The sequence below is a fragment of the Talpa europaea genome (assembly GCF_964194135.1).
Source record: "Talpa europaea genome assembly, chromosome: 10".
Classification (NCBI taxonomy): domain Eukaryota; kingdom Metazoa; phylum Chordata; class Mammalia; order Eulipotyphla; family Talpidae; genus Talpa; species Talpa europaea.
Window position 1 is genome coordinate 566,287 of NC_140077.1, and position 134,744 is coordinate 701,030.

At 71.2% G+C, this 134,744-nt stretch overlaps 5 protein-coding genes and 1 long non-coding RNA gene across 20 annotated transcripts; 2 read left to right on the forward strand and 4 right to left on the reverse strand.

Annotated features, from left to right (window-relative positions):
* Positions 1 to 19,281: 19,281 nt before the first annotated feature.
* Positions 19,282 to 32,534, reverse strand: LRRC27 (leucine rich repeat containing 27; the record flags this gene model as incomplete). The annotated part of the gene is made up of 12 exons (XM_084244523.1): positions 19,282 to 19,404; positions 21,150 to 21,279; positions 21,546 to 21,661; positions 22,167 to 22,286; positions 22,910 to 23,003; positions 24,470 to 24,616; positions 26,020 to 26,509; positions 27,144 to 27,296; positions 28,402 to 28,460; positions 30,370 to 30,500; positions 30,880 to 31,132; positions 32,476 to 32,534. The coding sequence occupies 12 exons, from the start codon at positions 32,532 to 32,534 to the stop codon at positions 19,282 to 19,284; spliced, it is 1,875 nt and encodes a 624-aa protein (XP_084100649.1).
* Positions 32,535 to 34,482: 1,948 nt separating this feature from the next.
* On the forward strand, positions 34,483 to 58,867 carry STK32C (serine/threonine kinase 32C; the record flags this gene model as incomplete). Its single annotated transcript, XM_084245161.1, has 12 exons — positions 34,483 to 34,750; positions 52,562 to 52,617; positions 53,991 to 54,142; positions 54,706 to 54,879; positions 55,364 to 55,401; positions 55,486 to 55,575; positions 55,733 to 55,836; positions 56,155 to 56,271; positions 56,581 to 56,706; positions 57,173 to 57,304; positions 58,050 to 58,117; positions 58,721 to 58,867. 12 exons carry the CDS (start codon positions 34,483 to 34,485, stop codon positions 58,854 to 58,856), a joined length of 1,461 nt encoding a protein of 486 aa, XP_084101287.1. The 3' UTR covers positions 58,857 to 58,867.
* Positions 58,868 to 59,821: 954 nt separating this feature from the next.
* Positions 59,822 to 67,775, reverse strand: DPYSL4 (dihydropyrimidinase like 4; the record flags this gene model as incomplete). Its single annotated transcript, XM_084245619.1, has 14 exons — positions 59,822 to 60,252; positions 60,928 to 61,093; positions 61,998 to 62,177; positions 62,508 to 62,678; positions 63,105 to 63,246; positions 63,456 to 63,612; positions 63,997 to 64,117; positions 64,334 to 64,402; positions 64,952 to 65,032; positions 65,118 to 65,179; positions 65,455 to 65,619; positions 66,341 to 66,525; positions 66,667 to 66,755; positions 67,737 to 67,775. The coding sequence occupies 14 exons, from the start codon at positions 67,773 to 67,775 to the stop codon at positions 60,161 to 60,163; spliced, it is 1,719 nt and encodes a 572-aa protein (XP_084101745.1). The 3' UTR covers positions 59,822 to 60,160.
* A 4,962-nt stretch (positions 67,776 to 72,737) lies between these two features.
* JAKMIP3 (Janus kinase and microtubule interacting protein 3) lies at positions 72,738 to 90,565 on the reverse strand (the record flags this gene model as incomplete). 15 transcript variants are annotated; one of them, XM_084246239.1, is made up of 21 exons in its annotated part: positions 72,738 to 72,788; positions 74,181 to 74,246; positions 74,554 to 74,757; positions 76,940 to 77,017; positions 77,108 to 77,176; positions 77,725 to 77,790; positions 77,932 to 77,985; positions 78,084 to 78,182; positions 79,233 to 79,331; positions 80,718 to 80,780; positions 81,105 to 81,188; positions 81,842 to 81,970; positions 82,163 to 82,291; positions 82,620 to 82,679; positions 83,184 to 83,219; positions 83,999 to 84,130; positions 84,635 to 84,781; positions 84,972 to 85,082; positions 86,068 to 86,283; positions 88,947 to 89,444; positions 90,431 to 90,565. In XM_084246239.1, the coding sequence occupies 21 exons, from the start codon at positions 90,563 to 90,565 to the stop codon at positions 72,738 to 72,740; spliced, it is 2,526 nt and encodes an 841-aa protein (XP_084102365.1). The 15 variants fall into 15 exon arrangements, with proteins under 15 accessions (XP_084102365.1, XP_084102364.1, XP_084102366.1 ...); XM_084246238.1 differs by having other exon boundaries at positions 77,926 to 77,985; positions 81,848 to 81,970; positions 84,972 to 85,085; XM_084246240.1 differs by having other exon boundaries at positions 74,554 to 74,715; positions 77,926 to 77,985; positions 84,972 to 85,085.
* Positions 90,566 to 103,163: 12,598 nt separating this feature from the next.
* BNIP3 (BCL2 interacting protein 3) lies at positions 103,164 to 107,478 on the forward strand. Its single transcript, XM_084245162.1, has 6 exons — positions 103,164 to 103,247; positions 105,118 to 105,259; positions 105,358 to 105,442; positions 106,518 to 106,624; positions 106,694 to 106,843; positions 107,358 to 107,478. Exons 1-6 carry the CDS (start codon positions 103,202 to 103,204, stop codon positions 107,401 to 107,403), a joined length of 576 nt encoding a protein of 191 aa, XP_084101288.1. The 5' UTR covers positions 103,164 to 103,201; the 3' UTR covers positions 107,404 to 107,478.
* Positions 107,479 to 109,479: 2,001 nt separating this feature from the next.
* Positions 109,480 to 113,066, reverse strand: LOC311178960. Its single transcript, XR_014617084.1, has 3 exons — positions 112,990 to 113,066; positions 112,313 to 112,377; positions 109,480 to 109,582 (listed from the first exon to the last, which is right to left on the reverse strand). It is a non-coding gene; the product is annotated as an uncharacterized lncRNA (long non-coding RNA).
* Between the last annotated feature and the right edge of the window lie 21,678 nt (positions 113,067 to 134,744).

Below are 134,744 nucleotides of genomic sequence, written 5' to 3' on the forward strand. Positions count from 1 at the left end.
TTAAAGGGGCCGCGCGCCGCCCCGCGGCTCCGACGGCCCCGGGCCTGGCACCCCCGGCGGCCCCGCGCGCGGTCGGGGTCCGGGTCCGCGCCCGGCCGTGCTCTTCCCACTCGGGCGGGGGCGAGGGGGCGGCGGGTTGGCAGCGAGCCGGGGCGCGGGGGGCGCGGGCCGGCGCCTGTGGGGGGGCGCGGGCGGGCTTCGTGCCAGCGAGGCAGGAGCCCAAGGGGCGATGCTCGAGACCCCCGAGGTGTGGCCGCGCCTGCCCCGCGGGGTCGGGGCGCCCGGCCGGCCCCGCGGACGGTCCAGCAGCGCGGGAGCCCCGCGAGGAGCCTGGGCTTCCGGGAGACACCGGCAGGCCCCCCTCGAGGGGTGTTTTGTTCGGCCCGGTGGATACAAACGGCCCCCCAACCCCCGCCCGCGGGCTCCGCTGCCGTCCAGGCCCGCGCTGGCCGGAGGTCCTGGAGGAGGCGCGGCCCGCGCGGAGGGGCTGGCTGGCCGCCCGCCCGCAGCCACCCCTGGCCTGACCACTGAAGCCCTTTGCCCTGGGAGCCACTCTGGTTGACTCAGGGGCCCCCACATGCACAGCGGCCGCCCCCCCAGACCCCCGTGTGTGAGTGGGGGGCCCTGGGGGCGACGATGGGGCAGGTGGGGCAGGAGGCTGCCCCCTGGCTCCCCTGTCTTAGCGAGACCCAGCTCCCCACCTTCCCCCCGGGAGAAAACAGAAGAGGCCAGGTGAGCGCTGCAGGCCCCAAGATAGGTCTCCCCGAAACCCAGCTCAGGGCCCCTCAGCCTCAGACCCAAGCAGCACAGCACACACCAGCCCGCAGCAAGCTCACCTGGCCAGACGCCCAGCACAGGGGAAGCCGACAAGGCCGCCCACCTGCTGAGCCGCCCACCATCCTGCTGCCCCTCCTGTGCCCTCCCCTGCACCTGGGCCACACCTAGGACGTGCCTGGGGCCTGTCTCCAGGGGGGGTCTGCCCGCCGCTCGCCCACTCACTGTACAGCACCCCCGCACTCAGCCCTCCTGCCTGGGCCACCCACTGCCCCCAGGTGACCTGCGGGGCAGCCCTCAGGCAGGGCCCTGCTCTCCACCCCCCTGCGGAGGCCGGGCTGGCGTGCCCTGGAGCCCACCCCAAGCCCGTCAGGCGGGTCCTGGAATGGCGCGGTCAGGCCCCCAGCTGCCCCCGATGGAGCGGCTCTGGCCCAGGAATACAAGTTTCCAGTAATAACTAAACCATCACGCCCCCGTCATCAGGTGCCGCAAAGTGTGTGCGCGCACGACGGGCCCCAAGGAGGCGCTGGACGGAAGGTGATACCCTTTCGTGGAAAAAAAAAAAAGCCCCACAAACGAAGAGCAGTCGAGCCAGGTAACACGCACGTGCGGAAGCCAACAGCTCGCACCCTCCGCGCGGCCAGACGCACCCCTGCCCGGAGCCACGGATGCCTGGGATGGAAGGTGGAGCCCTGTGGGTGAAGGCAGCGTCCACTCGGCCAGAGACCCCCCGGGCAGGGCAGGGGAGGGCAGAGTCTCGTGCGGGAGTCTCGCCTCGGCCAGCGGCGCCGAGAGCCGGAGAAGGGAAAGGGGCCCCGACGGAGCATCCACCGTGCCCCCCGGCCGCCCTGGGCTCTCTGGAGGGCGGCACGCGTGGGCTCGGGCGGGCAAGCCTTGGATGGGGCTCCCGGGCTGCTGGAGCCACTGCCCATGGCCGGGCCAGAGCGCTGCCCCTTCCAGGTGCGGGCAGTGGGGACGCGCCGACATGCGGCCTGCGTGCGGTCCAGCGGTTCAGACTGGATGTGGGCGCCTTGGTGGGGGTGCTGGGCACGCTCGGGCCTGCACGTCTGGCGCCCCAGAGGGGCCCTAGTGGCCAGAGCCCGCCGCCCTCCCCGCCGCCGCCCTCCCCACTGGCCCTGCACCAAAGCCCAGACCCTCCCCGCACAGGCACAGGCCGCTGACACCTCGCCCCCCACCCCGGGCACCCAGGGCACCCCGCTGCGAGGCCTGGGCGTGGCGCCCCTCTGTGGGGCACACCCCGGGGACTCCCTGCACGCTGTGCTCGGCCCGGGGCCACCGTGGCAGGACACATTTCCCGTTCTGCCTCATGGGGCCACATTTCCTCTTTTTGGTTGGTTCTTAGTCAAACCCACACCATTCATTGCCCACGATTGCTCCCAGCAGGTTTGCGGCAGAGCCGACCGCTGAGCCGGAGCACAGGCCCTGGCGCCGGGGCCACCTCTGCTGACCGTCCATGGCCCGGCCTGGTCGGCGCTGTTTCATTCTCCTGGACTTCGAAGGAGACTCAGCGTGGCCCCAGGTCTTGTGGCAAAGCTCTGGCTGCCTGTCCAGGGGAGGCCTGGGGACACCCTCATGGCTGCTCCCGGGGTCCCGCAGACCCCCCCCAGACCTGCTGGCCACGTGCAGACCCGCAGCTGTGTAACTCGGGGCTGTGCTCACCACCAGGGCCGCTTCCCGCCAGTCCTTTGTGGCCAAAGGGGCCAGTGGGGTCCAGAGTCACCCAGAGCCCAGGGACAGGCGGGCAGAGCCAGGGCGCCCTGGGGAGCTGCCTCTGTGGGTGGGGCCGGCCCTGTGCCCCGGGGCCCAGCCAGTGCCAGCCGCCCCCTCCTTTTCCAGGGTCCTTGACTCACTTCTCTTGCCACAGCTGGTGACGAGTCACCCCATGTCCCTCGTTCAGAACATCAGGAGACCCGTGGCATCCTGACCTCGTTTCCAAGAGAGGCCGCTCGAGTCGGGGCCTGTGGGCACTGCCCGCATCTCCACGGGGGGCCAGGGCCACCAGAGCTGGCTGCTGGCCGCAGTCGACAGCACCAAGGGCCGTGCCAGGTGACCGCAGGCAACGGAACACCTTTCCATCTGGGGGGCAGTTCCCGCGGGCGCCGTGGGCCCTGGGCCGCCCCTGGCCGAATTTGATTCTGGAAGGCAGGGAAGGGGAGGTGGGGCTGGGGCTGGGGGCCCAACTGGGGGCTGGGGCTGTGCTGGGGCCCGGCTGGGGCTGGGGCTGGGGGCAGCTGAGGGCAGGTAGGGGCTGGGTCGCAGGGGCAGGTCCAGGCAGAGTCTTTTCTGGCCTTGAGAAAACCGGTTCAGCCGGGACGGCAAATTCGTCCGCACACCACACCGGTTGGCCGTTCCCTCCGAGATCCACGCAGGTCCTGCGCTGGCAGCTGGGGGACGCTTGAAGGTGCGTCTGGCTCAAGGGTCCTGGGGTGTGGACGCAGGCGGGTGTCCTGCCCCTGCTCACCCTGCCTCTCAGGACAAGTCATTCTGAGTGGGGGGGTAAGGGGGTGGCCCCTGGACCTCTGGACAGGCCTTCTCACACTGAAGGCCCCTCGGAGGCTCGCGGCAGCCCCGCCCCCACTGGCCCCCGTGCGGGCTGCTGGGGGCCAGACCCGCCACCTCGCACAGACCCGGCCCGCTCAGCCCTCCCCCCAGCGCAAGCACTGGCTCCTTCCCGGCCACCAGGCCTTCCGGGAGCAGGTCCACTCTAAAAATAGGCGCGTCCTGGGTGCAGCCCTAGTTAGCCAGGGCCGCCTGCCCGCACCGGCCGCCCCAGTTCTGGCCGCGTGGGTCTGGGAGGACTCAAGCCTGGTGAGAAAAACCAGCAAAAATCAGAGCTTTCATGTCCTGTTCGCTGCCCTGCCCCGGCGGGAGAGCGCGGAGGGGCGGGTAGCCGCTGGTCTCCCTCCCAGGACGACGAGACTCGAGACTCGCGGCCTCCTCTCCCTGTCTCCCTCCCGCAGGACCCGACTGTCCCGACCCCTTCCCGCCAGCGGCTCCTGGCCCAGCCAGCCGGCCGCAGCCTCTTCTTGGACGGTCTCTTGCACTTTCGGGCCGCAGTCAAGGGGGCGGCTCCAAGTGAGGCTTTAGGGCCGAGTCAGGCTGAGTCCAGGCAGGCCGAGGCGGAGAATACCCGGCGGGCCACAGTAGAGTCCATCAGACCGTGGGCTGTGAGGAAGCAAGTCAAGGCACACGCTGACTCCACAGCACGGCCGTTGCCGCTCAGGACGCTGCCCGCGGGACGAGCCGTCCACCTCCTCGCGCCCCTCCCGGCCCCCGGCCTGGCCCCGCACCCTCGGCTAAACTCCCGGTGGGAGCAAAGCGCCCCCAGTGCCGCTGCGGAGCCGCAGATGGCGCCGGCCCACTCGGCAGCGGCCTCGCCCTCGGCTCGGAGGAGGCTGCCGTCGGCAGGCGAGCAGTCGTGTCAGCGCGGAGGTTTGCTGGGCGCTCAGGCTGCTGACAGGCGACGGCTCTGCCTCCCCCAGCCACAGCCCGGAAAGCCCGGCGGGAGGCCGAGGTTCCGGGGCCACCGTCCCCTGCTGGGGCCAGCGTTGCTCCGCAGCCCCTCGGGGACGGGTGCTGGCCCTGCACGTGGGGGCGAGGCCCGGCACCACCCCCCGGCCCCCGGGCCCGCCTGCGAGGGGGAAGAGGCAGGCTCTGGCTGGGCTGGCCGCTGGGCCCTCCTGGAGCCGGAGACAAGCCCCTGTGGCCTCCAACACACACAGCAAAGGAAGAGGCTCCAGCCTAGGACGGCAGAGCGGCCACTGAGGCCTCCCAGGGCCTAGTTCCTCAGGGAAGCCATGGGAGGGGGGCAACGCCCAGCCCACAGGGAGCGCCAGCCCCAGGGCACACAGCAGCCACCCTGAGAGGGCCGCGCCTCCTCCAGCGGCAGCCCCGGCCCCTCTCAGCGTGGCTGGGCGCCTGCCCAGGGAGGCCCAGGCCATCCGGCCCTGGCTGGGCACTGAGCCCGGGGCCCTGACCAGCCGCTGCCTCCTCCGGGCCGGGGGCCACCGCGGTGATGGCAGCTCCAGCTCCTGTGCAGGGGGAAAGACCCGAGTGTCCCTTGAGTGACACCGTGACCTGCCCAGAGCCGGGGGGGTCGACGCAGCTCTCTCTGGACAGGAGCGGGGGACGGATGCTAAGTGTGGCACGAGACTTTCATAGACCAGAAATAAACCTTCATGCGAGTGACTGTGAGTCGGAGGAGGCCGCTCAGGGGCCACACTGTGCCCACACCCCTGCAGGGGGAGTGCAGGGGTGCAGCCAGCTTGGCTCCTTCCAGGCTGGCCTGGCCCAGGTTGGGGGACTGCACCAGGAGGGCCTGCCCGGCGGGTCAAGAACATGCAGCCCAGAGAGGGCGGAGAGGTCCCTCCCGGGCTGGACCCAAGCAGAGGGCAGGGCTCAGCCTCGGGGCCGGGGAGGAGGACCTCCCACCTGGGGGACCCCCCACCCGACTCCCGGGCACGACCCCCTCACTGGCGCTGGCCGGGCAGGCGACTGGGCCGTGGGCCCCACGGGGTGCCTGTCTCCTGGCCTCCCCGTGCCCAGGCCTCCTCCCCCTGCCCTGGGATGCAGGCGCCCGCCTGAGCAGCGACTGAGCGTGTTTGCCTCCTGCAAGCTCTCGCAGGCGGGCGTGGGGCTGCCTGGCCTGGGCACTCGGCTCCTGTCCAGCGCGGGGGCCTTGCTCACTGCCCCGCAGGGCCAGGTCCACCCAGACAGGGCTCCTCGAGGCACTCGGCAGCCCAGGTGGACACGGCCAGGGGGTCAGGCCGGGTGTCCCGGTGCCGTCCCCGGGAGCAGGCAGGGCGGGAAGGGGACGTGGGGGGCTCCTGGCTCGAGCTGCCTCAGCCGTGGCTCTGGGAAAGCTGGGCCTGTGGCAGGAAGGAGGCCAGGGAGGACGCCAGGTCAGGACCCTGGGCCCTGTGAGCTACTGGTCTGCAGACACTCGGCCGCCTCGGCGAGACCAGCTGACACAACGGTCTGAGGGCAGGACCCTCCCAGCCCCCCCCCCCAAGCTGGCCTGACCCCTCCAGCAGCTTGGCCGGGCCTCAGCCTCACCCGCTTCCCAGGGGCCTGGGAAGGGCCCTTGGCCGGGGCTGCTTGTGCCCAGCCTGGCTAGGGCCTGAGGGGATGCTGCAGGGAGCCCCAGAGGGAGCCAGGCGGGGACCTGCTACCTCCTGAGACACGAGGGCAGGCTGGCCTGGACCCGCCGCAGGAGCAGCTCTGGGCTCGGGGTCATAAGAGCGGGCGCTGCTAGACACCTGCCCAGGCCGCAGGCTGGCCCAGGGGCGCGGGCTTGGGGGCCCCCCCAGGGCGGTAGTGATGGCACCTCCTGCCTCAGTTTCCCCATCTGGGGTGACGGGTGTGGCAGCATCGGCCAGGACGGGGCCACGTGTGGGTCACAGCCCAGCAGGGTCACTCCACGGTACGGCTCCCAGGAGGCCAGCGTTGGCACGTCCCCCATGCCTTCCCTGTCCACATGGGGAGTCCCGAGTCTTGACCCACAAAATGGGGGCGTTGATGCCCAAGTGACGTTGCGAGGAGATGCCCCAGTGCCCCCGCCCATTCGTGGGCTGCCATGGCTCCCCTTCGGCCCCCTGGCCCCGGGGCGAAGCTGTGGGGTTTGGGAGCCCACCCAGCTGAGGCCCAGCCCCGACTGGTAGCCGCGCCCCCAGGCCAAGCGGCCAGATTCCAGGGTTGGTGACCCCTGGGGGTGGGGGGAGGGGCTGGGCTGGCTGCAGGCCTCTCTGGGGGGCCTCTCAGGCCCCGGGGTCCCTGCCACTCCTGTAGCCCGCTGGCCAGGTGTGGCCCCCAGGTGGGAGAGCGGGGGTGACGCCCACGTGGGGGTGCCGTCGCCTCGGCCTGGGGCTCCCCCAGGGACAGGGGCATGGAGGAACTTGGGAGGGACTTGGGTGAGGGCCCTGGGGCGGCGGCGTGGCGGCCGATCCCCTGTCTGTACTTGGACTTCGCGCCTGTTCCCTGGCCCGGCCCCTCCCGTGGGGCTGGGGCCTGCCCTCGGGCCAGCCCCCACTGGGCGGCCTTTGCCAAGGGGACTTGTGGGGGTGTCCTTTAGGAAGGCTAAGGTTTGGGAGGAGGGAGTAGATAAGGGAATTGATAAGGTTGCTATGGGAACCAGCCCATTAAGCTGATCACTTTGACCCTGAACGGGGAGGCAGGGCTGGGACAACTCCTGCCTCAAAGGTCAACGCCCAGGACCAGACACCCCAGATGAACCGGCCCAAACTGCCTCCCCTCCTGACCAGCCCCAAGCACAGGTCCCGGGAGGCCCCAAGTGCCCCACCCCCGGCTCGGGCTCCCCACAGCCTCAGCCCTGCAGCCCCGGCGCCCTGCAGCCCCCACAGCCCCGGCCCCACGAGCGTCTCTGCGCTGCCCAGTTCCCTCCGCCTCTGCGTCTCTGGTGGGCTCTGTCACCCCACGCCTCGGCCTCACCCGGACATTCTCCCCACAGTGGGGTGGGTGACCCTGGGTGTTCTGTTGGAAACGATTCTCCTCCCTCTGTGCCCACTTTCCACTGAAGGTCCTCCACACGGAGAAACCGTTTTGTCCTCAGGAGGCGATGGCGGAACCATCTAGAGGCCGGTGTGGATGTGGGCCGGGCTCCCTCCGCCTGCTGCTGACGGGGAGGGTGGGGCAGCCTACCTGGCCAGGGGCTGGGCTGGGCCTGCGGGGTTGGCCCCTGCCATTTGCGGGCCCCAGGCCGGGACGGCCTCACCTCCTCTGCATGCCCCACCTGCAGGGCCCCGGCCTTGTCCAGCGCTGATGGGTGCCATCCATCGTGTCCCCCACCCAGAGCCTCGTCAGGAGTGTGGGGGTGCACAGGGGCCTTCTGAGGGGGTCCCGGGCCTGGCTGAACCGCCCTCCACCGCACTGCCGGTCCCCGGAGGGGCGTCCAGGGACCTGGGCCTCGTGGGACCATTCTTGCAGGCGGCCTCCGGGTCCATCACCTTGCTGAGGCGGGGACAGCGGCTCCTGCCCTGGCCAGGCGCCCCGGCCTCCAGGCTGGGCCTGCTGCTCTGGGGCAGCGACTCGGAGCCCCGCCCCCGCCGGGTCTTCTGACTCAGCCTCTCTGGCCCACCCAGGCCCTTTGGACTCTGTCTGTGCCCTGGAGGCCTGGGGTGGGAGGGGGGAGGGCGAGGACAGGACTGGAAGGAAGAGGAGGCAGAGAGGGGATTTCAGGAAACCCCAAGCCCCAGCGAGGGCCATCTGTGGGAGCGGGCGGCTGGCTCAGCGGGGAGCAGCGGGGCCTCGGGGGCCGCCTGTCCCGGGGACTCTGGGTAGGCAGGGCCAGCACGAAGACAGCGCGGCAGGTGCTCCCCATGGCCGGTGCTCCCTCCCTGTGCGACTGGGCAGCTCGCTGGCACCCCGCTTCCCGGCTCTCCCTGCCAGTCCTCTGGAAGCCATGGGGTCCCTCCCGCCCCCCCGAGGCAGGGCCCTCCAGCCCGGACTTCCTGCTTCCCTGGGGCTTCCTGAGGAGCGCGGGCGGGCTGGAGCCGGCTGCGGGTGGCGCGGCCTCCTCTGACCTCTTCCTGCCCGGCGCTCTGCCCAGGAGGCCTGCCCACCTGCCCTGGGGTCGGGCACGGCTCCGCCCCGCGGCGCAGGCCTCGTCAGAGGGCCCGAAGGAGCGGTGGCCCATGCAGGTCTGACGTCCGCACCCAGGAGGTGAGCCGCAGCCCAAGTGCCAGTGCCGTCCTACAGGGCCGGAGGGACGCCTGCTGTCCCCGCAGAGCCTACCCTCCACACCAGCACAGGACTGGGCCTCTGGACAGGACAGCCGGGCCACAGCATCCAGCTGGTCCCAGCTCGGAGCCCCACGGGAGCCCATCCCTGCACCCCCGCTGTCACAGACACGTCCAAGGTGCGAGTGTCACAGAGGCCTGGGACAGATGGCTGAGCTGGCCGGGAGGGGCCCTCCTGGCCCAGCAGGCTCCGGGGTGTTGCCTGAAGCTAACGGGGCGCCCCCCAGGGAGGCCGGGACAGACGTGTCCTCAGGGCCCTGCCTACTGGTCAGCGGCAGAAAAGACTCCGAGGTCCCCACCAGCAGGTCCCCACCAGGGACTCGGGCCCTGGCTCCGGTGTTTCGGGGACCCGGCCCCCACGCCTGTGGCTAAGATGTCTCCCTAGGGCTGCCACCCCTCTGGGGACCGGCAGTGCTGTGAAGGGCGGTTCGGCCAGGCCCGGGACCCCCTCAGAAGGCCCCTGTGCACCCCCACACTCCTGACGAGGCTTGGGCCTGGCCTGCAATACTGCCCCAGGGAGCCCCTTCACGTCCAGAGCCGCCCTGCAGAGCTGGGGCCTCCAGGGCGGGCGGGGGAGACACTGTCATGGGGGGCAGACAAAGCAGAACACCCCAGCTCTGGGGCAGGGAGGGCGACCGGCCTGCGTCCAGCCTGCGTCCAGGCCTGGGACTCCTGTGGCTCCGTCTGCTGCTTGTCAGTCCTGGCCATGACCCTGGCTCTGCCTCACGAGCCTGGAGAGGGGCTGGTCTCAGCCTAAGAATAGCCCCCAGCAGCGGCCACAATCGAGCTATTTTTAGTCCCTCGCCCAGCCCGGTGACTCAGCGAGGCCGCTGGGAGGGAGAGCGGGCGGCCGGGACCAGGGCGCTCCAGTAGCTGAGCAGGCAGCCCCGGCCCAGGGGCACGTCGGCCTGGCCTGCAGAGCCTGCCCCAGCTGTCAGCAGTGCCCGGCCTCCCTGCCCGCCCAGCTGCCCCCTCCTGGTGCTGCCCAGCTCCTCCCCCCCAGGCAGAGCATGGAAAATCTGATGTCAGACTCCAATGCCCGACCTTCACCTCCGGGGCACTGCCCGCCTGGGCTGAGGGGCCCCACCCCTCCCCCATGTGCCCCGAGGAGGCCCCCCAGATGCTTTCCAGCTGGCCAGGGTCCTGCCTACCGCCAGAGGCCAGCTACTGGAGGGGCTTACGGAGCAGGCGGTGGGGCTGAGGGGAGGCGCCTCGAGGCAGTGACTGTGTGGACTGGGGTCTCCCCAGGGAGCCGGCAGGGGCCTCCGGAGTATCGAGGTGCTCTGCTGCGGGAGGGGCACGGAGAGCTGCCTGGACAGGGCAGCCCCAGGCCCTCACCTGGCACAGCGGGTGGGCGGGGTGCCAGGCAGGTGGGGGTGCCAGGCTGCTCCAGACCTCGCTGTGTCCCGAGACCCTCCAGCTCCGTCTGTTAACCCCCGGGTGAGGGCAGCAAGAGAACCCCCTTGGCCACGCTGGCCCCGCCACTGTCAGGGGCCCTGGGCCGGGCCAGGCGGGTCACGTGCAGCCAGAACAGAAACATGCCAAGAACTGTGTGAACGGGTGAACGGACAGGATGGCCGCGTGGAGCACGAGGGGCCGGCAGGCTGCCCGCTCAGACGCCTGGAAACAGGTCGCTGCGCCCCCGGGGGCCCTCAGCCGGGAGAACAGGCGGCCCCAGGCTCGTCCACGTCCCCACGAAACCGAGGCTCTCACCAACTTAATGAGGCCAGCGGCCCCACGAGGCCTGAGCCTGACCCAGATGAGAGTGGCCGCCCCGAGTGCGGAGCCGCGCGGAGCAGACACCTGTGAGGCCGCCGGGCGGGGCCTGCTCTTGAGGTGGCTCAGGTGTGAGGCCCAGAGGGGCCCCTCCCTGCGGGAGGAGGGCGCCTCCCTGCCCCCAGACGCCGGGGGAGGGTGCTCTGAGGACCCCGTGCCCCCCACGCGACCTTGGTCAGCCCTTCGCCGGGCCTCACGTCACTCCAACTTCTGCCAGCCGAGCTGACCTCGGCCCCGACGGCTGCCCGCAGCTCCAATCCAAGAGGACGAGGAAGCAGCGACTGTCGGCCCGAGTCGGGTTCATCGCAGGAATGCAAAGGCAGCTTCATTGTGAGCAGCGTCGAAATTCCCCGACAGCCAGAGTCAAAGGAGAACATCTTATCCCTTCGACAGGCAGCGCGAGGTGGGCGGCAGCCGAGCCCTCCCCAGCGTCCTCAGCCCTGGGCACAACAGCGAGGACTGACAGAGGGTGTCTCGTGTGCTCTGGACGCTCAGACTGGTGGTCCCGGCTCACGGTCCAGGCAGCTGAGCCCCGGGCTCCCAAGGGGAAGGGAAGGCCTGGGCCCCTCGGGGTGCAGGGAAGGCCCCGCAGAGCGAGGAAGGGCCACCCCGCGAGCAGGGATGGCTGTGGCCCTGCAGTCGGGCGGGCCGGGGCTGTGGAGCCCGCTGTGACCACTCCGCCAGTGCCCCCTGCACATCCTGGCCTGCGGGGTGACCCTGGGGGGCTCTCAATCTGTCCGTCCTGCTGCCCGCACCGTGGGCACCTTCCTGCTCCAAGCTGCCCACCCAGGGTCTGCTCTGGACTGGTGTGGGGGGGTGCTGGGGTCGCCTCTGCCCCTGCCAGGCGAGCGGGCTCCAGCCGGGGGCGGGCAGGCGCTGCACCCTGTGGCAGGCGTGGCCCTGCAGAGGCTGTGGCTAAATTTAGGCTTCGCAGCGCCTCCCCCTCTTCCCTTCAGTTCAAAGCAGAGGCTGCACTGGGCGGACACGTCAGCAGGGCCACCTGGAGGCGTCTGAAGTGACACAGCCTAGCAACGCCCGATCTCCCGGGGAGGCCGCGCCTGCCTCTGAGCGGGCACTTGGGACGGGCGGGAGGGCCGGTGCTGACCCAACTCTGGCCAGAGGGGCAGCCCCGCCTGGCCCTCGCCCACCTGGCCGCCCCCCGCTGCCCAGCGCTCCCGGCTCTGCCCTGGCCCAGGGCCCGGGCGGCCTCATTTTCCATACTGGGAAGGTGGGGTGCCCCCACCCCCCAAGGCGAGCCAGGCCGAGAGGGGCCCAGCAGGCAGCAAGGGCGCTTCTCAGCAGGGGCCAGAGATCCATGATCGTGACGGAGGCTCGAGCGGAGCCGGGGGCTAAACGGAAAGTGACACATTCTGAGCAATAAAAAAGGCAAAAGGCAACAGGCAGAGTGTAGAGGGGGGACAGCGGCACAGCCCGGGCCAAGGCGCCAGGAGCCAGGACAGCCCGCGGCCGCAGCCAGCTGGGGAGCTGCACCCGGGCACCCCGCAAGGACGGGCGGGCGTGGGGCCACCGATAGGATGCGCCTCCCCACTCCCCGCAGGTGTCACACAGGGGCCGGGCCGGCGGGCGGGGCTCCGTGACTGGGGAGCAGGCGGCCCCGAGGGCGCAGCCATGGCCCCGCTCAGCAGCTCCGTGTGTGCCCGGCCAGGGGGCAGGCTTGACGTGCGCCAGGGGACGGGCGTGACGTGCGCCAGGGGACGGGCTTGCTCCTCCCGGGAGGGCGCGGGAGCCGCCCGCTATCCCAGCAGCCGGGACGACGGGAAGGAGCAGCTCCGGCCTCTCCTCCTGAGTGGCCAGGCCGGCCACGTGGGCGGGAGGGGTGTGTCCCCCCGTCCAGCCGGCGGGCTGGGGCCAGCGCTGGGGCGAGGGCCAGGGCGGGGGCTCGGGGTCCAGCCTGTCCCTCCAGGCCGGGAGCCCCGTCCAGCTCCCTCCACAGCAGGGTGGCGTGGGCAGGGACAGGGGTTGGGGGAGGGTGGCGCCTGCACCCCGGGGTGGTCTGGCTGGGGCTCCACGGGCCACGGTTGTCGAGGGCCCAGTCACGTCAAGAGCATCGAGCCCCGAAGGAAAGAGGCGCCCCTGAATCCCAGGGCCTCGCACAGCGGGTGCTGGAGCAACTGGGGCACCCCAGACCGTGGGGTCCCTGCCCTGGCTGGCGGGGCGGTGCGGCCGCGGGGGATGAGCGAGCAGGACGCTCCTCCGGGAGGGGCGTGGGGCTGGCGCTGCCGCGGCGTGGGAGGTGCCTGTGGGCGGCCTCTGTGGGCGGTGTGGGGGGAGGTGGGCGCGGGGTCACAGCACAGATTTCGTGTGATGGAGGCAGAGCCGCGGGCACGGGTGGGGGAAGGAGCCTGCAGACGGAATCTGGGTGGAGGCCGGGTCAGTGCGGGGGGCAGGGGGGGCAGAGGCTGGGGGCTCAGTGCAGAGGGGCAGAGGCTGGGGGGTCAGTGCGGGGGACAAAGGTTGGGGGTCAGTGCGGGGGGCAGAGGCTGGGGGCTCAGTGCAGAGGGGCAGAGGCTGGGGGGTCAGTGTGGGGGACAGATGGGGATCAGTGCCGGGGACAGAGGGGGTCAGTGGAGGGGGGCAGAGGTAGGGTCAGTGTGGGAGGGGACAGGGGTTCAGGGCAAGGGGTCAGTGGAGGGGAGATGGGGATCAGTGCCAGGGACAGAGGGGGTCAGTGCAGGGGGCAGAGGCAGGGTCAGTGTGGGAGGGGCAGAGAGGGTCAGTGCAGGGGACAGGCGCAGGGTCATTGCAGGGCGGGGGCACAGCTGGAGCCGGGCACCACGGGGCACGAGGCCTGGGTGTGGGGAGTGGGCAGGGGCGGCACTGCTGCTTGGAGGGAGAAGCGGGGGGCCCCAGTCAGTGCTTCTCGGGGCGGCGGCCCCAGACGGGCTGAAACGTCCCTCGAAAGACCGGACAGCAGAGCTGGGCCAGGCTCCCACAGTTCTGCCTCGAAGCCTGTTCCCCTCTGCGCCGCACGCCCGCGGCCCGGCCCGGCCCCGCTCACAGCAGCCGGGGCCGCGGCAACAGGGCCAGCCGCGCGGGGCACCCCCGCCGGGGACCGTGTGAGCTGGGACCACAGCGCTGTCCACGCCGCCTCCCCAGCTGGGGGCAGCAGGAGCCCCCCAGACGACACCCCAGCCGGGATGACTGCGGCTGCGCCCCCTCTGGCCAGCTCTCCAGGAGCCCGGGGTGGCGCCCCCACGCGCCCCCGCCCCGCAGGCCCTGGAGCTGCTCTTCCCGCCACCACTGACCGCAGGGCAGGCCGCAGGGGCCCCGCAGGGCTGGCGGGCTCAGCCTGCTCCCGGGGTGCTGGGCGGCGACATCTGGAGCACCCCTGCCTGGCCTGACCCTGTCTCCCCGAGCCCCCGGGGGCAGCCAGCTCCAGCCTGGGTGCTTGTGCTGCCGGTGCCCTCCAGCACGGGCCTGAGAAGACCCCGGCCCGCAGCCAGCCTGGGCAGACAGAGCTGGGCGGCCCTGCCCCCCGCCGCAGCCGGCACTACGGGGTGGGGGAGCCCCAACGGAGCGGCCCTAGCCCCGGGTCTCGCCCGGGAGCCGGCACGGGAGGTTGTGTAACCGGCCTGAGCTTCGCGACTTAATTGCCAGTGTATTTCCAGAAGCAGAATCTGGGGCGCTGGGGTGGAGCTGGTGTGCGAGGCCGGGGCGCCCACCTCCCCGCCTCCACCAGCCCGCTTTCTGCTCCCGCACCCTGGCGGCCGGGCAGGAGCAGAGCCCTCTGGGGGCGAGCACTGCGCTGGATGGGGCAACCCCCCCCCAAGGGCCTGTGCTCGGCCCGGAGGGCAGGGACAGGACACTGCAGCCCCAGAGGGCCGAGTGCTAGTGAGCCCTGGACGCCAGCTCGGGAGGGACCAACACGGAGGCTCCTTGGGGGCTCACCTGACTGCCCTGTGCCGGCCAGGCCCTCGGAGAGGCCCAGTACATGACCCCGCCTGGGGCGTGGGTGGCGATGCCCGCAGGGGGCTGGGGGACGGGACTTCCTGCCACATGGGGTCTCATGGCCACCCGGGGCCGGCTGGCAGGTGACCCCCCCGACCTCAGTGCCCCCAGGAATCCAGAGAGGGGCTCATTGAGGGGTGAATCCAGAGAGGGGTGAAGCCAGAGCTGCCCAGGGGCCTGCCCCCACCGCGGGCTTGCTGGGGGTCGTTGGCCAGCCACACCGGCACCGGGAGCCGCGTCTGCTTGCTGGGGCTGCGGAGCCAGGCCAGGCCGAGGCTATGACTCTGCAGGTGGGTGGCGGACGGGCAGGAGGGCGTCCTCCTGGGACCCGCGCCAGGTGGGCTCCGTCCAGGGGAGGAGCAGAGCGTCCTGCGGAGGTGAGCCCAGCCGGGGGCCCAGCCGGGGGCACCCAGGCCCCAGCACAGGCTCCTGGCAGATGAGGGGGCAGCTGCCCAAGGCTGGTGAGAGGCAGCCCCAGGGTCAGCAGGCCGGGCCGGTCCTGGCACCTATAGACTCTTCGAGGGAGGACTCTGTGCGATGGCAGAACCGGCCTCTCGCTGTGGCTGTGGGAGAGCGCAGGACGGGGCCGCTGCACATGTTCACACGGCTGGCCCTTCCCCCGGGGCTGCGAGGGGCTGGGCCAGGCCCCTGGGGAGTCCAGGCCTGGCAGGCGTCGAAGGTCCAGAAGGGTGGCTGCCCCTGGGGCAGAGCCAGCCGCCAGGAGCCCTGTCCAGCCGGGCGTGGACACCTGGCCCAGAGATGGCTGCTGTCCCGGGCGGGGCTGGGACAGGACGGGGTGGTCTGCCTGGAGTGTGTCCCCAGGATGGGCCCGCACTGCCCGGGATGGTTGGGTGGACCCAGCTGGCCAGGTGAGGTGCCCGGGCTGGGCGGCCGGTCAGGCTCAGCTCCCTCCCGGGCCTGTGGGTGGGGTCTGGCTTGGCTGCAGGGGAGGAGCCAGAAGGGAACATCCCGCCCAGCAGAGGGCCAGAGGCTCAGGGATGAGGGGGGCCGCTCCCTGCTGCCCTGAGGCACGGGGCCTGGGGCCAGGAGGGCCCAACGCAGCCGCATCCGTCCAGCCCGCTGCTCCCTGGAGGGGGCTCCCCCGCCCTGCTGTGCTGGAGCGGCGGGTCCACAAGGAGACGGGGCCAAGGACCCGGCGGGAGACCCTCCCTAGGGCCTCCCCCACATCCGCCTGGGCCGGCTTCACTAAAACAGCCAAGGGGCCCCTCTGGGCCTGGGGAGCCCCGGGCCTCCTGCCCCCCCCCCCCGTGTCCTCTTCACGGACCCAGCCGCACCGCCCCGCCGGGCAGCCGGCACAGAGTTCTCTGGAATGCTGGCGGGGAAGGGCCCGCTCTGGCCGCCTCTGGAGGCCTGGGCAGCATCCAGGCCTGGAAGGAGCCGCCGGCTTCGCCACAGCCAGAGAACACAAGGGCTGGCCCGGCGGGCAGCCCAGCCGGGGCAGGCGGCACATCCGTGGGGGCCGCTGGCCCCTGCTGAGACGCGTCCTGCCGGCGAGGGCCCACGGCGCCTGGAGCACGGGCCTGCTGGCTTCACGCCTCCGCTCCGCGTGGGTCCTCGGGGGCCAACGCTGTGGCCGGCCACTGGCGAGGCGTGGCGTGGGGGCAGGTCGGAGGGCCAGAGGGCCGGTCCCTCTCCTTGCTCCTCTCCAGGTTGCCGCTCCTCGTCATTCTCCCTAAGGGCCCCCCACAACACGCGCTTCCCAGGCTCGGGCGGCTGGGTGTGGCCCCGGCCCCGGCCCCGGGGCGCTGGCGTCTGTCTAGCTTTCACCGGCTGCTGCCCACCCAGTGGGGAACCGCTGCAGGTGACCCCATTTCGTGGCTGGCCTGGAGGAGGCTCCAGAAAGCCAGCCTGAGCCCAGGGCAGCCCCCGTAGGGTGGGCGCGCTGGCTGCGGGCTTGTCCCGGGGCTGCAGCTCCTGCATACCCCTGCGCCTGGCACTCCTTTCTCTGCCCCTGGACGCACCGGGGAGGCCAGGACACCGCCCTGGAGCCTGCTCTGCCCTCCTTGCCCAGCCCAAGTGCCCAGGCCCGGGCGGCCTGGTGGCCAGGCAGGCCCTGCCCAGGCCTGCCGTGTCCCTCCCTCCTGCTGCCCGCTCAGCCGCCACCCTGCAGGAGCAGCTTGGCATTCACAGCCTGGGGGAGCGGGAGAGGGTGGGAGGGCCGGGGGGGGACAGTAAGAGGGCGGGAAGGGGCAGTAACGCTGCTGCCAGGGCTGCCACTGGGCCAGAGTCCACGGGGGAGCACTGCCCACTTCCCGGGCCCAGGACAGGCCCCGCCTGCCCCTGCCAGGCCAGCCCTCAGGACCCTACCTGGGTCAAGACTCAGGTGGAGCTGGGCACACAGGGTCCTGACCTTGTGGGGCGGGCACCCAGGATCCTCTCGGCCCGGACAGCCAGGCCAGGGGGGCGCCTGGCCCCGCAGGGGGCACTGCATCCCGGCTGAGGCATTGGCCACGTCAGGGTCCGCCCTGCGCTGCCCGCCGCCCACCAAGCCTCCCGTGAGGGCTGGTCCAGCTGCTCCCTGGACAGCTCCGGGCTCTGGCTACCGTGGGGCCCTGGGGGGTGGAGGGAGGGCGCCAGGGCGCCGGCCCAGGGGTCCCTCACGCGGCCCCGGGGGGCCTGGCGTGGCCTGACCACGGCTGGCCCCTGCCCTTTGAGGCGGCGGCCCCGGTTAAGCTCCAGAACCTTCTCGGGCCGGGGCCCCTGACCCCGGGGGGCTCCTGCGGGGACGCCTGGGGAGCCCGGGGCCGCGGCCAGGCCCGGCGGGGCGGGGGTCCGGCGGCGGCGGGGCCTGCGCGCGGGCAGCGCGCCCTCTGCTGGCCGAGCCGGGCGCTGCGGCGGCGCCGGGGCCCCAACCCGTGCAGCCGCGCCCGGCGCCCGCGGGGCTCTGGGGGCGCGGGCGGGGCTCTGGGGGGCGTGGGCGGGGCTCTGGGGGCGCGGGCGGGGCTCTGGGGGCGTGGGCGGGGCTCTGGGGGCGCGGGCGGGGCTCTGGGGGGCGCGGGCGGGGCTCTGGGGGCGCGGGCGGGGCTCTGGGGGGCGCGGGCGGGGCTCTGGGGGCGCGGGCGGGGCTCTGGGGGCGTGGGCGGGGCTCTGGGGGCGCGGGCGGGGCTCTGGGGGCGTGGGCGGGGCTCTGGGGGCGCGGGCGGGGCTCTGGGGGCGCGGGCGGGGCTCTGGGGGCGCGGGCGGGGCTCTGGGGGGCGCGGGCGGGGCTCTGGGGGCGTGGGCGGGGCTCTGGGGGCGCGGGCGGGGCTCTGGGGGCGCGGGCGGGGCTCTGGGGGGCGCGCGGCGGGGCCTTCGGGCTGCGCGGGCCGGCGCCCCGGGGCCACCGGCTCTGGCCCCCGCGAGGCGGAGCCGGGAGCGCGAGCCCGGCCGGAGCTGCCCAAGGCCCAGGCCGCGCCCGCCGTGGGCGTCGCCGCGGCCCTCCCGGCGCCCGCCGGCCCGGGGGCGGGGGGGGGGCTCGGAGGGGGGCTCGGGCGCGCGCTCCCGCCGCCCGCGGGGTCCCCCCTCCCTCCCGGGGCGGGTCAAGTCGGGGCGGAGCCGTGCCGGCCGCGTGTGGAGGGGGTGCGGGCGGGGGGGGGGGGTGATGTGCGGGGGGGGGGGGAGTGGATGGGGAGGGTGCGGGAGGGGTGCGGGGCGGGTGGGGTGCGGGGCGGGGGGTGCGGGAGGGGGTGCGGGGCGGGGGGTGCGGGAGGGGGTGCGGGACAGGTGGAGGGAGCGGGAGGGGGTGCGGGGCGGGGGGTGCGGAGGGGGTGCAGGACGGGTGGGGGGATGCAGGAGGGGGTGCGGGGCGGGTGGGGGGATGCGGGAGGGGGTGATGTGCGGGGGTGATGTGCGGGGGGTGATGTGCGGGGCCGGGGGTGGGGGGGTGGCCCCGGGGTTCCCGCGTCCTCTCCCGAGACCCACGCACATCGGGGAGCCCGCCCGGGCCCTCCGGGACTGCGCGCCCCGCCTGCTCGGGCCGGGGAGCCCCGGGGCGCCAGCCGGGCTCGGCCGGCGCGGGTCTGGCTCCCGCGGGGGCCGCGCACCCCGTGGGGCCGGGCTGGGCCCGACCCGGTTCCGGTTCCGGCGGTGCGGCCCGCGCTGCTCCCCCCCCGCGGCGGGTGTCCGGGCCCCGCCGAGGCCCCGAGAGCGCGAGGGTCGGGCGGGCAGCGCGGCGGGCGCACCCCCAGCCCTGCCCCCCCCCCCGCCCCCACCGCCTGCCCGCGGCGTCCCCGGGCGCCCCCGCAGCGCGGCCAGCGGGCCAGCGGCGCCAGCTCTGCCCCCCGGCGCCAGGCCAAGGGCGGCCCGCGCCGCCTCCCGCGCCCGAGGCCCAGGCTTGACGCCGACGCGCTGCGCTGGCCGCGGACGCGCGTGAGGCGCGGGGGGAGATTCCAGCAGAAAAACGGGAATGGACGCGACCGTGGACACAGCCCGCCGCGCCGCAGGCCCGATTTGAAAACACGTGGAAAATGAAGACTTTACTCGGAAACGCCCGGCTGTGCAGTGACCGGCGGGCGGGAGGCCCGGGCTGAGCAGGGCGGGGGGATTTCCGCGGCCGGGGTGCCACGAGGGTTCAACGGGAGCCCACAAAACCCGCGACCCCATCCAGGAAGGCCCCGCACGCACCGCACGCGCCCAGCCGGGCGGCACGTCCAGGCCAGCGGCGGGCCTAGCTGGGATTCAGGGCCGCAGGACAGCCCCGCGGGGAGGGGACGCCCCCACGGGCGGGAAGGGGGATCGGCCAGCCGCGGGCGGGCGGGCGCTCAGGTGAGGCTCAGGTGAGGCGCAGGCGCCTGGAGAGCGCAAGCGGCGCAGCTCCGTCCCATGCCCACTGCCCTCCTGTGGCGGACCCAGAGACAGCTGGCACGCTCGGGCACTGCCTTTTAATGCAGCTGGACCGGGCAGCCCGGACGCGCCCCACGGCGCTCCCGGCAGGCCCTCGGGCGCCCGGCGGCCCTCGTGGCCGCAGTGGGGTGGCCTTGTCGGGTTCTCAGCGCTTGGTGTTGACGGCCGCGGGCGAGCCGGGGGTGCTGAGCGTGGGGAACTGGTGGCTTCTGTTCAGCGTCGTCGATTCCAACTTCAGTTTCGCGACCTCGTCCTGCAGCGTTCGGGCCTTCGGGGAGAAGAGGCGTGCATCAGCCCCAGCAGGCCGGCCGGGCAGCACCGGGTCTGGCTACGCGCTGGCCCCAGGAGGGCCGAGCTGCGGCTGGGGCAGGCTCTCCGCTGCAGACACCCAGACTCAGGGGGCTCGCCGAACCCCACCCCTACCACTCGCTGGGCCGGGAGAGGCGAGGCCCTGGGCCCAGGGGGACATGGACTCCTCCCTCCTGCCAGCGGCGCCCCCTCGCCCTCCCACCCAGGAGGCCGTCCCCTGAGTTGCCGCCTCCTCGCCCCCTGGGTGCAGCTGGACCCCCACCCCCAGCCCCGGCTGGAGCCCCTCGGGCACAGCCTCCCAGTGGGAGGACGGATGCCCTGGGCCAAGCACCCCTCCGCCCCCCAGTGCCCGCCGGCCGCCTGCTGTCCTGTGGGAACGGAGGAGGTGATGCGCCCCCTGAGGGCACCGCTTTCCTTCCTGCACAGCCTGGGACGGGCGCCCCCAGGGCGGGAGGCAGGCTCAGGGCTCCTGCTGGGGTGCACCAGGCTGGGCCTGCCCCCGCCGCTCCTGGCCCGCGTCCCCATCCTGCCTTTTGTTTGACTTCCTGGGGGATTTTCTCAACCTTGTCTACCGATTGGAAAGTTTTTAATTTTTATTTTCAGGAGAATTTGCGTCACTGCGCGGGGAGCGCTCGTGCTCAGCTGCCCCGGAGGGGGCAGCCCTGCTCTGGTGTCCACGCTGTGGCACCCAGGCCCCCTCACGGCTGCCCAAGGTTGGCTCCTGTGCACCTGGGACTGGTGGGCCGGGCGGGGTCCCCAGGCCATGGCCTGCGCTGGGGCGCCCCTGGCCGGGTGTGAACCTCTTCACCAGCCCTGCTTGACACGCCAAGCCCCACTGGCTGGCCAGCGCTTGGGGCTCCTGCTCCCGCGGAGTTGTCTGCCCACTGGCAGGTTCCTGCAGCGCTGGGACCAGCCCCCTCATGCCCGCTGTGCCCGCTGTGCCCGCCCCGGCCTGGAGACATGTTCCCCGCTCGGAGGGCTGCCCTGGCCCTGGCCGGGCGCTGTCCGGGGCGCTGTGTCTGCAGCGGCACAGCCTGCTCGGGTGGCCATGCGGTGAGCGCCGGGCGGTTCCCGAGAGCACTCGGCTGCTGGCCGGGCCGGGCCCGGGTGGGGGCTGCGGCCTGCGCGTGGACGCCTCGGGAGAGGTTCGGGAGCCAGGAGCGTGGGGCGTCATTTCATGAAGTCGAAACTGGTCTCTGCCTCGAACCCGCAGGAGACCCGCCGTGGGAGAAGGACACGGCCAGCGTCGCTATGGGCCCGGCCAGGCCGCCAAGGGCTCGGGCATCAGGACCCAGCAGGACCCCTCCGTGCAGGACGCCCCAAATCTGATGTCCTGGGGATGGCAACTGGCGGCAGAGTCAGGCGCCCCGGCCGTGAAAAGCCCCAGAAGAGCAGGGCCCCTCCCCACAGCCCCTGCCGCCGGCTCTCGGCTCTTGGCAGCGGGTCTCGGTAATCGGCCTTTCCCGGCCTCCTCTGCCTCGGGGGAGTCTCCACCCCACGCCCCTGGCCTCACCCGGATACTTGCTGACCCCAAGGGGACGGGTGTGTGAACAGCACCGTGGAGGGAAGCGTCACCGGCGGCGGGGAGCCCCAGAGGAGCAGCAGAGCGCCCCGTCCTGACAACACGCGCCGCCCCGACAGTCCCCTCTGGGCCTCCAGCTGCCCCCCCCCACCGGGGCCTGGACGGAGCCGACGGGCACTCACGATCTCCAAGTTCTGGGCGGCCCTCCGCACCCGCGCCAGGGGCTCCGCGCCCCGGAGGCTCCCCCTGCCCTCGTGCGTCCACTGCGGCTGCGGCTTCAGCCTGTGCTCCAGGCTCCGCCCGCGGGGGCCGCTGCCGACAGAGGGGCCAGGGCCAGGGCTCCCTTTCTCCAGGCCCACGCCCAGCCCCGCAGCTCCCCCACCAGCAGGGCCATGCCCCCGCCACCCCACGAGGCCAGCGGGCCTGCAGCATGGCCACAGGACACCGCGCCCCTGGGGTCTGTCCCCGGCAGCACCCTCCACCCTGGGGCTTGCTCTGGCCCGGCCTCCCGGGCCCCCCAGGGCCCCCAGGGGCCCCCGTGCTGTGAACCACATCTGAAGCTCAGTGCTGCCACGGACCTCGCCGCGCCCCTCGTGTGTGAGGGGCCCTCCTTGCTGCGGCCCATCCCCCGGGCAGGGGGCGGGGATGCTGTCTCGCGCTCCAGGTCAGCGGCAAAGAGGTCCCCTGAGGCCACCTGGGGAGGGACAGAGGCTTTCAGCCTGCAGGAGGACGTGTGGGGCGTGAGGTGCCGGGGGGGGGGGGGGGTCCGGCCCCTCCCCTGGTGGGCGCTACCCCACCCCCCGCGTCCCCCCACAGCCTGGGTGCAGAGGGGGCAAGTGCAGGGAGGGTCCCCACCAGGAGCCGCTGCGTGGGCAAGACGCCGTCCAGCCGCTGCCCCGCAGCTAAGCCGCGTGGTGCGCCCGCGTGACGTGTGTCACAGGTGCAGCTGCGGGGGGGACTGGGCGGGGAGGCAGGGGCGTGGGCTGGGGTCGCAGCTGGGCCCCCCCCCCCGGCCGGGGCGGCCCGACTCTGCAAAGGTCTTGGCTTCTCTCCTTGCTTCCTCCTGGGGCCAGGACGCTTGAGTATGAGCGCCCCGGGCTGGCGCCAGCCCCGCCCCGAATCCTTTCCAGGGTCCCCCGCAACTCTAAGTGGACTGGCCTCCACCCGGCGGCTGACTGCACCACGGCTGACCAGCTCACAGCCGCACCCGATGGGCCACGCTTGGCCCAGCCTGCGTCCATGGCCTCGCCACTGCCGGGCGGCGCCTGCCCTGGGGCGCGTCGGGGGACACCGCCCGTCATGGCCGCCTCTGCGGCAGCCTGAGCCCAGCGGGGCCCGGTGGGGGCGGAAGGGGGCCGTCGCCTGCCACCTACCACCGCCTCTGGGGCCGGGCGCCGGCCCCGAGGGGGTCTCGGTCTCCCTGCCGGCCCGTGGTGGGCGCCGGCCCCTCTCCTCGGACCCTGGCTGCGGTTCGGAGGCCGCACAGAAGACTCTGTTTCCGGAAGTCAGGCCTCAGGTTCTGGGCTCAGCGCTTCGCGCTCCCCAGGGCCTCGGGCTCCGCCTGCCAGGACCCCGGAGCGGGCGTGGGCCCCAGGGGAGGCGTCGGGGCGAGACCAAAGAGCCGAGCCAGGCTCAAGGCTGCACCTGACCACTGCGGGGCCCGAGTCCGCGCTGCTGGCGAGGAAGGGAGCCCCCGCCTGGTCCCGGCCAGCCATCTCCAGCAGGCCGGGGCAGGGCGCGGGGCCTGGACCTCAGGATCCCCTCAGCGCCCCGCCTGCCCTCGCCTGCTCCTCGTCATCACAGCTGCCCGGTAGGGCCCTCGCCCATCTCCTCCCAGGCGGGCCTGTCCTGTGCGGGCGACACCCTGCCACCCCCCGCGCCCCCGCGCCCTGCCCCACGCCCTGCCGCTGGACTCCACACCCCCGTCCCCGCCCGCCCGTACCGGGCCCTTGTGTGGCGACTGGACGGTCCACAGCGCCTCCCTCCACCGGGGCCTCCGCGCCTGCTCCCGACACTCCTGCAGCGCCCTCGCGTCCCTGGGAGACGGAGACAGCAAGGTCACCCAGTGGAGCCGCCCCCGCGCCCCTGCAGCCCCGAGCTCTCTGTCCAGGGCAATCCTGGCTGGACACAGCGAGCTGGCCATGGGTCCTCACATCTGTGGCGCTGCCCGCCGGGCCCGCTTCCCCCGGGACTGGGTGACAGGATCCTGCACGCCCCAGACGCCCCGGCCGGCCCCGGCCGCCCCTCAGGGTCAAGCCCCCGTTAGCTCCTGACAGCCCCTGCCGAGGCCACCAAGCCTCTGGGCGCTGTGTGCCCGCAGGTGCCCGCAGAACCAGACTGTCCTTGGGTACCATTTGGGGCTTCAGAGCCTGCTGGGCCGGGCATCCTCACCTGGACAGGCCTGAGCACCCCCTGGCCAGCGCCTCCCGCCCGGGGCCCAGGGCTCGTCCCAGCTGGTCCCATCTGCGGGGTACCCAGGGCTGCCCTCCTTCGGCGCCGGCCAGCAGAGGCGGGGCTGCAGCCTGCGGGGGTGCTGGAGGCCGGGGCCTCCTGGGGGACGTGGCATGTCCGCTGTGCTGGCCCTGTGGCCGTTTCATGCCGACGGAGGGTCAGCGAGGGCCGGGCACGCTGCAGGGGACGGGAACCGCTGCCCAGGGAGCAGGACGCGGCTCTTGGGACCCCTGGGCGTGGAATCCAGAGCCGCAGGACAGGACACCCTGCTGTCCCTGGAGACCCAGGAGAATGAGCGCGTCCGTGCGCGGCTCCCCACCGTGTGCCCCGGGGGCAGCCAGGCCACTGCTGTCCCTCCAGGCGAGGCACCGCCCACCGTGTCAGGACAGGCAGCGCAGGGGCACAGGGAGGGACACCCCAGCAGCTGCCGCAGGGGTCCACCCAGGGAGCACGCCCGCCGGCTGCCCGCGGGGCTGAGGGACACGCTGGGGCTGGCGGGCACCCATGGCTGTGACCAGCATGACCCCAGAGTCTCAGGCAGGCCACCTGTAGGCAGGCCCTGGACAGCCCACTGCCCTGGGGGCGGTGGTGGGCACCCTGGCTGCCCTGTGGGTCTCAGACAGACACTCAGGCTATGACCTCAGGAGGGTTTATTCGGGGTGGGGGGGAACGGCCGGGCGGGCCCAGGGCCCTGGGGAGGGGGGCGGAAACCGGGGCCCGCGGGGCAGGGGTGGGGGCACGCAGACCCCAGCCTCCCGCTCCCCTTCTTTCCCCCACCTGCTGGGGCCCCCCACTGGCCCAACCCCACCAGCAGGGGCAGGCCCCCAGGAGCTCGGGCGCCGTCCACATTGGCCAGCCGCCTGGGGCCCGGGGCTTGGAGGCAGCAGGCCAGCGGTGGGGCTGCAGGACAGAGGAGGTGAGGGCACCCCCGGCGCGGCAGAGAAGCGCCACCTGCACCTCCTTTCCAAGGCCCCTGCCCGGCAGGACCAGGGACGTGCCCTACCCAGGCCCAGGCCAGGGGCAGCTCCAGGCCAGCAGGGCGGCCACTCACCTCTGGTGCGGCCCCAGCAGTGCCCGCTTGTGCCACAGCTCCCCGCAGCCCGAGGCCCGGCCCTGCTGCAGCCGGCGTGCCCGGAGCCCCTCCTGGCTGGACATCTGCAGGTCGGGCAGCGTGTCCCTGAGGCCGCGCCTCCTCCCCCTGCAAGGACAGGCCCTGGTGGCGCCCGCGTCCCTGAGGGCGTCCCCAGTCAGCTGCACGGCCACAAGGTGTCCAACCCGCAGCCGGAGGATGCTTGGACGCTGCCGGGAAGACGGCCAGCCAGGGGGGCCACCAGGACACACCCTGTCCACTGACCACGCTCAGACCTGGACACAGGGGGCTCTGCTCATGCCAGGCCCAGGAGACACACCTGGGCCACACACCACACTCCTCACACCTGCACACACACCACACACCTGCAGCACATACCTCACACACCACATACACACACCCCACACCCCCCCACACACCACACCCCCCCCACACTACATACCACACACCACACGCACACCCCACACCCCCCACACACACCACACCCCCCCACACTACATACCACACACCACACGCACACCCCACACCCCCACACACACACCACACACACCTCACACACACACTACATACCACACACCACACACGCCACACCCCCACACACACTACATACCACACACCACACGCACACCCCACACCCCCACACACACCTCACACACACACTACATACCACACACCACACGCACACCCCACACCCCCACACACACACCACACACACCTCACACGCACACTACATACCACACACGCCACACCCCCACACACACTACATACCACACACCACACGCACACCCCACACCCCCCACACACACCTCACACACACACTACATACCACACACCACACGCACACCACACACACCTCACACACACACTACATACCACACACCACACACGCACACCCCACACCCCCACACACACACCACACACACCTCACACACACACTACATACCACACACCACACACGCCACACCCCCACACACACTACATACCACACACCACACGCACACCCCACACCCCCACACACACCTCACACACACACTACATAGCACACACCACACGCACACCCCACACCCCACACACACACCTCACACACACACTACATACCACACACCACACACGCACACCCCACACCCCCACACACACACCACACACACCTCACACACACACTACATACCACACACCACACACGCCACACCCCCCACACACTACATACCACACACCACATGCACACCCCACATCCCCACACACACACCACACACCTCACACACACACTACATACCACACACCACACACCCCACACCCCCACACACACACCTCACACACACACTACATACCACACACCACACACGCCACACCCCCACACACACTACATACCACACACCACACGCACACCCCACACACACCTCACACACACACACTACATACCACACACCACACACCACACACACCACACACCTCACATGACACCCCCCCACATAGTCCCCCGTGGGCACAACCCCCCCTCACGTGGCCTTTACCTGAGGACGCCCCTGGGGTCTGGGTCCACGCACCCCTTCTCCCTGGAGCTCAGGGCGGCCTTGAGGTTGGGGGGCAGCTCTACGGGCAGCAGCTGGGTGCCCGGTGCCTCCGCCTGCTCCTGCTCCACAATCTCCTGCCTCAGCTTCCAGAAGCGGCGGATCTCCTCCCTGCTAGGCCAGTCGTCCAGGGCCTCGGCCCTCCGGGGCCCCCGCAGGCCTAGCCGGTCCACGGGCGGGAGGAGGTCGCCCCTCTCCTGTGGCATGGCGGGCGCCTGGGGCTCCGGGGACTCCCCGGGCTCTCTGCCGGGCGCCGATTCTGCAGACAGGCCCAGGCGGGGCAGCGGCAGTGGGCCCAGCTCCGTCCCGGCCCCCGGCGTGCTCTCTGTGGGGACACTGCCTTCAGGGCCCCCCCGCACCCCACCCACGCCCCTTGGCCTCAGGGGGCACCCCACGCACCTCCCTGCCTGCAGCGGGCGGCGGGGCGCTGGGCCTGGGCGGCAGAGGCACCGGCCAGCAGTCGCCTGGCTCTGTGAGCCGCGCTGCAGGGGCCTGGGAAGGGCCCCCTGAGGAAGGCGAATGCTCAGGCCTCCCAGGGCGGCCAAGGCCATGTGGCCAGCGCCCACGGGAGCCACCACGCCCACTCCGCCCGCTCCACCCGCCCTGCCCATCAGCCCAGGGGTTCCCCGCTGGAAGCCTCCAGGCTCCCTTGAAGCACCGACCCCCGCCCCTCGGTGAGCTCTCCGGGACGGCGGCCGTCCGTGGCTCCGCGGCAAGGGCAGCGCCCTGAGTTCCCGCCCACAGAGACTCGCCGGGAGGCCCTCCCTATGGGCCCGCGGCCAGTGTCCATCCCCCCCCTCCCGCCATCAGAGCGAAGGCGCCGTTGCTGGGGGTGGCAGCGGACACGGGAGCACAGCCGGGGCTGCCACGCCCAGGGAGCCCTCGGGGCCATCCAGGCAGCAGCCGTGAATGGGCCAGCGGCGCCAAGCACAGCTGCTGTGGTGGCCAGGACGGGCTGGGCCAGGGGCCTGGGCAGCTGAGCCGGAGGACACAGGGGTCCGGACCCGCGGGGAGAGGAGCGGGGCTGGGCTCGGGAGTGGGGGTGGTCACGCGTCCCGGCCACGCACCTGGGGGGGGCAGCTCCCCGGGGGCGGGGCCCTCAGCGGCGCAGATGCGCAGGAAGGTCAGGATGGACACCAGCCCCTTCTGCACGATGAGCTGCGGCGGGAACTCCAGGGGGCACTGCCGCAGGTTCAGGGCCCTCAGCGTGCTCACGTGCCCTGCGGGCGGAGGCGGTCAGGGCCGGGGCGCTGCTGGCCGCCCGCGAGGGGGACCGGGAGCCCTGCTGCGGGAGGCACCTGAGAGCCGCCACACGCGGGCACCGGCTGTGTGGCCACCACGAGGGGCAGCTCGGCCTCGGCCGGCAGAGCTGGATGGAGGAGCCCTCCGGGCGGGCGCGGGGCGGGGGCGCTGGTTTGGGGGCGCCCGGCCGCGGTGGCCGAGGGAAGGGCCGGCACCAGGACTGGCAGGAGCTGCTCCCCCCGAGCCAGGGCCTGAGCAAAAGGACCTCACGGGCCCCAGGGACAGCAAACCCGCAAGGACACGCGGCCGCCCGGTGTGGACTCGACGGGCAGCCGCGCGGGGCAGCGGAGAGAAGGAGGCGCCGACCACAGGCAGGCGGGGGCGCCGACGGACCCGCGGGCACAAGCCCAGGGCGAGGGCTGCCCGGCACCACCCGCGCCCCGGCCACCCACAGGCCCCGGGACCGGCCCTGCGAGGCTCGCTCGGGCAGCCAGCCGGGGACAGCCGCGGGCTCCCGGCAAGGGGGACGCGCACACCGTGCGGCTGCCAAACCGGCACACGTAGGAAGCGGGTCCCCGGGGCCGCGGGGCGGGTCTCAGCCCATCACCGCGGCAGCCTGAGTGTGCCCCGGCCAGGAGCTGACCCACGGGCGCAGCGGACCCCGTCTCCCCGCTGCCCCCTCAGCAGTGGACCCGCCCGCTCTGCTCCCCACTCTGTCTCTGGGGAGTCCACTCACCCCCCCCACCTCTGGCCTGCACCCCGCTCTTGTAGGTTAAAAAAAACCTACAGCCACAGCAGCGAGCGAGGCGCAGGCGGTCGGCCCCGGGAGGCCCCTGGAGGCCTGAAGTCGGGGGCCCAGACTCAGGGCAGGATGCAGCCCAGGCCTGCACGGACGCGGGCGAGGAGGGGGCTCGCCTTCTGCTCGCGCGGGACGTGCGGGGGTGGAGGCGCCACAGGCTCGCACCCCAGAAACACGCGGCTGCGGTCCTGGCCAGGGCACTTCAGGAGGGGAGGCCCCGGCCCTGGACCCCGGGCGGGGGGCGGGGCCCCGCGGCTAGCACCCCGTGTCCCCCCAGCACTCACCCAGCTCCACCGGCAACATCCTGATGGGGTTTTTCTCTAGAAGCAAAGTCCTCAGATGCCTGTGCAGCAAACCAGAAAGACGGTCACTCAGAAGCAGAAAGTCAACCTGACACACCCTCCGCTCCCTTCCGGCTTCCCGAGGGGCGTCCCCGTGGAGAGGCGCCCCCCAGGCCCAGCACCCTCCCGCCTCTCCGACCTCCACCACTCACGCCATCCCGCCAAGCCTCCCTCCCGCGTCCGGGGCCACGGGTGCCCTCGGTGGCGCCAGGCAGGCCTGCCCCTGCCCCTGCCGGCCTCAGACGCCCTCCCAGAGCAGGGACTCTGTGCCGGGTCAACCTCGGCCGCCCCTCGGAGGAGCCCCCGGAGGTCTCCGTCCTCTCCGGGGTTCCGGCCTCCGTCCCTCAAAAGGCCTGTGCAGTGAGCAGCGGACAGACCCCGGGGGAGCCCCGTGGCTTTGGGGGGCCGGTCAACCCATTTGCCAAAGGTGGGACACTCAGACCCAGTGTCGCGGCCTCCCAGGGCCCCACGGTCTGGCGGAGGACGGCTGCCCGGCCTGACGTGGCACGGTGCCGCACCCGAGGGCCGCCTGTCGCCTCAGAGCCTCCTTCTGGCCTGGCCCCTCTGCCGGCCAGCACAGACCACGGGCAGCTGCTGCTGTTTTCTCGGTGTCTTGTTTTTGGGGTGGACGCGAACAGCCCCCAGTCTGAGCACGCGGGGTTCCACCTCACAGAGCTGCAGGCCAGTGGCCCGCACAGCGAGCAGCCCACGGACACCCCAGGGCGGCCCCTCACTGCGCTGATGGGGGCGGCCCCTCCCTCCCCGCGGGGTGCGGCTCTGACGCGTTTCCACCTCTGCTCCCCGCTCGCAGTCGGGCATGGCCGAGGCCGAGGCCCGCGCCTGTTACTTCGGCTTTTTGAAAATTTAAGGCTTTTAATAAGCCCATAATTACTTAAAATTTCTAATTAATGTGTTTCAGCTCTTCAGCCAGCGCGTCTGTTTTAATGCTATAACGGGTTATCAGCCACGTGCAAAATCATATCTTCACAATCAGCAGCTGGTCTGGACTGGCGAACGCAAGGAGGCCCCCGATTCGAGAACTGCGTTTGCGAGCGCCTCTGCCAGCGCCTCTGCCGGCGCCTCTGCTGGCGCCTCTGCCGGCGCCCCCTGCCGACCCCACGGCCGCACACAACCCCGAGTTACTGCAGCAGCGGAGCCCCGCGAGCCCGGGGAGAGGGCAGGCCCAGCTGGCTCGAGGGCTCGGGCCCGCGCTGCAGTGGAGCTCAGGACACCGTCCGGGGTGCAGCCCCGCGTGTCTGCTGCTGGGGCCAGGTCGCCTTTACGAAGTGGCCGCTCTTGGTGGCGCCTGTAGTGATGCCGGGGGACGTCACGCGGTGGCGGGTGACCCTGACGGAGCGGGGCCCCAGAGGAGCCAGCTCCACCAGGCCGGGCAGGCCGCTGAGGCTGCCGGGGTTCTCTGAGCACGGCCACCCGCCAGGCCTGGGCTGCCGGCCAGGGCTCGAGCTCCGCCCTGGCCGGGCTGCTGCCTCCGGACACCGCACTCCCAGGGACGAGGGCCGCCGTCTGGGGCGAGGCCCAGTCCCCATGCAGACGCCCTGGGAGAAGGCACCAGGCAGAGTCGAGCAGGCAGGCGCTCTTCACCCGCTCCCCCTCCCCGAGCATCCGCAGGCGGCTCTCCAGAGGCCATCCCCTCCAGGCAGGGCCCTCCGCCCACAAGGCTGAAAGGCTGACCAAGGACAGGCCCTGGGGGCACAGGGTGAGGAGGGCTGGTGGGGGGCCTCTATGAGGGCAGCGAGGGGGGACTGGGCCTGAGGAGATCAGTGCCCCCCCATAGGCCTCGCCCGTTGCCCAACGGGCTGCCCTGGGGCCTGCCCTCTGCTCTGGTGCTGCACAGCAGCAGCATCCGGATGTCCCTGCCGGCTTCGTCCACGGAAGCCCTGACACACTCACTTGTGAGCCCCGATCCCAGAGGGGAGCACCCGAATCCGGTTGAACCGCAGGTCCAGCCACGTGAGGTTGGGCAGCAACTGGAAGAAGTCCTTGGGGATGGTGCCCAGGGCGTTTCTCTGAAGGTGCAATTGCTTCCAGGGAGACAGGAGTGTCAGCAACGCTGCCTGCCCGCTGCCCACCCGCTGGCCGCAACCCCAGAGCAGTGCAGGGCAGCCCGTGCTGAGGAGCCTGCGCCAGTGGGAGACTCAGAGCGGAGGGGGAGGTGCCGGCCCCCAGGGGTCAGGCCGGCCCTGGCACCCGTTGAGTCCACCAGGGCCAGCCTCGCAGCCAGCGCTCAGCCCTGGAGGGCAGCGGCTGCACGGAAGAGGGCAGGGTCCATGGCTGGCACGGCAGGGGGCCGGCCCCTCGGCTGCTCTGTCCTCTCATTCTAGACAGAACCCCTTCCTCTGGGAGGCTGGGGCAAGCGTCCACTGGCCCCCGTGGGGCAGCAGCCCTGGGACATCCGCCTACCGTGAGGTTGGGGATCTTAAAGATCTCTCCCAAGTGGTGAAGGCCTCGCTGACTCAAGTCGAGGACGGGCGCGGAGAAGAAGACGGCCCCCTTGCAGGGGGAGGCCGCCGGGCTCCCCGCTCGGCCATGGCCCTCGGGGTCAGCAGCCTCGGGGCTCAGGGTGCAGGCGCCGCGCCGCTCCATCCGGGTACACGCGGGAAGCGATCCTCGGTCCTCGGGGGCCACCGCACCATCCTCCGGGGCCTGGAGGCACCTGGAGACAGGGACACGGGCCGCAGGCTGGGCACCGGAGGGCCCGCCTCTGCCCCGCGGCCTCGTAAATTTGACTCTCGGTTTCAAGAAGAAAGTACCGGAAGGCTCAGATTTCAACGCTGTGCACCTAACTGTGGCCACCGAGCCCTGGGGTTTGAGTCTGAACCTGGAAATCCCAAGGGTGCAGAACGGTAGGAAACAGGCTGGGATGTGTGGGCTGTGCCCACGTGTGCCCCGCGTGTGCCCCCGTGTGCGAAGGCCCCCGTGACCTGGCTGGCTGGGGGGCGTCCTGTGGCTCCGTGGGCCGCCCTGGCCCGTGGCCGGCGTGGCTGGTGGGCGCCAAGGCAGGCTCTGGTTTCCATGGCCAGGCTTTAGCTCTGCACGGAGCCCTGGTGCCTCTGTGTGCTCCCAGCCTGGCGCCCGCTGCACCCCTGGTGCCCGCCCCGCCCCCGGCCAGCCGGTGTGATCCGTGGCTTCTTCTGCGTCCGGGGTCAGCATGGAAAGGTGTCGTGGGAATCGACACAGCAGGGGTCTCGGTGTTCTCAGACGCCCCTCTGGGGCGGGCCGCGGGGCTGGGTGCAGGCAGGGGCTCTGGCTGCCGCGGGGGGTCCGGGGAGGCCTGCCCCGGGGAGCAAACTAGCAATGCACCCGCGCCGGCTGCCCGAGCGCACCCCGGCGGGAGCGCCTGGGGCGGGGGGCTTCAACCCTCACCACCCCAAACCTCTGCACCCGAACCGAAAACCCACAGGGCAATAGCAGGGTCTGAAAATGGGGGTGTGTGGGTGCGCGCGGGCAGGCTGACCCAGGGCTTTGCGTCTCAGCTTCCAGGCCCGGGCGGGGCACAACCTCCGCCGGCGGCCCGCGGGCCTGGACGCCGGGACTCCGGGGTGGGCCCCGCAGGGCGGCGGGACGGGCGGGGTGGGGCGGCCCCTTCCTCGCGCCGCGCCCTCGGCGGGCCGGCCCCGCCCCCCTCCCGGCGCCTCACCTGCCAGCCGCGCCCCCGGAGCCGGAGCCGGAGCCGGCCGGGCGCATCCCCGGCGCGAGGCGGCGCTGCTGGACAATGGAGGCCGCCGGCCCCCGCGGTCGCCATGGAGACGCGGCCACGCGGCGGGCGCCCAGCCCCAGCGCGCCTGCGCGGCACCTGCCGCTCCCTCCCCGCGGGCGCGCTCCGGCCCCAGCGCCCCCCGACACGCGGGGCTGTGCGGCTCGGGCTCGGGGCGCCGGGGCGCCGGGGGCGGGGGTCCCCCAGGGCCCCCTATGCCCAGGGCCGCACTCGCGCCGACTCCGGGTCAGTGGCGTCGCCCCGGCCCTCGGCCGCTCCGGTGGCCTCTCGGGGTCCCCCACCTGCCGTCAGGGGCGTCCTCCCGGCCCCACTTGGGGCGGGCCGCACGGAGCCGCGCCATGTCCGCGGAACGGCTGTCCCGGACCTCACGCTGCCCCGAGCCGGCAGGGCTCACTCCGGGGCTGCTGGCCCGCTGGCCCTCTGCCCGGGCCGCGCGTGGACAGGCGCCGGCCGGCCTGGCGGGGTCGGGGCTGGGCGCAGAGGGGACCCGCAGACCCACGCAAACCCCACCCTTGAGCCCAGGCCACCCCCGCTCCGAGGCTGGTGCCCTTCAGCCCAGAGCCACGGGAGGCAGGACCCCAGGGTGGGGAGGGCGCCCCGTGGGGAGGACCACAGGGCCCCACTGCCTCCCCCAGGTCCCTGCCCCTTAGGCCCCTCACCTCCGAGCCCTCGGCCTCCCCAACACTCAGTCACTTTCTGAATCTGTTAACATATTTCCCCCCCAAAGGCCCCTCTCCCCCTCCCTGGGGGGCGCACACTTCTCATCACTCCTCTCCGCTTCCAGGGGTCTCGGGGAGTGGCCATGAAGGAGTCCCAGCAGCCGCCAGCTTCCGAGGGCAGCCTGGGCAGCCTGGCTCTGGGCGGCCTGGCTCTGGGGGGCCTGCCTCAGCGCCCCTTTCCTGCAGGGCTCCCCAGTTCTTTGCATGGAGATCCTCTGTGCAGGGCACCAGGGCCTGCGGCCGCACAGTGCCAGCCACCCCGACCCCAGGGCTGGGCAGTGAGCCGCCCTGTCCGCCGCCTCACCTGTGCTGGGAAGTAGCCTCCCCCAGGTGGGGAGTTTCACTGCTGGGGTGCCCGAAGCCCACCAGGCCGGGAGGCCCACAGCCCATGCACTGCCCACCCAGCCCGGCGGTCTACAGCCTCAGAGCTCTGCGCAGCTCCTTGTCCAGGGGGACAGCAGGTGGCCCCCAAGTGATGGGGTCCCCTTTTAGTCAGGGGGCATGCATGGCAGGTGGGCCCTGGTTTTACAGGAGTGGCACGGAAGCAGCCGGGGGGGGGGCGGGGTGCAGCCCTTGTGGAGACAGAGACCCTCCCTGGGAGGCAGGGACAGTGGCAGGAGGACCTAGAATTTGCCTGCAGGCCTGACCTGCAAGAGGTCAGCTCCTCCCTGGCAGCAGATGGCCTTTCCGGGACTCCCCAGGAGAAGGGTTTGGCTTTGTGGCCTGGCCATTGGGTGAGTGAGGAGGCAAATGCTGCCAAAGGAAATGGCTGAGCATCCCCGGAAAAGGGGGCCCTCGGGGGCCAAGTCTTACCTGGCGCAGAGACCTGGGCCACCCCACCGGCCTCCCCACAGCAGGGATGACCCTCAGGGTCTCACCTGGCTGTGCCCGCAATGTGGAGTGCAGGCCGCGCCCTCAGGCGGTGCCCGGCAGCTCCAGTCGCGCCACCAAGGCTGTGCGGAGCCACCAGGGTTTGGGCAGGACGGGGGCCTGGATAACGCACCGCACAGGGCAAGGCCTGCGCGGAGGAGGCAGCCCTGGGCCCGCACTGGGAGCCGGGGAGGTGGCCGGCCAGGCGGCAGGGGTGCGGCGCGGGTGGCCAGAGCGCCTGTCCAGCCCCCTGCGCGCGGCCCGCTGCGGCGCCCGGCGGGAGGGTCGGGTCCCCCAGGCGGCGGCAGGGCCAGGCCCGGCTCACTAAGCGCTGGGGCGGCCGGGGGACCGCTGTCCCCCGCCTCTGTGCCCGGCGAGGCCCCCTCGCTCTCGGGCCGCCTCCCGGGCGGCGCGGTGGGCGCGATGGCCGCACCGGACCCGCGAAGCGCCCAAGCCTGGCCCCTTGGGGCCCTGCCTGGCGCGCTCCCCCCCGGCCCCCCGCCCGCCCCCGCCCGGCGGCTCCGCCCCGGCCCGCCCCTGCCCGGCGGCTCCGCCCCGGCCCGCCCCGCGCGCGGTCGGCCGCGGTCCCCGGCGCCCGCGAGCCAGGCCGGCGCCCGCGCGCTGCCAGCAGCTCCTGCCGGGCTCGCCGCGGCGGGCCATGCCCCGGGCTCCGGCGGCGGCGCGCACCCCGGCCCGGCCATGAGGAGCGGCGCGGAGCGCAGGGGCAGCAGCGCGGCCGCGCCCCCCGGCTCGCCGCCCCCCGGCCGCGCGCGCCCCGCCGGCCCCGACGCGCCCCCGGCCCCCGCGCCGCCCGCCGCCGGCCTGGCCCGGGCCCGGGACGCCGGCGAGGCCCGCGCGCAGCCGCGCCCCCTGTTCGCCTGGAGCAAGTGGAAGAAGCGCATGAGCTCGGGCATGTCCATGTCGGCGGCCGCGGCCCGCAGGCCGGTGTTTGACGACCGCGAGGACGGTGAGCGGCGCGCGCTGCGGGGGCGCGGCCGGGCGGGGGCTCCCCGCCGTCTCCAAGGAAACCCGGGCGACGCCCGCGGGCCCACGCGCGGGGCGCTGGTCCGCGCGCTCCCTCCGGGGTGCCGCGGGCGGGGCGGGCCGGGCGGGGGTGAGGGCGCGCCCCGCCGGCCTGACCCGACCCCGGCTGGGCGCAGGGCGTGGGGTGCGCCTCCCTCTCGGAGGCCGCGGGCGGGGCTGCTTCGCTCGGTGATGTCCCTCTGGGTTTGGGAAGGGAGGCCCGTGCCCCACAGGTGCCCCACCCTGGCCCCTCGGGGCAGGCCGCTGGCCAGCAGGGCGGAGGGGGGGCCCCACGTGACGGACTTGTGCTCGGGTTCCCGGGGGCGAAGACCTGCCTGGGAGCTGTCCGGGCTCAGCCCTCCTGCAGGTGAGGCTGCGCCCAGGGGACAGGTGTCCCTTGAGTGGCCCAGTCCGGTGGGCGCAGGGGACAGGCCGCGGGTGCAGGGCCTGCTGGCCCCCCTGGCCTTGGACTCCCCCAGGACGGGCCGTGGGGGGCTCTTGGCGCCGGGCCCTGGATCCGGCCACCAGCACACAGCCGCCCACAGATGTCAGGCAGATAATCCAAATGGCACAGCGATGACACATTGGATGTTTTTTGACATTTCTTAAAATAGTTGGTGGAAGATGCAGTTTTCGCTGTCGGCGCCCGCAGAGGCGGGACGGGTCTCCAAAGTCTGGAGCTCACAGCAAAGCCCGAGCTATTTATTTCTGATAAATAATTTAAGCATTATAGGAAATGACACTAGTACGGCCTCGGGCCAGCGTCGGCGCGGCGGCCAAGAGCCAGCCGCCGTCCAGGGCGCTGGGCAGCAGGCGTGGGCAGCAGGCGCTGGCCGCGCGGCCGGACAGGCAGGATGTGTGCAGGCGGCTCGCACTCAGGGGCTGTGGCGGGCACAGACACGTTTTTGTTTTGACATAAGTAACCAAAGGAAAGCAGTGGGGGGCCGGGAAGCCCCTGTGCCCAGCTTTGGCTGCAGACAGAGGACGTGTCTGAGAGAGGCCGTCGTGTCCAGCCCTGGTGGCAGCCAAGCACTGGTTGGGCCTGAGCCTGCTGTCCAGGGCGGGCCGGCAGGACAGGGAGAAGGAGGCGGGTGGTGCCCCTGACGCTGAAGGGACAGCTCTTGGGGTGCCCCTCCGAGCTCAGCGGTGACTCAAAATCTTGAGGCGCACAGGCCGACCCGTCCTGCCCCTGCCCTGTCCTGGCCTGAGGGCCTGCGGGGCAGGGCCTGCTGTTCCGGGGTGACTTGGGCTCTGCAGGACATGTGTGCCCAGCACCCGTATGTCCCCAGCCGCGGAGCCCCGTCCCCTGGTGGAGCCCGTGGCTGGCCGTGGCTGGCCCATCCTCGTGCCCTGCTGTGGGCTGTCTGGGGTCCGCTTCGCCCTCCCCGTCCACATTGCTACCTCGCAGGCTGCGCGTGGCAGGGGGGCTCTCTGGGCCGGGAGCCCACCGCCCACTTAGCAGAGCGGGGCTTGGGGGGTCCCGGCCCCATGCTCCGAGGCGTGGGCCTGAGCCCCTCACCCAGCGGCCTTGGAAGCCCTGACTGTGCTGGGACTGGCGCTGGCTGGGACTGCACTGTTGCTATGGCGATGGGAGACCTTCTGATGAATCTTTTAGCTGAAAACACCCAATTAATGTCTCAGATTTGGTGTGTAGAGGGAAGGAGAAAAGGAGAGAAGAGGCCAATCGGACAGAGTCCCAGGTAAACGGCAGCCGAAGGGCACGGAGTGGTGCCCAGCCCCGGGGTGCCCTCTGCCCATGGTGGAGCCTGGCCGAGCCCACCTGGCCTGTGCTTGCACTGTGCTGCCCGCTCTGTCCTCCCCCAGAAGCCCCGGGCTCCCCCCGCCCCTCCACCGGCCCCCCACCCCCCAGCCTCTCCTGACCTCGGGGGCCATGGGCTTTAGGGTTCCACTTGCCCTGGAGGCCGCATAACTGCTGGGCCGGGGCTGGGGTCAGCCACCCTTCGCCCCCACCCCTGGCAGCCCCACGTGCTGCTGCCGCACCTGCTGCTTGGCCACCTGGGGCCTCTGGCCCCGAGTGCCCCGGCCCGCTGGGCGCTGGACCGCACAGCCCAGGGAGGCTGGGGGAGGCGCCCACAGGCCATGCCGGGAGCCACGGGGGAGGGGGGCGGGAGGGGCCAGCTCTGGAGTCGCCCTTTCGTCATTGAAAAGGGGGTTGGATTTTCTTGATTACAGAAGCAGATGTATCAATTTTTGAGAGGTTCAGTTTCCTAAAATTGTCCTAAAGAGCAAACCCAACACCCGTGGCCTGCCCGGAGGGAGGCTCTGCAGGCACGTCCCCGAGTCTCACAGTCTCTTCTAGGAATGTAGTCACACTCCAGCCGCGCGGGGCACACTTGTTTCTCCTTGAGGCAGAAATAGGATCCCGCTCCACATGCGGCTCTGCCGGCTGCTGCTTCCGTGGCGCGTCCTGGCCTCGGGGCCGGAGCGCCCTCTGGGCTGAACCCCGGCCGCTGCGCTGGGCTGGCCGGACCCCGGCCGCGCCCCTGCTCTGCGTCCTGGCTGGGGTGGACAGACGTCTCCGCCCGCTCCCCGCGCGCACAGCTCGGGATGGCGTCTGCCCGCGCGCCTTCGTACTGGGGTGACATCCCGGGAGCCGGCCCCCCGCGCCCTGGAGGAGGACGACTAGCTGGGCTGGGGCCCCAGACCGCGCTCTCGGGCGGGCGGCCAGGGGAGGCTGCTCCTGGAGCTCTGGGGGCTCCCGGCCGGGCGGGGTGTGGGGTGGCGATGCCTCGGGGCGCCTGGTCACCCCAGGCCTGGCGTTGCTGCGGAGATCGCCCTCTGGGCTCTCGTGTTCAGCACCCAGCTCTGCCCGAGGGGCTCCCGGCCCGTGTGGGGGATACCAGTTCTGAAGCTTTCCCCCGACCGGCTGTGATCGCCTGGCGGAGCCGGTTTGCTGCGTGGGGTCCGTGGTCCTGGGGCCAGGCCTGCCCCAGCCCTGGGCTCACCCCTGTGCCCGCCAGCTCACCCCCGCTCATTCCCTGCAGTGCGGCCTCCTGGAGCTGGGAGTGGGTCCTGGACCCCCAGAGTCGCGCTGGCGCTTGCAGGAGGCTAGACCTTTCACCCTGTCAGGTCTCCTGGACTCGGAGCTGCTGTTCTGGGACCCCCCAGAGCCGCGGGGCAGGGTGCATGATGGCGCTGGGGTGCAGGGCTGACCCTGGGGGCCGGCGGCCTGACCAGTGGGGGCCTGGGCAGGCTGCTCAGGGCAGGGCATGGCCAAAGGGCCAGACCCGGCTCTTAGGCAGGGGGTCACAGTGTGGCTACGCAGGGGAGGGTGAGCAGGGGCCAACTGGGGAGGTGCTCGGTCACCGAGCTGACGCCCCAGGCCATGTGGAAACAGCCCGGGCCCCATGGCGCCCGTCGGTGGACAAGGCCCCGCTGTGCCGTGCTTTGGCGCATGGTCACGCACCGCCGGCGCCCCTGCTCCTGCCACACCCCTGCTGTGGCCCCCGGCCCAAGGTGGCCCAGGGCCCCGCTCCTGTGAGTCGAAAGGAGCCTTGCGGGGTCTGGCGAGCAGCTACAGTTGAATGTGCGGCTGCTCGGGACCAAGATGGCGGCGCGTGGTCCTTGAGTCTAGCAGGCCCGCGGCCTGGCTCCTGCCCCGTGCTGTGGGCTTGGGCTTTGGGGCGCGGGAGGGCTGGGGGAGGCCTTCCGTGCGGCCAGGCTTGGGCGGATGGCCAGGGGAGCGGTCTCGGTGCCCGGAACCTGGCGGCCACAGGCGCGGGGCCCCTCCGGCCAGCGGGGCCGGGTGGGCCTGGGTCTGCGGCCCTCGTTCCTGGACCCCGGGGCGGGACTTAGGGCGGCCTTTCTCTCCATGGCCGGCGAGGATGGACTCGGGACCTGCTGTCACACTTTTCTATGTGACAAATGTCAGCTCTGTGTGTCTATCCATCTGGTTGTGCCTTAAAAATGCTAAAAATAAGCCGGTTTTCTTTGAAAAATGCCACCACCCCGCCTTGCCGCCAAGCAGAACCGAGAGGGTGGTTGCTGGGTGGGGTGGGGGCCCTGGGATCTTGTGGACACACAGGGCCGGGTCTGGTGTGGGCCCACACCATGTCCACAAGTCCAGGCGTGTCCCCTGGCCAGAGCCCAGCTGTCCTTGCTTCTCCAGCCGGCCGGCCCAAGCTGTGCAGGGGGATCTGCTGGCTGGGCCTGAGGGGCACGTCACCTCCCAGAGGCCATCCTGGCCCCGGCCCCCTCAGGACTGCGGGCAGCGGGACGGGCCGGCACCACCAAATGCTGCTGTTAAAAGCCTCCGGACTGCTGTGCCCGGTCCTCCCCGCTGGCCAGGGCTGTCACTCCCCTGGGCGCTGGTAGGTGGGGCCCAGGGGCAGGGGAGGCCTGGAGCTGCCCACCCACCCGCCTCAGCCGACCTGCACCCTGACCCCACTGTGCCAGCCGCCCGGCTGCCACTCACGCCTTGTAATTTCAGTTCTGGAGCGAAGGAGGCAGAGGTGGGGTCAGAGTCGCCCCCAATGTATTAAAAATAGGACCCGAGTGCATCCCTGTTCTTGCAGGGACTCACACGGGCTCTAGAAGGTCTCTCGGCTTCCTCACAACCCCCGCTCCTCTCTCTGCCGCAGGGGCCTCTGCCGGTGGGCTGGCTGCTGCCCACTCTGGCGCCCTCCCTGGGCCCTGGCCAGCCGGCCTTGGCGCATCCCGCAGGGGGACCGCTTGGGGGCCCTCGGGGTGTCCGTGTGGCCGCCATTCCTTTCCTCGCTTTGCTCCTGGTGCCAGGTCTCTGGTGCCGCGGAAACCTCAGCTTCCCCGGTGGAAGGCGCGTTGGTGGACGTGCCTGTGCCTGAGAGAGCAGAGGGGGACGCGGAAGGCAGAGGAGAGACGCGGGCAGGGCCTGGGCACCGTCCCGGGTGTGTGCCGACACCAGGGCGGCTGTGGGCAGCGGGAGCCAGAGCAGACATGCTGAGGGGCGGCGGGGGCTCCCCGATATCAGGGGACAATTGCTGTGTGCCCCTGGAACCAGTGGGGACACTGGTACAGTGTCCAGTGTCCACTGTACCCCGCTGCACTGGGTACAGCAGGGAAGAGGAGTAGATGCAGTGGGGAGAGGCTCAGGTGGACGCTGCGCCTCGGCCCTGCCTTTGTCCCCAGCAGGTGACGGCCACTCACCCTGTCCCAGGCTGTCCCCGGGGGCGGCACCTTCTCCAGGCTGCCCTGGGGTCTGTCAGGGTCCCTGACACTGTGGGGGTGCACGCGGGCGCCAGCCTCAGCCCCGCGTCTGTGGTGACCGCTCCCCGGGTGTGGCCGGCCTGCCGTGGCTAGGAATGGCGGCCTCCACTCAGACGTGGCCTGGTTTGGATGATGGACGACGTGGCTGCCCTTCTAGCCCAGACTCTGTCGCCGGTGCAAGCTCGGTTTCCTCCAGAGCTTTGTATTATGTAACGCAAAGTGACAAGAAAACTATTAAGAAATGCAGCGTCTTATGTAACCCCGGCCCTGATGTGACAGGCACTTCGAGTTTCACGTCACTTTCCAGCCCTCTCTGGGGTCCGCACAGAACACGCACTTCACAGACCCCCTCGTGGCCTGCCTGGAGCCGGGCCGGAGAAGCTGTGAAGCCGCAGAGGCCTCGAGCCCAGGCCCGGCCCTGAGCCCAGCGTCGTGCTGCGGGCAGCGGCCAGCGTCGGGACGCACCCGAGACACAGCCAGCTGCACAGCAGCCATCGCCCGCGATTATGGGGTGACCCGGAGCTGGGGAGCCAGGGGACCCAGGAGGGGGAGCCCCAGGAGAGAGGGGAGCCCGATTCCGGGGCAATATCCTCCTCCCTCTTCTGCCCTAAGGAGCTGGGTGGGCGCCTCTTGGGGAGCCCGGTCTGTCCCGCTGTGGCTGTTGGCTTAGACGCCTCCAGAGCAGCTCAGACAGCAGCCTCGGGGCATGTGGCAGGTGTGGGAACGGGGGGAGCGTCCAGGCACCAGAGCCCACAGCCCCCACGGGTTCCCCTTGCTCCTGCTTAGCACCCCTCCTTCTCGCTTGGGACCCTCCACCCCCCCGGGGCCCCCCAGGGCACGAGGGCCCACGTGGTACTTGTCACTCTTTAGGCTCCTCTGGGCCGTGACCAGTTCCCAGACATTCCTGGTTTGGGGTGACTTTGGCTATTTTGAGGATCGCAGCTCAGGCTTTTGTAGAATGCCCATCAGGTGGGGTTTTTCTGAGTTTTTCACATTGAGGCTGAGCGCAGGGGACGTGAGCTGCCCGCGGCAGAGTAGCCCTGCTCCCAGCCCCGCGCCGCGCTCGCCGTCCACCCACTGGCCGCCCGGACCTGGTGCCTGGAGGCCATGCCGTCGGGCTACTGCCCTCCTGTGCCATGGGAGGGGGCCCCTGCACTTAGGGTTCTGTGTCCCCTCCCCGACTGGGGTGTCTACGTAAAATAGCTGGAACTCTGCCGACTTGTCTTCCCATCCGCCCTGTTTCCAGCCACGCGCCTGTCAGGGTGACGCTGGCATCTGCCTCGTGCTGGGCTGTACCCACACGCCGCGCTCCTGGCTCTCGCTGGCCGTGGCCTGGGGCTCTTGACTCAGCGCCCGCATCCCCTGGCTTTCTGCAAGATGGGACTGCTGAGGCTTCTTTCTGGGTACGAGGAGCTCATCCCTGAGCTCAGCCACTGGGCCCACCACAAACGTTGGCTGACCACCCGGGATCAGCCACCGCAAGGAGACCCGGTCCTGCCAGGGGGACGGTTCCAGGAGCCAAGGCCCCAGGAGAGGCTGTTAGAGAACAGAGCTGAACCCATGACCACCCCAGTGAGCGAGCAGGGTGGGGGCACTCGCTGTGCTCTGGCCTGGTGGCTGCGGGAAAAACACTACGAACGCACACGGTGCTTTGGACACCTCAGGGGAGAGCACAGTGTGACCCCAGAGCCACTGAACCCACAGTGGCCGGCCATGCTCCCTGTGACCCTCTTGGTCCTGTGCCCCACCCACATCAGACATGGCCGCTTGGAGACCCAGATGGATCAAGACCAAAACAAGACCCGCCCCTAATCTTGTCCGACACAGACAAAACCGTGACAGTCATTGGAGCCCCAGTGGCCAGCCAGGATGGGTCCTGGCGGATATGAAGGTGTCACTTTGGGGCCCCTGTCACCCACTCTCTGCCCCAGGAGACTTAGTGAGATGCCCGCCTCTAGAGCCTGCTCCTGCCTCCGACAGCGCCAGGCCTGTTGCTCAGACCCTCGACTGCCCGGCCCGCTGGACGGCAGGTCCGGCCACAGGCTATTGGTGGTGGGTTGGGCTGGGAGCCACTGACTTTGCAACCCAGTAACTGTGTCCCTGGCGTGGGCCATGCGGGACGTGACATCTGTGCCAGAGACACGGGCAGGGGTGCGCACGCAGCTGGGCCAGACTGGTGTCCGTGGTGGTCCAGCGTGGGCAGGGCAGGGTGGGTAGGGCTCCCAACTTCCAGCAGCCCCTCAAGAGAACCGTGTCCTTGATGTCTCTGGACCTTCCCCCCAATTCCTCTGGAGGCAGGAGTTGCCCCCATGGCCCCGAAGAGCCCAGGCAGACCCCAGCTCTGTTGTCAGGCCGACTTCTCCACCCGCAGCAGAACCTGCCCCTCGACCCTCCCGCATCCCTCCCCTCTCATGGCTCCCAGGACCCCGCGGAGCCCCACCCAGCCTGGCCAGCCCCTCTGGGCCCTGAGCGGAGGCCTCCCTCCCTCCCTCCCCAGCTACACTCACGCACTGGCGATCGCTCTGCTTCAAATACCACCCATATGCCAGCTACTCCCAAATCTGCATCCCAGCCGGGCCCTGCCTCCCACATTCACTTTTCTGTCCAGTCTGACTTGACACCCCCACGCGTGCCTCTCAGACACCTCAGGCTTCTGCCTCTGCCTCCGCATGCTCTGAGGCCCGTGGTGCCCACATGCTCCCAGAGCCTGCCCTCCCGGGGCGCCAGCCCAGCTCTCTGCAGCGGCGCCCGAGCCCTGGGCCTCCCAGCTGCGATCATTCCGTCCTGATGAGGACAGAGACGACGTGGGGGGGCCGCGAGCTCGGTGTGATGGGGCCGGGGGTTGGCTGACTGCAGGCACCCGCCTCGGGTCTGGGCTGGGCCTGGTGGGGCAGTGGCTCCCGCCGGGGCCTCCTCAGGACCGGCCCTCACAGGCTGAGCCTCGCGGCTGCTGAGGAAGCTGGAGGGGGGGAGCCGGTAGGGGCCGCAGCGGATCGCACCCTGGCCAGGCGGCTCGGCCATGCTGATGTCCGGAGGGTGAGGGGCTGGCACGGGCGCCCAGCAGCCAGGTGTGACGTCACTCGTGCCGGCGAGCGCAGTGTCCGGCAGCGCCCAGCTGCTCTCCTGGGGCCGCATCACGCCACTCTGCACTGAGGCCAGGAGCCCGGGCCACTTGGCGTCATCGGGAGACGCCCGCCAGGTCCTGCGCCCCCAGGCCGAGGCTGGCTCCTCCCTTGCAGCGGGTCCAAAGGGGCACAGGGGAGCTCTGGCCTCGAGGGGGTCCCCGCAGCCAGACCCCGCCCCCAGCACCTGGGAGGCACCTGCCCAGTGGCTGCCAGGCCCTGCCTCAGGGGAGGCGTCCTGTGGGTGTGTCCAGTGGACTCAGAAACTTCAGATTCCTTTTAATTAAGGAAAAAGCAAAGCCCCAGAGAGCCGCTGGCGCCTGCAGTAATTGAACGGCCGGGGAGTCCCGCTCGGCACTCTCGGCCGCGCCTCCGGCGGCCTTGCCTCTGCCCTGAGCTGGGCCGCAGCCGGGCGCCCTGGGCGGTGGCTGCAGGGACCGCTGGGTTGGCCAGGCCCTCGGGGCAGCTCGGGGAGGATGCCCCAGGCTCTGCACGCCCATAGGCGCGAGCTTGTGGGGCTTGGGGGTGCCTGGGGCAGCTGGCTTCGTAGGGGTGTGAGGAAGCCGTTCTCACAGATGTGGGGACAGGTGGCCGTCGGGCCTGGGAGAGGCGATACCGGTGTGTGCGCCCGAGTCCACGTGCCGGTGCCCGGGTGCAGGCGTGGGGCCGGGGCTGGGTGGGGGCGGGGGGAGCGAGGCGAGGCGGCCGAGGTCAGGGGACGGTGCGGGGGCCCCGCGCGGCGGCGCCTGCTGCCCCTGGGGACTGCGGGTGCGGGGCCTCCGGTTCGCAGGCCGGCCCCATACGGCGGTTTATGTCTGATGCTCCTGGGAGCGGCGTCATTTTTATGGTATTAATTTTAGATTTTAAAATTGCCAGTACTTAGAAATACAGTCAGCCCTACCATCCGGCCTCACCGGAGTGTGGTTTACACAAAACCCGCGGCCGTAAGAACGCGGCTGCGTGAGTCCCGACGACGGCCGGTCCCCTGCGGCCGGTCCCCTGCGGCCGGTCCCCTGCGGCCGGTCCCCTGTGGCCAGCCAGGGGGCGGCTTTCATTTCGACGCAGTTCAGTTCCATCCGCTTTTCCCTCGTGGCCTGTCCTCGCGTCTTTCTAGGAAATGCTCGTCCGACCCACGGGGACAGAGATTGTCTCATGAGCCTGGAATGTTCACGGCGGTGACTCAGCCCTCGCTTCCGCGCCCCTCGCGGTGTGTGTGCCCACGTGGGGTCCTCGCCAGGCCCCGGCCCTCCCCGCCTTCCCTTCCCCCTGCCGCCGCCGACAGCGCCCTCTGCTCACAGGCTCGTCCAGATCCTTTGCTTCTCCGTATAGTTTAGAAGCAGCTTGTCAGCCCCCGAAATGTGCCGGCTGAGCTGTGAGGAGGTCGGGCGCCCCCGCCACGTCCCATCGAAGCGGGCGGCTGTTTCCCCCAAGGCCTCGCCCGTCACCAGCGGCAGTGTCTGCTCCCTGGACGCCAGCCTGTGCGCCCTGCTCACCAAGCCCTGCCGTGTCCGCTGCCCTGCTGGACGGCGGCCCAGGCTGTATGCAGCCGGCCTGGGCGCGGCCCCGGTGTGTGGGGGGGCGGAGAGGCGCATTCTGCCCTCTGCCGCCCAGATGGGTCCTCCTTGCGGTCTGCAGCCCAGCCCCGGGCGCTGGACAGCACGTCTGGGTGCGGGCCCCTGGGTGGACGTCTGTCTGCTCCGAGTCGGGCGCCATCCCCAAGTTGCCGAGAGGCTGGGAGGCTGCGGAGCCGCCAGGGCTTGGCAGCAAGCCCAGGACTGGAGACTCCCCCGCCCACTCTGCAGTCAGACCCCGGCGCCCTGTCCACGGCCGCCCTTGGCCCTGGCCCTGCTGCCCGAGAGGGGAGTCCGCCCCGTCCTCCCAAGGGCGGCACTGTGGGCCAGGGCTGGGCGGGAGGCCCACCTCGGGACACTGTGGGCTCCCCGCAGAGTGTGTGGGTGCATTGGGACCATCTGGGCTGTGGGGGCGGGAGGGGTGGCAGCTGGTGGCTCCTGCACATAGCCATGGCCGCCAGACTGGTGGCGCTGGGGCTTCTGCTGCCTGCTCGGTGCCGGCACCCCAAGCTCTCTGCATCCTGCTCTCCTCGGCTGGCCGCAGCCACCAGGGTGCAGGGAACAGGTGGCTCTCCCATGCTTCTAGCACCTTCTCCCAGCGGTCCACTCCTGACGCCCACACCCCCTATCTGCTCCAGGATGCCACCTGCTGCCTCCCTCTTCCCCTCGGGCCCCGCAGTCTCTGGCCCAGATCCAGGCCCTCTGCAGCAGCGAGTCCCAGGGGAAGGGGTGTCTGGGAGATGGTCACGAGTGAGGAAGTGCAGCTTGGACACTGGTCAGCGTGGCGGGGCGTCCAGGCCTGCGAGCTCTGCCTGCCTGGCACCTGCCCTCCAGCTGCGCTGGCCTGGGGCTGCCGGGTGCGCTGGCCCAGGGGCCCTCCGGGGCACTGCACGGCTCACAGAAGAGACCCACTGGGCTGTGGGGCAGCCAGGCCCAGGCCTCATTGACCAGTATGTCAGGGGCCCTAAGGGGCCTGAGCCTGTCAGGTAAAGGGCTCGGGGCACAGGCTTGGGCAGGTGCCCAACTTCAGCCTGAGGAAGTCGCTGGGAGGACCCACCAAGGAGAGTCGGCTCCAGGGCCCCTCCAGCTGGCCACTGTGGCCCTCTCCCCGGGGTCTGTTTCACTGACCTGCAGCCCACGCTCTCCGAGGCCTGGCAAGAGCCCGCGGAGCAGCACGCTGCCCTCCCTGCAGCCGGGCCCTCGTGTGGCCCCAGCGCCCAGCCGGCCCTGTAGCCCCGGGCACCTGGCCAGGGCTTCCTCCTGGCCACAGACTGGGGCTCCCGCACGATGCCTTGGCCCAGTTCAGTCCTGCGGGCGCTTATTTCTGGAAACGAGACAGAAGGCAGCGTCTGAGCGCAGAACCTGCCTGCCCTGAGTCGCTGGCTTGGCCCCAAATAGGTCTGTCCGGGAAGCTGACCCGCCTGTGAGCTGGAAGGGCGGGGGGAGGAGGGCGAGCTGGGCGGGACGGGGACACATGGCTGGCCGGGCCTGGCCCCAGCGTGGGCCTCGGGACGGGGGCCCGCCTGGGGGCCCAGGGTCTGCCTGGGCCTGTGCCTGGACATGGGCCATGGGCTGGCCGCCTTGCAGGGTCACACGGCGCCCACTCAGCGCCCCCGGCCCAAGGGCCCAGCCTCTCGCCCCGCGGGCTCACTGTCCCGGCCCCCAGCAGCTCCGGCTGTCTCTGCCGCCCCAGCTGCGCCCACTGTGCTCCCTGCCGGCAAGCGCACTGTGCTCCCTGCCGGCTCCCTGCCAGACAGGCCGGCTCACTCCCCTCCCGCGGGCCTCCCCCCTTAGGGCGATGTGCATGCCCGAGAGGCTGGGACCTGAATCCCCAGGCAGATGGGGTCCCCTGGAAACCTCCTTTCCCGCCAGAGCCCCCACCTGCGCTTGCTGCACAGCTGGGGGGGGGCACGCGGCTGGGAGGCTCGTGGTTGGCGTCTCTGCTGCTCCCGCTGTCGCTCCTGGCCAGACTGGTGTGTGGCTGGGCGGACATGGCCTGGCACCCTCGGGGTCACCCGGGGCCCATGTTGATGGGCTCATGTGACTGGTCTCGCTCTCCATGGGGTGCCATCTTGCCCCCGGGGCCGGCACCCCACAGCCTCCGTGGGGGTGGAGGTGGTGCCCTGAGGCCCAGCGGACGGGGGACCCGCGGGCATGGTGCTGGCAGCACGGGGCCCGGGGCCGGCTGCCCCGGCCTGGAGGGAGCCCGGTCTGCCTGGAGGTTCTCGGTCCCTGGCCAGGGTGTGTCTGGCCCTGCTCTCTCCGGTGCCGCACTGGGCCCGGGCCACTCCGTCCTGACCTGCCTTCCCGGGAGGGGAGCAGACCCTCTCCATACGGGTCTGCAGACAGGTGGAGGGGGGCGCCCCAGGCCGTGGGCAGCACCGCGGTGGGCAGCTGGCTCAGCCTGGTCAGGGCGTGGTCAGCACATGTCCCGCAAAACCCACAGCCGCCGGTGACGGGTCCTGGATAGCCGCTTCCCTCCAAGACGACATGCAAAACGAGCTGCAGCTGCCGGGGAAGCGCTTCCCTGCGCGGGGCTGCATCAGCCTCCTGTCCCCGTCCCCGTCCCCGCACGGCGGCCTCCGTGGCACCAGGGCCACCCCGCGCAGACCAGCCTGGCCAGCAGCCGCGCCCTGGGGCCGGGCTCGCAGGTGCGCGCTGGGAAGGCCGGCTTGGGTGGGAGGCCTTGACCCGGTGGGCTGAGCCTGCTCCTGGCGCCGGGGAGCCGGGCCCGCCGGTGCGGGTGGTCTCCGGGGTCCTTTCAGCCACACCCTCCTCTGGGGTCCCTAGGGTCCCTGTGCATTTCAGCACCCCCAGACTTAGCATCCGGCCCACCTGTAGGGGAACGTCCAGCAGACATGGGCGCACAGGATGGGCCTGCCCTGGTCTCTGCACCTGCTCCATCCTCCCTCCTCCGTCCCTGCGACGAGCCTCCGCCGGGCGCCCCCAGACAGCGACAGTCACCACGGGTCTGCCCGGCCTCGGAGCCAGGGCCTCGGAGCTGCTGGGCGATGCCGTTAGGGACCCCAGATGCCCCCCTCTGCCGTCCTCGTGCGGGGCTGGCGGCAGCAGGGGCCTTGCTCTTGGGGCCTCGTGTAGTTGCCAATGGGTAGGGGTTGTGGACCGCATGGACGGAGGGGGCCCGGGGCCACTCTGGCCTCCAGGACAGTTTGCCCTGCCTCCAGGTGGATGGGGAGGTGGCTGCCGGGCTGGCAGCGCCCACCTGTGAGCAGGCAAGGGGCAGGGACACTGTCTACCCGCTGCTGGGGGCCGCCGGCAGTGCCCGGGGATACTAAATGGCCACGAGGCCCAGGCTCGCCTGGACGCTCTTCCCAGGACCAGCCCCGCCCTGCACAGCCCAGCGCCTCTCCCGCCGCCAGGAGGCCTGGCCAGTCAGACTCCCAGGCGCCCCCTCCACAGCCCAGACGCTGCCCATCCCAGAGATGCCCCAGCTCTGGACGTGCACACACACACACCCCCACACACACACCTCACACATACCACACACACACCACATACACCTCACACACCACACACCCCCCACATACCCCACACACCTCACACACCACACCCCACACACCCCACACCCCACACCCCACACACACCACATACCTCACACACCACACCCCACACACACCACACACACCACATACCTCACACACCACACCCCACACACACCTCACACATCCCGCACACCCCACACACACCACACCCAACACACAACACACACCTCACATATACCACACACACCACACCCCACACACCCCACATACCTCATACACCACACCCCACACACACCTCACACACCCCGCACACCCCACACCCAACACACAACACACACCTCACATATACCACACACACCACACCCCACACACCCCACATACCTCATACACCACACCCCACACACACCTCACACACCCCGCACACCCCACCCACACCACACCCCTCACACACACCTCACCCCTCACACACACCACACACACACTCTCCACACACAGAACACACACACTCTCCACACACACCCCTCACACATACCACACACACACACACACCACACCCCACACACACCACATACCTCATACAACACACATACCACACACCACACACACACCCCACATACACCACACCCCACACACCTCACACACACAACACACACCTCACACACATACCTCACACATACCATACACATACACCACACACACCTCACACGCCACACACCACCCACACACCCCACACACACCACACACCTCACACACACCACATACCTCACACACCACACATACCACACACCACACATACACATCTCGCACACCCCACATACACCACACCCCACACCACACACCTCACACACACAACACATACCTCATACACACACTTACCACACACACTTACCACACACACGCCACACACACACACCACACACACCATAGACACCACACGCCACACACACGTGCAGGCACACACATATTGAGGTGCCTGAGCTGGGGGGGTGCACTGCGCTGTGGGGCATCTGGTGTCTGGGGCCTGGGGCGTGGCCTAGGCGGGGCGTCCTCCCCGGAGCTGGGCCGCGTCCCTGATTCGCTGCTGTCTGGAGCTGGCGCCCCGCCTGGGCCCCAAGATGAGTCCCGGCGGGGGCCCAGGGGCAGTGGCAGAGAGCATTTGGGGCTCAGCGCTCTGCGCCCCGAGCCGGGCTGTGCTCAGCTGTGTCTGTGAGTGCCAGGCGGGCCGGGGCCTGGCGGGAGCCCTGGGGTCCTGGAGGCCGCCCCACTATAGGTGCCGGTGGGGCCGAGGCCCCATGGATCTCTGGGGCGGGGGAGACAGCTGCCGGGCCTAGACCCCGCGTCTGGAGGCCCCGTGGGCCCAGCCCGGAGACGAGCCATCGATCTGGCAGTTGCCACTAATTTGGGCGGCTCAGGCACTTTCTGAGGCGTCAGCTCAGAGCAGACATGTCTCAGCTGACCCGGACGCACAGGCCAGGCTCGGCGCCAGCCCCTGCAGCCTCCGCTCCCCTCCCCACGGGCCCTGGACTCCAGGCACCTGAGCCAGGATTGCTCTGGAAGCCCAGCACCAGGCCTCAGCTATGTCTGGGCCGGGGCCGTGCCCACTGGGTCTGGGCCAGGGTGCAGCTTGTTGCCCTCTGGCTGGCTGGGAACAGGGCACAGGGGCAGGCCTCTGCAGGGGCCACAGGGGCCTGGCCCCCATCTGCCACTGCCACGATGGGGTGGGGACCAGGGGACGGGTGGGGCGCCTACTGGGTCCTCCAGACTTGCAGGCACACTCCGCCGGCATCCAGGTGCCCAGGCGTGGCCATACCCGCTGCAGGCCTCGCCGGGTGGAGGAGTCAGGCAGAGGCCAGAGCGGGTACCCCCCACCCCGTTCACCTCTTGCCTGGCGTCAAGGACATGCAGGGAGGGAAGTGTGACTCGGGCCTGCAAGGCCTGGCTGTTGGGAGGCCAGCCCCGGCGCTGCCCCAGCCCATGGTCCGCAGGACAGTTGGTCGCCCCCTCCGGCCCAGCGCCCTCCCCTACACAGCCACGTCCAGCCCTCACCAGCCACTCTGAGGCCTGAGAGTGGTGAGGACCGGGTGGCTTCGTGGCATCTGAGGTCACGTCCAGTGGCCAGCCCTGCCACGGTGTCTGCACGCAGCTGGCGGGGCCCGGGAGTGGCCTGTGGCCCGAGGCTCATCCCGTGAGCCCACGGCCGTGTCAGCACTGGCGCCTGGTCCAGGACAGACCTTGCTGGACAGGCCCTGCTTCAGGGGTCCCGCGGGAGCAGGGCTGGCTGGCCGGGGCTGGGCGCTCAGCTCTGTGTCTTCTCCGAGCCGGAGGCGCCGGCCGGGTGCCGGGAGACACCCCGGTCAGCGTGGGAAGCTGCAGGGCGAGGGCTCCATCTCCGCGGAGTGTGGCTCAGGTGCCACGGGTCTATTTTCGCTCCCGTGGCCCATCTTGGCTCGCTTCCTGGGGGGACCACGAGACTCGGCGGGGGTGGGCGCCAGGGCCACCTGCCCTCTGTGGCACGCAGGTCCACCCACACCCAGAGGGCGGGCGCTGGCCCTGCTGAGCCCGGCCGTGCCTGACCCTGGGCGTCGTGGCTGCAGCGGGCGGAGCCTGGCCCCCACCTCCAGCCGGCGCGAGCTCTGGTGGCCCTTGCGGAGCCCGCCTTTGTCCCGGCGCCCGTGGCCCTGGCCTTCCCCAAGGGCCTGGCGGGCGAGGCTGCCCATGTCCGGCTGGGCGTGCCCAGGCCCTCCACCCCAGCAGCATCTGTCTCTCACACCGGGCCAGGCCCACAGGCCACCGGGTGCCTCCGGACAGCCCCTGCCTCTCTCTGCAGCTTGGCGCCAGGGAGGGGAGACAGGAGGAGCTGAGGCGGGGCCGCGGCTGCCTGGCTGCTGGGGCAGGGTGTGAGGGTGCCGGGCTCATGAGGTGTGGCCGAGGAGGTCAGGACGCACCCCTCACCTCGGCCCTGGGCTCCCTAAGACCCACTCCCACTGCTCGCTGGGCACCCACCGCAGCGCGGCCTAGTGAGAGCCCCCTGGAGGAGTGCAGCGCCCCAGTTCCCCAGCACCCAGCGACACCCAGCATCCAGCAGCCCCAGCATCCAGGCACCCCCAGCACCTGGCACCCCGGCGCCGCAGGAGGCTCAGCTTCAGGACCGCAGGGACGCCAGGTGCTCCGTTACACAGACGGGAGGGGGGCCCGGCCCCACTGTCTCCCAAATGTCAGCTCCAAGGGCGTCTGTGACCTCGTCGAAGTAGCAGGCCCTGCCCCTTGTCTCCCCGGCAGGCTTGTTTGCGGGGGCAGCGTCGGCCCCAGGCACACCCCCGCCTCTGGGACCCAGCCTGGGCTCCCTCGGGTCTGTGCTGAAGGCCCCCCGCAGCCACCCTTCCAGCAGGCGGACGCCGGGGCTCCGGGGAGCAGGCCCTGCATGGGGCTGAGTGCGGGGCGTCAGGGCCTGTGCCCCCGCGACAGTGCAGGGCCTTCCCGCTGCCCAGTCTGTCCCCCACAGGGGGCGCGAGGGGCACTCTGGGCTCCGGCTCCGGCAGAGGGTTCAGGACCCGGGCCCTGCGGTGGGGGGCCTGGACTTCAGGCAGGAGTGGGGTCCTCGGCCCCGAGAGCCCCCAGGCCTGGCGGACGGGGTCTCAGTTTGGCGGGAAGGGGCTTGGGCTCAGCGGCTGGGTCTGGGCGGCTGCCCCTGAGTGGGGTCCTCATGGCCGCCTCCCCCTGACGGGGCCTTGCTCCAGTGTCTGCCCCAGCCCACGCCTGCCCTGCGTTCCCGGGCCCCGTGGCCACGCCGGCCTCCCGTCCCTGGGGGCAGAACGGAAGGTGGTGCTGGGAGGCCGCCCGGCACTGCCCCGTCCTGCCAGGAGGGGCCTGGTCCCGGCTTCCCCCGCGCCCCCAGTGCCTGCCGCGTGCTGCGCCCCCGCCCCTCCCCTGCAGCCGGAGTCCAGCATTTGCGCGCGTCTTTAAAACCGGTGGTCGTTTTGGCCGTGCCCCTGCTGACCCGGGCCCAGAGGCGTGCTGGCCACAGCGGGGAGCCTGAGGCTGCTGCCCTCGAGGGGACGTGACCCTTCAGCCCTAGCCTCTGTGTGCCCCCAAGCCCCCCGGCTGCTGATTTAGGGTGTTCATGGGATCCTAGCCAGCTCAGCAGCCCCCGGGCGCTGTGGGCCCCTCCTCACCCCAACCCTCGGGACCAGCGGCCTTTCCTCCCCCGCAGCAGGAAGGGAGAGGGTGCGAGGCCTCTGCTCACCCTCCTCCCGGGAGGGGCTCTGGAGGTGGCGAGGTGTCGGGGCAGCCTGAGGGGGTGCCTGGCGGGCCCAGCTTTCCTCCACCTCACCCACCGCCCTCTGCTTTTTTGCAGTGAACTTTGACCACTTCCAGATCCTGCGGGCCATCGGGAAGGGCAGCTTTGGCAAGGTAGGCGGAGCGGGCTGTCCACAGGCGCTGGAGAGGCTGGACTGGCTGGCGGCTGAGAGTGGGCCTGAGGGGCCGTGTCGTCCAGCCCAGCTCGGGTCCAGTAGCTCGGCAGGGAGCTGAGGGCCCAGAAGGCACAGTGCCAGGCCCGAGCCCGCCCATGGGCTCCTGAGGCTGGTTTGCAGAGCTGCCCCCTAGTCGGAGCCGCTGGCTGGGGCCTGATGCGAGCGTTCTGGAAGCTGCTCTGGGTGTGGCCGGCACTGTCCAGAGCCATGCTGGCGGGAGGCTGGCTGCACCTGTGGCTGGACCCCCCAGGACACTCGTGGCAGGTCGGACGTGGCGTTCGGGGCCTTGTCCCTGCTGGCGTGCTCTCCTCTCCCCCTGCTGGAGCGGCCTGCAGCCTGGCAACACCAGGACAGGGCGACCACAACCGCAGAGGCTGCGCCCTCTGAGGGTCACATTAGCACAGGGGCCTTGCTTGGTGAGACTGACTGGACAGTGGCCTCTGCCCGTCCATCTGTCCAGCGGACGGGTAGCTGTCCAGTTCAGCCCAGGAGCTGTCAGGGCTGGGGCCTGCTGGGGGGTAGCGTGTTCACCGCAGACGCGCTGTGAGGCAGCCGGCGCCTCCTAGGTGGGGTCCTGTGCCCAGGCTGGGCTCGGGGCCGTGTGGACAGATGGGCGCTGGGAGGGAGGTCGCCAGATGCCTTTCTAACACCCTTCCTGGGGCTGCTGCTCCCGGCTCCCTGCCTGCCCGCAGGTTTGGGGAAAAGCTGTGGAAGGTCTTGCCGTAAGTGACGCGTGTCGGGGGCTGCGCTCCGGGAGAGGCGGCGCGCCGGGAGGTGCTGGGGGTGCGGCCCGGGCTGGTGTCCGCTAGGACGCCCGGAGGTTCCTTCCAGGCCACCTGCCTCTCGGTGAGGCACTTGGGGGCCTCCTGCCCCCTCGGGTTCCAGACCCTCCACCCCTCCCGCCCCCACCCCTCTTCTGTTACCGGAGAGGGAGGCTTGGGACCCTCAGGAAGCCCCTCCCAGCCGGGGCGGCCGCAGGACTCGGTGGGGAGGCCTGACCTGAGGCCCCGCTACGGTCACTGGCCGGGTCTCCCTCTGGGCACTGGGCCCCTGGACTCTGAGTGAGTTTCCTTGGCCACAGGCCGCCTAGTCTGCGCCTCTCCCTCCTCGGCCGGGGCCGGGCGGTCGGCGGTGCAGGCGGGGGGCTGCGGGGGGCTGCGGGGGGCTGCGGGGGGGGTGCGAAGGCCCGGGCCCGCGAATAGCACCTCCAGGCGGGCTCCGCGGGGCCTCTCCGCCATGCCCGCCCCTCCAGAGGGTCTGGGGTGGCGGCTCCGCCCGACCCCGAGCGCCGCCGAGCCCTCGCCCCCGCAGGTGTGCATCGTGCAGAAGCGGGACACGGAGAAGATGTTCGCCATGAAGTACATGAGCAAGCAGCAGTGCATCGAGCGCGACGAGGTGCGCAACGTGTTCCGGGAGCTGGAGATCCTGCAGGAGATCGAGCACGTCTTCCTCGTGAACCTCTGGTGAGCAACGCCGCCCTCGCCGGCCCCGCCCCGCCCGCCCCGCCCCGCCCCGCCCCGGCCCCGCCCCCAGACCACGGCCCCGCCCCCAGACCACGGCCCCACCCTCGACTTCGGCCCCGCCCCAGGCCCCGCCCCGCCCCCAGACCCCGGCCCCGCCCCGCCCCACCTCGACTTCGGCCCCGCCCCCGGACCATGGCCCCGCCCCTGCCCCAGGCCCGGCCCCGCCCCACCCCGCCCCGCCCCGCGACCCTCCCAGCACCCGCCCGGGCGCTCCCCGCGCCGCACTGGGTTCAGGTGGGTCTCCCCGCTGGACGCCGGCTTCTCTGCGGAGTAAGACCCAGGGGTCTCCCCAAGACGGGGGCCTCCCCATAACGGGTCCTCCCGAACAGCCCCAGCACAGCGCGCGCCGCGTCCTCCCGACACGGGGCCGCCCAGGTCCGCCCAACACGGGGACCCTGCGTGGGAGTGGGCCTGGGCAGCACCCCGGGGCGCCCCGTGGGGGGGCGCGGGCGGCTCCTGGGCGGGCGTCCAGGAGTCCCAGCGCGCCGGGCCCGCGCCCACAGGTACTCCTTCCAGGACGAGGAGGACATGTTCATGGTGGTCGACCTGCTGCTGGGCGGGGACCTGCGCTACCACCTGCAGCAGAACGTGCAGTTCTCCGAGGACACGGTGCGGCTGTACATCTGCGAGCTGGCGCTGGCCCTGGACTACCTGCGCGGCCAGCACATCATCCACAGGTGTGCGCGGCCCCTCCGCGCCCGGCGTGTCTGGGTCCTGCTCGAGGCCGCCCCGCGGGGCCTCCGGGCTGCGCCTGACCGACCCGCCGGCCCTGCCCTGCCCGGCCCCGGGAGCCAGTCCCCTCGACGGGAGCTTAAAGCCGACGAGCCCGGGCGGACCCGTGGCGCGCTCGCGACCCCCAAGGCTGGCGGAGGCGACAGAGGGGCCTGTGTCCTGCCTGGGGACCCGCTCTGGGCGCCCGGGGGGAGTTGAGGCCCCGCGGGAGGGGAGAGGCCGCCTGGGTCCGGCGAAGGCGGCTCCTCGGTCCCGCGGGGCCTCCGGAGCCGGCCGGGGCTGGCGGAGGCGCTGCCCGGAGGGCCGACCTGCGCCAGCTCTGGAAGCCCGCGTGGACGGGCGGCCGCCCGCCCGGGTCCGCGGCAGGGTCCTCGTGGGACCCCGAGTCGGGAGCCAGCGGGTTTCGGAACCGCTCTGCTCTCCCTCCAGAGACGTGAAGCCTGACAACATCCTCCTGGATGAGCAAGGTGGGCAGCAGACGCGGGGCGGGTGTGGGGGCAGCCCTGCCTGGGGGCCACTGTCCTGGGACGTCATGCTGTCCCTCCCCAAAGGACACGCCCACCTGACGGACTTCAACATCGCCACCATCATCAAGGACGGGGAGCGCGCGACCGCGCTGGCGGGGACCAAGCCCTACATGGGTGAGTGTGCCCCGGTGGGGCGGGTGGGTGCGGTGGGGCTCAGGGTGCTGCCCCCACCCACAAGGCCTGGGGCTGGGTCTGGATGGGGGTCTCAGGGAAGGACTGACCGGCCACAGGCCTGCAGTGGGGGTGCTCACTGCCCCTCCTTTCCTGGAAGCTCCGGAGATCTTCCAGTCTTTCGTCAACGGGGGGACCGGCTACTCCTTTGAGGTGGACTGGTGGTCAGTGGGGGTGATGGCCTACGAGCTGCTGCGTGGATGGGTACGCCCCCTCCCCACCCGAGCCAGCCCCACCGGGAGGGAGCAGCCCTGGCCCCGAGTGTCCCTGGGGTCTGCACGCTGGCCTCTGGGTGTGGACAGGGTGGACAGCCCTCGGGGGCGGGGCCTCCCCATGGCTTCCCACGAGAGCCTTACACGGCCCTTGAGGCTGCCTGGCAGCTGTGAGGAGGCTGGGGCTGCATCGGCCTCAAATGGCCCCCCAGCCCCTGGGGGCCTCGGCCTTGAGGCAGGCGCCCTCCTGGCCCTCCGGAGTCACCCCTCAGGCCTGGGCGGCCGGGTGACGTGCTGCGTCCTGCCCCAGAGGCCCTATGACATCCACGCCAGCAACGCCGTGGAGACCCTGGTGCAGCTGTTCAGCACTGCCAGCGTCCAGTACGCCCCCACCTGGTCCAAGGACATGGTGGCCCTGCTGCGGAAGGTGAGGGGGCAGCGCCGTGGAGCCCGGCCGGACTGGGAGGGTGGCTGGTTGGGGGCCTGCGGCCTTCCGCGGGAGTCAGGTGCTCGGCCGGCCGCAGCCGCCCCGGCCGCTGACCCCGCAGGGCCCTCCTGCCGCCCCAGGTGCCTCTTGGTCCTGGGTGTGGACGGACAGACCACGGCCTGCCCAGGCGGCCCGCCTGGAGCCGGCGCCCCTGTCCTCCCCGGCCCGACGGGCGGGCGGGCGGGTCCCCGCGGCTGCGGCGGGGCGGGCGGGCGGGGCTCCCCGCGGGCTGACGCGGCCTCCTTCCAGCTCCTGTCCGTGAACCCCACGCACCGCTGCGCCAGCCTCCGGGACATCCAGGCGGTGCCCTCCATGGCCGACGTGCTGTGGGACCAGCTGAGCGAGAAGAAGGTGGAGCCCGGCTTCGTGCCCAACGTGAGCCGCGGGCGGGGCGGGGCGGGGCGGGGCGGGGCGGGGCGGGGCGGGGCCCGGCAGGGGCGGGGTCCTTGCGGGTGGGCGGGGCCCAGGGGGTCTTGAGGGGTGGGTGGGGAGTGGCAGGGGCGGGGTCCTGTACAGGTGGGCGGGGCCGGGGGCGGGGCGAGACGTGGGGGGCGGGCGAGGGGGATCCTTGCGGGGGGCGAGGGGGCGGGGTCCTTGCGGGGTGGGGGGCGAGGGGGCGGGGTCCTGGCGGGGGGGGCGGGGCGCGGTGCTGGCCGGTGGGGGGTGGGGGGCGGGGTCCTGGCGGGGTGGGCGGGGCGCGGCGGGACGGGGCGCGGTGGGGGCGGGGACGAGGGGGGCTCCTTGCGGGGCGGGGTCCTGGCGGGCGGGGGGCGCGGGGTCCTGGCGGGGCGGGGCCGCGGGCGCGGGTGGGGGCGCAGCCGGCCGAGCGCTGCCCCCGCAGAAAGGCCGCCTGCACTGCGACCCCACGTTCGAGCTGGAGGAGATGATCCTGGAGTCGCGGCCGCTGCACAAGAAGAAGAAGCGCCTGGCCAAGACGCGCTCGCGGGACAGCAGCAGGGACAGCTCGCAGTCGGTGCGCGGGGCGCGGCGCGGCGCGGCGGGGCGGGGCGGGGCGCGGCGGGGCGGGGCGCGGCGGGGCGCGGCGCGGCGGGGCGGGGCGGGGCGGGGCGGGGCGGGGCGGGGCGGGGCGGGGCGGGGCGGGGCGCGGCGCGGCGGGGCGGGGCGCGGCGGGGCGGGGCGGGGCGGGGCGGGGCGCGGCGGGGCGGGGCGCGGCGGGGCGGGGCGCGGCGGGGCGGGGCGGGGCGGGGCGCGGCGCGGCGGGGCGGGGCGCGGCGGGGCGGGGCGGGGCGGGGCGCGGCGCGGCGGGGCGGGGCGCGGCGGGGCGGGGCGGGGCGGGGCGCGGCGGGGCGGGGCGGGGCGCGGCGGGGCGGGGCGGGGCGGGGCGGGGCGCGGCGGGGCGGGGCGGGGCGCGGCGGGGCGGGGCGCGGCGGGGCGGGGCGCGGCGGGGCGGGGCGCGGCGGGGCGGGGCGGGGCGGGGCGCGGCGCGGCGGGGCGGGGCGCGGCGGGGCGGGGCGGGGCGGGGCGGGGCGGGGCGCGGCGCGGCGGGGCGGGGCGCGGCGGGGCGGGGCGGGGCGCGGCGGGGCGGGGCGCGGCGGGGCGGGGCGCGGCGGGGCGGGGCGCGGCGGGGCGGGGCGGGGCGGGGCGGGGCGGGGCGGGGCGGGGCGCGGCGGGGCGGGGCGGGGCGGGGCGGGGCGGGGCGGGGCGGGGCGGGGCGGGGCGGGGCGGGGTTCGGCCCGGCTGACGCGCGTGTCGCGCAGGAGCACGACTACCTGCAGGACTGCCTGGACGCCATCCAGCAGGACTTCGTCATCTTCAACAGAGAGAAGTGAGTGGCGCGGCCGGGCTCGCAGCCTCTGCCCGCGGCGGCGCGTCCCCGGCGGGGTCCCCAGCGCGGCGCCTTGGGCGGGCGCGGCAGGTGCGCCCCGGGCCCCAGGACCGTCTTCCCTGGCAGAGCCGGCCCGGCCGGGCGGCGGGGCGGAGGGCACAGCTGGCGGAGGGCACAGCTGGCGGAGGGCACAGCTGGCGGAGGGCACAGCTGGCGGAGGGCACAGCTGGCCGGCAGGCCCGGGAGCTGCCGGGACGCGCGGCGCTGGGGGCAGGAGGCCGGCGCTGCCCGGCGCTGCTCTGTGCTGCCGGCGAGCAGGACGCCGCAGGCGCGGCGTGGGCACACCCAGCTCTGTGCGGGTAAGGCGGCGGCAGGCTCTTGGCAGCCTCGCGCGGGGCCCAGCGGGGAGCTTGGCTCCTGCTCCTTCAGCTTCTGGCTGCAGGTGGGCGGAGGTCACCTCCCACCCCCACTCCCGCCCAGCTGGGCCAGGAGGAGGCCTCATTGGGCGGAGCTGGCCTAGGGCCCTGGGCAAGATGTGGGCACTTGGTACGGGGCCTGGGCCCAGCAGGACTGTGGCAGGGCCCGTGTGTGCTTCCCCGCCAGGCTGAAGAGGACCCAGGACCCCGCGCCCGAGCCCCTGCCCGAGGCCAGGGGTGCCAGCGAGCCCTTGGCGGACCCCGACCCACACCCAGGCCGGCCCTCCTGCAGCGCCGCCTGTCACTCTGGCGGGAGCAGCTAGGCCGCCTGCCCTCCGGGACTTCACTCAGGTTGCTCTGGAGACCAGGCCTCGGCGAGGGGCAGCCAGGGGCCCAGCGCCCTGGCCACACCTTCACAACCGCCTGGGCGCCAAGCCCGCGGGCTCCGGACAGACTTGCCCACGGTGTGGGCGGGGCCCGGGGGGCCTGCGCGTGGAGTGGGGGGAAGCCCCCCCGTGTGCAAGCCTCGCCCCTTCCCTGCACCCCACTGCCTTCGGCGCAGGGTGCGCCCGGACTGCGGGTCTCCTGCACCCCCGCGGGGGGTCTTGGCGGGGAGAATGTTTATAGAGATGCAAACTGTTCCAGCCGCTCCTGCCGCCTCTGTATGGTCTTCACTGCGCATCGCGGCATGGGAGCCGCCTGGTGTCGCCCGCCCGGCCTGAGCCTGGATCATGGGGCGCCGGTGGGCAAGGCCCTGTACCCCACAGCCTGGGCGGGGACCCACAGGGAGGGGCTGTGGTCGGGAGCCAACCCGGCACTCTCCTTCTGGAAGGTTCTGAGGCCCGTCTGGATCGGGTCCTGCGGCGGCGTGGGGACAGGCCAGCCGTTCTGTGGGTGGAGATGGGGCTGCTTAGGCAGCCCCCACGGCCCACGTGGCCTGTCAGGCCGCGCTGCCCCCTCTCTGGGTGGCCGGGGCCTGGTCCTCAGACTGAGTGGAGGCCTCCCAGGCAGCCTCTCCCTGACCCGGGGCTGAGACCCGCAGGGCCCTCCGGCCCCTGCGCTGTCTCTGGGGCAGCCTTGGGCTGGGGCGCAGGCTCCAGGGCCCTCCCTGAAGGGCAGGGCCCCCATTCCCCAGCCCGCAGGGCTGTCACTGCCAGGTGGGCTGGGGTTCACGGCCAGCGTCACGGCCAGCATGAAGCGTCAGCCCCGTGGGGGCGGGGAGGGGGCAGAGAAGTCGCGACTCCACACACCAGCAGCTGCCAAGCCTTTAATTCACTCCAGACGGCGCCACTTCGCCCGACAAGAGGCTCGGAGGACACTGGCCACGGCGGAGAGAGATGCGCCTTGGCCATGGACGCTCACACTGCCCGGCCGGCCCCGCGGGGCTGAGGGTGGGACGGCCTCTCCACCCACGGGTGTCTCCCAGCACCCAGGCCCGGCCACCCGAGCTGTCCCTGCGCCTCGCCCTGGCAGTGGCCCCCCCGAGGCAACCCCCCCAGGGCCTCTGCACACACGACCTGGGAGCCCAAAAGGAGGGTTTCTGGGGGGGACGGCAAGGCCCAAAGTTCAGAACAACTCCGGGGAGCGGCGGGGAGACGGCCCTTGGCGGCCCAGCTGGCCGAGCCGGCTAGGACAGCGAGGTGATGTTGGAGCGGCCGCCCGGGGGCGCCATGATCTTCTGGGCCGTGCGCCGCGCCACGTGGTCGTCCGCCTGCGAGCCTGCGGAGGAGGATGGGGGCCTCCTGGGCCGGGAGCCCTGGCGCCCCACGGCCACAGGCCAGGACTGACCGTCCAGTGAGGCAGCCGCTCTGCTGCCCGGAGGGGGTCTCGGCCTGGCCTGTGCTGCCCGCCCCGGAAGGCAGCGCCACCTTCGGACAAGGCCGGACTTTGAGGGGAATCCCTGCTCCCGCACCCCGGGTCTCATCCGTCTGGGGAGGGGACGAGGCGGGACGCCGGCCGGGCCACCCCTTGGGGTTGAGAGGACCTGGGGCTCGGGCCTCTGCAAGAATCAGTCACCCGCTGGGCGCACAGCCGGCCCTGAGCAGAAGCCGCAGTTGGGACCACACCCCTGGGCCACCCAGCGTGTCCCCAAGTGCCCACAGATCCTCCCCTGGGGCCCACAGGGTCAGGGCGCAGGGCTGTGAGGGCTGGTGGAGGGGCACGCCCTGGGAGGGGGTGTCTGATGGCCCCTGGGCTCGCAGCGACAGCCCCAGGGTGCTGACTCCGGCAGGGGACACGGCGGAGCTTCCCAGCTGGCCTCGCTCCCTGGTGGCCCGGCCCCTCCCCAGGTGATCCAAGTTGCTGTGCTAGGGGGCTGGCACAGCCCCCAAGCGCCCTGGGGCAGGCACAGGCTGGGCCACGCTGGGCAGAGCCTACCCGTGCCCGCTCACTCACCAGACAGGCTGAACCCCGACTGGTGCAGGTTGCGTATGGCGGGGACTGAGATCTTGCTGGAGCAGGACGCTCGGGCCTGGGCGCCGCCCCCGGGCTTGGCGGGCACCATCACCTCGTGCACTGGCCCGTCGTAGAGGCCTCGCGGCACGCCGTGGATCTCCGCCAGCTGCAGGCCAGGGGCCGGTGTGAGTGCTGAGCGCCAGCAGCCAGGGAGCCAGTGCCCGGCCTGGATGGCACCTGCTCCACGCACCCGTGCACACGCCTTTGCACGTGCCTCCCGCCCTTCCCCACCCCCGGGCCCCTGCCCCTCCCCACACCTGCCCAGCGCCTCCCCTCCCCCCACACCCGCGCAAGCGCCTCCCCGGAGCCCAGAGCCGCCCGGGTGGGAGGCACCAACAGCCGTGAGAGGCGCTTCTCTTTGGAATGGTCAGGCCCCACCCCACGTCCGCCTCTCCGAACTGGTGTTCCTGGTCCCCCCTAAGAGGGGGGCCCTGGGACTATCCTCCCTCAAGTGGCCCCAAAGCAGGAGGCGCTTCCCAGTAGCCCTGAAGAGGACAAAGCCTCCCAGCCAGCACCTGCCCTGAGGGGTCCCAGCACCCCGAGTGTGGCCGGCAGAGCCTGGGGTCAGCTCTGGCGCCTCTGCCTGCCGGAGGCAGACCCAGAGCCTCCCTGGAGGAGGTGGCCCCCGCCGGGCGCTGCCCCGGCCCCTTCCCCCGGTGGCCTGTGCGCAGCCCCAGGGCAGCGTGGGGGTGGATTGGGCGTGCGGGGCGTGGTGGGTGGGGTGTGGCCTCGTGGGGTGGCTCGCAGTGTCCAGGGGAGGAGGGCGCCGGGAAGTGCCCACCGGCTGCTGGACGCACGCCTCTGCCCCAGGGGCTCTGGGCGGCCGGGGGCTCACCAGCAGCTGCACCTGACGGTCCCGCCATGCTCCTGCTCGGTGCGGCCCATGGAAGGCTCCGGGGTGCCCGTGCCCTGGCTGGCTCCGCCCCCGACTGCCGGGGTGGGGGGGCCGGGCTGGCCGAACCCGCGGGACACAGAGGAGCAGGGACTCGGGCGCGCCTGGGCCGCCTTACCCGGTTCCGGGCTTTTATCCTCTTGTACACAAATTCGGGGAAGGTCTTCCGCGGGATGAAGCGGCCAGAGCCGGGGGTGGCAGACACGACCCCGTCTTCCAGCACCACGCGGCCCTGGCTGATGACCACCGCGGGGGCCCCTCTGCACTCCAGGCCTTCGAAGATGTTGTACTCCACGTTCTGGGGGGAGGTGCGGCTGCAGCTCTGCAGCGCTGGGCCCTGGCCCCTGCCCGCCCGTGCCCTCCACCCCGTGGCCGGCGTTCCCAGGCCCGCGGCGGCCCTCCACAAGCTCGGGGTGACGGGTCAGCGTGGACGGGCCAGCCTGGCACCCGTGCCCAAGTCGCTGGGATGGACGGGGTGGGGAGCGCAGCAGTGGGGGTGCACCCTGTGAGGAGCCGTCCCTGGGGGCTCCCCAGCCCCATCGCAGCTTAGGGCCAGGCCTCGCCCTGTGTGCCCAGCTGCGGCCGGTCTGCGGCCTGCCCTGCCCTGGCTTGGGCCGGGGTCTCTTACCAGGTGGTGGCTCTTAGCGGAGATGATTTTTGTGGCCCTGGGGTTCCAGAGCACCAGGTCTGCGTCGGAGCCCACAGCCACGCGCCCCTTCCTTGGGTAAAAGTTGAAGATTTTGGCAGCATTCGTGCTGGTCACGGCCACGAACTCGTTCTCGTCCATTTTCCCCGAAGCCTGGGGAGCAGAGGGGGAGCTGGGGCGGGGTGGGGGGCGGCGAGGCCCCTTCCCTGAGCCTCAAGCCAGGCCCTAGGGTGGTGGGGGCCCTGCAGGGCTTGGCGCCTGGTTTCTGGCTGGCTCTGTGGGTAAGTAAGCGATGCCCCCCTGAAGGTCGAGACTGTCTCCCTGGGGTGGCCAGGAGGCCCCCCACGGGGCTCCGGGCTGGGGCTGCGGGGCAGGCAGGGGGGCCGGAGGGCTGGGCGGGGCAGTGATCGCGTCCAGTGGCCCCGCTAGGGGCCAGGACCCTTGTCCCCGAGCTGCGGGCACGGGTGAGGTCCTCGGGTGGCCGCAGACCCGGGGAGGGGAGGGCCGCCCTCAGCCGCAGAGCCTCCTCGGAGCGGCCAGAACCGCGCCGGGGCTGCCCACGCCCGCCCGTGTGCTCACCACGCACTTCTCCCAGACCACCGACAGGCGCTCCTCCACCCCGTTGGTGCCCTCGGGGATGAGCGTGAAGTCGTCCTTGCCGACAGCCTTCTGGGCCGTGGTGAAGGTGCAGTGGGCACTGCCAGTCACCTGGAGGTCCCCGCTGAGGGCAAGGGAGGGGGTCGGGGAGCCCAGAGGGGCTGACGGTCTGGAGCCAGCAAAGGCCGCTCGGCCTTGCGCACCCAGCCTGGGGGGCGCCGGCAGTGGGGCTCCGGGTTGATGGGGGTCCGGGTTGTGGGGGGCGCCTCCCGGATAGGACTGGTCAGAGCCACGGTCCAGCCCCGCGGGCGGGGAGGCCGAGCAGCGCCTCACCTGGACAGCAGGGAGGTGAGGTGGTCGGCAGTGGTGGGGTCCGGGTTGATGGGGGGCGAGGTGACGAAGGCGGCGGCCTTCGCCCAGTTCTTGCTCCAGTAGTGGGACCCGTCAGCGCCCAGACTGGCGGTCACCGGCTCCCCGAACACGACCACGCCTGGGGAAGGCGGCCAGAGGTGCCGGGCCCGCCGCTGGCCCCGCCCGCCGCCCTCCAGGCGTGCTCTCCGCTGGGACAGCGCCGGGGCCTCCCCGGGGCAGCCAGGGCCCGTCCGGGGAGCCAGTTCCTTGGAATGTGGTGTGGGGACCCCAGGCTCCTGTCACCCCCCTCCCCCTGAGCCTGCCCCGGCCCCGCTCCGACAGCCCAGGGGTCACGCGGGCCCTGTGGGGCCAGCCCAGCAGCCTCAGCTGGGCCTGCAGGTGCCTGGAATGCTCGGGTCCTCAAGGGGCCTGCCGTGCCAGGCCAGGCACGCACCCGCGGCACCCCCACTGCTGTGGCCGCGCGCCCCGCAGGCCTGGCAGGTCTGGCCGGGCCGCCGCTCACCTCTGCGCCTGGCCTGGGCGACCAGGTCGGCCGCTGACTTGCTCATCACCTTGGTGACGTACAGCGGGCAGTTGGCCTGCCTGGCGATGGTGACCGCCCGGTACACAGCCTCCGCCTCCACCTGGGGACGGGGCGCTCAGGCCGCGCGGGGACCCTGGGCCTCCAGACGCAGGCGGCCACCCGCAGGACCCCGCCTCCAGCCACCAGCAAGGGCGTGGGCCATAGCCATGGGGATGGGGGGGGGGCGCCTCCCGGACAAGACCGGTCAGAGCCACGGCCCAGCCCTGCGGAAGGTGAAGCCTGGGGTGCAGCCGCGGGGCCCTCGCCTCTCTCCTACCTCCTCGGGGTGGCTGAGCACGTGGCCCTCGGGCCCGGTGACGCCCAGCTCCAGCAAGCGCTTCTGCTCCTGGGTGGACGGGAGGATGTGGCTGCAGAGCCTCGGCCTGGGCCCGGGGCCCCAAGAGAACCCCAGGCCTGCAGACCTCTCATGTGGGGCCCCGCCCCCCGAACTGGCTGTGGGCCCCTCCCCCCAGCACAGGGAGCCCAGGGAGAGGGGTCTGGGAGCAGGGGTCTGTGGGCACCGGGGCGTGGGTGAGGCCCCCGAGGCACTGCGGGGCTCCCGCCCAGGGCTGTCTCACCCCCGCCCCTCCCCAGGGGCTCGTGCAGATGCGCTGGGGCTCTGCAGAGTGGGGGGACCACACGTCTCCTACAAACACCCTTCATTCTTGACATCTGGGCCTCAGCCTCATGCGCCGCCGCGGCGGGGGCAGCTGGGAGAGCAGCAGCCCGCCCGGCACAGAGTCCCCCGCATGCCAGCCCGGAGCCGCCCCGGCTGGGACCCGGGGGGGCGCTGGCCCTGGGCAGCTAGTCATCAGAATGGGGGCGTCCTTCCTCCTTGGGGACCTGTGGGTACAGCACCCACACAGAGGGGCGGGGCACCCGCCCCAGGCCGCACCTCCGCCACGATGTCCCCGTTCTCCGCGTGCACTTGGGCCAAGGCTCCCAGGTCGCGGATGAGGCTGAAGATCTCGTACATCTGGGGAGGTGCCGGGGCTGCTGGGCCGGACCTCCCAGGAGAGCGCCCCGCCCGCCCCCCACACCCCGCCCGCCCCCGCCCCCACCTGGCCGTCAGTGCACTGGCACCTGTCCTTGTACGCCATGAAGACCAGGAAGGAGTTCACACCTGCGGAGAGCCGGGGGGCAGGCGGCCGGGCCGCTGTCTCCAGAGGCCCCGGCCAGGGCCGCCTCTCCTAAGGGCGCCTCCCAGACGGCCCAGGACACCCGCTCCCCGGGAAGGTGCTAATGGGAGGAGCCAAGTCCTGCCGCAGGGAAACGGAGTCACCCCACCCCCACACGCGGCCACTCCCCGGGGACGCTGGCCCTGGAGAAGCCGGTGGAGCCGCGGGGCCCGCAGGGGGCCATCCCGTTCCGCTGGGCAGGGCCGCGGTGCCGCCTCACCCTTGTCCTTGACCAGGGCCTCCAGCTCCTCCTTGGTGCTGTCGTGCCAGCGGGGGATGTCCACGTGCAGGGAGTAGTCGCAGCAGGCCCCGCTGTCTGCCCACTGCCGCCACTGCTCGTAGGCCGCCAGCAGGCCCACGCCGGCCTCGGGGAGCACGTGGTCCACTGCGGGGCAGCGCGGTCAGCCCAGCCCTGACTCCCGCCCTCCGCCGCTGCAAGACCCCCCGACTTCTGGGCCTAGGGCGCCTCTGCCCGGACCCCCCAACACAAACAAACACACCCTCCCTTCATGCGGCCCCCAGGGTGCCGCTGAGGGGCGCCCGCTCACGGCACCCTGGGCACCTCGTGGGGGGCCCTGCCTCGGGCACTGGTCCCCAGGGTGTGACGTGGGGCCCAGCCGAGCCAGTGGCAGCCACGCAGCCAGCCTGGTGGGGCGCATGGGGACCCTCAGACAGGCCTGAGCCACAGACACCCTCCTGGCCTGGGGCCAGGCGCCCAGAGCCCTCGAAGGCTTCCCTGCTGAGCTGGGAGGTGACGGGACAGGCCGGGCTGGGGGGGCAGCGGCGCTGCGTCGTCCTTCTGCAGCATGGCTCCTCCTCGAAGCCTCGCCGCAGGGAGTTCGGCGTGCCGACCGCAGGGCGGGCAGCTGGGGCAGCGGGTCTGGGGCAGTGCCCTCCCCGGCCAGGCATTGGGCTTCCAAGCCCCGCCCTCGGCAAGGTGCCGGCTTCCCGCAAAACAAGTACCTGGACCCACACCCTGGCGCCGAGTCCCGGGAGCACGCCGGAGCGGAGCCAGCAGAAAGACCCAGAGCAGCCCAGGGCGGGCACTTGGGCCGGCCACCCCCGAGGGAGACGGCCCTGAATGCCTCTCGCAGGGCCAGACTCACGGATCATGGTGGTGCCCCCTGCCAGGGCCGCCTTGGTGCCCTGGCAGAAGTCGTCAGCGGGGCTCATGCCCAGGACGGGCATCTGCAGCCTCGTGTGCACGTCTACCCCTCCGGGCAGGACCATCAGGCCGTGCGCATCGATGGTTTTGATGCCCCCGGGCACGATGAGGTTCTCTCCGATTTGCCTGCAAGCAACAGAGGCCCTGGCGGCTCGGCTGAGGCCCCGCCCGCCGTGGCGTCTGCTCGGGCTGTCCCGGCCACGCCAGGGCAGACGCGGCTGCCGCCTTGCCTTGGAGCCCGCGAGCCGGCGCCTGCCGCGCGCTCACCTGATCAGGCCGTCCTCCACGTAGACGTCGGCGTGGAAGGACTGGTCGTCGTTCACCACCTTGCCGCCCCGGATCAGCAGGCGGTCACTCTGCGGAGACGGGACGGGACACTGGCTCCCCGCACACGGGCGGCGCGACGCCCCCCTTGCAGGACAGCGTCCGCCGGCAGATGATGGGGTGGCCGGGCCTGTCCCGGGACCCACCGCGTGGCCCGGTGGCCTCTGGGCCCGGGAATGGGGCAGGTGCGCGGGCACAGCACGCCGGAGGGGCCCTGCCCCCAGGCGGCCCCCGCGGTGCCACCACCACGCTGCCCCTCTGGACCCGCAGAGGCGGCTCTGACGTCGGGTTTGGTCTGGGCGCAGCCGCCACGGGGGGCCAGTGCCTGGCTTCAACCCCCAACCGCCCCGGTGCCCACCAGCGGGGGACAGAGGCGCCAGGGCCCCTGCTCTGCCCCCTCAGGAAGACCCTGGGGCTCGTGGCCCCCTGCCCGCCCCCCAGTCTCCAGGCACCAGAGCTCAGACTCCGGGGCTTGGCTGATTCGGACCCAAGAGGGAAACGCCTGTGGGGGGCCTGGGCTCACCAGGGCGGGGGCGACCCGAGACGCATGCCCCCAGGCGGGTCCTCTCGCCACCCCCACCCCACGCGCCCCCGGCTGTCCTGGACTGGCCTTGGGTGAACCCCTCTGTGCGGCAGGCGCCGGCTCCCCCTCCCTAGCGTCTGGGACGTGCAGGCCACCCCAAGGGGCGCCCCCAGCCTCCTAGCGGGATCCCAGAGCCCGCGGGGCGCCCCGGGCTTTGTTCCCCGCGGGGTCGCCCTGGGCCGGGCCTGGGCCTGCTGGGGGCCGCCCGGCGGCGGGGGGCGCTCGCTGCCCGCCCGAGCCCCGCGGACCAGGCTCCGGCCGCTTTGTCTGCGCCGGACAAAGAGCTGCGGGCGCCGCGCGGCGGGGTCGCCGGGCCGGGCCGGGCCGGGCCGGGCCGGGCCGGGCCGGGCCGGGCCGGGGGCAGCTCCCACTCGGGCCGCGGCCTCTCGGGCGCGGGGCCGGCTCCGGGCGGGGCGCGCGCGGGGCTCACCGCGATCCGGGGCGCGCTCTTCTTGCCCGGGAAGGACATGCTGCTCCTCCTCGGCGCCCTCGCGCTGCGGCCGGTCCCCGCGGGCACGGGCGGGCGCGGGGCGGGCGCGGGGCGGGCGCGGGGCGGGCGCGGGCGGCGCGGGGACACCGGGGGCGACGCGCGGAGCTGGGGCGCGTGCGGGGGCGCCCGGCGTCTGCGCGCGGAGCTGGGGTCCCGCTCCTGGCCCCGCCCCGCGCCCCGCCCCCGCGCCCCTCCGCCCACGCCCCGCCCGCCAGGCCCGGCGGGAGCCCCGAGTCCGCCCGCGCGCCCCGCGCCCCTGGCGGGGAGGAGCCCCGCGTCTGCTCAGGCGCGGCTCCCCGAGGCGAGGCCCCCGGGCGGCAGGGCCGGCCCGGCCTCAGGCTCAGGCCCCGGCGCGCCCTGCACAGCCCAGCTGCCCGGGCAGGGCCGGCCGGGGCGGGGCCCGAGTGCGCGCGGCGGAGACGCCTCCCGGGACGCGCCCCCCGCGCCACCCCGCCCTGCAAGGGACGCCGGACTCGCGGGCAGGCCGGGCCGGGGGACGGGGCTCCGCAGCCAGAGGAGCCGGTGGGGGCTGCTGCGTCCCCCGCTCCTGGCCGGAGGGCGGAGGCCGGTGCTGGCTGAGCGCCCCGCAGACTCGGGCCGCCGGGATGGGGCGCGCCCAGGAGGGAACCGGCGCTGTCCGCGCAGTGAGTGCTGAAGCGCCGGGCCCGCCTCCCAAAGCGCTGCCGCAGGCCCTGGGGTGCGGTGGGTCCCCCCACCCGCTCAGCCCGCAAGAAGCAGGGTGGGGGGCAGCTCGCAGGCGGGAGAGGCCGCTACTGGAAGTCACTCGCCCAGCCCCGGGGAGACCCCGCCAGCAAGGCGCCCCGGCTCGCCCGTCTGTGGCCAGCGGCAGGCTGGGGCGTGTGCCCAGCTGGCTGCTCCGGGCGGCCCTGAAGGGGGGCTTGGGGCCTGGGGCGAGAAGCAGAGGGACTCGGCCTGCCCAGGGCCACAGGCGGGGCACCCTCGCAGCCCACCCCGTGAGGACCGGTCTGCGGACCAGGCCTGCAGGTTGGCAAAGCACAGCGGACGCTCCCCGGCCCCAGCTCCTGTGCCCCTCGTGGCCAGCACGAGCCTCTGCTCCCCATGGTCACCTGGGACGGAAACCCGCGCACGTGGGCCACTCGCAGTCCCCCCTTCCCGAGAAGGGCAGGGCGCGCCCAGCTGGCTCACTGGGGGAGCGGCCGGGGGCACTGGGCGCCTCTGGCCCCAGGGCTGCCGCCGGGTGACGGCCCCGGAGCGAGGAAGGGGCAGGGAAGGCGCCCCCTCCCCAGCAGGCAGCGGCCCCGGCTCCCCCCGGGGAAGGAGGCGTTTCTGCTCAGAGAACGGACACGGAACACGGAGTGGCGGCGTGACCACGAGCCCGAACTTTAATCCCGTGGGAGGGGCCTTGGCTAGTCTAAGGTTTAAAACGATGTCCTATTAAAACTGTACAATCATTTACAAACGAGTAAAAATTCTCTGGTCTGTGTCAGAGGAATCACAATACAAAAATAGGTGTCGGCTTTGGGAAGCGGCCGTCGCGGGCGGTGGGGGCGCCGCCAGCGCGGAGGGTGGCGCGGGAGGACGCAGGCGCCTGGCACACCCCGCGGGGCCGGTGCTCGCTCTTTTTTGCGTAGATTTACAATAAAGCTCTTAAAAAATATACAGTGAACAAATATACGATTTGATACATGTATTTACAACTTGTTTTCCTGAGCCGGACGTACCCGTTGCCGTGTTGAAACACACTCGTGCGAAGGCCCAGGACGGCGGGAGCCGGGGCGCGACTCCTGTAAGGCACTCAGGTGTCCTGGGGCTGCGCCCGGGGGCAGGGCGCTCCAGGAGGGGCTGGGCGCCGGGGTGGGGGGGGGCATGTGGCAGGCAGCTGCGCTCCGGGCCCACGGGGCGTGATGGGCCGCCCCGTCCCCCATGGGCTGGCGAGAGTGCAGGCAGGCCTTGTTTGCGCAAAGGCTGGGGTGTCTCCAGCCCCCAGGCGCTCGCTGCCCGCAGCCTGGGGACGCCCCACGCGCTGTCCTCCTTTGCCCTTCCTCGGCAAAAGCCCAGAACGAACATGCTGGGTTCTGTCATCAGGCGAAAAGGCGCCGTGGACACAGGAGTGGACACGCCAAACAAGAAGCTTCGGGGACAGGTGGGCCACAGACGCCCGCACACGCTGCCCCAGAGGCCGCAGCGCCCCGGCGCCTCCCCTCCCTTCCGTCGACCTTGGCCCTGCAGGTCACTCGCTGAGGGCGGGGGTGGGGATGTGGGACCCTCCAGGCGGGAGCCCAGCAGCCGCACCTCAGTGATCCCAGACCCCCTGGGCCTCGGGGTTCCTGCACAGCTGCTGCTCCGGGCGGGGCGCCTGGCTGCAGCTGCCTCGCCACAGCCCCCGGGCGGCCCGTGCAGCGCTCCCTTGCTCATCACTCAGCCCAGGGGCCACGAATGGAGCCCTCTGAGGCGCGCGGCCGCAGAGGGCAGGATGCAGACGCCGCTGCAGGACCCTCCTGCGTCCGGCAGAGCCACTCAGCGACAGAGGCTCAGCGGAGACAGGAGGGCGAGTCCTCCTTGGCCAGGAGCACCCAGTGTCGCCCCAGCAGAGCCTGCACCCCGGGAAGCCACTTTATGCCGGGAGCACCCCAATCTCAGGGACTGAGCAGGCGTCACACCAGGAAGGCATGTCCTCCGACACAAACTCCAGTGGCTGGGCATCTGGACCAGCCCTACCCCAGGCCCCCTGGCGCCGGCGTCCTTGGGCTACTGCCCGACCCTGCAGCGAGCAGGCCCTGGGACCCCAAATCCGGGGCTGCCTCCGGGGTGAGAACACCCCCCCACCAGCACATGGATCCACACACCCACACGCCCTGCACACAGATCCACACGCCCCTGCACACAGATCCACATGCCCACACACCCTGCACACGGGCACACGCCTGTATGTGCCTGCCCCACGCACATGGAGCCACACATGCCCACACACACCCACATGCCCCCATACACAGGCCCACATGCACACGCCCTGCACTCGCAGCCTGGGGCGGCCCCAGGGCCGTGGGTCAGCCGTGTCGGCTGCGGCTCTCCGGGCCGGGCCTGGCTCCCTCCGCGGGCGCACCCTGCAAGAGAGCGGAGACAGAAGCTCTGTTTAGCACGAGTCTCCGAGGCCTGTTGGGTGCACCCTGGGGGAGCCGGGGCCGCCTGAGGACCCCTCTGCTCCGGGGAGTTGGTCGTGGCAGCCCAGAGCCGGCCACGCACCAGGTCCAGCGCCCACACAGGCGCGGGCCCTGCCCTCTCCGCTCAGGCAGCGTGCCGTGTGCTCGGGCTCTGCCTTGGTGCCTTCAAGCTGGCACCAGCAGTCAGCAAGGGGCCGCTCTGGGGGCTGCTGGTGGAGGGCGGCGCTGGCCCTGCCCCGGGGCCTGGCAGGCAGTGCCCAGGCTGGGGCCCCGGGTCACAGCCGTCAGGGGCTCAGGTTCTAGTCCGGGAGGGCTGGAGCGCCCGGCTGGTTGGTTTGGGTTCTTAGGCTGAGCTCTGAGTAAGAGGACACCCCCGGCAGAGCCTGGACGCCCGCTGCAGACGGGCACCATCCCAGCCCCGCAGCCCACCCCAGGCCAGGCGAGGCGGACCCAGAGGCGTGTCAGCGCCCACAACGACGCGGAGGAGGGCGGCCCCTTACCGGCTGGTGTCCTGAGTGGCGGGACCCTCGCCTCGCTGCTGCGGAGGGGCGGTCCCTGCTGGGCACTGCCGTGGGGTGCCAGGCCAGAGCATTGGACAGGGCGGCCATGGGCTCGGGCGGGGCCTCTGGCCTGGGCTTCGCTGGGGGAGGTCAGGCCTTTCCGGGAGTCCATCCTCGTCCACCGTGGTGACCACGCCCCCTGAATCTTCCTGCCGGTCAGGCCCCATCTCCTCAGAGGCTCAGGGGCGGATGTAGTCCCGTCCGGGCAAGGAGGGGGGCTGCAGCAGCCGCCCTCTGGCCAAGGCACGGGGCGCAGACAGGGGGCCGCAGCCCGCGCTCAGCAGGGGCCGGGCCCAGCACGGCCGCCCACCTGGTGTCACCGCTCGGCCTCGGAGGTCCTGTGGCCGGCCCCCTGCTGGCAATGGCCCTGCGCCCCAGCTGTTGCGCGACCACTGTGGGGCTGCGTGGACTGTCCTCCCGGAACGCCGAAGATGGGCTCAGCGGCTCGCGCGGAGGGCCATGGCGTCTGCTCTGCGGGGCCCTTGCGCCCCCGGGAGGTGCCCAGGTCTAGCAGCCTGGACCCGGTCAGCAAAACTAGCTCTGCTCTGGCTCCTTGCGGGGATCCCGTGCTCAGAGCCCTCAGCAGCCCCTCTGCCTCCTCCCCAGCGGGGGGGCCTGCGGACACCAGGCATCTTGGGGCTGAAGGGACGGGACGAGGCGTCTCCTTCCGCAGCCCGGGCGCCCGCTGCTCTCTGGCCCCGTCGCAGGAGGAGGGTCTGGCTCCTCTGGGGGCTGGAAGAAGAGACACAGACGCAGGTCAGGGGGCTGCGAGCAGCGGGGCCGGGGGCAGGCTGGGGGAGCCTGGACAGCCACCGCTCCAGGGGTGGGCACCCTGAGGGCAGGGTCAGGACGGAGCGGGAGCGCCGGGCTCGGTCACGCAGGGGAAGCGGGCAGGCGCCGAGCTTTCTGGGCTGAGGCCACGGCACCCCGTCCTGTGCAGCCTCCGCAAGAGCCCGCGTGTGAGAGCACAGCGCCTGCCGGACGGCCCAACCCGAGGGTGCTCCGACGCCAGCAGGGCGGGAGGACAGGGAAGGCTGCACCAGCTCCACCGAGACGCCGGAGCAGACACTTGGGGTCGGGGCTTCTTCCTGCGCCCCTCGGCCCCCGTGGGGAGGCCCCGACCTGAGCCCCTGAAGGTGGCGGCGCAGCGCAGCCCCCCTGCCGGCCCACAGCACAGCTCCGGGGCGGGCCCTGGGCGGGGCCGCGTCCTACTCACCAGGCCAGGGAGCCCAGGCAAGCTACGACCAGAGAATGAACGCTAAGGAGAAAAACAAGAACAAAAATAGAAACTGAAAGGGAAGGGAGGACAGACATGGGAGGGAGAGAGAGAGAAGAGCGTTGGTGGTGCTTCTGGCAAGAACCCGCCTGAGACAGACAGAACGGGGCGCGCTCTGCTCGGGCCCCGCCCACCGGAGGCCAGGCTGGCGTGTCCTGGCGGGCAAGGAGGGCCTCTCGGGTGCCAGCGTCCCGTGTGGGGCGGCCCAGCCCGCGCCTGTGGCCGGCGGGTTGTGCCCACCAGCAGGCTGGGAGGGTCAGGACCCTGCAGCACCAGCGCTCCCTGCCAAGCCGGGCCCCAGCCCCGCCACACCTGACCATGCAGCCGCGCTCGCACGCAGGTGTCCCACCTGGAGCTCGGGGTGGGGGGGCAGGGCGGGGAGGGGCGGGGCGGGGCAGCCCCTCGGACAGGGCCTGGCAGCGGCCCAGGTGCTAGGAAGGGGTCTGCCTCCCCCCGGTTGAGAGAATAAAGGCCCCGCTTGGAGATGCCCACGCGCCTCGGCAGGTGCTCTCGGTCAGGACACAAGGGACACGGTGCTCATGGACTGAGCCTGGGGCGCACCACCCCCCACCCCAGGCCTGGGGAGCTTCCTCAGTGCTGGTGTCTGGGGAGCAAATCCTCACTCTCGGGCGCCGCCCAGGCCGGGCCTGCTTCAGGGGCCGTGACTACCCTGGGCCAATGGCGGCACCCAGGGAGGGCCGGCCTTGCCGCGAGAGGGGGGCCGGCAAGGGGCCTCTCCCCGAGCACAGACCCCATGGCTCCTCCCACCGGGGGATGTGCGGCCCTGGCGGGCCCCCACCGGCCCCTGTGCTCACTGGCAGGGGCAGGCAGAGGCGGGCTCTGGCCGAGCTCAGCGCTGCACACACGGAGGTCACGTGGGCCCGGCAGCGAGGAGGCCGTCTGGCCGTTACCATTCGAGCCTCAGACAAAACCGCCTGAGACCCAGCAGGCCCCGAGGGAGAGCCTGGCGTGGGCTGCGCCCGGTCTAGAGAGCGCCGGGTCCAGCAAAGGGAGGGCGGTCCCCCAGCCCATCAGCGAGGCTCTGGGCCAGCCTCACGCCTGCCTGCTGCCCCCAGCCCTGGCGGCGCCTGGCACGAGGACAGAAACAGCACCCTGGACAGGCGTGTCCTCCGGCCCGTGGGGAGGGGACTCGGGGTCTCCCCGCATGCTTGGCGCCCCTGGCGGGCCGAGCACGGGCTGGACCCTGGGTGCTGGTCCAGCAGCACCGTGGCCGCCGGGGGCACAGGGCCCCGGACCGAGCCCTCGGTGACCTTCCCAGACTGGCTCCTGTCCTGGAGCCTGCAAGAGCAGGTGACCCAGGCCCGCCTCGAGGGCTCCGCGGGAGGGGTGCGCCCCCGTCGTTGCGTGAGCCCCGAAGGGGAGCCCCGAGCGCCACTCATTTTACCTTTTCTTCCAGTTCCTTTATTTGTCTCCTCTGGGCTTCTAGCTTTTCTTCTAGCTCTTTGATTCTCTGCAACATCAAAGCAGGAGGGTCTCCCGTAGCCAGAGCATTTGGGAAGGTGAGTGAATGAAACCTTTCAAGACTTCCACTCGTGGGGGGCGGCAGCTCTCCCAAAGGCTGATGCGGGCCCCGCCCCACGTCCAGGCCCCGCCCCGCCCGGGCCCCGCCCCACCCAGGCCCCGCCCCACGTCCAGGCCCCGCCCCACGTCCAGGCCCCGCCCCACGTCCAGTCCCCGCCCCGCCCAGGCCCCGCCCAGGCCCCGCCCAGGCCCCGCCCAGGCCCCGCCCAGGCCCCGCCCAGGCCCCGCCCCCGCACCTGCTGCGCCGCCTGCAGCATCTCCATGCGCTCCCGCAGAATCTGTGTGTCGCGCTCGCGCAGCTCACTCAGGACCTGCCGCTTCCACTGCTCCACGGCCCCCCTGAGCTGCTCACGCTCCTCCTCCGACAGCAGCTGCGCCACCTTGGCCCCCACCTCCTGCTGCAGCGCGTCGTACAGCATGGCTTCCAGCTCCAGGATGCGCTGCGGGATGCCAGCCCTGCTCGGCACCGCCGCCCTCGCCAGGGGGACCCGCCTGGGCACCAGCCAGGGCCCAGCAAAGGCGTCTGCCCACCGCTCGCGACGCCCCGCAGCCTCGCTTCCTGGCTCTGGGGGGCCTCAGCGGGGACAGCCCGGAGGGGAGGGGCCGGTGGGCGCCCCAGGGTCAGAAGAGAGCTGGGGAAGCCTCAAGGAGGAAGGAGGCTCCAGAGGTGAGGGCAGCGCATTGCACAGGGGACTAAGCCAACACCCCAGGACCAGGGGCAGCAGGACCTTCTGGAACAAGGACCATAAAGAAGAAGGGGTCTAAGGAGAGGCTGGGACGGGGGCGTGACTCCGGGCGCAGCTACGTGAAGGCAGAGTGAGCGAGGCCGGCGGACCAGCCAGCCACGGGGCAGACGGGCTCCGGAGCCTTCGGGGAAGGCCAGCGTCCACTTCCGAGGCGTGCACGCGGCTCCTGTGCCCTCCCCGGCCTGCTCCCCCGCCTGCGGGCCCCACTTTATCTCAATTTCTTTTCTCCTTAATAAGCTTCTTCTCTCTCTAAACAAATTCGCCTCCTTTGGCTGGCGGGCCTGAGTGCAGGGAGGTTCCCGCGGCTTTGAGAGACGCCAGCCGTGGCAGCTCGTGGTGGGCTCAGCTCCCCCACAGCCTGGGGGCGACTCCTGGCTGGGGAATAGCCCTGAGAACCCGAAGTGACCGCATCCACAGCCCAGAGCCTCCCCGCCTGTGGTGGACCCTGGGGTCCCGATGGGGGCCTCGTGGAGAGGCCCGGGGCCCCACAGGCCCAGGGAGGAGGCCAGGAGAAGGGGCCAGCCTGGCCGGGCACGTGGGAGCCAGGCCCTATGCCCAGAGGCGCGGAGTCCTGGGCCGGCTGGGCACTGCCTCTGTGGGGAGGGGCGTCCAGTGGGGAGACACGGGGGGGTTGGCCCCTGGGCGGGAGCCGTGGGGCCCCTAATGCTGCAGTGACGCAGGCCGGTCTCGCCGCCCCCAGCCAAGCAGCCCTCGCTGCTGCGCGTGACACGCTCGCCCCTCGCCGTCTAAGGACAGGGACGGACGCCCCTCAGAGGACGGTCAGGACGGCGGGTGCTCACCGGGCAAGCGGCCCCCCCGGGCCTCCTACGCCCCCGTCACAGGCCATGCCCGCCCTGCCCGCCTCCCCTCTGCAGACCCTCACCCCTCCCTGCCGTTCTCCTGCTGTGTGTGAACCCCCCGCCCCCCGCCCCCCGCCCAGGAGCAGGACGGGCGTTCAGACGCGAGCCCGCGCCCTCCTGTTTGCCGGCAAATCAAACCACCTTCCTCCTCCTCAGACTGTTTCCTTTTATCGGCCGAGGGAAACTGAGGCCGTGTTTGGTATCATTAAGAGGCACTGGTGTTTAAGGCGCAGCCACCCCAACCCCCTGGCTGTGCCAGTCAGCGCGGACACAGCAGAGCAAGACCCTGGCCCGCCTGGGGCCGGCCCGCACCCCCACACAGCAGCCGGGGGACCCCGTGGCTCCCTGCGCAGCGCCCGCCCCCAGGCCCCTCCTGCACTCCGGGACCACAGGCCGCTGCCGCTGAGAGCTACGTGTCGCCAGGCCCGTGTGACAGTGGGTGGCAAGGGCTGGCTGGTGCCACCTGCCTGGGGGAAGGCTCAGACCCGAGCCAACTGCCAGGAGCCAGAGCTGTCCGAGGGCTGGGCACTGGCAAAGCCGGGCGAGGCGCCGCACCCCAGACGCGGCAGGGCCTCCCGGTGCCTGGCTGAGGCTGTGAACCCGCTCCTCAGGCGGCCACCCGCTATCCCCCGCGCCGTGCAGAGCCAGGGCCAGCGTCTGTGCCCAGGGAGGGTGTCCCAGCTCAGTGTGGGGCCCCCACACCACCTGGGTGACTGTGGGACCTCAGCTCCCCTTGTTCTCAGGGACACTGTCGCGGTGCCCGGAGTTCCTGCAGGTCAGCTGGGCGAGCGGCCGGACCGACGGTGGGCACACCCGTTTCCCCAAGCACTGGCAGGCGCCCGCCAGCCTCCGAGCCCTGGCCCAGCTCACCGGGACCCTCACCCGAGCGCTGCCTGTGTAGCCAGGGCCCGGCCTGCTGCCGGAGCAGCCCCGGGGGCCAGGGCCACACTGGCCTTGGACACTTCCTGGACGGGGTGACCTCAGGCCCCTCCGCTCCCGCGGCCACGCATCCTCACCTTGTGCGCCTGGTCCAGGGAGTGTTTCCTGAAGTCCAGCTCCTCGTCCAGGTAGCCCTTCTGCTGGCTGAACAGCTCCTGAGACACAGGACGCCAGGGTCTGGCCTCCGGCACCCCCCACCCCGCCGCCCGGCCACGGGCACCCCCCCGCCCGGCGGCCAGCCCCACCTTCTCGCTCTCCAGGTCGGCCATCTTCCGCTGCAGGGCCGCCTCCGTCGCCTCGATCTGCTGCAGCCACTGGACACAAACAGAGCCGGTGCCCCTGCCCCTCGGCCACCCCATGAACACGTGCCCGCCCGAGCGGGCCCGGGAGGGGGGGATGGAGGCCTCTGCCCGAGGGGGTCAGAGCTGGCGGGTCCTGAGCCCCGTGCCCAGCCTGCGGGCAGGTCCAGCCCCGTCTCCAGGACGTGCCCCTTGCCTTCCCCGGGCCAGGGGGCGCACGGCTGGGAGGCCCTGAGCGGGAAGGTGAGGCACACCCTCCCAGACGGACCCGGAGCCCGTTCCCCGAGGGCCCTGGCCGGCCGCGGCCCTCAGCTGGCAGGCTGGCGCCAGACACCTTGGCCACGCGGGCGGGCCGGGTGGGCGAGGGTCGCCACGGAGCGTCCTGGCGGGCGGGACAGAGCGCCGCGAGGCAGTCGGCGGCACAGTCCCTCGGATCACGCGCCGCGGTGGGCTGACCGAGCTCGCGCCAGACCCCGGAGACGAGGGACAGACCCGCCCCGGACCCTGTCCCCGCCGATGTCAGCCCGGCCCGGGGTGCCCGGGGCACCAGGCGTGTCCATTACCTTCTCAGCCAAGGTCAGCACCGTCCGGGCCTGTATGATGACCACCTGCTCCTCGTTGCTCAGGTTCTGCAGCCAGAGCAGGCGCCGCGTCGGGCAGGGTCTCGGGCAGCCAGGCCGGGCGGGGGAGGGTGGCGGGGGGCGGTGGGGATGGGGGATGGGGCCGCGGGGGGCCGGGGTGCACGAGTCAGGAGAGGCACCTACACTTACGGCGTTATCTCCCAGGATGTCCAGCTTCTTCATCAGCTCGGCCACCACGATGTCCTAGAGGCCGAGAGTGGCCGGGTGGGTGAGCGGCGGCCAGGCGGGGGCGCGGGCGGGCGGGGGTGGGGGGTAGGGGAGGGTGTGGAGGGGGCGCTCACTGTGGCGCCTTCCGCCTCGCAGTAGGCCTGGAGGGGGCTCTTGCCGTCGGGAAAGGGCGTGTGGTGGAAGCTGATGGCCGGCGACTTCCTCTCCCGCTCCTAAGACAGAGAGCGGCTGGGCCCTCGGGACACGGGCGACACCGAGGACACAGGGCCGCAGCTGGACATGCAGCCCCCGTGGCACCCACAGCAGCCGGGCCGACCTGCCTGCCCCAGCCTACCGGGGCCCGACCCCGCCCGGGCCGACTGGCTGGTCCCTCCCAAGTCCCCGGAGGCTCTCAAAGGCTTGGAGCAGTCCCCATGGCCTGAACAGAGTGACCAGCGCTGCTGCCCTCCTGGTCCAGGGCCAGGAGCAGCAAGGAGCCCAAGTAGCCCCACGCCCCAGGCAGGCAGGGAGACTCTGGGGGCAGCTCCATAGAATCAGTGTCCTCCGCGGAAGGCAAGCAGGGCCGAGTGGGGACGCTTGGCGCAGACCAGGAGGACAGGGCAGGGAGGCGCCCTGCAAAGCTGGGTCTCGGGTCCCGCAGGGGGCACCACTCGCAAGCCAGCCTCCTGGCCACCGGGCCCTGGGCTGCAAGGACGGGGCTGTGGCGGCCGCTGCAGTGGCGACTATGGGGCAGGGCGGGCTCGGGCCTGGGGGGGCGGTGGGAGGACCACAGGGCTGTGTCCAGGCCAGCCCTCCCTGGGGGCCACAGCGGAGAACGTGGCTGGGCAGGCGGCCGAGCACAGGCAGAGCGGCCTGGCCCCTGCGCGGCCCCTCCTGTCCCCTGGGCTCCGGGCCTGACCCCAGGGCCATCCTGCTGCTGCTGCTGCAGGACTGACCAGTGCGGTCACTGCCCACCCTGCGCCCGCTTCTGTCCATTTGTTTTGGCTTTTGCTCTAGTTTTCCTCCAGAACAGGCTCCCCGGCCCAGGGCACCCTGGGCACATGCCCACTGGGCGCAGCTGCCCTGGCCCCTCGCTCATGGACGTGCACCCTTTATGGCCCTTTGGGTCAGTTGGGGAGAAGCCAGGCGGCCAGGGCCCTGACGCCTGCCGGCCCATGGCCACATGCCCGTGCCCCTGCCACCCCGTGCTGCGCCCCTGCCCTGCACCCCTCACCCATGCCTGTGCCTGCACCCCCACCCCACACCTGGCTCCCGCGCCGCACCTCGAGCTCCAGGATCCGGAATTCCAGCAGCTCATTTTGGTCCTTGGCGTCCTGGACCTCGTGCCTTAGCCGAGCCTCGTCTGTCTCCATTTGTTTGATCTGAAGATAGGCCACGCGGGTCATCTCCCGCCCTTGCCCTGTGGCTGCTGGCTGTTCCTGTGAAGGGCTGGCCAGCCACTGGCTGCCCGGAGGGCATCTCTGGGGGGAGTCTCTGCCCTCTGACTGTGCTGGGGGAGGCCAGGCCCGGGCGCCAGAGGGAGCGTGGGCAGCACCCTGAGCCCTGCAGGGCGTCCAGCAGAGATGGCCAGAAGGGCCCAGGGGACAGCGCCCGCCTCCCCGTGACCAGACCCAGTGGAGCCCGAGGGGCATGTGGTGCGATGGAGGGTGTGGCCACGGCTGCAGCACAGAACCACCTCGCTAACGCTGGACTTGCATGTCTGCGTCTGGTGAGGCGGGCCCTGGCGGCTGTGTGGCCCAGCACTCTGCAGCCCGGGAGGCCAGGGGACTCGCCGGGAGGCCGGGAAACCCGCCGGGAGGCCGGGGGACATGCAGGAGGCAGGCTTCGTGGGTGTTCCACCTCCCTCAACTGAAATGGGAGCTCGGGAGCCTGCTGGGACACGCGGAAGGGGCCTAGAAGAACGTGGAGGGGGGCGGTCCTCCCAGTGGGGGATGTGCTGGGCCTGGGCCTCCACAAGGCTGTGTCCTGGGCTTGGTCAGGTCTCTGGGAGCACCTGTGGCCACAGAGGGGACCCCACGCACCTCATAACCAGAGAGCAGGGCTCTGAGGGCACGTGGGCACGTTTGAGTGTGCATACGAGCAGGTGCACGCAGGTGTTTGTGTGGCCTCCCCACGTGTGCGGGGGTGTGACTGTGCAGTGTGCACGTGTGTGGGTATGCACACGAGTCCAGTGAGCACGCAGCATCTGTGTGCTTGGGCACAGCGTGTCATACAGGTATGCACGTGACCGGTTGCACATGCTCGTCTGTAAGCCACATGTGAGAGCTTCGTGTGCACGCAGGCGACGTGTGGTATGTGCATGTCCCGTGCATGTACACGTCACACCCAGGTGCTCTCTCCAGCATGCAGACATTCAGGCGAATGCTGGTGTCCACAGGCCAGTGTGCACATGTAAGTGTGTGTAACTTATGCACAGGCGACCATGAAGTGTGTGCATGCGAATGCATGACTTGCACACTCATGTTTCCACGTGCACGAATGTTCATGTGCACACGTGTCTGCATGTGCACGTGTGTCTGTGTGCACAGGCTCCCGCGCTTGCACGTGTGTGCCCACGGCAGTATTCCTGTGGCCGTGCGCACCGCGTGTTATGGGAGCTTGTGTGCGTGAGTGTGCACAGGAGTGCCTGCGCAGCCTGGGGTGCCACCGCAGACCACCACCAGGTCCGGTCTGGGGTGTTGGGGCCCCGAGGGGAGGGGCTGGGAGACCCCACAGCACGGCCCCACAGCCCACATTGTCCGGCGCACCTTGCCGACCAGCTCCTGGTTTCTCCGGTACAGCGCCTGCTTCTCCTCGATCCACTTCATGTCCTGGGGGGCAGAAGGCCTGCGGGGTCGGACACGCACAGCAGACCCGGTGCCAGGCACAGCACCCGCCTCTGCAGACCCCGACCTGCCGTCGCCCTGGGGCCCTGGGTGGGCAGCTGGTGAGGCCGCTGCTCGGGGCTGTGCCCCACGCAGACAGCACCCGCTCGGGGAGCACAGACCCTGCACCCTGGCATGTGGCCTGCGTGGCCCTGGCGGGTCAGGGGCCTGAGTGGCCGCAAGAGTAGGAGGTGCAGACACCCCGCACCGCCGGGGAGAACGGCCGCACCCTGGCAGCCTGGCCGGAGGGCCGCTCGGGCTGCCGCTCACCTGCCCCTGCTCGGCCAGTGTCTTCTCCAGGTCTTCGATCCGCGTCTGCGCCCGCTGCACCTCTGCTTCCAGCTGCTCGCGGGTCTGTGGGACGGGGGACGCATCAAGTTTTCTCTCTGAGCTGGGACACGCGCAGGGACCCAGCGGTCAGGGCCGCCCGCCTGCCTGGGAGGGGCCGCCACCCTCGGAGGTGCTGGAAAGGGCAGATGGACACGGGACGTGAGGCAGGGAGCTGCCAGCCCCTGGGCGCCAGCGAGGGCTGCCCAGCCCGGAGGCGTGAGGAGTGCAGGCCGTTGTGTCCGCGGCTCACACCCCCCTGCGCCCCGTGCCCGCCCGCCCCCAGGCCCAGCCCCGCTCCCCACACGGGCCCTCGCCAAGCTCTGCTGTGAGCGCTGCCCACCCCCTTGGCTTGATCTGCTCCCTTGGCCCAGAGTCCTTTACCCCAGAGGGGCCCTGCCCAGGAGGGGCTTCCCGGGGCTGGACACTTGTCACGTCTGTCCCTGTGCTCCCTAGAAGCTGGCAGGATGCCAGGGTGGTAGCCTCGCCCTAAGAGCATAGCGGCCCCGTGCCTGCTGGCCCAGGCCTGAGGGTCCACTGTAGCCAGGCCATGGCCAGCACTGTTCCCGCCCTGGCCCTTCGTCCCCTCAAGTGTCCCGGGCCCTGGGGGGCACCCGTGCCCTGCCCAGGCGGGGCCGCGCGGGAGGGGCAGCACGCGCTGGAGTAGAAGGCGCTTGGACCTTAACTTCTCGCTCTGCGTCCAGCGTCCCTCCGACCTGCTCCTGCAGCAAGGCGTAGGCGCGCTGCAGCGCCTGGTACTCCATGGTCAGCTGCCGGAACCTCAGCTCCGTCTCCTCCTTGACCATGCCCTGCAGACACGCGGCATCAGCACCCCCTGCCGGCCCCGAGCACGGCTGCCCTCGCGGGCCCCGCTGGCCGTGGCTGCCCGTGCTGCTGCCGGGCCCTCCGCCCGCGCTCGCTGCTCGGCGAGGGAAGCGGCTGTGGGGGCCCCACTCTCCCGCCCCAGCCAGGCCCGCGGGCAGAGGCAGCCGCCGCGGTACCTCCTCCAGGTCGTCGTCCGGGGTGCACGGGGTGTGGTCCGTCCTGTCTGTTTGATACGAGATGGACGAGCCGTCGGACTCCAGGGAGGCCTCATCGTCGTAGCCAAAGAAGGTCTCCACCACCACCGGCTGCCGCCAGAGGACCCGGTCAGCTCTGCCCGCCCCGGCGCCCGCTCCGGGCTTCCCCAGGCCCCCAGCGGGAGGGCGCCCGGCCACGAGGACACCGGTGTGGGAAGCGCCTCCTCCAGCGCAGGTTTATCTCCAACTGCGCCCGGACAGCAGCGGCTTCACGCCCGGGACGCCCCCGCCCCGCCCCGCCCCGCAGGGCTTCCTGCTCGTCCCCCGGAAAGGCAGAGGAGGCCGGTCGGTGACCCCGGCTGGAGCGCACGGCGTTTCCCTTGGGCACGGCCGGTCACTCCGCAGCAGCAAGGGCCCTGCCCTCCCCCAGCGCCCGCACCTTGGGGACCTTCGCCATCTTCCTCCTCTGTTTCCGGAACCTCAGAAGCTTGTCTCGCTCCTGCAAAGGCCAGCGGAGGGGCTTTCCGTGTGGCTGGCGGCCTGGCCAGCCCGACGCACCCGAGCTCACCGCGCAGGCCTGGAGGCGGACTTCAAGCTCGGCCCCATCCCAGACCCCAGCTCACGCCGCGGGTGCCTGCACTCGCCCCCTCCGGCTCTCTCCTGCGGCCTGGAGGGGCCCGGGGCCAGGCCTGCGGGGCGGGGCGGGGCTGCGGGGGCCGGCGGGGCGGGGGTGCCGGCGCAGACACAGGCGCGGGCAGACGGGGCAGGGCCCGGCCAGGTGCGCTCTGAGCAAGGGCCCCGGCCACCGCGGAGGGCAGCGGGCGCCCCGGGCAAGCAAAGGGGCCTGCGGCAGGCGGGCGCTGGGGCTGCAGCGTCTCCCAGGCCGGGGACCCCGTGCCCCTGAGGCCAGCATGGGGCCCGGGCGCGCAGTCAGGAGGAGGGGCCGGGACACCGGTCAGTGCGGCCCGGGCCGCCGCCGCGCCGAGGGGAGGCCGAGACTCACTAGCACGCTCTTGACGTAGCCGGCGGTCTCCAGGGTCTGGGGAGAGAGGACAGGCCGGCGGCTGAGGGCGGGGCTGGCTCCCAGGGAGCCCCGGCCTGCTGCCCCCGGCCTGCTGCCCCCAGCCTGCTGCCCCCAGCCTGCTGCCCGCTGCCCCGGAGAGGCTCCCTGCCGGAGGGCTCCCGAGGGTTGCCAGGGCCTTGCCCGGCAGTGTGATCGCTCGGCTCGGGCTCGGGCGGCTGCCGTGGCGAGGCCCCCGTGCAGGGCAGCTGCTCTGCAGGCAGAGGCAGCCAGGGCCCAGCCAGCTGCGGGAGCCCCGAGTTGGGACCAGGGGGATGGTCTGTGCTGGCCGCTAGGGCCACTGGGATGAGGCCTATACACAAGGGACTGGGCCCCCAAGACCTGTCCACCCCAGGTCCTGGGACGGTGACCTTCTTTGGGGAGGGGCTCTGCAGATGCCAGGAGCCCGCCATGGGCTGGGTGTGGCGGGGAGACTGGCGAGGGGCAGGGGAAGGTGCCCGAGCCCGTGGGGCCTGGGGAGGCGGCACCGCGCTGCCAACACCCCGGTTTTGGAGTCAGGCTCCAGAGCTGTGAGAGAATGAACTCGGGGTCTGAGCCTGGCGGCCGGGAACCCCTGGGCAGGCGGCCGAGCCCCGTCTGGGCAGGGAGAGGACTGGAGAGTGCCCGCGCCACAGCCTCGGGGGCCCCGGGGAGGGGGCGGGAGCAGGTGCCAGGTGCCAGCCTCCCGGCCCCATGCCCGCGTCCGTGGCCACGGGCAGGAGGTGAGGCCAAGGGGCCTGAGAGGACGCGGCCCGCACCTTGGACAGCTCGTCGATGAGGGTCTGCTGCTCCAGGATCTGCAGCTTCAGGAAGCCCACCTCGTGCTCCTCCTGGCTCTGGTCCAGGTCGTTCAAGGAGCTGGGTCTGCGCATGGCGCCCGCCCGCTGCCGCTGGAACCCGGCACGGGGTCAGGGCCGCGGCCCTCCCTGCTGGCCACCCGCCCTTTGTGCTCGCCCTGGGGCGGCGCGGGCCCCTCCGCTGGTCTGGGGGGGGTGCCCTGGGGAGCCTGGGGAAACCGAGGCTGTGCTATGAAGCCCCCGTGGGGGGCGCTCTGCACCCCAAGGATGCACCGTGCCGGGTCCGAGCCCCTCCTGCCGGCTGGCAGAGTGTGAGAAGAGGGGTGCCGGGGCGGAGGGCATGCCCCGCGTCCGCTGAAAGCCCCCCTTCCCGGCTGCCCGGGCGCCTGCGGCCCTGCTCTCGCGCCTCTGCCGGGCCCGGGGCGCAGGAGACAGGTGGGGGGCGGCGGGGGGGGCTCTGCGAGGGAGGGAGGGCGGTGCCGGCCTGTGCCCGGGGGCAGGCTCTGCGGCCACTCGCCTCTGTTTGTCCCCCAGGGGATGGCCTCTCTGGTCCCCGCGCACCCCACGTGTCCCCGCCCGCCCCGCGCCGGCGCCCACCATCTCCACGTTCTCCTGCGTGACGAGCTTCAGCTTGCTCTCCAGCCGCCGCAGCGAGTGGGACAGGGCCTCGTTCTTGCGGGCCAGGCGCTTGTTCTTGTCCAGCAGCGGCCGGCACTGGCTCTCGGCTTCCCGCACGCGCTTCAGCTGCACCGGGGACCCGCGGTGACGCGGCAGAAGGGCCCCGCCCGGCCCCGCCCCTCCCAGCCCGCCCGGCCCCTGGCCTGGGCCACGCGGTCCTGCCGGCGCCGCCCCTGGACGCCGCACAGACACCGGGGCCGAGAGCCCCGCGGCGCGGAGGACACGCCCCGCGGACACAGCCCGGCAGGGCCCTCACCAGCTCGTTCCTCTCCTCCGACAGCAGGGCGTTGCGGTCCTCCAGCTTGCGGATGATGGCGCTCAGCTCCGCGATTTTCAGCTGGAAGCGCCGCGCGTCCTTCTCGTCCAGCTGCTGCTCCTGGAGCAGAGGCCCACTGCAGCCGCCGCCCGCGCCCGCCCGCCCGCCCGCCCCCCAGGCCGCGGGACCTCGGGGTGACCGGCGCCCCGGAACCGCGCCGGCCCCTGTGCGGGCGCCTCGGGCGGGAGACGCCACTGCCCCTCGGGGGCCCCCACAGGAGCCCCGCATCGCGTCCCTGGCCACTTGGGAAACACGGGGCTTCAGCTGCAATCCTGAAAACCTCTGGCTCCTGCTAAGGGTCTGTCTGAGTTGGGGCGACGGTGCGGGGCCCCCCAGTGGGGGCTGCTGTCACTCTGACTCCGCCGTTTCTGACAACGCGCTAGCACGGCCCTCCCTGCCCTGCACGGCGCTGTCCCCGGCCGCCCGCTCGCACGTGGTTTTGTCCGCAGAGCAAACCCGCGTGAGCCCAAGGAGGGCGGGGCGGGGCTTCCTCATTCAGCAGGTGCAGGAGAGGCTGGGGCTGGCCCAGGGGCCGCGGCGAGGCCCGTCAGCACAGGCCCCTCGGGGTCCCCCAGCCACCGGGGCTGGATGAGGAGCGGCCACGGCCGGCGACGCCACAGCCCCTGCGGCCACCCGTGCCGCCCGGAGCCCGTGGAGGGTCCGAGCAGCACGGCCTGAACGCGCGGGGGGTGAAGGCGCGGGGGAGGCTGAAATGGCTGCGCCGACCCGAGCAGGCTCTGTGGGCGGGCAGGGGCCAGGCTCCGCCAGCGGGAAGGCAAAGCTGTGCTCGCGGGGTGCGCGGGGTGCCCAGCCCGGGGCGGAGACAGAGCGTGCCTCTCGCGGCCGGGCCGGGCCTGCTGCGGGGCAGGGGCGCGCGGCCCACCGGCCCCTGACGCCAGCACGCGGCCCTGCTCCGGCCGCGGCCCAGCCCAGCCCAGGGAGGGGCTCTGAACAGGGCTCCGGACCCCCCAGCTACCTTGTGCGGCGCTGTCTGTCTGTGACCCTGGTGGCCGGCGAAGCGCGGGGAGGTGCTTACGGGGCTTCCCGGGCGGTCTGAGGCGTCTCCTGCACCGCTTGCATAAGGAAGTTCCCGTCTGGGGCTGCCCGGGTGCCGGTCAGCCTCTCTGACCTGGGACAGCTGCTCATCTAAAGCCTCTTTCTGGAGCTGCAGTCTCTGAGCATGCCCGGCTTGCACCCCTAACTCTCTCTCCAGCACGAAGACTGCTCTGTCTTTAACCTTTATCTCCTCCATCTACAAGGAGAACAGAACACAGTCACACACGGCAGGGCGCACACGGCGGCTGCACACGGCGGGTCCCCGGGCCTGGCCCTGCACTGGCTTCGCGCTCTGCGAGCTGCAGCGGCGCCTGCCTGCACGAGGGGGAGCAGCCCGATGCCTGCACGAGGGGGAGCGGCCCGATGCCTGCACGAGGGGGAGCAGCCCGATGCCTGCACCGCCAAGGGAGGGCGCGGGGCCGGCAGGACTGGGCAGCCGTGCGGCCAGCCCCTGTCCTCCGCCCACCCCTCCATGTCCTGGTGTGAATGGAAAGGCGGTGCTGCCCCCCGTCCCGGGGAGAGCTGTTTTTAATGGCTCTTGCGTCCAGCTAAGGTTTGCACAAGCGGCTCCAGACCAAAGGATGGGCCTGGGTGTGTCCAACCCGGGAGAGGGGCCGTGAGGCCCGGTCGCCTCCCTCTCAGCCCCAGTTTCAGCGTCCGCTGGACCTGCCTGGGGCCGCGGGGAGAGCTTGGGGCGTGGCTGCTGTCTTGGGTGCCCAGGGCCCCTGTCCCTCCCCATGGGGCCTCCTGGGCGGGGGGCTGTGCTGCAAGGTGGGGCCTGTCCTCCAGATGACACCCCGTGGGTGCGTCGCCGCAGCCTGGGTCCCCGGGAAGAAGCGCCAGCCCTGTCCAGCAGAGCAGAGAGGGCCTGACAGCTCGCCACTGCGGAGGCCCGGGGTGGGGGGCAGCTGGTCCCAGAGTCCTCGGCCAGTGAGGGCCCGGGCTGCAGAGGGCCGTGCCAGGCTGCCAGAGAGGGGCGCCAGGGGCAGAGCCTCGCTGCCCGCGCGAGCAGGGGTGCCGAGCTGGGTCCGGGCCTTGCACGGGTGGCCCGGCGGAATTCTAAAGCTGGAGGGCATTTGAGGCCCGGGGCGGCGCCAGGCGTGGCCCCGAGTCTCCCTGCGCAGAGGGCCGTGGGGCCCAGGGGACGCACCCCAGGGGAGGGCGAGCGGAGGAGCCGGCCACGCGGCCCTGCCCGGCGCCCTGCGCACACACAGCAGGAGCAGCCGCTGGCCACGCTGCCCCGCGAGGACCCCCGTGCGGGCAGACAAGCGGGACCCGACACCTCGGGTCTCGGCAGAAACCCCAGAACTGCCAGGCGCCCCAAGGGGCAACGACGGAGCCGCCTCCCCGCCCAGGATGCAGCCTAGGGGGCCACGCAGCTGCGAAAGGCGGGGCCTCCTCTCCTGGGAGACCAGTGCACCCGCAGAGCCACCAGCTCGGGCCTCACCAGGGTCCCTGACACCCCCACTGGCCACAGAAGCAGCTCTGACTCCTCAGGCCACTCCCGCTGGTGTGGGGGGGAGGCACAAAACCTGGACATTCTGCCCTCTCCAGTCCCTGGGGGCACCCACCCCGTCCCTGGCCCCTGCCCTGGGCTTCTCTTTGAGACCCACAGGGGGCTACACCTCCAGCCAAACTTAGGGTTCGGGTCAGACCGGGACTCAACTGTCCACAGTTTCTTCTAGGCTGCTGGGCAGCACAGCCTCCCGCACCCCAGGGCCTGCCCGCATGCGTGCGGGCTCCCCTCAGCATCCTGAGCCCCTGACTGGGTCCCCCGCACGGCTGGGCCATGTCAGGGGCCTCCTGTTCTCTGCAAAGCGCTGCTGCTTGGCGGGTCCACTTGGCGAGAGCCCGCGTGCCCCGGGTGGGGCTGGGGCCGACAGGCAAGACCCCCGACTGCAGAGAGGTGCGGTGGCCAGTGCCGCCGGCAGGACGGGGGGCAGCTCGCAGGCCCTGGGTCAAGGCGTGGCCTTCCCCAGCCATGTGGCGATGCAGCACCCGGCTCCAAGATTTGGGATAAAATCCAGGAGCATCAGCAGATTCGGCGGCGCTTTCCCTGGGCGTCTGAAGCCAGGAGGCGCCCCAAGGGGCTTTGGGAACCTGGGTGGGGACCCGTGAGGGGGCGCATGGGCGCCAGCAGCCGCCTCCCTGGAACAGCTCACCCCTCCTGACAGAGCTCCCGCTCCTGGGGGGCTCCACCTCTCCTGGGGGCCCGGGGCCACGCCCACACATGGCCCAGCAAAGGCGCTGCGGTGCCCAGGCTGGCTGGAGTGGGCCAGGTGCCCCCTTTTGGGCCGCAGGCCGAGCAGCTCTTGTCCTCCAGGAACCGAGACCCACGGCATGGGAGCGCGGCGTGGTCGCGGCCCTGCCAGCTGCAAAGGCGGTTGTGCCCCCGGGAGACATCCCAGGGTCCCAAGTGTGCCCGGCCGCAATGCCAGTGACGCCCGCTCCAGGGCTGCCTGCGCGGCAGAGTCACCAACAGGCGCCATTCCTGACCCCCCAACTGAGTGCTGCCCCAGGAGGCCCTCCCCACAACGCGAACGTGCCACGGGGGAGGGGAGGGGACCTCCAGCGAGCTGCCCTCCGGGCCTGGACGCACCCTGCTTGGCCCTGCACCGGACCTCGGTCTTGAGGAAGGAGGCCCTCCAAAGCCCTTTTGGGGGACATGGGGGGCTAACTTGCAGGTGCTTGTGCTGGACCAAACTAAAAGTGGAGAGTCAGGCTGGCAAGGCTGCGGGGCTGACGTCGAGCCGTGGGGCTGTGCTGGACACGGTGCCCAGAGCGGAGGTGGCTCCCCGCAACCCAGCGCGCCCCCCTCCTGGCCCCTCCCGCCCACCCGCCCCGCCCGCGCCCACGTACCAGCCTGCGGATCTCCCGCTCGCACTCCCTCTTGATGCGGGCGATCTCCTCCTGGTGCAGGTGGTACACGCTCCTGATCTCCGCGGCCTTGACCTTGTCGGCCTGGATGACCATGGTCAGCGCCTCCTCCACCTGCTTCTTGGCCCCCTTGAGCTCCGAGATCTCCTGCTGCATCTTGACCCTCTCCACCTCGAAGCCCCGCTTGGCCTCCTCCTTGGCCTCGCACAGCAGCGCCGTCTTGACCTTGTCGGGGGCGCCGTCCCGCAGCGCGTGCAGCAGGGCCTGCAGCCGCTGGTTCTCGTTGTCCTTGATCCTGATGACGCGCAGCAGCTCGGCCTCGTGCTGCCGCAGCAGCGCCTCGCGCACGGCCTGCAGCTCCTTCAGCTTCTCCTCGTGCAGCTTGCTCTTGAGCTCGGTGAGCAGGACGGCGCTCCTGTGCTGCTCGTGCTCGCGGGCCTGCCGCAGCTCCTGCGTCTTCTCGCGCTCCACCCGGCTCACCTGTGAGAAAGGGCTGGGCTGCCGCGGGCTGGCGCGCACGGCCTGGGGGTCCCGAGCCTGGGGGCACCCGCCCAGGGCCTGGGGGGCTGGCCTCACGTGCCAGCCTGGCGACTGTGCCCGCCTGGCTCGCAAGCAGGGGTCGCTTGGCGCTCTGCACCCAGTTCCGCCTGGGGCTCGTGAGCATTTGCCCGGCACCCGCACCCGAGCCCCGTGATCACCCCTTCACAGAACCAGACGCGGCAGGAGGGTAAGGCCTTCCTGCCAGGGCCTGACGGGGTCGGGAGGGCGGTCGCGGCAGCTGAGTCACACGGGACACCTCTGTGGGCTCAGGCGGGGCGGGGGGTCACCTTCCTGATCTAGTCAGGGCATTGGGCAGCGTGGAGGTCCAACAACTGGCCCCCAGTAACTGGGTTCCCCTCCCAGACCTCCCGGGGAGATGGGCCTGGCACCTCTCAGACCTGCCCTCGGGAGAGACCCTGCGGGGGCTTGTCTTTAACTCCCCAAATCCTTCCTTCTTGCCTTCCCTGGGCCTCCCCGCGGCTCCGACGTGCCTGCTCACGCTCCTTCCCGCGGCGCCCGGGGCTGCCAGCGCGGAAGGACCCGCTGGCTGTGGGGTCTGGGGCCTCCTGCCCCGGGGTTCTGCCCCATTCTGCATCTGGGCGGGGGAGGGCCCTGCACCCGGAGCTCCCGGCCCACGGCGCCTGCAGCCTCGTCCACGCAGAGGGGCCTGGGCTGCAGCCTGACCCCACTGGAAGAGTTTGGGGGAAGCAGTCCACTCCCGGGGCCAGTGCAGGCGGACAGGGCCTGGCGGGGGCAGCTGAGAACTGGCTGTCCTCTCTGGGCTGGGCTTCACACGTGTTTGCTTGGGGGTGCCTCCCCGCCTCCCGCCAGCTGCCTTGACAGACCTCGGACCCTGGACCGGGCGGCAGACGCTGGGCAGGACGGGCCCCGGGAGGGGGCTGGGGCGGGGAGGCGCGGGGGCCCACCTTGCTCTTCTCCTGCTGCAGCTCGATCTGGATGTCCGTGAGCTTGGCCCGCAGCTCCTCGTTGGCGGACTGCAGAGCGGCCAGGGCCTCCGCCCTGTCCCCCCGGCCCCGGCTGCCCGCGCCCTTCTTGGACATGGTGGGGGTGGCCCGGGGGCGCCGGCGGTCGCTTGTCTGGGTCCTCCGTGCCAAGCTCCGGCTGGCGACGCCTCGCTGCGGCCCCACTACATCTTCTCGGTCACCTGGGGGAAGCACACCTGGTGAGCGCGCGCCCCGCCCCGCCCCGCCCCGCCCCGCCAGGACGCGCCCCGCAGACGCGTGAAGGTGCTAAGGACGCAAAATGAAATGACCGGCGGCTGCGAACGAGGAGCTGGTGAAAGGGGCGCGCGCAGCTGCACCCACAGAGTGGAGCCCGGGCGGGCGCAGACGGGGTCAGCGGTGACAGGGGTCAGCGGTGTCAGCCTGGACGCGGGGCGCCGCGGGGGCTGGAGAGCGGCGGCCCCTCCCGACTCGGCCGCACGGTGCCGAGCCCACGCCGAGGAGGTGAGAAGGGGTGTCCACAGCCGGGCCTGCGGTGCCCTCGGCTGCGAGTGGGCAGGTGGACAGTGGGGCGGCTGCTCCTGGGGCCCCGCGCGGCCAGGGAGAAGGGCGAGGTGTCGGCCGAGATGCCAGAGAGCAGGCGCAGCGGCCACGCGGAGGCGACACGTGGGCAGGCGGGCACGGGGAGGGCGAGCCGGGCTCAGCCGTGCGCCGGGCCAGGGGCTGGGCAGCGGCGACGGCGCGTGACCTGTGCTCGGCCGGTGAGGTCACACGCAGGTGTGCGCCCTTTATCAGTAAAGATGTTTCCAGAAAAATGGAGAAGCGAAGGCCTGTCCCAGACACGCGAGCGCGGGGAGGAGCTCGTGCCCGCGGCTGCGCCACAGACACGTCACAGGCGTGTGCGGGCGGGAGAAGCGCCACCAGCGGGAAGGCCGTCGACTCACAGAACTGAAGAAAGGTCAAAGGGGTGAAAAGCAGGGATCCCCTGGGGCGCAGGGGTGAAGTGTCAGCACCACGAGGCTTTCAGCAGCCACTGCGGCCTGAGTTCGGTGCCCGGCCGGGGAGCTGCCCACAGGGCGCCACAGCCCGCTCCTGTCCCCCCGGTGGCCCTCAGCCGTGGATTTCAGGGGATCCACCTGTTCTGCGCCCCACTCTGTCTCTGGGGAGTCCTCTCACTCTCCCACCTCTGGCCTGCACCCAGCTCTTGCAGGCATAAATAAATAAAAAATAAATTTTTAAAAAGTGGTAAAAAGCATATAAAGACCTCTCAGTTTTAACCCCCTGGAGAGACAACAGGCGCTCAGAGCGGAGCTCGTAGTGACAGACGTGAAGCAGCTGAAAGCAAAGCCACGGGAGCGAGTCCCAGCCGCCCCGAGCCGCCCGCGGCCCGGCACAATGTCAGGATGCGGCGGGGGCAGGTGCTGGTGACCCCCCGAACGAGCCCCGAGGATCAATTGAAAGCGAAGGTAGCAGATATGTTGCCAGTGCAGGGAAAGTTAGACCGCGGGAGAGCAGAAGCCAAGGAAGGGGCACCAAGAAGCCACGACCCCGCCAGGGAAAGGCGGGCGCAGGCGGAGTGGACGCGCCGGCCACCGCGAGGGGAGACAGGCGCTCTCGCATGGGCTGCGCCGGCCCGGCGTGGGGCGAGCCAGGAGCGGCGCGCGCGACCCTGGAGCCGGGGGTCAGCTGAAAGGACAGAAAGGTTCCGCGGCGCGGAGTCCAGCCCAGGCCGCGGGAGTCTGGATGGGGGGCTGCCGGCGAGGACCGCGGGGCGGGGCGGGGGTCACGCGATGGCGAAGCCGGCCCGCCGAACGACGCAGACCTGGAAGTGGGGGCGCCGCACACAGAGCCCCGAACACACCAAACCGAACTCACACAGAGCCCCCCACTGCTTTGCAGCTCTCGCTTTCCCCGAACATCCCCCAGAGGCCGGTGGGGGACAAGGCTTGGCCCAAAGGGAGGTCAGGGAGCCCCCGCCTGCTTCCCTGGGACATGCTGCATCTCGGCCCCATGTGCACCCCCACCCCACAGAGCTCCCGCTGATGTCGGCCCCTCCTCCACGCGCCCCCCACCAGGACCCCCACACCCGAGCCTGCCCCGTAGGCCCAGCCTGCAGGTGCTGACAGCGCCCGGCCCTGGCGACCGTCTGCGTTCTCCCACCGCCCCCAGACAGACGCCGCCGAATCAAGGTGACCTGGCCCCCAAGTCACCCCAAGCCCGGGGCCTGCCCCGCCACGCCCACCGGCCCAGCCCTCCCCAGTGGTCGGCGCGTCCTGACCAAGGGTGAGGCCGAGGCGTCAGGGCGGGGAGGGTGTGGGTGGGAGGGAGGCGCAGGCCGAGGCCACCGTGGTCCCTCGTGGGGACGACCGCACCCTGGCCCCGGCGCAGCGCGGGGGACACAGCACCTTATGGGGGGCGCCACGAGGCTGCGGCACAGAAGGCGCCGCGTCCGTGCAGGGAGGGGCCGGCCCAGGCCCGAGGGCGCCGAGACGGGCACACGCCCTGTCTGTCCCCCCGCCGGAGCCCCGGGGACACGCCGCGCGCCTGCGGTGCCGGCAGGGGCTCGCTGGGGCCGGGCCGGGCCGCGGTGGGGTCCTGGCCCGGCCCGGCCCGGCCCGCCCTGCCAGGGAGGCTCCCGCCCAGCTGCCGGGGTCTGGGGCCGCGTCCGGCGGGAGGCAGAGCAGCCCGCGCCCGGCCCGCACCCCGCGCGCCTGCCCGCCCCGGGCCTGGCCGGAGCCGCGGGGCGCAGCGGGGGCCGAGGCCGGGGAGGGTCTCGCGCGCGGGCGGCCGAGCAGGGTCCGCGGTCCCGACAGCCGGTTCCCGCGAAGGCGGGGAGGGCGGCCGCGGGCGCACGAGGGGGGCGGGGGGGAAAGACAGACACGCGGGTCCCCGAAGGAGGCCCCAGCGGGGAACCCGGTGACCAGGACCTTGGCCAGACCCGGGCTGCTCGCGCCGCCCAGACGCCCCGCCCCGGCCCCGCCCCCTCACCCCAAGCCCCGCCCCCTATCCCCGCCCCTCGCCCCGGGCTCCTCCCCTCAACCCTAGGACACCCCCCTCGCCCAGGCCCCGCCCCTCACACCGGTCCCGCCCCTCGTCCCAAGCCCCGCCCCTCGCCCCAGACCCCGCCCCTCAACCCTAGGACCCCGCCCCTCGCCCCAGGCCACGCCCCACACCCAGGCCCCGCCCCTCACACCGGTCCCGCCCCTCGCCCCAGGCCCCGCCCCTCGCCCCTCGCCCAGGCCCCGCCCCTCAACCCTAGGGTCCCGCCCTTCACCCCAGGCCCCGCCCCTCACCCCAGGGCCCCGCCCCTCGCCCCCAGGACCCTCCCCGTGCCCCCCCAAATTGAACCTCGCAGGCACCTCCGTCCCCTCGCGGGGTGAGACGCTGCCCAGTGCGTGAGGAGGAGGCGCGGGCGACACCCCAGGACGCCCCCAGCGCCCCGGCCCGAGGACACGAGGGGCCCGGCCGCTGCCCGCTCCTGCCCCGCGCCCTGGCCCCGCCCCGCCCCGGCCCCGCCCCGCACCCTGGCCCCGCCCCGCACCCTGGCCCCGCCCCGCGCCATGGCCCCGCCCCGCGCCATGGCCCCGCCCCGCGCCCTGGCCCCGCCCCGCGCCCAGGCCCGCGGAAGGGGCAGCGCGGGCGTCCTGGCCGCCGCGGCCGCCACGAGGACCGGGCAGGTCACGCCGAGCCGCCGCCCCCAGCTGAACGCGCTCGCGGCCGCGCCCGAGGAGGGGGGCGGCGGCCGGGCCCCACCCAGAGCGCGGGGCTCCGGGGCCCCCCTCGCCCGCCCCGCCTCGCACGGCCGCCGCGGAGGGCGCGTGTCCCCGCAGGGCCGGACCGCTCGGCGCCCCTCGGCCTGCTCCGCCCCGGCCCCCAAGGGCCCCCCCAGCTCGCTCCGGGGCGGGCTGCGCGAGGGCCGGGGCGGCCGGGGCGCCTCTCCGTGGCTTCAGCCCCTCCTGCAGGAGGAAGGTGAGGCGCAGAGCCGCCGGGCGTCCTGGGGATGGGGAGGCTTGGCGCCCGGACCCGCACCAGGACCCCACTGCCGGGGAGAGGTGGGGCCCGGCCGCGGAGGCCCGCAAGGACGGCCCCGCAGGGCCCGCCGGCGCTTCGCGGGGCAGGGGCCGGCCTGGCGGCCTGGCGGGGTGTGGGGTTCTCCCAGCCGGGCCTGGGGCGCAGGTGTGTGCAGCTCCAGACACCCCCCGGGCACATCGCTGGGAGGCTCCATCCTGCAGCTGCGGCCGACCCCAGAGTGACTGTGCGGACGCCCGGCTGGGCCTCGCGGGGCGCCCCACGTGGTCGCCGGGGATGCGGGTCTGGCTCTCCCCAGGCGGCAGGTGCAGTGGGGCGTGGAGGTGCGCTGGGCACGGTGCTGGGCACGGCAGCCCCTGGACACGCCGGCGGGCACAGTCCTCAGGCTGCGAGCCGGCCCTTCCTCCCTGCAGGCCTCGGGCGTGCGCCCGCTGGGCTTTCCCCACGGGCCTAGGGACCCCAGGCCCGGAGCGAGGACTGGGGGCCTCTCCCCGCTCCGGGCCAGTCCTGAACTGTCTGCCACGCCCCACACCCCTAACCTTGCAAACAACGTAAATGAAAACTTACGGCGCCAAACCCCAAGTCCCGAGCTGCTGCCCGCGAGGCCCGCGAGCCGGCGGGAGCTGGAGGCCGGCAGGTGGGCTTGGGGCTGCGCCAGGCGGGGCGGCCGGCTGCCCCAGCCCTCCCGAGCCCAAGGCTGGGCGCCCCCCTCCCCGCCCCCCCACCGGGCCGCAGGCCTCCCCAGCTCCCGCCGGCCAAGGGCCGGGCCCATCGCCGCCGGCCGGGTCTGCAGGCGGCCGCGGCTGGAAGGGCTGCTCCGGGCCGCGGGCGGAGCCAGCGGGGGATACAGGAGGCGGCCCCGGGACCCTCCTCTGGCCCTTGACCCCGGCAACCCCCCGACAGCCGCGGCGCCCACACGCAGCACGTGACGGTCAACTCTAGGCCCCATAAATGAGCGGGTACCCCGCAGGGCCGCGCCTCCGGCCGCGCTCCCGGCCCCCCGGCCCCGGCCCGCGCCCGCCCGGGAGTCCGCGAGCGCCGAGGCCTCTGCGCGCCCCGCGTCCCCGGAGCCGAGCCCGGAGAGGGGCGCCCCGGGAGCCGGCGGGGCGGCCCGGAGAGGCGAGGACGCGGCCTGCAGGGCGTCGCCCGACACCCCGGCCGCCCCCGCCCCCGCCCGCCGCGCAGGCCCGGCCGGACGCCCCGGGCCAGGTGCTCACCGAGGTCCCCGCGCGGCTCCGGGGGGCGCGGGCTCGGCTCCGGCGCCGGCTCCGGCCCGGGAGGCTCCGGCGGCCGCTCGGCCTCGGCCGCGGCGCTGCGGCGGGCGGGGGGCGCGCGTCACCGCGGGCGGGAGCCCCAAACCAGGGCCCTCCCCGCCGCTCCCGGCCGCGCCGGCGCCGCGACCCCGGCCCCGCCTCGCCTGCGCCTTCTCGGCTCATCTTCCCCCGAGCAGGGGTGCGGGCTGGAAGTCGGGGCGCCCCGGAGCCGAAAGCCCGCGGCGGCCGCGGGGGAGGGGCGCGGGCGCGGGCCGGGGGCGCCTCAGCCCCGCCACTCACCGGGCTCCTGGCAGACGCGCGGCGCCCCAGGCCGGCAGGCGGGGCTGGCCGGGGCTCCCGCCGCTGCCGGCCGCGCGCGTGGGGAGGGAGCAGCGTCTGGAGCCTCCTGGGCGCAAATGAAGCCTGCGCGCCGCGGTCACACCCGGGCCGCGGTCGCCGGCCTCCTCCCCGCGCCCCTCTGCAGTCTCCGTGGGGAGAGCACCCCAATACCCACCTCTCGGCTGGCAGGGACAGCTGGTCCAGCCCCTAGCCGGGCTGCAGGCAGAGGCGCAAATACCCTTTCATGGACAGGGCTGCCAGGAAGGCGCCACTCGCGGCACCAGCTCGCAAACCCGCAGACCCCAGAGCTCCGGGCAGGCGAGCAGGCGAGTGGCGAGTAGGTCCTCAGGCGGCCTCCCCGCCCTGCCGGCTGCGAGGGGGCCGGGCGCCTCTCTGACAGCCTCTGCGCTTCTCGGCAACAGAGCAGTGAGGCCTCGCAGTGCTGGATTTGGGGGAGGAGGCCCCCCCCCCCCTCTGCAGACGGTGGCAGCTCAGTGGGCAGGAAGGGGCGCGCACCCCAGGACCACTCTGTTGGGGCCTGGGGGAATCAGTTTGCTACCTGAGGTCGCCGGGCCGGTCACACCGCAGCCCCTGTGCTGAGTGTTCAGCAGGGTGGCACCAGTCCGGTTGTGGGGGGCTGAGGGCAACACTGCGAGGCCCACACAGAACCCCCGTCCCTGCTGCCAAGGCCGGCCGGTCCGTGGTCCTTTCCTTCGATGACAGGGACGACGGCCCCCTGGGGCGCCTCTGCGGGGCGTGCCCACCCCACGCTGCTCCCAGCCCCAGCTCCTACCCCTGCAGCTGCCGGGAGGCCTAGGGCAGACAGAGACAAGCCGGTTGCCAGCAGGGCCCCGTAGCAGCCCCACAGGCTGGAGCTCGACCCCAGAAGTTCATGTCACCTGCCTGGAGGCTGGCAGGCCAAGGTCAAGGTGCTGGCAGGCGAGGACTGCACCCAGGGCGCTTCCAGCGAGGTCTCCAAGGTTCGGATGCTCCTCCCTGCACTTGGGCTGGGAGAGCGCCTGCGGGTCCTTTTCCGAAAAGCAGGAGGGGGTCCCATTAGCCCCGGCTCTGGCTCGGGCCTTCCCGGACACGCCGGCCTCCCCTGACGCAGAGTGCGCTGGCGCGAGCGGCTGGCTCTGGGCAAGGGTGCGGCCTGGCTCCGCCGTGTCAGCCAATGGAGCGAGCAGGTGCCCGTGGGGCAGCGGGAGCCGGGACCTGTCGCCGGCTCAGCCCCTGACCACGGCAAGTCCGCTGCCCCCTAGGGGAGGTGCCCGCCTGGGTGACGCCGCTGCGCTGGGCCTGCACGCTATTTTTTTTTTTAATATTTATTCTATTTATCCACGCATACAAGAGCTGGGGTGCAAGCCAAAGGTGTGGGGGTGAGAGGACTCCCCAGAGACAGAGTGGGGAGCAGGGCAGCTGGAGCCACTGAAATCCACGGCTGAGGGGAGCAGCGGGGAGACAGGAGAGGTCTGCTGCGCCCTGTGGGAATCTCCCTGGCCGGGGATCAAGCTCAGGCTGCCATGGCTGCTGTCGCAGTGTCGCGGTGCTCTGATGTGACCCCTGCGCCCCCAGGGGGGCCCTGGGCCTGGACGCGTCGCTGACCTTGCCCACTTGACTCCATAGAAAGCAGCACCGGCAAGCCCAGGCCTCCCCTCGAGGGAGCAGGGCGCTGCCGGGCCGGGCACCTCTGGGTCCTCTCTGCCCACGGAGGCCTTCCCTGCCCACCAGCTTCTGGCCACACCGGCCCCAGGTTTCAAGTCACTGCCCACCCGGCCCAGCTAGCGCTCCGGGGAGCCATGCCGGGGCCGAGGCAGGCCCCCAGTTCTCGGGGGACGCCGGCCCTGCTGGGAAGGGAAGCTCCCTGCCGCCCCTCCCTGCCGACCGTGCAGGCCGGGCGGCCAGAGCCGTGATCGGGCGCAGAAGCAAACTCTGGCTGTGAGGCTTTGTGGCCTGGCAGGTTCTCTGGGGACCGGAGCATCGACGAGCTGCGGAGAGAGGGGGCCGAGGAGGTCAGTGTAAGAAAGCGGGGTGCCGCCCCAGCAGCTGCCGGGCCCCGTGGGGGTGGACGGGGAGCCCCTGCCCAGGCCCCTGGGGGAGCCCCGGGGCAGATCTGAACTGCCAAGACCGCTGGGCTCCGGGCCGGCGCCGAGGGTCGGGCGCCCGCTGGGATAGAAGCCGTCAGCCTCCCCGCGGGACGGGACCAGCGCGTCTCCCGGGGACACTTGGCCAGCACCCCGGCCCGCCCGGCAGCAGAGCCCGGCTTCGGGGGTGTGGGCGCCGGCGGCGCGGCTCCCACGGGCAAGAGCAAACACTCTTGCAAAAAGCCAGGCCAGAAAAGCTCAGCAAAGAAATGGGAAAAAAAGAATCCGCCTAGATCTACGTCTCCAGCAGCGGCTGCCCCGGCCAGGCGCTCCGCGCGGGCACCAGGCGGGCAGGCGGGGGGCCTGAATCCCGGCGCGGCCCACACCGGGACGCCTCCTGGCGGGGCCCCTGGAAGGGCCGCCCCCCCCCCCCCCGCCGCGTGCCGGCGGACAGCGGGGTACAGACGGGTCTGAAGAAACGAGGCCTGAGAACCTACCAAGCCGGCAACTGAGACAAAGAAAAAGCCTGAACGTGTGGAGGGAGAAAGGGCCGCACCCAGGGGCCGCTCGGGCCCGTGCAGAGGAGCCGCGAGAGGAAGTGGGGAGCGGAGGAAACACGCTTCGCAGACCCAGTGTGGGGCGACACGGCCCAACGCACCTGCTGGGACCGGCCTGCGGGGCCTGGAGGCGGGCCCCGGGAGGACACGGTCACGATGGGATGAGTGACCCGCCAAAGGGACCGCACGGAATCCCGCCCCCCCGCCCCGCGAGGTCACGGGGAAGATGGGCCAGAGGCACCTCGCCAGACCCTGACGCGGGGCTTCTGGCGCCGCAACCTCGAGAAACAGGTAACCCCGTCTACAGGCTGGGCCGCGGCGTCCTGCCCTGGCGGCCAGGCGGGCGGAGCCGGCCGGGAGAAGGCCGCCCGCGGGGCCGCTCGGGCGCGTGTGCCCCAGGATGCCCGGCGCGGCCGGCGCGGGAGGACACGTGGGGACGAGGCAGGTCGAGGACGCACGAGAGAGCGGGAGACCGGGTGGGAAACCCGCCTCCAAAGCCGGCGCAGCCACAGGACGCCGGCCCCACCCGACACCTGCCCCAGCCAGACGCCGGCTCCAGCGCTGCCGGCAACTCACGGCACCGAGTTAAAGGCCACCTCGTCTGTGCTATGAGGGTCTGCTCACCAGGAAGATACGGCATTTACTTATTTATTTATTTTTAAAGATTTATTTATCTATACAAGAGCTGGGGCACAGGCCAGGGGTGTGGGGGGTGAGAGGAGCACCAGAGACAGAGCGGGGAGCAGAACAGGCAGATGGACTGAAACCCACTGCTGAGGGGAGCAGCGGGGAGACGGAGAGGTCTGCTCACCATGGGGGTTGCTCCGCAGCTGGCCGGGATCGAACCGGCACAGCAGAGGCTGGGGACAGCCTCACAGCGCTGCGCTCAACCCGCTGCGCCCCCGGGGAGGTCAAGATACAGCACTTAAAAAGTGAATTAGGGCCTCCCCGGTGGCGCAGGGGTTAAGCACCGCACTATGAGGCTATCAGCAGTCACTGTGGCCCAAGTTCGATCCCTGGCCAGGGAGCTACCCACACGGTGCAGCAGACCCCTCCTGACTCACCCGCTGCTCCCCTCAGCAGTGCATTTCAGTCAATCTGCCTGTTCTGCTCCCCGCTCTGTGTCTGGTGGATCCTCTCACCCCCCCACACCTCTGGCCTGCACCCCAGTTTTCATGCATAAATAAATAAATCTTTTTAAAGAAAAAGTGAATCATGTAATAACATAACCTAAAAGTATGTCAAGTACAACTAAGAAAAGCACAAGAGAACTAGAACAATCCACAACCTTGTGGCAGCAGCTAACACCCCTGCCTGCCGCGGAGACTCAGGATAAACAGGAACAGCGGAGGGGCCAGGAGGCCACCCCCAGCAACCCCCGCCCCCGACCCGCCCCGTGCCGGGGAAGCCGCGCTCCACCACGCCGCCGCCCGGGACCGTGGAGCCCAAGCAGAGCTCGCGCGAAGATCCGGCTAATTCTGCGCAAGTGTGAAAACGTTCCGACTTAAAATCACACGAGTGTGTTCTCTGGCCGAGGTGCGGTGAAGCCAGAAACCGCCACCAAAAGGCGACGAGACAGAGCCAGGTGCTGGCGGCACAGGCTCGGGGCCAGGCTCAGAGAATGCTTGAAAACAAGCCGCGATGAAGACTCGGAGGCCGGCTCTTGTGGGGCCTGCACCCGCCGGGGGGCACCAGGGCAGGGAAAGTGGGGCACGGAGCAGCCCCTGGGGGCTCAGAGTGAACCAAACCTCAGCGGAATAAAGGAGCAGCTGACGCGGGGAGCACAGGCCCGGCCGTGGGGCCCACAGAGCAGAGACCAGCTCAGCCCAGAGCATCCGCCCGCTTGCTCCGAAAACAGCGAGGCCGACCGAAGACCTCGTGCCGCTGCGTTCAAGGATTTTAAATGAAATGGATAAATTCCTGGAAATGCAGAAAATTACTCATTAAAAGAAGATTTTTAGGCGCTGAATCAGGCACAGAATCAGTCCCGAGTAGAACTTCAGCGCAGATGGTTTGTTGGCAGCTCCCGCCAGACAGGCAGCCAAGAAGAGCCAACACCCCTCAGGCCGCGCTGGGCGGGAAAGGGGGGTGACCCATGGCGCTTCCCAGAGCCGAGCCCTGCACTGCGGAGCGTCCAGCATGGAGGGGGCCCAGCCATGCCCTGGCCGCTGCCCAGCCGCCGCCGCCGGCCCCCGGTCCTTGGGGGTTTGCAGGACAGGCCATGAGCCCCGTGAGGATGGAGGGCAGGACGGGCCGACCACCCGCCGAGGCTCACAGGACGCCACACTCGCCGAGCAGCCTTCTCGAGACCCCCAGGCTGAGCGCGTGCCCCGGGGGTGCGGGTGGCACGTCGTGGGGCGCTCCTCAGCCCACACGGGCAGAACTTCCGAGCACGAGGCTTTCCACCCATGAAGTGGGCTGTCTAGAACATCCCCATCATTCTGGAAACCAAAGAGCACATTTCTAGAGAATTCACGCAGCGAGAGAGAAACGGAAGATGAGGGGAGGGGAGCGATCCGCAGGCCCCAGCAAACCTGGGGGCGCCTGTCTGGAGGGGAGCCTGAAAGCAGAAGGACAAAGCAAGCGGAGCCCACATTCTAGAGGACAGAGAGGACGGGCGAGCGGGCAGCTACGGGGAAAGGGAAGCGGAGCGTGGGTGACTCGGCACACAGGGAGCTCCAGGGCCGCCATCGGGGCGCTGGGCCCCGGGGAAGCCAGCAGCCGCTGGCTCGCAGGGGAGGAGGAGCCGGACAACTGGACGCACAGACAGACCCAGGGAGCGGGGAAAGCCGTGAAGAGGCACACCCCAAGGAGAGTGGAGCCGACACGCCCAGGGAGGCCTGGGCAGGGCCGACTTGGGTGGGGGTCGGGGGAACCCCCGCGAGGCGATCCTTGGAGCGGCCCGTCCGTAGCTGTAGGCTGTGCGGGCGCAGCTGACGTGTAGGTTACATCCAATCTCCCAGTTTTTAAAGTGTCCGTGGAGCCTTCCACAGCAGGGGGGGCTCGTGCTGACACCCAGTCCCTCACGGCCTGGTGTTGGTCCCAAGGTCAAGGAGGGGGAGTGGCCTGCTGAGCCCCCAGCCGCTCAAGCCCCCCCACACCATCCCCCCGAGTCCCCCCGCCCCCCGCTGCAGCCACGGGCCGAGCCACCGGGTCCGGGCGTGGCCGGCGGCTGCTGCGATCCCGCGTCCGTGCAGGGCCAGGGCCTCCAAGCACAAGTCACGGCCGTGAGGGGTGTGGAGCCCGAGGGCCAGCGTCCAGGCGGGAGCGGGGCAGGGGGACGCTCCTCCAGGCCTCGCCTCCTTCCCGTTGCCCGTTCCCATCCCCACGCCCGGCTCCTGGGTCCCCAGGACCTGCCCAGACCTCCCGGGGCCCACAGGTGGGGCCCACAGGTGGGGCCCAGCTGGGCAGGGAGCCGGGTTTGAGGGGACTTCTGTGTCCCAGGTCTGGGCGGCCGGCAGGGGCCCGGGGAGCGTGTCAGGGGATCTGGGAGCTGCAGGGGCGCAGGCGGCGGCATCGCGTTTCCACAGGGCAGCAGCCAGGCCCAGGGCAGCAGCCAGGCCCGGGGCAGCAGCCAGGCCCGGGGCAGCAGCCAGGCCCAGGGCAGCAGCCAGGCCCAGGGCAGCAGCCAGGCCCGGGGCAGCAGCCAGGCCCAGGGCAGCAGCCAGGCCCGGGGCAGCAGCCAGGCCCGGGGCAGCAGCCAGGCCCGGGGCAGCAGGGCTGGGGCGCCGCGGAGAGCGTATCCGGGGCAGGGACACCCCTCGGAAGGCGAGTGCCCTGTCAGAGCCGAGACCCGATGAGGCAGGCGCCTCCGGGGTGCAGGCCGGCGGGGTCCCCGCGGGGGGACCCGGGGAGACAGCGACCTGGGGTCAGGGGGCTGGTGACGGGAGCTGCGGCCTCCGCTGGCGGGCTGGGTGGCCAGCAGGGACGGCCAGGGTCAGGCGCTGAGCCCCGGGCCCCGGGTGACTGTCCCCGCTTTCGCGGGGGTTCTGGGCTGGTCCGACCTGCAAGTCCCCCTGGGGCGGGCCGCGGCCACTGCCGCCCCGCGCACGCCCCGCCCCTCAGAGGCCCCGCCCCGAGGCCCCGCCCCGCGCATGCCGCGCCCAGAGGCCCCGCCCAGGGCCCCCTCCCCGCTCTTCGCCCGGCGACCGCGCACGCGCGCTCCGCGACCCCCCCCCATCCCGGCCTCGGTCCCGCGCACGCGCGTCTCGCTCCTCGGGCACCGCCCCCTCCCCGCGCACGCTCCGCACGCGCCGCACGCGCCGCCGCCCCCGCGCAGGCGCAGGTGCAGGCCCCGCCCCGCGCCCCGGGGACGCCGCAGCCCGCGCCGTGCGCCGCGCAGTGAGGCTCGCGCTGACGCCGTCTCTGCCCGGCCCGGCCCGGCCCGACCCGTCTCGGCCCGACCCGTCTCGGCCCGTCTCGCCCGGACCCCGGCCCGCCCCGCCCGGACCCCGGCCCAGCGCGCCCGGCGCCATGTCGCAGAGCGGGACCCCCGGGCTGCAGGAGGAGACCCTGCAGGGTGAGGCGGCCGGGCCGGGCCGGGCCGGGTCGGGCCGGGCCGGGCCGGCGCGGGGAGGTGCGCGGCGCGGCGCGGGGACCGGGCGCGGGGCCAGGGCGGCCCGGCGGCGCCCCAGTGTCCTCGCGGGGTCCCCGCGCCCGCGGCGGGGACTGGCCCGGCCGGGCATCCCGGACTCGGCCGCCGCGGCCCCGGCGGGGGCGCCCACGCGCGTCGCGGGCCCAGGGGGCGGCTGGCCCGGGCGGCCCGCGGGGTCCCGGCGGCGCGGGGCGCCCCCCCGCGCGTCCGTGGCGACACCGCGGCGCGCGTCCGGGGGCGGCGGGCGCCCGGCGCTATAAAAAGCAGCGGCGCGGCGCGCGCCTACGTGCGGCGGGGCACGGGCCGGGCGGGCCGGGCGGGCCGGGCGGGCCGGGCCGGCGCCAGGAACAGCCGCGCGCGGCGCCCTCCCTGGGCCTGACCTCCGCCGGCGGCCGCGCCTCCCGCGCCCCGACCCGCGGGCCCCGACGGGGCGCGGCGCGGGACCTGGTGGGGCCAGGCGGGCACCGCCGGGGCCGGACCCCAGAAGCCCCGCACAGCCCGCTCCGGCCCGCTAGCCCCGGGCGGGGTCCTGCTCGGCCCGCGGCACGCACGGGGCTCGCGTGGGGTGTCCCGACAGCCGGCGGGCGAGCGCGGGGGCCGCGGCGGCCGGGAGGCTGGGGGCGGCGCCCCGCTTGTCTGCCTTCGGGGTTTGCCTCCTGTGGCGCCCCGCCCCGCCCGGCAGGCGGGAGGAGCTGGAGCGGGCGCTGGTCCCCGACGAGCCGGGCAGGCGCGTGACCTGGTGGCTGCGGGCGCGTCCTCCGCTCTCAGGAGGGGGCTGCCGCGGGCGGGCGCCGGTTAATCATCAACCCCCCTGAGGGCCGCCGGGCCGCCGGCCCCCAGGAGGCCTTCCGCGAGCCCAGGCTGCAGGAGCGCCCCGGGGGCTTCTGGGGGCGTGTCCTGGGCTCGGGAGGGGCCCCCTTGGGCCTGGGCTCAGGCGGTGGCCCATGGGACAGTGGACACAGCACCCCCCAGCCTGGTCCTGCTGCGCCGAGAGCACACGGGTGCCAGCGCCCCTGGACCCTCCGCGGTGTCCTGTCTTCACGGGCAGGGTGGGGGGGTTGGTTCTGGTGGGCCCTGCGGGCCAGGGGGAGGGGGCCGTGAGGCCCAGGGCTCTGCCCTCAGGCCGATCTTGGGGGCTGAACCGCGTGTGGAGCTGCCCTGTGGTGGTGAGCTGGTTATTGACGTGGGAGCCCCTCCCCACGCTGGGTACCCGGAAAGGCCCCCAGACTCCACCTGCGTCAGACACGTGCCACCAGGCCCCGTGGCTCACTTGGGTAGACCGAGTCAGACCCAGACACCGAGGAACAGGGACTGAACCTAGAGAAATGAGTGCGGCCCTGCGTGGGGCCCATCTGGTGCTGCTGGGGGACCGGCCGGCAGAGGAGTGGGGCCTCCCCGGCAGCCCTGGACAGGACTGTGAGGTCATGTCCCCCTGTGGGACCCGCCTGCCAGAACCCGGACACACTCAGAGAAGCAGTCGCTGGTGCCCCACACCCCCAGGGAGCTGTGCCCCCGGAGGACGCCTCCCCAGCGGGCTCCCGCGGGGCACCCCAGGCGGGCCTGGCCTGGGGCTTGGGCGGTAGCAGGGCCCAGGCTGGTGCAGGTCGGCTCTGCCTGCAGGGGTGTGGGGGGGAGGGGGCCTGGGCCAAGGTCACTCCCTGAGTCTAGAGGTCTGCGTGGAGAGCGCCCAGGCGGTGAACTTGGGCTCACTCAGCTGCGCGGCCCTGGGGCGTGGGGCGTGGGTCTCACGGGCAGGGCTGGCAGCGCCCCGAGGCTCAGGCCGCTGTCCCCGCAGGCTCCTGGGTGGAGCTGCACTTCAGCAGCAACGGCGGCGCGCCGGCCTCGGTCTCCATCTACAACGGCGACATGGAGAAGATCCTGCTGGACGCCCAGCACGAGTCGGGCAGGAGCAGCTCCAAGAGCTCGCACTGCGACAGGTGGGTGGGGCCCGGCAGCGGGGCGCGCGAGGCGAGGGCAGGGGTGCCCGCCCAGCGGGGAGGGCGCTCACAGGCTGTTGTCCCTTTCTGTCGCCAAGCCCGCCTCGGTCCCAGACCCCGCAGGACACTAGCAGAGCCTTGGAGGCGGACGCCCACAGCCTGGGGGAGAAGAACAGCTCTCAGGTGAGGCACGGCTGGCCCAGGAGCCCTCGCTGTCGGGTGGGAGCAGCGGCTGGGCGCGTCCCTCGCTGGTGTGAACACCCTGGGTGGAGGCACCCCTGGCGCAGGGCATCTCGCCTTTGGGAGGGCCGCTGGCTGGGGCCACCCACGAGCCGGCGGAAGGTGCAGGGAAGGAAGGGGCTCCAGGGAGCCGTGATGGGGCCCTTGCCAGCCACTCATGCCCAGGCCTCCTGTGTGACTGAGCATTAGGTGCTGACTGGGCGGGCAGTGCCCACCCAGCTGTGTTTGGTGGGCCACGGACCCTGTGCAGACCTCAGCGTGACTGCCCCGGGGGGCCGCGACAGCCTGCCTCGCAAGGCCCGTGGTGGCAGGACGGTGGGCCGTGCCCAGAGTTCACTGCAGGGGCGGTCTGCACGGGCGCCCCCTAGCACCACGCAGCTGTCCCAGGATGCCCCTGGTGGGCTAGGGCCTCCACGCGCCACTGGCCTCCTCCCAGACCCGCAGGACCTGGGTAGCCCGTCCTGGAGTATTGCCAAGATGAGAACCGTAGGTGACTTGTAAAGTGCAGCAGCAGCACGGGTGGATATAAGTTCGGGGACCTTTTGCTCCCACGCACACGGGAGCACACTGACCCTCGAGCACCTGGGCTCCGGACGGTCCCCACGGCAGCTGGAGACACGCGCGTCGGGCCCCAGGCCGACTCAGCTGCGCCCACAGGCACGAGCCTCCTGCGCGCAGCTGGTACCGTGTTTTCACAAGTGACGCCCGCGGGAAGGGCCCCCCGCACTGAGGGGTGCGCTCATTTACAGCGCTGGACACTCACCGGGGGAGCATGTATTGGGGGAAAACACGGGGAAGTGGATCTGCGGCGGCCACCCATTGCCCACGGGCCCCGCACCTTCCTCCCGAGCCCACCCGCAACTCGAGGCCCGGCCTCCATGTCACCCCAGCGGCCATTCAAGGTGTTCCCGTGAGGATGCCCCGTGCCCCGCCCTGCCCCGCCCTTGATGTGCCGGCCCTGGCCGCAGGCCTAGCAGGCTGCTCCGAGGGGCAGCGCGCTGACCCGCCTCTCCCCTAGTCCGAGGAAGACTACATCGAGAGGCGGAGAGAGGTCGAGAGCATCCTGAAGAAGAACTCAGACTGGATCTGGGATTGGTCCAGTCGGCCAGAAAACATCCCCCCCAAGTAGGTGGGCCGTGGGGGGGGGGGCCTCTGGGGCGAGGGGGGCGAGGGCTCACCATCCCCTCCCCGCAGGGAGTTCCTCTTCAAGCACCCGAAACGCGCGCCCACGCTCAGCATGAGGAACACCAGCGTGATGAAGAAAGGCGGCATCTTCTCGGCCGAGTTCCTGAAGGTGTTCCTCCCGTCTCTGCTGCTCTCCCACCTGCTGGCCATCGGGCTGGGGTGAGTGGGCCGCCCCCGCGCCCCCGGCGGGCCTCTCCCTCACCCTGGGCCTCTCTGGAGGGCACCACGGGTCCTGAGTGCGGGCGCAGACCTGTGCTGTGGGGCACGAGGGCCCCAAGGCCCGCTGCTGTGCTGGCCGGTCAGCTCCCAGAGCCTGAGCAGGGCCGTCCAGCTGGCCCCTGCCCCCACCCGTGGGTGCTGGTGGTTCTTTTGGGCAGACTGGGTTATCCAAGAGCTTCTGACTTGGCTGGGTTCCGTGTGACTGGAGGACGCATATGGGCCACTGGACACAGAGGGCCTTGGCGTGGCCTCTACTGCCCGGGCCAGCGTGGCTGAGGTTCCCCACGTGTTAGGGGTCTGGGCAGGGGAGGCCACCCTCGGGCCCGAGCATCTGCCCCATCCAGATCTTGTCCTCCCGCCCTCTGGACCTCAGGCTGCCGGGCCCAGACACCACTGTGCGGGTGGACGCTGGGCCGGGGCAGCGGCCGGTGCTCATGCCCGTGCTCTCCTGCAGGATCTACATTGGGAGGCGCCTGACGACCTCCACCAGCACCTTCTGACGCGCGGCGTGCGGCTCTCCCCGCGAGTGGGTCTGGCTCAGCCTGGCCGCGGGAGCCCCGTCTGCACCCCACCCCCCACCCTCCGCACATGCTGTGCTGCTCCCCAGAAGCGCGGGAGCAGCCGCTGATGCTCACTGGCCGTGGCCAGGCTGCGGGGCTGCAAGTACGCCGCTGGCCAGCGCGCCGGGGCCGGCAGCCGACTTCCTTTGGACGGTGCGAGATGACACCTGCGTGCCCTCGACACTGGTCGTCGTGATGTAGCATTTCAACGAAAATGATCAGTAACCTTAGTTCAGTAGAAACACTATTGTTCTGGAAGCTCAGTAGCGCCCAGCTAAGGTGGTGGGAGGGGCTCGGCCCGCACCCTGGCCGGAAGCGCAGGGCCCCAGCGCAGGTCGAGTCCAGGCTCCGGCCCGTCTGCTGCGGACGCGGCCCTGGCCACCCTCAGCCCCTGAGGCCGACCTGGCCTCTGCCCTTGTGTTCAGTTTCACGTGCTCTTGGGGTCCGCTTCATTCTAAGCAAATCTGTGTCTACTTAAAAAAACCTGGAGATAGAAACAAATAAATCTTTGCCAAATCCTGCCAAGACGACTTTCCGTGCAGTTGGAAGCTGCGGGGAGGCCTCCCCAGCCGGTTACACTGTTTGCTGTACTTGAGCCAAGAGCCAAGCCGTTGCTCTTGCTTCCCTTTTCCACTGCAACTTCAGTTGTTTAAAAAAATATGTAACATTTTAACTTAAAAAACCTTTGACCATATTTAGATGTGGCTCCCGGGAGCAGCAGCTCAGAGCACTTTGATCTGAGTCTGCGCAGGTGCACGGGGTCACCTGCCCCGCGGCTATGCCCAAGGCCAGTGTCCTTGGCCAGGCACCCTCTGGGCCCGGGTGGGCTTCCGCACCGCCCAAGGGCACCAGGCCCCTAGGGGCTCAGCAGCCTCGTAGACGGAGCCATGGGTGTGGTGACCAGCTGTGCACTGGACAGACACCAGGGTCCTCCCTAGCTGACCTGTCCCACGTGTGACCTGACACTCACTGTGCCAACTGGGAGGCAGGACCCCCCCAAGGTTTTGTTTAAAATGTCAGTGTCTTTCTATTCTGAGGGCCAGGCCTGGGAAGGCAAATTCTGGCCTGCCCAGAGCTGCCACGCTGGGCCCAGGGCTTCTCCTGACCAAGAGGCTGCGCCACCCAGGCGAGGTGTGGCAGCAAAGCGAGCTGCGGGCCGGGGCAGGAACAGGGTGAAACGGGGCCTCACCGGGCAGGTGGCGGGTGGGCAGGCCTCTGCTGGTGTCACCATTCCAAGCCTGTGTTGGGGGAGACCATCTCTCTGGATCCCGGCGACCACACACAGAGGCTGGGCTGCAGAGCCCGTACCCGGAGGCCCTCGTGGGACCATCTGTCTCCCGCTGGACGATGGGTGTTCTGGGACCCCCAGGGGTGATCTAACACGAGGTGAACAAGCGAGTCGTCGTTGGACGGGCTGACGGCAGCAGCCCAGGAGCAGGTGGAGGAGAGCGGTGGCATCTGGGCACTAAAAGCCGTCACAAACCCTTGGCAGGAGATTTGCAGACCAGAAAATGATGCCATCAAGATGATGTCAAACCAACAAGTGGAAACCAAGGCGGGCAGCCCTCGGGGACCCAGCAGAGCTACGGGGGGAGAAGTACTTCAGGTTCAGTTTCGGTTCTAAAAGCTTTATTTCACACAGACCAGGCATACGGATGGAAAAAGCTGAGCACTGGGATCGAAGTGAGAAAGACCTAGAACCTCCTTTCACACCAGGTGCAGACACTGCAACACCGCCCACGTGTGTAACTCTTCAGGAGGAGCTCCACGTTGAGGCACCTGCGGCTTGGTTGGCCCAGCCCACACCCACACCCAGGCCCCGGGCAGTGCCAGGCGCTGTGAGCTGGAGGCCTGGCCTCGGACCACACCCACGAGCCCCGAGGACTGCAGCAGATCGCCGCCGCCAGCCCACGGACGGCTCAGGTCGCAGGCTGCGCAGTGACACACAAGACCCGCACTCACCTGCACGCAAGCCTGGTAATTACTGCCGTCGCAGTCACGCACTCGGGTGTGATGCCCAATTCCAGAGACTGCGCTTCTCCCAGGACCTGCCGGCGGAGCTTGTGCCGAGGTTACAGCGACCAACACATGGCGTCAGGCGGGGGCCAGGCTCTTCCTCCTGCGGAGACAACAAAGAAACCCCTTCATGGCGTCACGGGCGAGTCCCCAGGCGGCAGCTGGGCTGGAGGGCAGAACCCGGCCATGCCCCGGAGGCCGGGGAGGGGCCAGGGGAGGCCTGGCCACTGGGTGCAGACAACAACCGGCTCGCCCGCCTGAGGTGTTGCCAGACGCATTTCTTGTTAGAAATGTCACTTTTTAAACCAGGTTACTCAAAGTTATTTGCTTCAGAGATTCTAAAATAGCCACACGGATTAAAAGGTTCTCGTCACTTCCAGCGGAGGGCGCCACAGCGCGTGATGGCTGGCGCAGCTGCCGGTGACTCACACGGAATGACCATGGACTGACGCTTTGCCCAGAGAAACTGCCAAGGCTGCCCGTGATGAGAAATTATTGTCATTAAGCTACACAAATAAGAACCTAACGTTAGCAATGCCCTCTGCACAGCTTAGAAGGGCCCCCAAATCAAGATGCACACACACGAGACACAATCACGGCACCAACATGTTTAAGTCGCCAACGTCAACCTGCTTGACGGCTCCTACAGCACAGAACCGGGCTCAAGTCAGTGTGCCCCTCGGATCAGCGGGGCTGCGGGTGGGGGCTCCGGACGACCAGGCTCCGGGCAGAACTTGCAGGGGTCCAGGCGGGCCCCCGGGGGCTTTGGCATCTCCCCACACGCCCCTCCCACTCAGCCTCTGCTGTCAGGTGGGCATGGCTGCTGCAGCACCTCCCCAGTAAGTGTTCGGGTCGCCCCCCCCCCCAAACACAGCAGCCCCACAGAAGCTGGATCAGACTTTCCGTCAAGGGAGGCGGGGCGCACTCGGGTGCGCTGAGACTTGACCCCTGCGCCACCAGGGAAGCCTGAACCGGGCTGAGGACTCCTGCTCTAGGCACCATAACACAGAGGCCCCGAGGCACGCCAGGGCAGGCAGGTTTTCACCAGTGCTTCCAGCCTCCTGGGAAAACATCGTCCAGCAAATGGCCGCGGGACAAGCAATGCCTTGAGCCTGCCTGGACGCCGCATGCAGAAACTACCTCAAAATGGATCTGACACAAACTAGGACCTGAAATCACAAAACTCCTGAAAGCAAACAGCAGAGCCTTGTGATCTCCAAGACGAGAGTCTCTCGGGGCAAAAGCATGGCAGACAGGAGGCGGCGGCAAGCGGAGAGCATCAAGACTGGTCATCCCTGGGCAGCTACGGTACAGCTAAGGTGAGGTAACGCACAGGGCGGGAGAGATGTTCCTGAGTGAGGGAAGGATCTAGTATCCGGAATATGTAAAGAACACAGCGTCTTTTAAAAACTAAATGAGAGAAGAATTAGATGTCCAACATCCAACAACCACCACCGAGGCCCCGGGGAATTGGCAGCTGCACCCACCATGCCCTGCCCTCCCCAGCATGTAGCAATTCAAAACAGCTAACAGAGACAGTGGCCCCACATCCTGGGGTGCTGGAAGCACATCACACGTGAGCAAGGATGCCTGCGGCAGGCACCCCAAGTCTACGCCAGGGCACAGGCCACCTGCAGCCCCCACCCTGGTGTATCCAGGTCCACGCTCATCTCCCCCTGGGGTCGAAGGGCTAAGCTCCAGCCTCACCCAGTCAAGAGCAGCCGCTCCTCCAGGCCCAGCCCTCTGGCCAGTGCCACCCTCCCAGGGCACCCACCTTGGCCACCACCGCCCGGCTGCATCCACCGTGAGTCTGTGTCCAACGCAGGGCACGACAGAGAGGCTGAAAGAGGTGCCCTCTTCTCACTCCCCACTCCCACAGCAGTGCTCCCCAGCAGCCGACTCAGACACCGGCAGAGACTGGGCCTGGGGTGTGTTTGTGCTTATGGAGATGGGCTGGTCCTCCCGGAAGAAATAACTCTCACCTCTTAAGTCAGACATGCCAACAGGTAACACATCAGGTAAGCGATGAAAGGATCAGGTGGACAACAGAACAGTCAGCTTTGGCAACTTGAAGCACAACCTGGCCCAGCGCACTCTTTAGAGCAGTTGGTGCGACAGGTACCCTCACTGGATCTGCAGCCAGCAACTGCTCCCCGCAGCTTTCCCGGCCACAATTACTACGCATGTGAGTCAACGCTTCCCGGGAGCTCACCCACCAAACACTGAATCAAATGCCAGCCAGAGGCCCCGGGATGAAAGCACCCCCCCACCCCCACCCCTTGCGGCCCTGCTGTCCGAGCTTGGCCAGGGGCACCAGGTGGTGCCTCCAACTGTGACCGGGGCAGGAGTCTGTTGCCAGGACCCGGTTGGGGAGCAACAGGACGACCCACCACAGGAAAAGACAGAGCATCCGGGGGAGGAGGATCACCGTCCAGGGCTCTCAGCCAAATGCTGACCCGCAAAGCATCCCTCTGGGCTCTGCTGCCTGCCAGCAGGGTCAGCCTTAGGGGGGAGAGGTAAGCTTCCCCCGGACACCACTCAGGCCCGGCATGCTGGAGGCAAAGGGCCACCCCAGAACTCCACTAGGTCACCATTATGGCCCCCCCCAGAAAGCAACCCAAGGACCCAGGGTCCAGTCCCTTTATGAAGATGAAGCTGAGACCCACAGACCGCCCAGGCCACCTAGCCCGCAGCCCCGGCACAGGGAGGGGCCTGGCCAGCACCTTCCAGGCGGCCCGAGAAGTGGCCTGGTCCTTAGAAACCCTCCACCGCCCTCCACCGCCCTCCCGGGCCGGCCGCACACCCCGCCCCCGGCCCCCGGCCCCGCACTCACCTTCCGCACGTCCGGGTCGTGGATCCTTGACCTCCGAGAAGCACCACCCGGAGCCGCCGCCGGCCCTGCGAACACACCTGCGTGAGGCCCGCGCGGCCGCGCCCCCGCCCCCCACTCCTGCCCAGCCCCGCACCCCGGCTCCTGCCCCCCGGCCCCGCGCCCCTGCCCCGGCTCCTGCCCAAGCCCCGCGCCCCTGCCCCCCGGCCCCTGCCCCGGCTCCTGCCCCCCGCGCCCCAGCCCCGCGCCCCTGCCCCTACCCCCCGCGCCCCAGCCCCGCGCCCCTGCCCCAGCCCCGCGCCCCTGCCCCCCGGCGCCCCTGCCCCCCGGCGCCCCTGCCCCCCGCGCCCCTGCCCCAGCCCCGCGCCCCTGCCCCCCGGCGCCCCTGCCCCAGCCCCGCGCCCCCGCCCCCCCGCGCCCCCGCCCCCCGGCGCCCCCGCCCCCCGGCGCCCCCGCCCCCCGGCGCCCCCGCCCCCCGGCGCCCCCGCCCCCCGGCGCCCCCGCCCCCCGGCGCCCCCGCCCCCCGGCGCCCCCGCCCCCCGGCGCCCCCGCCCCCCGGCGCCCCTGCCCCAGCCCCGCGCCCCCCGGCCCGACTCTGCCCCTGGCCCGCCCGCCCCGCGCCTACTCCCTGCGCGCCCCTGCCCCGCCCGGAGCGCCGGCCCGCGCCCCGGGGCCCTCACCTGCCATGGCCCGCGGAGGCAGGAGGCGGCCCCGCGCAGCCCGCCGAGGCCTCAGCCCGCCGCCGCCTGAGGGACGGCGCCCTCTCTTCAAAATGGCGCCCCACGCCGCGGCCCCGCTCGATGACGTCACCCGCTTCTGCGCCGCCGCGGGAGGGGGTGGGGTTACCCGGAGGCTCGGGGTGGGGCACGCCCCGCGCCGACTGCGCCTGCGCCAACCGCCGCGGGTCACTCCCACTGATTCGACCGGTTCCTCTGCGGGCAGGTGCGCTTCCGGGAGGCCGGCGGGGCGGGGCGGGCGGGGGGCGGGGATTAAAGGAGGCCCCGCCCTATCCCGACCATCGGCCAATGGGAGCGCGGTCCTCGGGGGCCAGCCAATGGCGGGCGCGCTCGGCGCCTGGACGGGCCGCACCTGTTCGGGCTGACACCTGGGCGGGCCGCACCTGGCCACCCACCTCCAGGCCGGTCGCGCGGCCCTCTCGGACGTGGCGTGAGCACCGGGACTCCCGGAGGGCCCGGTGTCGGTGTCGGGGCTCGCGGGCGGCGCGTCGCGCCTGTGCGGCGGGGGGTCGGTCCCGGGGGGGCCCGCGGGGTCGCGCCTGTGCGGCGGGGGGTCTCCGCGCGGGGGGTCAGTCCCGGGGGGGCCCGCGGGGTCGCGCCTGTGCGGCGGGGGGGTCACCGTCCGGGGGTGGGGGGCGCCGGCCCTCCCGGGGACGCTGTGGCCGCAGAGGCCGGTCTGCGGGAAGAGGGCGCGCCCCTCGGCACCTCCGCGCCCGCCCCGCGGCCCTGAGGCGGCGGCCGACTGGGGAGAGGCCCGTCCTGCAGCGGTCAGGGTCAGCACGTCCCTCCTGGCGGTGCAGCTCCTGGAGACTTGGGGGAGGGGCGCCAGCTTGCTCTGCTGTCACCCCGCGGTCAGCAATTCGGGTGCTGCCTCCCCAGGGAGCCTCTTTTCCCCTTGGGTGAAGAAAGCAAGGTTGTAACCCGTGGAGGGTCCGGCGGCCGGGAGAGAGACGAGTCCCTCCGTCACTGCATCACTGCTGGTCAGCCCTGCTGCCTGCCACGCCCTGCGCAAGGCCCAGGGACGCCCCGCTAAGGAGTGGCCGGCGCCGGCCCGGAGCTCACACTTACGTGAGGCCACGGCGGGAGCAGGACAGGGAGGGAGCAGACGGAGTGGATAGAAAAATAAGGACAGGACGGGGGAGTGGACTGTGCAGCCGGAGGCTGAGGCCTTAAATTGGGTCAGTGGAGATGAGGGCGCACGCCACACGGGGTGGGAGCCACACGGGGTCGCAGCCACACGGGGTGGGAGCCACACGGGGTCGCAGCCACACGGGGTGGGAGCCACACGGGGTCGCAGCCACACGGGGTGGGAGCCACACGGGGTGGGAGCCACACGGGGTGGGAGCCACACGGGGTGGGAGCCACACGGGGTCGCAGCTACACGGGGTGGGAGCCACACGGGGTCGCAGCCACACGGGGTGGGAGCCACACGGGGTGGGAGCCACACGGGGTGGGAGCCACACGGGGTCGCAGCCACACGGGGTCGCAGCCACACGGGGTGGGAGCCACACGGGGTGGGAGCCACACGGGGTCGCAGCCACACGGGGTCGCAGCCACACGGGGTGGGAGCCACACGGGGTGGGAGCCACACGGGGTGGGAGCCAGACGGGGTCGCAGCCACACGGGGTGGGAGCCACACGGGGTGGGAGCCACACGGGGTCGCAGCCACACGGGGTGGGAGCCACACGGGGTGGGAGCCACACGGGGTGGGAGCCACACGGGGTGGGAGCCACACGGGGTGGGAGCCACACGGGGTCGCAGCCACACGGGGTGGGAGCCACACGGGGTGGGAGCCACACGGGGTGGGAGCCACACGGGGTGGGAGCCACACGGGGTCGCAGCCACACGGGGTGGGAGCCACACGGGGTCGCAGCCACACGGGGTGGGAGCCACACGGGGTCGCAGCCACACGGGGTGGGAGCCACACGGGGTCGCAGCCACATGGGGTGGGAGCCACACGGGGTGGGAGCCACATGCGGTCAGGAGGTTTGCCAGGAGGCGGGTCCAGGCAGGAGTGGGGCGGTGGGCCGGCAGCAGAGGGGGTCTGAATGGCCTGAGCTCTGAGCCACAGAGGCTGGTCCGCTGAGACTGCAGGGACCCTGGGTTGGGCCGGCCTCCGGGTGAGGAGATCCAGGGTCCCCAGCCATGGCTGCTCGTGGCCCCTCCTCGGGCAGGGCTGCGAGCTGACCAGAACCCAGAGGAGCACCGGCAGCGTGTTCTGGGGCTCACTGCTGAGGCAGGCGCGGACTGAGAGAGGCACGGGGGACGGAGCGCGGCAGCTGAGACGCCCCGGCCGGCCTGGGCAGGGCACGGGCTGGCCTGGGCAGCGCAGACCTGTGGTGAGGGAGTTGGAGGCGATGAGAGGAGAACCGGAGGCAACACCAGCCCTTGGGTGCGACGAGCGGACAAGCGGCATGGAGGCCGCGCTCGACCTGCCCAACAGCCGAGGCTCAGCCGCGACCCCTTCTCGTGCCGCGTTAAAGATGCGTTTTTGAGGTGAAAGTGAGGTCGTTGTTCAGGCTGCATTCTTGGTGGATTAGCTGCCATGCAACTAGCTCAACACGAGGAAAGCAGCAGCTCTCGGGGATCCCTCGTGCTTTCTCTGCCCCGCGCGTCGTGGATGGGCAGGAGAGGTCGAGCTGCGCCCGCGGATGCTCTGAGGCCCCGGGGGCAGGAGCTGCTCTGGGTCCTTCTGGGCGGGGAGGCCCTGGGCTTGTCTTAGGGTTAGACCTCAGCTCAAGGTGTGGGCTGGTGTGGGCTGGTGTGGGCCTCACTGCTAAGAGGGAGGAAGCAGGGGCTGCTCTGCGAAAGGGCGCTGCACTGGAGGGAGGGCGGCCAGCACCGTGAGGCCGGAGAGCGCGCGCCCAACAGCCTGGCCGTGCCTGCCCACCCCCCCTCCAAGAGGCTGTGCGGCTCTCACACCCACCCAGGCAGAGTGCCCCACCGCTGAGCAAACGAGTCCAGCTGTTGCGATGAGGGCGTCTGCAGGCGCGGTGCGGAGACTTGGAGATGGCCCCGGCCATGTGGGTGGACGCGTCTGATCAGCTGAAGGCCCTGCGAAGGCTGACACGTCTCCAAGAGTTCTGCCTCAGGTCGCAGCGCCCACCGTGGCCTGTCTGCACGCGGAGTTCAGACTTGCCCGCCCGCGACTGTGGGGTGTCATCCCTAAGCTTAAAAACTAAGTCCCCATTTGTTCTGCAGCTGCCCAGGCCGGGCCGGTTCGTTGTGGGTTCTGGCAGCTCAAGAGAACCTCGCAGCCCTCGCATCACCCCGCAGGCAGGGACATGGGCCAGCAGGGACAGCAGCGTGGCCCCGGAGCCCTCTCCGCACCTTCCTCTCGCAGCCACTCTCCGCCACATGACCTGCCCCTGCCGGTCCTCTGTGGCCGCCTGGTACCTCCGCCTCCGCTCAGGCGCCCGCTCCCACTCGCCGGCACCGTGCCCGGGCCGCCGTCCCCTGCAGATCATTGATGCTGATGGCGGGAGGGCAGGGAAACCTGGTAACTTCCATTTACTTACCTCACAGATGGGCTTTTATTTTAAAAATAAAATAAAATGTTAGCTTCATGCAATTCTGCAGCACGTTCTGTTCTCTAGACGGCAGAGCGGAAGGGGGTCCAGCGCCAGGGCCCGGCCGGCCCTCGCCTTCTCCCGCCCGGCTGCCCGGCTGCATGTAAATGCTGCACAGTTAACGCCTGCCCTGGCGCTCAGGAACTCCGTCGGTCCAGAGGGTCTTTGCACTTCAGAGGCCCCTTGACCAGTGACCACGTGGCTTCTCACATCACGTCAAGGAGAAGCGTCGAGTCCACTAGGTGGGCCGGGCTGGGCAGTGCCTGCAGGTAGAGCCAGGGGGGCGCCCGCCCGTAGGTGGGGAGCGCTGCCTTCTATCTGGGGGGCGGACCTGCCCTCCGCGGTCAGTCTCCCCAGCCCTTCAGGCCTCTGCTTCAAGAGGGGTGAGGTGGGACTGGTCATTAGGGCTCAAGCCCGGCTGGAGGGCATCCCCAGGGGCCGGGGACAGCCTCACGGAACAAGCGGTGCAGCCTCCCCCCGACCGCTGGCCCAGGCCCCCCGCCATGGGCACAGCCACCCGGCCTTGGCCCAGGCCCGTGCGTGGCTGTGGGCTGGTGTGGGGACACGGCTCCTGGGAGTGACTGAAAGTGGGCACCGGCTGGGGTGAAGGTGTGCCCAGGCGACCCCACGTGGGGCACTCGTGCTAGTGCCACGGGGCGAGAGACTCTGATCTGAGGGTCCACCACCCCAGCACAGCCCTTGGGCCCCCTGGGGGTCTCTTCCCGGGCTCTGCCCACCTGAGGGTCGGCCAGCTCTCTGGACACTGTTGGGTGTGCCCCCATGTGAGCTGGAGGCGCCTAAGTGCTGACCGAGGGTGGAGGCTGGGCACTGCCCGGCCTTGCCCAAGCGCAGGAGGCAGCTGGTGGCCCTGCCCAGCGGGCCTTGCCGCCCCCTGCTGGCCCAGCCTGGCACTGCGGGGGCCGCGGCGCTGAGACTCCCACGCTGGACAGGGAGAGGCCTCTGAGCCCTTGGGGGTGCTCCCCGCACCCGGAGGGCACGTGGCTAGGGGATCGTGGGCCCCTGGTGAGGTGGCACCCCCACGGGACCCAGCAAACCCAGAGTCTTGTGTCGGGGCATCTGGAATGGAGGGAGAGGCGCTTTAGGACCAGAGCTGACCTCCCACGGGCCCCTGACCAGAGGCCCCCCAAGAGGTGAGATCGGCCCAGGCCAGGGCCGGTGTCCCCTGAGCCTTGACCCTGTTCCTGACTGACCCCACGGCAAGGTGACGGGACACCCTGTCCTGGGGTGCCTCTGTCCCCTGGGGTGCCACGGCTGGAGGGAGCCTCCTGGCCTTGCTGGGGTTTCCGGGTGCAGTGCCCGAAACCCAGGGCCCCTGGCTGCACCCCAGCCACTTCTGGGGCTCCTGGGCGCTCACACACATCAGCGCGGGTGACACTTGAGCAGAGCGCGGGAGACCCTCTGCGCGCCGGTCCTCAGGCGCGGGTCTGGGGAGCCGACCTCAGGCCTCGGCGCCGGCCCTGCACTCGGGCTGGGCTCTTCCTCGGTGCCTGCCTCCTCAGCCCTGCTTTGGGGTGCCGCGGGCAGGGTCACTGCAGGAGGGCTGCCCCTCCAACTCCTGCCCCTGTGTCTCCTGCGGGCCCTGCGGCCCCCTCCCTTCCTGGGGTTCTGCCCGGCCCCTGCTGGGGGAGCGCGGCTGTCTCTCTGCCGGCTCCTCCTGTGGGGAACGAAGAGGCTCAGGCTCTGCGCTGCTGCCCCTGCGGCTGTCACCTGCAGACTTGGATGCAGGAGGCGCTGGGCCGTGGGCGCGGGTGCGGGCATGGGCTTGGGCAGCAGGCCTGACGGTGCCACCTGGAGCAGGTGTGGGCTGCGAGAGTGCGCCCCTGGGTGTGGAGGCGGGACTGTAGGGCAGCTGGGTGGGGGGTTGGCTACAAGAGCACCTCAGAGCCCAGAGGCTCAGGATTCCCGGGGTGGGACGCCTGCCAGCCCCTGGCACCCCTGCCCGCCCTGGGCCCAGTAGCCATGCTATAGGGCGCAGAAAGATCACCAAAGGCCTGGAGAGGCCCCTGAGGGCTCCGGGAGTCTCCTTAGCCCGTCTGCCCGCCCCTGCAGGCCCCGCCCCGGCGGCTCCGGTCACTGCCCTGTCCTCCACGGGGCTGCAGGCTCATGGCGCCGGGAGCCCAGGCGCTGTGAGGGGGTGCCCCGAGCGGGCCGCTCCGTGAAAAGCGCATGTTCCTGGCTTTGCAGCGTCATCAGCGGCCCCTTTCTCCTCATCCCGACCATGTTTTGGGGTTCCGCTGCTTCGTGAGCTGCACCGAGTGTGCGCTGGAGACTGGAGGGACATCCCAGGAAGGACCGTCCGACTTTCAGCCCTGCCCTCAGCACCCCCATGCCAGCAGGCAGCAGGCTGGGCATCTCACCTGCCACGGGGTCGGAGTGGCACGTCTGGGGCGGGGTGCGTCTGGGGGCAGGGGCACGGCTACCTGTGGGGTGGGTGGGGCAGGGTGGTGCCGCATCCCCCCCCGCCCATCGCTGCCCACCTGCGGCTGTCCGGGCTGTCTCCCTGTGCCCCCCGGAGGTCACGGTCTTGGCTCTGTGGGCACAGCTGCGCTGGGAGGCCACGGGGAGCCTGGCTCCAGGCCCAGGGGTGTGGGGTCAAGGTGTTGGCAGAGCCTGGGCAGCCGCTCTGGGCCGGGGCCTCCCCAGGTGCCCCAGCCGCTGAGAAGGGTGGGGAGGGGCTCCGGGAGGGCCTGGAGCTGGCTGGGGGTGGGTGCGCAGATGGAAACTGAGAGAATGAGCAGCCACACACCGTAAAACAAAATATGCCCCTTACTAGTGAGTAAATGCTTGAACACTTGAACCAGCCCCTGGACGTCTCTCAGACAGGCGCCTCCGCCGCGCGCCTGGTGGGCCGTCCCCGAAGCTCCGGCAGCGACTCGGCCAGCGGAGCTTCCTGCCGAGGGTGAGCCAGGCCAGCCCCCTCGGCCGCGGGGCTGCCGCCCGGATCCCATCCTTAAGAAAGTGCATCTCTTTCTTCAATGAAGACAGAACACCGCGCTTTGCCTGGAAAACGCCGTGGGAAGGCAGCCTCTGGGGACCGTCCGTCACCCACCCTTGGAGCAACACCCCGTGTGTGATGGCGCGGGCGTCCTCCGCGGCAGGCTCTGCCCGCACACGAGGGCGCAGGAGGCCGCCCCCGCACAGCACAGGCCCAGCCGGGCCGCCAGGCCCTGGTGTGGCCTGCCATGGGCTCCCTGTGAGCCTTGGGGGCGCCAGCCGGGGGCAGTGGCCCTGCTGGTCAGGCACTAGGCCCGCCCTGGCGTCCTGTCTGCCGCGCTGGGGCTGTCCTCGGGGGCTGGGCCTGGCTTGCCTGGCTGCGTCTGCGCCGGGGCCCTTGGGCTCTCCCGACTGTCCAGCACATCTGGTGTCCTGCGGTGGCTGGGCGCGGATGTGGTGGGGGCACAGTGGTTCTCCTGGACTTGCTGGCAGCCGTGGGCTGGGGGCTGGCCTGGGGCAGCGGCCGAGAGGCCCGTTCCCAGCGTCCTGTTCCCACAGCCTGCGTGCGCCCGGGCTCCGGCAGCCCCAGGTTCTCCAGGGAGGGCGGGGGACGGAGGCGAGGACACCGTGGCCTGCCCACCCCGCCAGGAACCCCGCTGCTCCCCTGCTGTGACCCACGGGTCAGGCGGGCCGGCGTGAGCTCTGCCGCGGGGGGCGGTGGTCAGCGGGAGAGCTGGAAGTCGTCCTGTTCTCCAGCTTTGCTTTGACCGAATACGTTGACCAAAACCTTTTTTCCAAGTGGGTCAAGGACACGGCCTCGCGGGTCCCTCTGCCTCGGCCATCCCTGAACTCGCTCAGCGCAGTGGCTCCCGGCTCCCTCTGGCCGTCCTAGCCGGGAGCGCTGTGCTGGGGCCCAGGGGACATGGGCCAGCGGTGGGGCCTGCCGAGGGGGTGGCTGCTGTGTCCGTGAACTGCCTCCTCATGCCCACTCAGGTCAGTGGGCGCTTTCCTTCAGAGCCCCTGCTCTGGCTGGCATTGGGGTGCGCATAGGAGCGCCTCTCGGGAACCCCCGGGCGGAGGCTGGCACTCTGCCTGCTTCTGCTTCTCCCCATCGGCACCTGGGGAGGGCGCTGAGCTGACGGGTCAGGCCGCCCGCTGCACCCCTTAAGGCCGTTTTATGGCTGTTCTCTGTGGTGGGAAGAACAGAACCTGCTTTCAGGGCCGTGTCTGTGCGCGCAGCCGGTAAAAACGTGCGCGTCATTGACCCAGCCCTGGTGATTTTCAGCTCAATGAAACAGCTGAAAATGACCACCGGCTGCTGGACACGGGCTCTGCCTTAGCCGCACAGGACGACAGGGAGCGAGGGGGTCCCTCTGCGCTTCCAGCCCAGCCCTGCGCCCTGCGCCCTGCGGGAGGCTGGCCCCTGCAGGTCAGCCCCGGCCGAGACCCCGCGCGCCCGCCCCTTGGGTGCCCGCCATGGCCCTGCTCAGTCAGAAACCAGCGAGCTTGGCCCAGCCCTGCGAGCCACTGTAGCCACTGACCGAGGCCCAGAGGGGGTCCGGGAGCCCCATCATAGCCAGAGGTTCTGAGACACAGGGGCCTGGGGGCGTCCCGTGAGGCAAGCCCCTAACTGCGGTCTGACGCCACCAGGGGAGAGCGCAGAGCGGGCTTAGCGCTGCCGGGGCCGCAGCCCAAGGGACGTGGGGGCTGGTCTGTCCCCGTCCCCCAGCCCCGAGGCTGGGAGAGTCCCAGCTCCTGCAGACCCCTCTGGGGGTGGTCGTCCTCTCCCCTGGGCCCTGGCCAAGAGCTTCACTCTGGGGAGCCGTGAGGACTGAGCGCGGAGGAGCGAGGCTGGGGGAGTCCCGGCACCGGCAGCCTGAGCCCCGGGAGCTGCCCTGGCCCTGGGCACAGTCCGGCAGGGGCCTCTGCACTCGGGGGGGCCTCCTGGCACCAGCCCTGTCCTGGCTGGGCCTCCGAGGCCGCCCTGGCTGGCCGCTGTCCTTTCGCTTCCGTCCCTGGCCCTTAGAGGGGGAGCTACGAGGCGGGATTTTGAAGGTGAACCTTGTCTCAAATTAAAAGATCAAATTAGACTCTGAAGCCCGGACGTTGTTTACCGAGGCCTTTTTTTTTTTGTAACCAGAAATTCAAACTCAGTTTCTCCCTTTGTCTCCTAATCAGCCGAGCTCCTGCCGGAGGAGGAAGGAAGCTTTGTTATTCAGAGAAAGAATAGAATTAACAGGAGATCCAGGTGACTCCATGAATATTCATGTGGACAATTTAATCAGGTCTGCTCATTATCTGCATTTCCACGGAAGCAGGTTCCCGGAATATAAATCAGGACACCGGCCATTGTGTCGCCTTCCCGCCCCCGGCCAGCGCCCGGCTCCTCCGCCGGGGAGACTCAGCCCACGCCTGGGCCTCGCCCGCACCCTGGGGATCCCGTCACAAGTGCGAGTCTCGCCTTATTAACCGCTAAGTGGGCGAGGCAGCACAATTTTCCAGAAAGCTGCCTTTTTTACTCTTCCTACTAATGACACCAGGGTGGGGGCGGTGCGGTGGCGGGGCCCCAGCTCTGGCCTTGGCAGCGGGGCTGGGCGGGTGGGGGCGGAGGGCGGGCTGGAGCCCCCGCACCCGCACGTGGCAGCCCTGCTCCGAGGCTGTGGGAAGCAGGGGCTGAGAGCTGTGGCCGGGGACCTCGCCGAGGGGACTGGCCCGCATTCGGAGCCCAGGCTGCGCCGCCCGGACTCCGGCTTCCCAGCGGCTGTCAGCACAGAGCCCCGAAGGTGCAGCTTCCGGGAGCATCCTGGAGAAGCCAGGGGCAGTTTCCCCACAGCATGGTAACCGAGAGGCCCTGAGGACAAGAGGTGGAGCCAGCTGAGCCTGAAGGGCAGGCAGCGAGCCCACAGATGAGCCGTGGGGCCCCAGCCGGTCCCTGCAGGGCCAGCAGAGGCGAGAGGAGAGCCCTGGGCCAGCGCCCCAGAGGGGACGCCCCGCTGTCCCTGGAGGGGCCCGCAGGCGGCCACCGGGAGGGAGGCCTGAGTGGAGCCTGCAGGTCCTGGGGGGAGGAGAGAGCGGGGGCCAGGGAGCAGGTCTAGGCCCCCGTGGGCAGGGCCTCCCTGGGGCGGCTGCCCGCTGGCCAGTCAGCTGGCTCAGCAGAGGCCCAGCAGCAGCTGAGCCACCCGAGGTGCTGCCGGCCCCCTGAGACGGGAGAGACGGCCCATGTCCCGCCCGCTGCTAAGGGTGGCGGAGCTGGCCAGGCCGAGGAGCCCGTGGGTGCCCTCTGGGTCCACTCAGCCCCGCTCCACTGTGAGGTCCAGAGACCACGTCGTTCACCTTGAAGAACTCGCGTCCACCTTCCGCACCTCTAAACCTTGTGGAGTGACAGACGGGAGAATGGGGAGGACCCACCGGACGCTTGAGGTGAGCTCGAGGCCGGGGGTGCTCCCTGCGGAGCCTGGGGTGCCTCGGCCGTGCCCCAGGACGCCCCCCAGCTCGGGTCTGAAGCACATGCCCAGGTGACGCTCAGCGCCTGCCGGTACTGCCCCCTTCAGGACTGACATGAAATAAAAACCTTGATGAATTTAATTGAAGTTAAATTAAATTAATTAACTTCTCCCAATGAGAGCAATTAAGTCGCGTGGAGTGAGGTTTGTGCCCTCCCTCACGGCGAGGCTCCGCTCCCCTCTTCCCCGGAATGTTCTTGAATGACTTTTCCCCCAGCACCACTTGGCTTCAGCGCAGCTGGGACCCTGAGCATCTGTGAGAGCGGCCTGCCCCCCTGGTGAGGAGAGTCAGACGTCCCCGGGTCCTGGGGGTCCAGGAGTGACCCCCATGGTGGCTCAGGAGCCCTGGGGGGTTCCAGGACTGACCCTGGCTTCAGGCTCCGATGGAGCCATGTGGTGTGCGCCCCAAGTCGGCCTCCATGCTTAGCACCATGCTGGGGGTTGACCCAGGCCCACCGTGGCGGCTGCCGCTCCCTTCACCAGCCAGCAGTGTCCACGAGCAGGTCTGCCACGTCACGTGGCTGCTGACCAGTGGGAGGAAGCCTGGGGAGGGTCCATGTTGTGGATGCCCACAAGGCCCTCTCCGGTGGGGCTCCCTCTCTAGGGCGGACATGGGGAGGGCCGCCCTCCGCGGGGTGCACGGGGTTGTGCCGTCGAGGCGCTCGCTAGGGTGAGTCAGTTTTAGAGGCAACGGCAGGAGGGAGGGCCCGTGCAGAGGGGCGGCCGGGCGGAGGGCACCGACCTGCTGGAGGGCGGCCATGGCCGACGGGAGGGGAGTGCGTGTGCAGAGCAGGAGGGAAGGAGCCAAATGGTCTTTGCTCCTAGAAACACGATGGTTCATGGCACAGCTCAGAACTGGACACGGCCGACAAGCTGGAGAGCCGAGTGGCCCAGCAGGGCGCGGGGTCAGACACGCTCTACTGCCCCAGCACAGCCGCAGCCTGGGGTTAAAGGCGCGTGGCCATCTTCCCAAGGGAGCGTTTGGGTGTAAACCTGCCAGGATAGGTGCAGGGTCCGTGCGAGGAAGCCACGGAGCTCCGAGGAACGAGGTCAAGGGAGAGCTGGGCCAGCGGAATGAGCGTTCAGGTGCCAGGAAGACTTCGTGTTGTCGAGATTTCTTTCTGGGACTGACTGCAGCCCCGACCGGAGCCCAGCATCTGCAGCGAACCGGAGAGGCCTCAGGCAGCAGCACAGGGGAGGACAGGATCCCAGGACCCCCCTGAAGACGAAGGACAGGCGGCCGGCACTGACCAGTCCCAGACCCAGACCCACACGGTGCAGCCGTAGCTCCTGGCAGAGGCAAGGCACAGGGCAGGGAGGAGGCTTCCGTGCAACATACGCGTGGGAACAGCTGGATCCCACGGGAGACTTAATCCAGATGCAGCCCACACACCCTCCCTCGGGCCTCGCAGCCTCCCCGGAGGCCACACCCCCCGCCCCCAGGCCGCCCAAAAGCCCCACGCCCTTAACGCAAAGCCCATTCTTAAGCCTCCTGGCTTTGAGCGGAGAAGACCCGAACGGCCCTGGGCTGCAAATGGCCTTCGGAGGCGACACCGGGGCACGGGTGGGGAAGGGTCTTCGGCCCGCTGGACTCCGGGGTCCTGCTCTGCCCGGGAGGAGACTTCAGCCGGAGGGAAACAAGCCCAGACCCGGGGAGAGGCTTGCGAGGTGCTGATGGAGGACTTTCCGCGAACACACAGCAGCGTGCGGAGCTCGAGAATAAGAAAACAGGGAACCTGGTTAAAAAGTGGGGAGCAGCAGCTCACCCAGAAGACACGCCGGCCCCGGGCGTCCCTGTGGGCCCGCAGTGCGAGCTGGGGACGGCCACCTGCGGGCCGATGGGGCGCGCCTCCTGGCGGCCGTGGCGGCGGGTCCTGAGCCTGCGGGGCGCGGAGCCCCACGTGCATGTGCACCTTTGTTGGTGATTGACCAGAGGTGGACGCTGGGGGGTGGGCTTCAGGTGAGCGGCCGGTCCGGGCTGCGGCAGGCACAGCGACACGGAGATGAGGGGAGGAGCACAGTGAGCGGACGGTCCAGCCCCGAGTCCGGCTCGGGTGTCCCGGGAGAGGCGGGGTGTGAGGGCCAGAGCCCAGGTGGTGGGCCTCCGGGGCGGCCCTGGTCCTGCGTGTATCCGAGCCCCAGGGTCCAGTGCTGGGAGTGACCAGCTGGGGTCCCCGGGCTGGCGATGGCGACGGATGCCGTGGCGGGGGTGGCGGGGAGGCCGGGTGGGCGGGGTTCTGAGTTTTGCTCAGTTTCTTTGTGAAAACGGCACTAAAGCGCCTGCGGGTGAAACCAGCCCAGAAGCCAGGCGAGCGCGCAGGTTTGACAAAATTGTACAATAGCTTTCAAGAGTCGCCCATTTTAAGCGATTGTTCTCAGACGGTTTTCCAGCCACTTCCCTCCCGTGGAAGGTCCCCCCAGCCCGCTTCACGGTAGGGAGCTAATCGGATGCTTTATTTATGCCCTGCTTTTGCTTGATGACGGCCTGTTTTTTTTAGAACTCCTGAAATAATACAGACAGATTAATTAAGATGACAAGTTGGGTATGAATATTACATTTCCCCTCTAGAAACATGATTTGGACGGGCTGTGATTTGAATTTACTGCATTTTAATCCCTAAAGCACTTCTCCAGCTTCGGGGCGGGGCTTCTTCAGGGACACGGCTGTGTTTGGGGTGAACTTCTTGCCAGACATGCCGGCCTCGGGGGCTGTGTGGGCCTCACTGGCCCGGCCCGCCCTGTGGGGGCTCCTGGCTTCCTCGCTGGCCGTCCTCCCTCACAGGACCGGCCTGGGGTGCTCAGCCTCCGTGGCGGGGCTCCCTTTGGGCTCCTGAGGGTCCCCCATGTTTCAGCAAAGTCGCGGGAGGTCGTGGTCCCGCGGTCAACGTGGTTGGCCTGCAAAAGAAGGGGTGTGTGGGGGGTGGGGGCTGCTCTCCCTAGAGGTGGGGTGTGGGCCGGACACAGCTGGAGCTGATCCCGGCGCCCCAGCTCCTGCAGATTCTGCCCCCTTCTTGCTGACCGCCCGGCAGAGGATGGGGGCACGGCTGGACGAGCCGAGGCTCCGGGCCCGTGTGGCTGAGTCTGCTGCTGCCCCCTTGGTGTCCCGTGAGTGCGTGGACCCGGGGATGTCTCTGCGCTCCTAGCGGGGCCTCCCTGCGGTCTCTCCACCGGCTGCTCCCTCTGGCCCGAACCGTTTTGGGGGGAGCAGCGCACCTCCTGCCCCGGGAGGCCAGTCTCCTGGCGTCCACGGGGGTGCGTGCATTCCAAGGCAGCTCACGCGAGCAAGCTGCATCCGGCGGGCCACGCCCGGTCCTGGCCCCGGAGATCCTGCCCCCGAGAGCAGAGCCGGCGAGATCCTGAGGAACAGACGCATCCACGAGCCACAGCCAGCCGTTCAGTAAGACAGAGCAGAGGAGAGACTGAGGCGTGGCCTGACCTCAGGCGCGGCTCTGGCAGAGGGTCCCCTCGCGGGCACCGCTTCCGGGCCGTCCCCCTCATAGGCTGGCGGGCCTGAGCAGCGGGCAGGGCGGCCGGAGGGCAGGGGGCGTCCTCACGGCCTCGAGCAGCCGCACGCAGGGTCGTCTCCCCCGGGGCCGCGGCTTCCCAGACACCCGCCTCTGCCTGTAGACGGATGGAGGAACCTCATCAAGGAAAACAAGCATTTTCAGTTTCCAAATTAGAGAATTTATGGTAATAAATCAAGAGCATCGAGGCTAATAATCATAGAAAAACATGATAATATGATTTAATCTTAAATGCATTTCTAATAAAATATTAGAAAAATTATATTTGAGCTAATATCTAGTTAGCCCGCGGCGCTGCAGATGCCCGGGGAGCGCGGCGCATGCCGGGCTGCGGCTAATTAGCGGCGGGGGCGCCTCCTGGTAATTCAATCACGGCTCCGTCTTGGCAGATAATGGCGGGGTTTGTCCGATGTCCTCTCTGATTTCCCACCGAAGGAGGAATCTGATACAATCTTTTGCCGCGTGAACCAAAAATTGAGTTTGATTTAACGGTGGAAAGTTTCTGGTCCGAGCCCAGGCCTGTGGCCGGCGCTTCCCGACGCGGGCCCGCCCGGCCGCGGTGGCCAGCCAGCCTGGTCCGGGGCGCTGCGGACAGTCTTTCCACGCAGGCTTCGGGCCGTTTTGAAGAACGGGGCCGCGGTCCAGCCTGGGGCCTGGGCCCCGGCGCGGGGGGCGAGGGCGTGCGGGGTCTCGTCTCACCCTGCCCGCCCTGGAGTGCCTGCAGCCCCTGGCGCCACCACGCCGGCCAGAGACACGGACTGCGCGGAGAATGCACTGCCGGGTCGGGCGGGGCCGCGCCGGGCGACGCTGCTACAGGGCCGGCAGAGGCTGGAGGGAAGCAGCAGCAGACCTGCCGGGCAGAGCCGGCCCTGCTGGCGCGTGCGGTGGTGTCCCCAGCTCGCCGGTGGGGCCGACTTGGGGTCTGTCTCTTGGGGAGCTCTTCGCCCTTGTGTCCGTCGGGGGGGCAGGGCGGGACGGGGTGCAGGGTCTCCCCACCACTCTGCCATGGAGCCCGCCGGGGGCTCAGGCGGCACGGTTTGGGGGCAGCGTTATCAGCTGTTCCCCATTTCTGGGTCTAGAGTTTCCCTCCATGGGGGCAGGTTTTGCAATAAGAACTTTGCTGCCTCTGACACCCCCGAAACAGGACCCAGATGCCATCCCCACCCCCCCGGAACCGTGGGCCTGCACCCCAAGGAGACAAGGGCAGGGGCGGCCCCGGCCCAGGAGGACGCAGCAGCACCGAGGCCCACGCCTGCCCCCCGGGGGCTGCCCCCACGGCCTGCTCCGGGGACGCTGGGGAGTCGGGCCGGGCCCTGCGCTGCCGCTTGACGCCGGCCGGTTGGTTCGCTCCTGTACCCTCCCTGCTGGGCGCCTGTGCTTGGGATGCAGGCCCACGGCTCTTGGGGTGTCCTCGCTTGGGGTGCAGGCCTACGGTTCCGGGGGGTGGGGATGGCATCGGGGTCCTGTTTTGGGGGGAGCAGCTGCCTCCCTGCCTGGAGGGGGCCGAGGGCTGAGGTGCCTCCCCCCTGGAGCCTGGGGACGGGGTCCGCATTGACTAGGGGGGCTCCTGGTCCTGTGGGGGGGTGGGGGAGGTGCCGCACCGGGGTCCCCACCACCGCCATGGGGCACCCAGGCCCTCCATTAGCTCTGTCTGTGGCTTGAGTTTCCATGGAAACCCTGTAGTGCAAAACCCAGCCAGGCCCGGAAAGTTTTCAACTATCATTATTTTAAAGAATCTTGCTCCTCCCTCCCTGCCCATCCAGAGAGCTGTTTCCATGGCAACTGGGACAGAAGCGCCAGCTAGAGAGGAAGCCTAGCCGGCCACTTGCCATAGTTGTCTGGGGACGGAGCAGGGCGGGCAGGGGCGGGAGGGCAGCGAGGCCCACTGGGGCAGTGCGTGGGCAGGACGGGCTCAGGGACGAGCGCCCACTCTGACAAGGCCTCGGGGCTGTGCCCACTTACACCTGGGACACCCTGTGTGGACTGGACCCGGGAGCGCCAGTCAGAGAAGCATTTATCCTGAGGTCCCTGACGCTGGCCCTGGCTCGTGTTGGCTGCAGGGGAGTGGGCACGAGATGCAGAGGCCCATCTGGGTGCCCAAGCTCCAGGGGGCTGTGCCCCTCGCATCTCCCATGGTGTCCCTCGCCCCCACCCATGTCCCCCTTGTGCAGGTGCGGGTCCTCAGGCGGCCAGGAGCGCCATCCCTGATCCCAGCTGCAGGGAGGCATCAGGAGGGCCCGGGGGCGGGATTTCTGGTGACTGTGCAGGGCCCAGAGGGGCAGCAGGGCACGTCCTCGGGGACGCCCGGGGCTCCCTACTCTCTGGGCTGCGGCAGGCGAGACCCTCCTTTGTGCATCTGGTGCTTGCTTGGTGCCTCCGGGTGCAGAAAGCCCAGCCCAGAGGCTGCTGACACGCGTGCGAATGTGCGCGGGGTCACGGCTGCGCAGGCGAGTCCAGCCCTGAGATCACCCTGGGTCTAGAACCGGGGAGAAACAGACAATTCAGCACGAGCAGCTGGAGACGCGACGTCCCCTACAATGTGCAGAAAACCGGACGACGAGGAGCGAGGCGGAGCGGAGCCCAGCGGAGCGGCCGGGCAGGCAGCCGAGCTCCAGCGCACACCCCGCGGGCGGGTCCTGCCCAGTGTGTCCCGACCACATGGAATAAACCCAGAAACCAGGAAGAGGACAGCATTTTGGAAATGCACAAAGAAGTGCAAATCGAACCCCACACCTGGACGCAGACGCCGGGGGAGAGGAACGCGGGGGCTGAGCTGGCCGCGGTGGCGCGACGGGCTCACGGGGTTGGGCCGTGGGAGCAGTGACCGGCTGTGCCTCCAGGAGCTGAGAGCAGCGAGCCCAGGGCGAGCGGACGGAGGATGGAGGTGACCAGACTGGAAATGCATGAAACGCAGGCGCGAGAGCGGCACGGGACACGAGCAAAGCGCCGTTGCTTTGAGATCGCTGCAGCTGACAACGTCCCGAGAGCGGACAGGGGTGCAGAGAAGAGGAGGCGCGTCGCCAGCCACACAGCAGGGGCCTGCAGGGGAGAGCGTGGGCAGGGAGCCCGGCCACGGGGGCGCGGGGCGGGGGGGGGGGGCGCGGGACAGACACTCCAGGGAGGGACGAGGCAGCAGGGAGGCCCGAGGTGAAGCGCTTCCCCGAGAACAGCCAGAGGCCGCACGCGGGCGAGCAGCCCCGCACTAGCGCGCCGGAGACGCAGTCCAGGAGGGGCACCCTGGTTGTCCACCGCCTCCTGGCGGACCGAGGCCGAGGGGCCGCAGGGGGTGGACAGGGCAGGCAGAGCTGGGGAAAGCGGCCTGTGGTGACGCTCAGCCCGGCAGTGCGAGGCGAGTGGGTCACCCACGGCGGACAAGCCTCCTCTGCAGAGGCCAGGTGGCGTGGCCAAGCCACAGCCTGAGGGAGAATGAGGGCGAAAGAGCCTTCCTAAGGTCAGGAGGACAGAGGGACCCCCTTGCAGGACTGGCCAGGGTCAGGCCTGGCCCCCCACCCCCGTGGCGACCTCCTTCTCCGCCCTGTGTGGAGCGGGGTCTCCTACAAACAGAGCCGGGCTGTGCGGGGCGTCCCTGCTCCAGCCTCGGGTCGCTCTGCAGGCGCTGGCCCCAGAGCCTCGCTGGCCACTTCTCTCCGGCCACCTGCCCCAGCCCCTCCCGGGGCCTCTGCCCCTGACCCCGTACTCACCGTCCTTCCCAACGTCCGGGGGGCTGCCCTAGGAGGCCCCGAGGGGCGACCGACCGACCAGCCTTGGGTCCAGGAGCTCAGGGTCTCCGGCGCTGACCACACGAAACAAAGCAGGCCAGGACACAGCGAGGCCCTGCCTGGACAGACCCTCAGGGTCCCGAGAGCAGAATGTGCCCCCACGTGGGCCGCCGGCTGAGGTGCACAGGGGTGGGGACGCTGGCCCCGCGGAGGCCCCTGAGGGTCGCGAGGTTGGCCCCCGGGCACCATCAGCCGCACTCCCTGGCCCTCAGCCCCACACCCTGCCCTCGGCCCCTTCCGCTGGGGAGGCTCGGTGGGGCAGCTCCAGGACCTCCTCACCCTCCAGGCACCGTGTCTCTCCCGGGCAGCTGGGCTGGCTCCCGCATCCGCCCCGGAGCGCGGCTGGGCTTCCGCCTGAAGGTCGTCCTTCCCCTGCTGCTCTGATGCCGCCAGCTCGCCGGGCCGGCGCCCTGTGCACACAGGATGGCGGGGCCCAAGGTGACCCAGGCCCACTGCCAGGGGCAGGCCTGGGCACCCGCCAGGCCAGGCCGGGGTCCCCGCCTCGGCCAAGATCTCTAGGCTCCCCCATGATGCTGGGGGGCCGGGGATGGACGGCGGGGAGCACGCATCCCCGGGCCGGAGGGGGAGCAGTCTCTGCGGCCCGGGGAGAGCTGGTCCCGCCTGGCACCGGGACAGAAGTGCTTTTCTTCTGGGAATCCATAAATTTTCACTAATCTCCCCAAACATTTCCAGAGTCTGTTTTCTTAAAGCACAAACATATACAGTATGTTCATCACTTAAAATATCATTTCCTCAATGGCTGAAAATGTTCTAGCTGTTTCTCTGGAAGTGTGAACAATTAGAGGAGGCACGTTTCATGCCAGGAATGAGCTCCGTCGGCGATGAGCACAGACACCGGCTGTCGGGGCGATTAGGCTGTCGGGGCGATTACATCGGGGGCGCCGTGCCTCCTGCACTCGCCCTGATCCCCATGTGAGGGGGGCAGGGGCGGGGCTGGGGTGGGCCCGACCCCCAGCCCGGCTGTCCTGGAGCGGCTCAGACCCAAACAAGCAGCCGCCCCCGGCTGACCTGCAGCTGTTTTTATTTCTAAGGGCCGCATCGTCTCTCTCGCGGGAGAGGGTGACCGTGGGCGGGCGGGGCTTCCTCCCCCGGCTCCAGCGGGGCTCCGAGTCTCGCGGCCCTGAGAAAACGCTGGCGAGAGCCGGGGCCTGGGGAGTGGACGTGCAGGCGGCAGGGCAGGGCGGGGCAGCCCCCTGCTCAGACACGCTGCCCGACGCTCCTCCCAGGGCCCGTGACAGGCTTTGTTTTCTTTGCCTTAAAGAACCGAAGAAAAATGACACAAACCCCCTTCTCAGGAGAAGAACTTTAAAAAAAAATTTTGCAGTAGACGCAGCCATTGTCATCAGCGTCGCGGCGTGAGGGCCAAGAACCCCGAGCCTGGGGGGCGCCAGCCGGGGCCAGTCCTGAGGGTCAGCAGCCTTCAAGTTCAGCTCGCCGGACAGCTTCTGGCCAGTGACTGTGGTCCCCTTGACAAAGCCCGACGTGCAGTGTGGCCCCCCGTGGGCAGCCCGGTAGGTCCGTGGCCCGGCACCCCCTGCCCGGTGGCCACTGTCCCTTCTACCTGAGTCTTCCAGGAGAGCGGGCAGGACAGCGGCCAGCGTGGGGCTGCTCTGATCCAAGCACTCACGCTCACCGGCCGAGGGCCTAGAAGGTGCCGGACGTTTCAGTGCCAGGCGGTTCACCCCACGGGGTGCAAGATGCCCAGCGATCCCTAAAAAATGCAAACATCGGAGAACCCCCAAAGCCTGAGCCACACGGGAAAGCCAGGCCTCCACAGTGGGGCTGTTCGAAGCAGCGATAAGCAGTAAATCTTAAAAAGCAGCAAGAGGAGAAAAATAACAGCACATTTCACATCAAAAACTGTGCGGTGGAGCAAAAGCTTTAAAGTGCTTAGAAAGGAAAAACCCGTCACCCTGGGACCCTCCCCGTGAAGCCGTCCTCCAGGGATGCCGGCTGCCGGCGACAGGACGCGACACGCAGGGCCGGGGCGCCCAGCGGTCAGAGTGCGGGGGCCTGTGCCCGGCTCCTTGGGGGGCCGGCCCCCGCCTGAGGGATGCTGGAGAGGACACGGTCCATGCGGGGGCTGCGGCTCTGGGACAAGCCCAAAAGGCCCAAAAGGCCCAGCAGACCCGGCCAGTCTCTGCAAGCGTCCAGGCTGCCTGGCCTCTCTGCCCTGGGGTGGGGGGCGCAAAGCAAGCCCCCGCGGGGCCCAGGCCCCATCAGGTGGTGCCACGTGGCCCTCGGCCGGCACCCCACCGCCAGGCCCGGGGGAGCGGGGATGGGGCTGGGGCTCGTGGCCGCTGCGGAGGGCCCTTGCTGGGGTGGAGGAAACCTGCTGAGCGTCTGGCCCCGGCGCTGGCCCAAGGGGCGGTGCGACCTGAAGACCTTGAGCGCACCTCATCCCGGGTCCAGACCTCAGAGCCCACCCCGCACGGTGCAAATGGGGGTGTCCATCTCCTCAGTGAGCCCCTCAGAGGACCAGAGAGCAAATCGGACCCTAGGGGGACCTGCACTCAGCCCCGGGGGGCGGCCAGAGGCCCGCCTGGGTGTGTCCAGGGAGCCGCCAGGCGCCGCGGTCAGGGGAGGAGCCGGGCTGTGCCGGGGGCCGGGGTGCGGGGCCGGGGATGCGGGGGGCACGGGTCCTCTCGACTGCGGCCCCGTCAAGAGAGGCACAGCCGCCTGTGCCGGTGGGGCCGGCGGGCGTGAGCCGCGTGAGAAGCCGCCGGCGCCGCAGCCACAGCCCAGCCCGGCTCAGCCGCCCTCACCTTGCGGTCACCGCGGCGCACAAGGCAGACGCCAGGCCGCGGGGCAATTTAGGTAGGAATGGCTGCCGGTGATTTATGGCTTTAATTAAGAGCTTTTTAAGCTTTAATTAAAAAGGTACACGAGCATTCCGTATTTAAGAAAAATGCCTTTGTGTTTGGGTCAATTGAATAACATAAAACAAAATGAGATACATATTTCTAGTCAGGAGCCCGCAGAGGAGCCGCCCGTGCCGGGAGGCGAACCCCCCTGGCTGGGCGGGAGGGACGGCGGCGGGGAGCGGGGGGTGAGGGGCCTCCTGCTCCCGAGGGGCTGCTGCTCTGACGTGGGGGCAGCGGGGGGCGCGCAGCCCCACGGACAAGCTGGGGCGCCCGGCTCTGGAGAGGCAGCAGCCTGAGGCGGCCGGGGCTTTGCTGCGAATCCCCCGCAGCCAGGACGGCTCGAGGTCGGTCGTGGCTGCCTCCGCCGAGGGCCGCCCACCCCCCGGGCAGCGGCCTGCACCCCGCCGGGGGCCCGAGGACGCGGAGGGCGTCGGCCCGTCCCGCCAGGCCAGGGACACGCTCCTTGCGGGGGTCCCGGCCACACATCAAACACCGAGACACGCGCTGTCGGACGCGTTCATCGCGAGCAGCTGGGAGATTGGGCTGTTTCCAGATCACGCTTGTGATACGTGACAGGAGACAAACACCAACTGTTTGGATCCTTGAGAGAAACATAATGTTTTCCTAGCGGGACGCGTGTTTTCATACATGAAGTACCAACTGCGAAGATCCGACACCTCAGCCCGCAGACGCCGCCCGCGCTGACAGCCGGAGCAGCCAGGCCCGCCCGGGGCTCAGACCCCTGGCCACGGGCCAAGCCGAGAGCCCCGTCGGGCCCAGGCACCCCAGGGCCGCTGGAGCCGCGGGGAGGAGCCGGGAGACGGGCGGCGGCCTCCCGCAGCAGTGGGGGGGGATTAGGTGGTGGGGGTAGGGTCCTGGGGGCTGGGGCGGGCAGGCCAGGGTGTGGGGGGAAGGCCATGGGGTGAGGAGAAGCTGGGGCTTTCTTTGGTGCCCCCCAGCTCTCCTGCTATCAGGAAACCTGGAGCGTCCCCCACAGGCCCAGGAGGCTGCGTGCTCAGAAGCAGCCAGCCCCGGGCTCAGGCAGGGAGGGGGACGGCCGGGGACGCGGGCAGCCCGGGCGGGGCGGGCAGGGCTGCGGCTGGACTGGCTCGGCATGGAGGGTGGGGGATCCTCTCTTTCCTCTCCTTTCAGCCCCCCTTGGACGGTTCTCCGGCGAAGAGCCGTGCGCTGGCCTGGAGACCAGGCGCTGCGGGAAAGGGCTTCACAGAGTTGCTGAGAATCATCGCGAGCGTGGGGACGGGACACCCCCGTTTCCAGCCACCCCCCGGAGCAGCGAAAAAGTCCAGTTTTCAACAACAGAACATCACAAGCCGGGCAAAGAAACAAGCAACGCTGACATCGGTAGGAAAACGCGGGCAGAGGAAGCTGTTTCTGGGCGCGGCCCCCACGTCCTGGCTCCCGGAGGAGGTCCCCTGCCTTCGGGCAGGAGGCCTCAGCCGTGCTGGGGGCGGGCGGGGTGCCG

Bases quoted from the DNA above. Each gene is read 5' to 3' on its own strand.
- BNIP3 (XM_084245162.1), top strand. From the start codon at position 103,202: ATGTCGCAGAGCGGGACCCCCGGGCTGCAGGAGGAGACCCTGCAGG. The intron at 103,248-105,117 runs GTGAGGCGGCCG...CTGTCCCCGCAG, and splicing joins GCAGGAGGAGACCCTGCAGG to GCTCCTGGGTGGAGCTGCAC. The intron at 106,625-106,693 runs GTAGGTGGGCCG...CCCTCCCCGCAG, and splicing joins CCAGAAAACATCCCCCCCAA to GGAGTTCCTCTTCAAGCACC.